At 45.1% G+C, this 105,463-nt stretch overlaps 4 protein-coding genes across 8 annotated transcripts; 2 read left to right on the plus strand and 2 right to left on the minus strand.

The window, feature by feature from the left end:
* Window positions 1-18,914: 18,914 nt before the first annotated feature.
* On the plus strand, window positions 18,915-25,885 carry XPA (XPA, DNA damage recognition and repair factor). The gene is made up of 6 exons (XM_058044051.1): window positions 18,915-19,164; window positions 19,538-19,666; window positions 21,729-21,834; window positions 23,390-23,555; window positions 24,190-24,307; window positions 25,666-25,885. Exons 1-6 carry the CDS (start codon window positions 18,993-18,995, stop codon window positions 25,812-25,814), a joined length of 840 nt encoding a protein of 279 aa, XP_057900034.1. The 5' UTR covers window positions 18,915-18,992; the 3' UTR covers window positions 25,815-25,885.
* Window positions 25,886-30,411: 4,526 nt separating this feature from the next.
* Window positions 30,412-59,999, minus strand: NCBP1 (nuclear cap binding protein subunit 1). Its single transcript, XM_058044229.1, has 23 exons — window positions 59,800-59,999; window positions 59,577-59,662; window positions 58,802-58,902; window positions 57,626-57,782; window positions 56,487-56,594; window positions 55,857-55,978; window positions 55,292-55,361; window positions 54,424-54,639; window positions 53,722-53,819; window positions 52,406-52,469; window positions 50,097-50,207; window positions 49,573-49,637; window positions 48,776-48,838; window positions 47,396-47,470; window positions 46,229-46,332; window positions 45,282-45,404; window positions 44,026-44,128; window positions 42,590-42,683; window positions 40,249-40,352; window positions 39,476-39,590; window positions 34,216-34,359; window positions 33,679-33,792; window positions 30,412-32,786 (listed from the first exon to the last, which is right to left on the minus strand). The coding sequence occupies exons 1-23, from the start codon at window positions 59,831-59,833 to the stop codon at window positions 32,673-32,675; spliced, it is 2,385 nt and encodes a 794-aa protein (XP_057900212.1). The 5' UTR covers window positions 59,834-59,999; the 3' UTR covers window positions 30,412-32,672.
* Window positions 60,000-60,147: 148 nt separating this feature from the next.
* TSTD2 (thiosulfate sulfurtransferase like domain containing 2) lies at window positions 60,148-71,341 on the plus strand. Its single transcript, XM_058043280.1, has 9 exons — window positions 60,148-60,249; window positions 60,333-60,637; window positions 61,483-61,591; window positions 63,256-63,381; window positions 65,234-65,339; window positions 66,619-66,737; window positions 67,354-67,512; window positions 68,436-68,574; window positions 69,936-71,341. Exons 1-9 carry the CDS (start codon window positions 60,148-60,150, stop codon window positions 70,193-70,195), a joined length of 1,425 nt encoding a protein of 474 aa, XP_057899263.1. The 3' UTR covers window positions 70,196-71,341.
* Window positions 71,342-74,724: 3,383 nt separating this feature from the next.
* On the minus strand, window positions 74,725-100,661 carry TMOD1 (tropomodulin 1). 5 transcript variants are annotated; one of them, XM_058043286.1, is made up of 11 exons: window positions 100,191-100,271; window positions 89,504-89,667; window positions 87,499-87,655; window positions 84,150-84,269; window positions 81,124-81,213; window positions 80,575-80,705; window positions 78,929-79,036; window positions 77,322-77,465; window positions 76,740-76,884; window positions 75,609-75,672; window positions 74,725-74,868 (listed from the first exon to the last, which is right to left on the minus strand). In XM_058043286.1, exons 2-10 carry the CDS (start codon window positions 89,621-89,623, stop codon window positions 75,638-75,640), a joined length of 1,050 nt encoding a protein of 349 aa, XP_057899269.1. In that variant the 5' UTR covers window positions 89,624-89,667; window positions 100,191-100,271; the 3' UTR covers window positions 74,725-74,868; window positions 75,609-75,637. The 5 variants fall into 5 exon arrangements, with proteins under 5 accessions (XP_057899269.1, XP_057899267.1, XP_057899266.1 ...); XM_058043284.1 differs by lacking the exons at window positions 75,609-75,672; window positions 100,191-100,271 and adding an exon at window positions 100,598-100,661; XM_058043283.1 differs by lacking the exons at window positions 75,609-75,672; window positions 100,191-100,271 and adding an exon at window positions 100,383-100,446.
* Window positions 100,662-105,463: the final 4,802 nt, after the last annotated feature.

Below are 105,463 nucleotides of genomic sequence, written 5' to 3' on the forward strand. Positions count from 1 at the left end.
GAGAGGGTGAGACAATAGGCATGAGCTGCAACAGGGGAACTTCTAACTGGATATAAGCAAAAAATTCTTTGTATCATTGATGCAGACAAGGCCCAGATAAGAGGTGATGGGACCTCTATCTGGGGAGATATTCTAGAGTTGACAAGGCAACCTGACCTCACTTTAGTCAGTCATGCTTTGATCAGGGGGTGGGACTGGGGACCTCATTATGATCCTCTTCTAATCTAAATTTTTCCACTCTTTTTATGACCCTCAGGTGTGGATTTTACAGTTGTTTGATTTGGGGACAAAGCATTTCTGAGCTTCATAGCCTTTGGAGTAACTGAAAGAGGGCCTATTTTGCATGTCTGTGAACTCGGCAGGGGTCTGAGCATCCTCTCACTCAGCCACTACCACTGTCTGCTGTGAGGCTTTTAGAGCCAGAACTTAATGAAATTTTGGACATGAGATACAAGTTTAAAAGACCCCAGCCCACTTTTTCCACTGAAAAAAAAAAAAAAAACCTAAGTTGTTTGCCCTTTGCTTTTCTTTTGCTAGCTGCAGTCCCTACTTTCTGTGGTCTGCCATCACACCCAGAAGAGCCTGTCCTGATCCTCTCTGGCAGCAGGCTCAGCCAAGACAGGGATGCAGATCCCGAGGCTGCCTCCCACCCCAGCGTCCCCCGTCCCAGATGGGGCAGTGCCATTCTCCCCTGGCCCCTCTACAGTCTCCTCACTGCAAGGGGGCTGCTATGAACCTTTGGAGCCACTGGGCTGCCCAGGGAGTAACAGTGTTGGGAGAGGAAAGCTGCAGAGACCTTATCTCTGCTTTATCTCTTGGTCCAGCCTCTGCCCAGGCCTTACCCTTTCCCTTCCCTCAACCCCACTAACACATTTCAGTGCCCTGTTGCAGCTGAGGCACTTGCCTGTGCTCTTTTCAAAAAGAAGTTGCTCATCTTTTGGTTTGTTACATGTGCACTGCAGAAAGGGGACCAAAAATGAATGGGAAATATCTCTTCCACTCATTTGTAACTAAACTTTTCTAACTAAAACATCAGGCACATGCTAATCTCACTCTTCCTTGTTTAACATGAAGCAAAGTGTTGGAATAAGCTGGTAGGACACAGTGCAGAAAGCTTGTGGGCAGAGCCACTGGCCAGAAAGATTTGGTTTCATAGGTGTGTTTCTTTGACATGAAACATTATTATTATACTGTAAATGGTTTGACAAGGCAAACATGCACAATTGCTTCGTCGACAGTTGGTATGGATGCTGAAAGCAGAATCCCTTTGCCCATCCCTTCCACAGACAGCTCCTGCCTTCCCACAATACTCCCAGTACTGAGCCTGTCTAACATGTTATTTCGTATGAAGAGTCCAGCCAAATGAACCATGAAACAATGAGAGAGGCAAAAATGAAGCAAGTACAAACTGTGCCCACAGCAGCAATCAAACAGGTTGGGAATTGTCTGCTCCTCCTTCACGGATGCTGTGATGAAGACCTGGCTGCATCAGTGCGGCAGAAGGACTCTCATGAACGTTTTTCTCAGAAAGAGCAAAGAGCAGAATATCAAAGAAATAAACACACTCCTTTGCCCCTTTTTCTTCCTTGCTGACCCAAATTCCCTTTCTATTTAGTTTCCAGCTCCATTCTCTTTGCTGGACACAGCTAAAGAGGATCTGTGCCTTCCCAAGCAGCCCACCATAGACCAGTCCTGCATAGTGCCATTCCTTAAATCTAAAGGGGTTTTGGGGCTACCAGCAGACTGGCTTGTTTTCACAATCAATAACTTACTCTTAGATTTCCTGCATATTCCCAAGAGCTGGGCTCCCCAGCAGAAGAGCTGAAGCTGTCTGGGAGCTGGATGGTCTGCATGGCAGGTCTTACATCTACAGAAGGCACCACAGCTGTCCTTACCTGGGCAAGGGCATGAAGCCTCCAGACTTCTTTCCCTTTGGTGGCTAAAGCCCCTGTGATGGAAAGCAGACTGGGGGGTAGCAGGGGTAGAGACTCTCAGCCAGCTCCAGGCTAGCCCTGGAAGATGCACCCCAGCACGCCATGGTGTTCCAGTGTCACCAACACACTGGTGTAGGTCTGTTCCCCACAGCCTGGCAGGAACATGTCCTAGCTGCTGTGTGATGCTGGCTTTGGGGTACCCCTCCTGGCTTTGGGGTACCCCTCCTAACAACCTCTCACCTGAATATGTATAGACACTCACACCACATTTTTTGACAGCTGTTGCTACTTAGGGGAAGGGTTCAGTCACTGGAAGGAAGGGCAGTGCCCAAGGGCTAGGAATTCAGGTAGTCTGGTGGAACACCTGTGTGATTGGGACCTTCTGTGTGATTGAAATGGGTCTGATTTTGAAGGGATATAGGTGAGGATTGTTCCAGGAGTTTCCCAAAGGTGCTCCCAGGGCTGGGTATTGTTTGGGAGTGTCTGAGCAAAAGCAGTGGCAAGCACAGAGAGGGACATCACACTGAAGTAATGGTGGTATAGTCAGGCCAGAACCCAGGTCCTGCCGCACTGTAAAACGCCCATACCCTGCCAAGTGGGGCTGATTCCACCCCAGCAATCTCCCCAGACTGAAAAGAGGTGGCACAGCTACTGCCACAATGCTCAGATAGATAGTCGGACAGTTGCAGAGGTTGCACCAACAATGTCTCCCTGCACCAGCCAGCTTTCCTCCAGCCCTGAGAGTCTGGGTGCCACCTACCCCAGTGTTTCATCTCATGGCATGTGTTTCAATTGCTGCCAGGAGAAGGAGCTTTGTCCTGCCAGGACTTTGAGAGAAGGTTAATCTCCAATGACTCCTTGATCAAGAAAACAACTTGATCCCCCCAGTAGTCATGCATTTGCTGCAAGGAATAACAAGGGGGCACAAAACCTTTGTCTGTCCTTTGTGTTTGTTAATACATTTCCTTTGATATGCAGCCATTGAAAGAAGCTCTTATAAGTAGAGGATCCCCTGCAGGACTGGGGGAGAGTTAAAGGAAAGAACAGAGCTTGTATTTAGGTGAAGTTTTTGGTCATGAAGCAAAAGTGGGGGATGGGAAAGGACAGGTATTGGGGATTTAAGGCCAAAGCTGCATACCTGCAAGTCTTCTCTTATCAAAGGTGATGCATATCTCATTTCACTGCAGAGCTGCCCTATTGTTGTATGTGTACCCAAAGTGTCACCATAATGGCTGTACTTTGAATTGTGGGGGTAGCTCCCGGGCAAAGACACCAGAGAAAATGGTTTGAGAAAATGGTTTACATAACAATTTGCTGTTTGCTGATTTCTGGGCTGTTCTTAAAGCAGAGTTTTTCCTTGCCAGCAGTATTTTATGACTTTGAAGGAGAAATTATTCTTACAGCAAGAGAGTATAATTCTGTAAAAAGCACAGGACATCTTACTAGCATAACATTCCTAGTAGAAAATAACAGACTACTGCTTCATCTGTTCTCCCCCTGCCCCCCTGAGTGCCCATGGCTTACTTTGGGACAGACATGTCGGCACAAAGAGCAGCTCTTGCCTTGGGTGCCACAAGCCTCACATAATAAGCTTCTGAATTCTGGGCAGTGCCAGCAAAAATGGGGGCTGACTCCTAGGCCAAGTCCAAAACTGTGTATTTACAAATATTTAAGAAATGCTGAAAGCAGATAGAAAATCCTGCCAGCCTTCACCCATCTAAAAGCTGAGTGCTTTTCAGCCTGAGCTGAATTTTAACACTCTTTTCACCAAACACTGTGTCCCTGCTCAGCGATTTCCTTTGCAGAAGGCAAATCAGAAAATACAGTAGCTCCATTTCTTTCAGGGATGTCTGAGAAGCCATTTTCTTACAGTAAAACTGACAGATTCAGCTGCTTTAATAACTGTGGTATTACCTTGACCTGAATTGCTTTCAGGGCTTGAGGATTCTGCTGTGACCCTCACATGAAGCTGCTTGCAGGGGGAATGACTCCAGTGTTTGTTACCTGCTGTGGGGCCTCCAGGGTCCATTGCAAGCTGCTGCAAGAACTCTCTTCTCCTGCCAGATGTTTCTGCAGCAGCCTTCACTTCATGGGTCACATCACCTCTAAAGGGCCTCTTCTACTTTCCAGTCTTCCTAGTCCCACTCTAGAGTAGCTCTCATAGGTGCCCCTGCCTTTAGAGGCCACCACTGAAATGCCTTGAATAATCTCCCTTCCCTGTAGCAAATTACTGAGTTTTCAGATGCCACCTGCAGCAGCACCTCTTGACCATTTTAAGCAGGAAAGAAAAGAGGGAAATTAAATAAAAGATGCCGTTTTTCTTCAAAAGTGCTCTCATAATACAATTCTCCTCCTTGGGGCAGGGGGCAGGGGGAGGGACTGTCTCTGTTTCCAAGTGCAGGCAGAAAATCAGGCAACATGTAAATGGTCACAACATCACTGGGACCTTCACTGAAGATGCCTAAAGGACCGAGGCCTGGACAAAAGACAAGCTGACAGTGGTGCTGGTTAAGTCTTTGCCAGGTCAGCATTTTTGTCTACATCATTGAGAAGCCCTCAGACAACCAGAAAAAACATTACATAAACACTCAGCAAAGATCCAGTTCTCTCCTCCTTGCTAAACGTATCCAAACACACTTTTAAATCTCCTCTTTCACATGCCTCTCACAATGCCAACTGAGTAATATTTAACCTTTATCTCCCTGGCTCAGAAAGGAGATAGAAGAACTGGAAAAGGACAGAAATATATTGGGAGGATAATGAGAAGTAAGTAATAGCCAACTATATCAAGACATGCTGGTCTAGAAAAGAGATGACTAGCATGAAAGCAGATCCCCTCAGCACTGAGAGGCAAGGAGAAGGTCAACAGGCAATAAGTACTCGTGTGTCTCTCAGTACAAGAGTAAAGAGGCAACAAATGAAACCAGCAGATGGCAGCTTCACATTCAGCCAGAGGATTAATTTCTTCTTACCACACACAATCCAGCTGTGTGACCCATTATTGCTAGTTATAGTAGACCCAGTGGTCTTGCCTGGATTTAAAACCCACAAGATAAATTCACAGAAAGAGATGGACAAATTAACAGGAAAAGACAAAATCCACCAAAGCAAATATTGCAGTGATAAGGAGGATCCAGAAAACACTAAGGAAGAACATGAGACCCTCTCCTGGGGCAGCCAGCCACGGTGAACAATTCACTGAGAATTGGACTCAGCTGAACTGTGTATCTAGCTAGTCTGCTAGTTTCATTTGTTTCCTCTTTATTCTTGTTGCCCCACTTTATCCCTGTGCATTATTAATTGCTCCATCACTGAAAACTGGCAATGGCAACTTCCAATCAGCACATTGCCTTGTGCCTTCTAAGGAATATGTGCCCTGTCCTTCACATTACCTGCTGACAGCTCCTGACTGGAGGCTACCTTACTCTTGATTGTGTTGAAGAGATGTTCTCAACTCAGTCCATTCTGCAAAACTTACTCTGCTTAGCATGGAAAGGAGACATCTGAGGAGGGGTGTAATTCCAGCCTCCCACTGCCTGTAGGGCATTACAGGGAGGGTAAATGCAGACTCTTTGCCGGGGTGACCATCACAGCGTAGAAGGCCCTGCAGAAGGGGCACAAGTTGCAAAAGGATTTGGATGTGAGGAGAAAACTTTCCTTGAGAGCAGTACAGCCCTGGGACAAGCTGCAGAAAGGTGGTGGGAATCTCTGTGCTTGAAAGTAGCAAGCACTCAAGCAGATGAGGGCCTGAGCCCCCTGTCCTAGTGTAAGCCCTGTAGTGGGCCCTGCTAGGCACTCAGGCTTGTATTGAATACTTCCAGAAGATGTCTCCTGACACAAATCTCTGTCAGATTTTGGGAAACATATTCCATCCAGCATGACCAGCCTTGCAAGACAGAATTGATTATCCATGCTTAATCAAAAACATAAGTGCTATTGACAAGGGAACAACATCCTCCATGTATGATCATGACAGCACCTCACAGACTTCATGGGTGGTTCAGTGCTCGGCCATCCCCTGCGTGACTCACAGAGCACCTCTGTGCTGCTGCCTGCCCTGCAGGATCTGCACAAGGGAGCAGCTGTACCTGGCACATATGCTGAAGCACCTTTAGCCACTTTTCTGACTGTCTCATTGAAGAACTGTGTGTAGCAGTGATTCCCACAAAGGTCACAGTTGTTGCCTTGTCCATGGTAAGGGCAGGAAGCCATCAAAAATCATCCTTGGAATACTGCATGTAGCAGCCTTCATGTGGTGGCCTCTGGGGAATACTTTAAAGTTTTGAACAAAACAGAAGCCATCCCTCCTGTGTCTAATTAAACAAAAGCATCTCTACCAGTTCTCCCCAAGCTCAGTGACACATTATGCGGGGAACAGGTACACCAGATTGTACAGCACCATTTCCACTGCCCTGTGGAACCTGGCCCAGAAAACAGGCAATTTGCCTGTTGTCCTACATGGAATCAGGTGGACAGTGGAAAGTGGCTCAGTTTACCCTTAAGGGAGAAAAACAGACAACTCCTGTGATTCAGCCCTTCCTAAGACACAAATCCAAATAATTTGTAGCAGTCTCCCATGGACTCTATGTAACAATCTCATGGACATTTAAAATACCAGCTTTGATGAGAAGTCTGGATTTTTGCATGGCTTCAAGAAGTGAGAAAATGAATCACTTTAGAGAGACACTTCTCGGAGCTAACAAAAGAGGCATGGTATGCACACGGGATTCAGATCTGCAGCTTAGCTGAATCCCTTCAAAAAATCTGCTCTACCTTCTCAGTAATAACAGCGATATTACTTTTCCATCTCTCTTTCTCCCCCTTCTGTCTGTAATTTGCTCTTCTTGGTGGAAGGGAAAGGAAGTGTAAATTATTGCAACACTGACAAGTCCTGAACAGCATCTTCTGTCACTACCAGTAAACCTTAGGAAGCCGAGCAGACCTCTGACAGGGCTTTGAGGAATGTGGAGATGCCATCCATGTGCTTCTTTACCAACTGAAAAGTGTAAGCATGAAAGCAATTCAAAGCATGCCCCTCTTTTTCTGCTTTTTTATTTCCCCAGTTTCTGGCACATCTCAGTTATTTATTGAACAAATTCACAATTCTTTAGCAATTAATTTACTGAGAGGGGCCAGATCTAACTACTCAAGCAGGCACACTAAGGTATATTTGCTGTATCCTTTTGCAATAAAGAAACTCAAATCACATGCTCTTCCTGTGCAGCTGGAGGGCCCAGAAGTAATTCAAACTGATCTAGCAATGTGTAGACTGCAGCCTCACAATGGTGGTCAAATGTTATCTTGTGAAAGATTCTTAACATGGTTGTGGCTGGAGACAAAATGCCTCAAGCATAAATCTGACACAGGATTTTTTCATCCTCAGTCAGACTCTGAGTTAGGAGTAATAACATAATAATCACTAACACTTTTTTATATGGCTGCCGTATTTCTACCAGATAACATCTCAACAGATTTGTGTTGTGCAGCAGTTCCGCAGTGACCACCACATACACACCCTGGGTTTACTGAGCACATACAGGAGGATTTTACACATGTGCCAAGAACACACAGGACTGTCTGAGCAAAAGCAGCTGACCCACAGGAATCATGAACCAAGGTTTTGCAGCTTCTAGGTCACTTTGGATTCACTGGTTGTACAAGGAAAAATAGGTTTGCACACATCGTGGCTGCCTTTCAGGATGCATGCATATTGACTGTGCCTTCAGAGGTTATTGCTGCCTTACACAGCATTACTCTTCCAACAGTCTACCGGACACTCACAAATACTGGTTTTTGAAAAAACAGCCCAAATTCTGGTTTTTGGCCTGCACAAAATTTCTGCATGGGAAAGGGAGTCTTGATCAGTGATCCTGGTTCTATAGACACTCTCCATATAATGAGGTCTCCAAAATTTAAGAAAGGCTACACTTTAAACTTACATTAAACTCATCATGGGTGGTTGTCTACGTCTTTTCATAAGCTGGACTATATGCTGCTAATCAGCGGAGCTGCTGTATGAAGAGAGAAAACATAGAGAAAATATGTGCATGACACTCCACCATGAAGCCATTTTCTATAGAAGATAATAGAAGGTTGTGGTGTCTCCCTCACCAGAGATGCTCAAGAACTATGTGAATACAATCCTTTGCCATGTGTTCTAGGATGACCCTGCCTGAGCAGGGATGCTTGACCAGTCAAGGTTGCTCTCTTGCAACCTGACCCATTCTGTGATTCTGTGATTTTAATGTAAGGATTTCAAGTGCTTTAGAGTCCTGTAAACCAGCAAGAAGACACCCAGTTGAGGCTCTGCTTAACTGATTGGTTCTTCGCTTCTGTAAGGTATCCAGAGATTTTTACTAGAACTGTGCCCCTAATCTTTTGTATGGTCTTGTATCATCTTGCCATCTTGTACCATCTTGTACCATCTTGAAGCAGCTGTCTTCACTGGTGGTGTCAGACACTCCCAACGCAGAGGTCACTGAAGAGATAGATATCACTGGCAGCTGGAGAACACCAAAGTATGAGCCCATGACTTCTGGAGGTCTTCTGTGCTGCTAAAGTTACAGAAGGATACACCTTACTAAGTTTTTTACAGAAAAATTACACTGTTTGCCCTGTGGCACGCACAGAAAGGATGCATTTTGCTTATCTGTTTGCTAACCTTTTTAAATGTCAGTAGGAAGGTCTGAGAAACATGCTTCAACAAACAAGAGCCAAAATAGACATAAAGTACTGATCTGGATGAATGAATGGACATTTTGGAGCAGCATCAGGCCAGCAGAGCCATCTCTAATGTGGCAGAGTGACTCTGTGCTGGCTATCCCTAGCCCAGCTACAGCCATAAGCACAGCACAGGTCGCAGCCCAGGTACCCGATGCTGCTGGAGGCCCTGGTAAGGATGGGACAGAGCCTGCACTGCATTGCCATGCTGGGTGGCAGCTCTAAAGCACGCAGAAGCCATGGACGTCTCACTCCAGAGCGACATAGCTTTCTCCTCAGTTGCTGTTCTCTCAGGGCTGCCTCCTTTCAGTTTTATAGAAATAGAGGAAAGAACCAGCCAGAAGCTGGCTGTCTCATTCAAAACTGCATAGTGTGACTTACAGCGGGAGTAAGCCTCATCAGTTTCAACTTCTACAGAGGCAAAAATCTCTTATTTTAGTCTTGATCTTTTGTCAGCAGCATGAACACACAGAAAACACAACGTTGCTGCGATTATTTCAGTCTATTGTTCTTTGAACGGCAGATTCAGAGGAACAGGTTTTAAAAAGAAAAAAAAAAAAAGAAAGAAGGAAAAAAAAAAAGAAAGGAAACAACTCAAAGGTCTGTCAATTGTGCAAAATGCATTCCTGCACTGCAAGGTGGGTGGTCTGCTTGGAAGTTGTTACGGTTTCAGCACAAACTGCCACAAAAGATTAGTGATGTGTGCGTAAATACAGCAGTCTGATGGCCGCATGCGAAGCGCAGTGCTTACCTGTGTATTGGATGATGTTTAACACGAGTACTCCACTAACTGGCCGTCAAGTGGGAAGCGCCACTTCATCGGAAGTGGCACTCTAACATCGCATCCACTCTCTGTCAGGAATTTAAGTGGCATTTTAAAACGGAGATGAATACGCTCTCATTTCTCACACAGAGAAACAGATGCATAAAGCTCACAAAAAATTATATATTCTGTGAGTGGAAAACGAGATGTCTTTCAAGACGGAGCAGCACGTTAATTGTCCACCTTTAATGATTAAATTACTAACAAGATGTAAATCCAAATCAAGCCCTTTTTCAATAGGTCGTTCAGTGCACAAACCCGGCTGAAGTACTTGCAGTACCAAACACAAAAATTACTTCTCTTTTTTGGAAAACAACTGGACATCACGAAAATGTGTTTTCATTTGGAAACTGACTTTTGTATCAAACACAAAACGTTTTGCAATGTACTTTGTAGGTGTGAGAGTTGTAACGAAAGTAAACAAAAATTCTTGCTATTCTTACAGCTGTGTTAATGCAAAAAACACACATGAAAGGGAGGCTTAAGATCCTGTCTGATTTAGCTTCAGTTTAGAGGAAAGTGTATTTGGGTGGGGATTATATGACCAAGCATTATGGCTGGTTTCAAATAACTTAGGTAGATTCCACTTATGACTAATTCACTTGATTTTTTGTAAGTGTTAAAATTAGTCGTCCCATTGGCTCTGAGAATTGAAGTCCAACAGCATTCACGGAACAGTAATTAAGAGCACCCTCTTGTGGTCATTATTATGGATGTTAATTAAACCTTTTATGGTAAGCTGTTAATGCATCTGCTCTCTCATGCCAATACAGTACCCAGAAAGTTTATTAAAATATGCACATGAATGTGCTGTACATAATTTGTTCTATATCCACCCAAGAGACACAACTGCAAGGTTTTATCTTGCTTATTCACCAAAAGTTGTATGTTTTTTAATAAAAATATTTCAACATTTCATGCAGCTTAGAGCACAGTCATTCCTTTATTTGCAATTTTCAAAATTGGCAAGGAAACTCTCAGAAAAGATACAAAAAACGATAGAGCAGTAAGTTTGGTCTCCATTCCAGAGAATTTAGCAAAAAGTATAACAGAGGATGGAATTAATGTACAGCAGCATGAAGACAATTTCTTGAGAAGGAAGCAATGTAGCTACTGTAAAAGTGAGTCATGATTAATTGATCTTTACAGAACTGTTGCAGTTCTCTGAAGCAATCATGGAACATGTAGACTTTCCATTTAATCATAACTTGTCTCAAGATGCCTAAGTATGGAATTTACTCTAATACAGAAATTAATGTCAATGGTCATTAAACATTAAACACAGTCAGAATGAAAGAACTAGGTGGGAATATTTGAGCACATTATGGCAGCTCCGGTCAAGTTAGCTTTGGTTAGACTATATGAGAGCTATGGCATAACAAACTGTCAAAGGTAAGGGACAGATGGAAATAGTCTCTACAGAAGCAGATTAGGAAGAGTACCTTGAATCCTAAGTAGCCAGCAAGCATGCTTCATCTGTACTTAATTTCCAAGCACACTCCCTAGACATGGAATACATCTCAAGAATTTGCTGTATAATATTAGTATTGTACTGGTCTTCGTTTAATCATTATGTTGCACAATGAAGTTAGTAACTAAAGTTCTTGCTACCTGCTACCATGACAGCATACTATTTACTGAGTGAGTCCTCTGGGATTTGCCACATAAACGTATGAGTCAAGAGAACTGATGTACCATATGAGGAAATCTGCAACCAGGATTCTGCCTCAGTTAAGACAATTTTATGTTGTAATAGGGGATTACTGCAGTGTGCAGTTTTGAGCAATCACTTTGGAGAAAGTAAGAAAGAGCAAGGAAGCAAGTTTCACAGTATGAAGTCAATTAATGGAATGATGAAACAAACAAAGAAAGTATTCAAATTATTAGTGTATTAGAGAAGAAACAGAGGTTGTGCTACATAGCACTAAAATGTTCCATTTTCTTCCAAGAAGACCAATTCTGTGGACAGCAGGAGGCATGCACTCAGAAAATAAAGGCATTGGGATTGCCCGTCCCAATACTTTTGAAAGTACCATGAGAAGTTACATTGCTCAGAGAAGAGACGAGCACAGACAAACAGTCCGAGACCATGGACGTTTGGGGTGATTTGTCCAGGCACTTTCAGATCTTGGTAGACACCAAGGTAAAAGTTAATGAATCTATGAAATGCTGCTGAGACTTCATCAACTCTGCTTTTCTTGCTTTCTTAGAAAAGTGAAGGAACACAAAAAAAAAAGTTGAAACTAATAAAAATATTTCAAACATAAACTAGGAAAATATGCAACATTCAGAAGAAAAAATGCACCCCCAAAACCAGTAAAACAAGAAGTTAAAAAATGGGACTTGAGGAAGATCCAAACCTCAACAGATGAAAATCCACGCTGGTTGAGTTTAACCAGGCTGGCACACCACAGAGAGACCTAGAGCACCTGCAGACTCATGAAAAAGTAACATATCCCTCCTGGCATGGGACTGTTCTGGTGGTACATCGGTTGCAGTGGCTGGCAGCTGAGAGTGTCAGGTCTTCAGTCAGGGAATAGTCGGGAGCTAGACATGATGCTTTCCCAGACAGGTGAGGATGCTTCCACTCAGCAGTGAAGAATTTCATTGCCTCCAAATTCAAAGAGGATGCTGAAAACTGAAAACTGTGAACTGTGACCACTGATGTAAAGAAAACTCTCACTGAGCAAAAATCAAAAAAGCGCAGTCTCTGGCAACAGAAGGATCATCTCACTAGATCATTAACTACATTCCAAAATCACTTAACTGGATTCCAGATATAGTCAGGAAGAGAAGAACCTCTTTTTTTTCCCCCTCTCTTATTTTTTGTCACAAATTACTTCCCATGCTCTAAGCATATCATGGTCTTTAAAGAAAATAAAAAAGAGGGTTATGGTAAATGGCAAAGCTCAGTGTCCCTATGCTACAAACAGAACAAATTTTTAAAAAGTTTGATTTGCACAACTTAGTCAGAAACATGGATGTGGATGAAGTGGAAGTAACACAGGAATGTAGTATATTGCAAACCTGTAAGAAAGGAGGGAGTGGCATCATGAATTCTTTATATATTCTTTCACTCATAAACAGTTTCAATTGAATCAGAGGTACTAAAACCTTTGGAATCCATTCTTCCCTGTACCAAGAGAGAAATCAGTTAACATCACATGTTAAATTGCTATGGTCATTGTTCTTTCTGGCAAGGCAAAGCCAAGTTTTCACACTGAGGGGAGGAAAAAGCAATCAAAACTAAGACAACAAAATCAGCCTACTGAAGTAACCTAGGTAGCCTGATCAGAAACTATTTTCTGATAATGTTGAGAAGATACATTCAGATTACGTTAAAGATTCAAATTCTGTGGATGGCACAGTCCCTCAGAAGCACCTCCCACTGGGCCTGCACTCCTAGAGGGCTTAAGCCATGTGTTGGCTCCACATTTCTCTCACAGATAGGTTGGTGTGAACCTAGAATGCACAGTCACATTATCCTTCTCCTCTCATGCTTCAATGAAATGCTCACAGCTCCTGTAGTGTCTGTCCTGAAAAGCAGGACTGGGCCTGAAGGCACATATGGACAGCACTGTGAGATGGACTTATCATGCGTTTGCAGCTAACATTGGGAAAACCAACTGGAGAGAGAGAACTGATCAAACCTGTGGACAACGACACCACAGGTTTTGCAGAGATGTGCAAGGACCAGAAGAGACACATCTGCTTAAACACTGGTAACTGGGACATGACTTTTTTTGCTACAGCAGAATTAGTCAGCTGTTTTATGGTCTCCCATTTCTCTGCACACAGGAACAAGTCAGGCTGACTTGGAACAATAGTAAAAAAATCTCTTTGTATTATGGCTCAGAAAAAAAAAAAGTATAACATACTGCACAATATAAAGTGGAAACTTGAAGAATTTTAAATACTTACATTCCCCATGTCCTTAAATACTTAAATACAGCAAGGCCTGATTTTTGAACTTCTCTCCAGAACACTCAGCCTTTCACCATCAATACTACTAAAGCTCATGTCTTTGAGACTATTATAGTAGATGATGTACCTATTTTCTGTCTCAGAAATGTGTGAGATGCTCTTAATTGAACAAAAAAGTGCTAAAGCACTTACCAAAGTTTCTTGATGTTTCTAAGTTGCTACAGGAAAGATTCTTGCATGTATTAAATAACTGTCCATATGGAAAGACTAGGAGGGAGAATAAATCTGTCAATACAGAGATCCCTTTTACATCATTTGTGGCTATTCCTTGCACACTTGGGAAAAAGGCCCCAAAACCTGAATAGCTCAACTTTAGAACAGCTCAGAGAAGTCCTCAAACTCATTTCTATAAAATTTCCTCTTCCAGCCACTGGTGGGGTAAGAAAAATATCCTAGTGTCTTAGTTTCAGAACAAAATACATGTTTATCTTCATTATTTTTTGACCTTTGTATTGAAGTTAGCAAATCACCAAAGGTTGCCATACCACAGTTACATAACTTGTCTGCTGTTTTTGCTGCAGTTTCCCACTCTTTATGTGCATCAAAGAGAATGATGGCTTTTTCTGGTAAAATACTGGAAGAGGATTTCTCTTTCTGGATTGCCAATCAATAGCAAAAGTGTCCAGTCAGCTTTGTAGCAATCTCTGAAACAGTAAGCAGCATTTTTTCATCATGTGGCCATCAACATAACATATTAAAGTCCTATTCAGGAATAAAACAGAAAAGTCTTGTACAATGCTAGCAAATAAAAGATATTTACATTGCAATTTCAAATTCTGTCATCTCCTGTAATGAGAAAATTATAACAAACTTGCATTAAGATCTCCTGTCAGACAACAATGCCAATTTTTGTCTCCAAACATTGCACTTTGATTCTTGCCTACTTGTTTGTTTCAGATGTGTTGCTTAGGCATTCAACACGTTATATGTTTACTCCATTACCTATCTGTTCAACCAAGATTGCATACATCAATTGGAGTACGATAAATGGAGCGTGAAGACAGGCCACATCACTATGAAAATCCTCTCCTACAGGTAGTGAGCAAAGGAGAAAATCTCAGAGAGATGACAAACCTAATTTACTCTGCATGTCCCATTCTGTCCGACAGGATGATTCCCTGTGTATCCCTGATCTATGAGCTATGGCATAGGTGAATTCAGAAAGAAAACATACAAATCCAAGCAGGTACACTATCTGGTTTTAACAAGTTCACTTTGCTTTTCACAGGTCACATGCTGCTTTTTCACCAAGCTGCCAACAATATTTCTCTATTTATTTATTAAAGGTAACATAAGAAATAGGTGCACCAAGCTAAAACAGGATGGAAACAAAATCACAAAGGGCATGGTATTTTTTGCCCTACGTTCCTAAGGATGCAATTGAACTGCTCTCTCCCATTCAAAAATCATTTGAAATCGCTGGACAAAATCCAATGCCTTAGTCATGCTCAGAGGCAGCAGCCCAACACCCTGTGTATATTGGCCAGTCAGCTGCTGGCTACTGAATTCGAATGTGGCTAAAATTGATGCCACCACATGAGCCATCAAACAGGGGGAGAGGGATAGGTGGGAGGGGTGGGAGAGGAGTAAAGAGATTTTTGTCCACAGCTGCCCCTTCAAAAGACAAACTCATTGAAAAAGTAAGACTTAGGTCTGTTTCTCACGGAACGATTATTTGCTACTGAATAAGGAAAAAAGGATGTTTTGGTTGTAGGTATGCAACTGCAATGCAGCTGTATGCATATTGCTACTAAGATTTTGAGAACACAGAGAAAGAAGTTTATCATGAGGCAAAATAGAAATACATGGTCAGCAGCTGCTCTGTAAGTAACTCCTGGTCCCAGCTGAATAGTGAATTTGGTTGGAAAGACCCCATTGCACAGGCTCATTGCTATCATGTGGCTCAGTGTGATCCTCCATGAATACAGAGGAAGAGGTGTACTGCCTCGGATGAAGAACCCATTCAGTCCAACATCCTGTTTCCACCAAAGGCCTCAGCAAACGTCAAAGGAAGAGGAAAAGCAAGGCAAATATATGATATCTTCTCTGCAACACTCCCACAGCTACCAACTGCTTTCAGCTCAGGGAATTTCCTGAGTGTGAGGGGGTGTTCATTCATTAACTCTCAACACAGTCCTCTTCCAAATACTTGGCCTATCTTCCCTCCACCCTAGAGAAACAGCCTGTACTCAGCACGCCATTCAGAAAGGCACTGAATGAAGAACCATCTCCTCCTGCCTGTTTAGACTCGAGCTCCTGCTACTGCAAATCTGATGGTGTTGTACTCAGAAAGTCAGCTGGCATCCACAAGTTACACAGGATGTGACAGGCCTCATGCATCACCCTCTTTGGTGAGAACTCCAAATCTCAATTGTCCCTTTCAAGGGACACAAAGTCAGACAGCCTAGCATCCTTGTTATTCTTTTCTAGTTCCAGCATTTACTTTCTAAGGAAATGCAATAGGGAACAGCACGCATGGTGCAAATTCACCACAGATTTCTGGAGTGCTGTAAATGTGTTCCTGGTTTTGTTCTGTCCCTTTCCTTGAAATGTGCCTTGCTTTTCCAAACATGAAGATGGCATTCATGCAGGGCCTACACACTTTAGTGTCACTACTGAGTGGCAGCACTAATTCAGGTATTCCTACCTTTTATGTAAAGTTACGAGTAGTTATGACATCACCTTGCATTTATCTACTCCATATTTAATCTACCTTTTTACTGCCTAATCACCCACAATTCTTTACGGATGACCCTCACCCCCTGCTAACTCAAAAAGGTTTTGCACAGTCAGCAAACATTCTTGTCTTGCCACTCACTGTTTCCTCCATGGGAGTGATGAATTGTGAAGCACTGCTCAGCTGCCTCCTTGCACTCAGCTCCTCACTGATGATGGTCTCTGGCTATGAAACAATGCACATCTGTGACAGCCTACCTACTAATACAAGGAATGCTTGATACTACTTGGCATACAGAACCTGAAAAACTGCTTAAAACACAGATACCATTATAATTATCATCTCATGTGCACGCATTAAGCCACATGTATTTAATATTAAGCACAAATATTATTGCATGGCCAGAGCAATGCATATGAGATAGTTTGTAACTCCTTGCTAATACAAAACTGTTAGTTTTATTACCTTCTCTTGGCCATGAAAATTAGGAATATTGTGTTTGATTCATTCTGGTCAGAAGCAGAGCTGGGGAGAATACTCTGCTTTGATTGCGCAGTCAGACTGCCCCTGAGAAAAAGAAAAAGCCAAACATCTCTAGTATATATTTCTAAAACAGTTTTACTCAATAATTAACACTTGCATAGATAGTTGCGGCCCACAGCCAATTTTATTTGAACGCCTTGACTCTGAATTTGCTTTTGTTTGTGTATTCTGATTTCCTTTTAATCCTAATTCCAGTTTGGTTGCATAATAATAATGTCCTTTTGCCCTTAAAACCCTTACACAGGGTCTCAAACTTGGCTTTGGTTTGAGGCAGTTTTGGTTTACGAATGATACGGAACTATTTGCTACCCCACAAGTACAACTCAGTTCACTCCTCCCTAAATGTCTGCTCCTACAAAACAAGGAAGAAGAGACACCAGAACAGCATAAGGAATCCAAACATACGTGTGTTTGCTTTTCAAGCAAACATTTCCATTTCCAAGACATCTAGTAAACACTTTTCTTCTATCATTTTTTTTTTTTATTTCACTTGTTTCTACTATGTTTATTGCTCTCTTTGGAACTCCACTGTCAGTAAGTCAGTCCAAAAAAGGGAGTAATGAGGTTGGAGAAACGTATGCTCATACTGTATAATTGCATAAGCTGCTTCCTGTACGCTGGGGTTACGATTTGCATTTTCATCTATTAAATACCTTGCGTTCTAGATCCTTCTCTCTGACTGTGAAACGTATTTGGACATCACCACTGTGGCACTTTTCCAACTTTATACAAACACTGGAAAGCAATCTCGCTGAAAGCAGACGGTTTAGTATGACTTGGTTATTAATTTTTAAGGAAGAGGTTCTGTGATCGGCGACAAGAGAAGTATTTTAATTGACGGGAGGAGCTACCTACCACTCATGCAAGTATTAGAACCACTTAAAATGTCTTCATCTGCATTTCTGTACGTATGTATATATATATGTGTATATATATATATATGGAGATATATATATAAAAATTTCCCAGAAGCAGGATGTTCTTTTCTCAGCGTTCATAGCACACTCTGCTGGCTGTTGTCGAAAGTTAATGCCAAGCGAGGACGACAAGCTAAAAAGAAATAAAATGTTTTAGGACACAGGAGAAACACAATCCATGCAGGTAATTACCGCGAGCATTTGAACGGAGAGGCACAAGGGACGTATTCTGGGAGCAGCAAGGGAGGGTTGGCAGGAAACTAGTTTAGTTTCACGGAAGAGAGCGAGCTTTTTTCTTTTCTTTTCTTTTTTTGGGGGGGGACGGGGACGTTGTACGGGGGGGAGGGAAGGAAGGCTTCTCCCTGTGCTGAGGTCATCCCGTTTCAGCATGGAGGCAGGGAGCACGCATCTGTGCCAGTGCCTCCATTTCCGCTCCTTCAAGGACAGGGCAGGCGCTGCCTGACGGGCGGGCGAGGATCACTGGCTGCTCGGCATTAAGTGGCTTTATATGAAAGTGGCTTAGAGCCACATTTGCATGACAAAGCCATTTGCGCGTCCCTCGTCAGTAAGGGAGGCTGCAGCCTCCATTCGTCCTCCCTTGCACAGAACACGCGAAACCATTAAGGGCAGGACGGGGATTTTGTTAAGAAAGCGCTTATTGCCCGTGCCGAACGAGGCTGGGACACGGCGGGCCGCGAACAGGAGCAGCAGGGAGTGGGGAGCGTGCTCCTGCAGAGTTTTCAGGGCAAAAAACGTGGCCGGGGCCGTTTCCGGCCGAGAACCAGCCTCGCGCAGGGCTGTGGCGGGGCCGGGCCGGGCGGACAAAAGGGGCATTGCTGGGTGACGCTGCTGAGGAATTCCTGCCGGGCGGGGCGGGATTTATGGCTTTTTTTTCCACGGGGCCGCTCGGGCCCGAGGCGGGGGACGGTGCAGAAAGCGCAGGGTCATCATCGGCTCCCCTCCCCCAGCCCGTCCCCTCCCCGGTCCCGCGGTGCCGGTGCCGGTCCCGATCCCGGCACAGCCGCCCCCCCCGGGCCGACACCGGCCCCCACCCCGGCCCGCGCGCGCCCCCCGCCCCCCACCCTCGCGCGCCACGCGGGCCGCGGGCCCCGCCCCGCCGCCTGGCCGCGCGCGCCCCCCCTTCCCCTCCCCCCTCGCGCGCCCTCCCGGCGCGCCCCGCGCGGCGGCGGCGGGGCGGAGCCCCCGCCCTGGCGGCTCGCGAGGAGGGGCGGGGCGGTAGCTGCGCGCCTGCGCGGGCGGCCTCGCCCCTTCTGTGGCCACCCCCGCCCCCCGCCCTGCGCAGGCGCAGTGCGGCGGCGGCTCGGCGAGGGGAAGGGCGAGAGCGGCAGCCGGAGCGGGGGGGACCACGGGGCTCCGTCGCTCCTGCCGCCGCCATGGCGGGCGCGGCCCCGGCCCACGAGCAAGACCACGAGCAGAAGATTTCGACCGCGGCGGGCGAGCGGCCGCACCTCTCAGCGGCGGCGTTGGCGAAGATCGAGCGGAACCGGCAGCGGGCGCTGGCACTGCGGCAGGCGCGGCTGGCGGCCCGGCCCTACCCTGCCGCAGGTCGGATGGCGGCGGCGGCGGAACGGGCGAGTCCCCGCGCCCTTTTTTCTCTTTTCTAGGGGGGAGGTTTCGAGAGGGGAAAGATGTGGGGAAAGGGTGGCTCCGCCGGCCGTGGGGCGGTGGGGGCGGCGGGGGGGGGGGGGGGTGCGGTAGGGTGGCTGGAGCGGGGTGGGGGTTGGGGGGGAGAATCCGCCGCGGCGCGCGAGGGGCCCCCCCTCCCCCCACATGTGTGGGGGAGGGGGGGGCTCTTGCACGCGCGCGCTCTCCGCGCGGCCCCCCGCCTCGCGCGCGCAGCGCGGTGGGGGCGGCCGCGCGCGCCCCCTGCCGGCGGCGGCGCTTTAACGCAGCGCCCGCCTCGTTTGTGCTCCTGCAGGCGGCGGCGCGCGGGCGCGGGCCCTCCCCAAGGTCGTGGACACGGGAGGGGGATTCTTCCTGGAGGAGGAGGAGGAGAGCGAGCAGAAGGAAGAGCGCGGCGCCGTCGAGAAGATCGTGCACCCACCCGGTAATTAGGAAAAAAACGTGTAGGGAGCGGCGGGGGTTTGGCGGGGAGGCGGCGGGAGGAGGCGGCGCCGCGTGCGCGGGGCTGGCGGGGGAGGGCAGGAAGGCGCGGGGGCGACAGTGAGCCGGCTCCGGCCGCGCCAGCGGGGCGGGATGGATGGGCGCCTTTTTTTTTTCCCGGGCTTTTTTTACTCTCCTTTCTTACCCTCTTTTTCTTTCTTTTTTCCCCCTTTTTTTTTTTTTTTCTTTTATTTTAATTGCTGATATCCCTTTTCCTCCTTCACACGTTTTTCTGGATGTGCTCGATTAGTGGCGCGTCCGATTCTTTTCAGCATTAAATCGGCTATAGCAAATGCGGGGTAATTAAAAATGAAGAATTTTAAGCCGCGGAAGTGGGACACAACCAGTGCCCTTGGGTATAGCACATTTTAATTTTTTTTTCTCCCCCGTAAATGTTATATCCATTATTTCTTTCGGGGAATTTGAGTTTTAAGACCGACATAAGCGTAAATTTTCGCGGCTTCGTTGGTTGTGGGAATTTTGGGATTTATGTGGTTTGTGCCAAGACCGGAGCGCTGCTGCAGTGCCAGCTTTTATCGTTATAAAACGTGCTGGCGCCAAGTTACTGATCGTTCGGTGGAGGATTTCAGCACATTGCCTTGCGATATTCTCCCCCCCAAAAAAAGCAAATGGGAGAAGTAAGGGTCCCAAAATAGATCGACTTTCTTCTCTGGGATTGTCTTTGTCTTGCTTTGTTCTGCTTGTATCAGCTGCGGAGCTGTTGGTGCAGTGTATCTCTTTGTTAGAAATCAGCACCAGATTTCATTAACGGTGTAAACAATTAGCAGCCCTGCTTCTTTAGATGGGCTAATGTTTAACAATAAATTTAAGTGGATCTGGGATGCCTTTACACTGGGCGTATTTTTTGCTGTGTAATTCATAACGTCATTGTCTTAATAAAATGTCTTCGTGTTCGGGAGCACTGCCTTAAATGATGGAATGTGATGTAAGAGTATGAAATGACTGTGAAGTACTGAGCATCCGGCTGTCGCTAGTAGGACTGAATTTACATAAAATGTCGTCTTTGCTGGATCGGATCTGCTATAAATGCAAACGCAATTAAAATATATGGTGCTGCATGTTAACCATTAATCTTCTGCTCCAGGTGTTCCTAAAATTTTACTGCACTACCTCGCTTTCAGATTTCAAAACTGTATAGAAATGTTAATTTTCTGATAGAATTGCGATGTTACTGTTCAAGGAATGTTCCTTATAGCTGTTGTTGCCCGAATCGGTGTTTCTTGGTGTCCTGTGGAACATAAAAGCAGATGGTGATGACGCTGGAGGTGATCCGCCCGTTGAGGATGCGGCCAGAAGCAGTGGCTGGCGCTGAGATGTGTCTGGGCTTGGAGCAGTGCTGAGAGGGCTTGGGGAGAGGATTGTAGTGGAGCTCCATCCCCATTCCACTCCTAGCAGCTCTCTGGCCATCCACCTCCGTTTCTGCCAGCTGGAACGGACAAGAACCTTGCCAACTGCCCCGGGCTTCCACTGAGCTCGTTTAGGGAGAGGCAGGTGTGGCTGAGCTAGGAAAAAAACTGGAGCAGAGCTGAGAGAACTGTGATGCCAGCGCGGCTCCTGTAGTTTCCTGCTCTAGCCACCCTCTTCAAACTGAATCCCTTCTCTGCTTCCTCCCGTTTCTGCCCGCATGTCCTCTGTAAATCAGGGCATATTTTAGGAGGGTCAGAACAGAGGAAGTGGCAGGAGAGGATTTTATGCGCTTCGTGAGAGAAGTGTAGAGAATTTTTTTTAACAATGGCTAAGTTAAATATACATTTAAATGTTGAAGTTAAGTACTTAATGCTTAACTTGGGAGAAAACATTCCAACAGACATTAAATTGTGTGGTAATGGGTTTGAATGTGTATTGTACTGTTCTAAAAAACTTTGACAGAGTGAAACTAGTTTGTAATATGCTTATGTGAATTCTAGTAAAATTGCCTGTAATACCAAGTCTAGATGCTTGTTTTTATCATTGTAGTCCCTTTAAAAAATATTTCTTTCCATTAGCACCCGTGCTAGAATTTGACTATCTCATCTGTGGAGACTGTGGCAAAGAATTCATGGACTCCTACCTTATGCAGCACTTTGATTGGGCAACATGTGATAATTGCAGGTATTACAAATAATCAGGAGAGAAAAACACTATTTTACATAAAGATTGCTGGCTATAATTCAGTGAGTTACAGTCGTTTGAAGAGACTGTCAGCAAGAGAGACATATTTCAGTAACTTTAAAAAAAATGTAAATTTAATTTGATACCCTGTTTAAGTTCCATTATGGAATTAATTCACAAATTGTCTCATAAGCCTGCCTTAGGATAGGGGACATCAGTGGATTTTCATGCAACATTATGGTAATGGGATGTCATGAGAGCAGTTGGTGTGTTTGTCAGTGTGAAAATTTATGTCTGGCTGCAGACTGGAGCCATTTGAAAACCTGATGCAACACAAATACCCACTCTGAAGTGGAGCAGGGATTAGGAGAGTGTTTGTGGTCCCGGTGTTTTAACTCAAGTGCAGTTGGTACTTTGGTCAGCATGGGCGTGCTGGAAGCACAGCAGCCAAAGGGCAGAGCTCCCATGGGAGGTTACTGGTTGGCCTGCGAGGTAAGCAGGAGTTTGACCTTGAGAGGGGAGCAAGCTCTTATCTTTTAACACAGAAAACGCTCCAAAAGCCATCAAGATAACCAGGACAATAAAACCAACTGCAGCAGCCAGCTGCCCATGTGTGTGAGAATGAATTGGGTGAATGAAAAAAAAAAAAAGCTTGTTCTGGGCGCCTTCCCATTTACTGCAGGGAGTGGTTAGGGTTGTGCACGTGGTGTAGGCAATTCGCAGTCGTATTGGAGGCAAAGTTCTGTTTCAGCAGTTAGAGTAGGCAGGGAAAGGAGCTTGGAGCTTGGGGAGTCTTTGGTCTGAGCTCTTGTAGCTGATGGCTGGAGTGTCCTTGGTGCATTAGCTGTAACTGTGAACTTTGAATTCTAGTACAGCTGCATTTACAGCAGTACTTCCTTGATGACCGTTGTTAGCACTTAGTGTTTGGCAGATCTTTTGGCTCCAACGATTCAAGTTGTACTTCAGTCAGGATTGCGTAAATGTAATTTTTTCCATTAACTCATAAAAGCTGCTGTGGTTACAGAGTTTTTCATTATCTGGTAAAGGCTACTGTCTTTAAAGCCTTTTTTAATGGTTTTTCTGCCTACTGTCCTGTATTATAGAAAATGCTCTGTGTTGCTAATCAGTTTCTGGGATCTAGAACCATATGGAGTGTGTATATTCTCAGGTTATCTGACCTGTCTCACATTACACATTCTGTCTTTCTTGACCATGTGAGGCTCATGCATCTGTCCTGGATTGCATCTGAGTTAGATGAATACCTGAAATTATTCATTTTAAGTTTCATTGTAAGAAAATAGAAGAAAAGCCTTTCTAGAAGAGCAGGCTTCTCAGTGTATGTTTGCTGAAATGGGAATTTTTAAATGCTTAATTTCAGTAAATCTAGTATGGAGTTTAGCTAAGCAGTTGGAATCCAAAGTTATTTGCATGCATATAAAACTGAGGGTATTAGGGCTACCTGTATTTCAGGAATGTTAGAAGGGATGGGGACTTAGATGTTAATAACCTGTGGTTTTAGGGTGTAGCTTTCTCATCATTATTTTACATCTTGCAGAGATGTTGAAGATAAACATAAGCTTATAACAAGGACAGAAGCAAAAGAAGAGTATCTGCTTAAAGACTGTGACTTAGACAAGAGGGAACCAGTACTCAGATTCATTGTGAAGAAAAACCCTCATAATTCACGATGGGGTGAAATGAAACTTTATTTAAAACTGCAGGTATAGAAACTGAGTGTGTTTCAGACATTTTTTAACCTTCATACAGCTTTGGTTGTCACTTGGTACCTGAATGGTTTTGTCAAAGCTAAGTGTGTTATGTATAGCTTGTTAAAGTTAAATGGTTGCAGTCCAAGTTGTGGAAATGTCTGGTTTTGAGAGCATTTTAAAGATGTTCATTGAGCAGAACTTTAGTGGGTTGCACAATTACAAGTCACAAAGCACACGGCCCTTCAGTTTTACTCTGAAGTGCAGGGGCAGCTGCAGCTGTCTGTGGCCCTTTGTAGCTGCGTTCACAGCTTTGCCTGCAGAGGCGGCTGGAAAGGCGAGTGGATTTCCCAGGGCTCTTGGCATTTCTTGTTTGGTACTTCATAGCCATCATACTGCTTTAGTAAAACATGGACAAAACTAGAGCTGGGTTTAAGCTTTCCTAAGTTACATTCAGCTGATACTGAAGACCAGTGTCGCCTCTTTGGTGGAAGGAGTGCAGTCTTTTGTGAGACAAGCAGAGACAAGTGGGAGGTAGAGCAAGATTGGTTGGTTTATGTGTGTGTAGGGAAAAATTAAATTTGTAAGTTAGAATAGTTTACTTTTATCGTTTCAGGAAACAAAAAAGGCTTTTATGTCCATCCTGTAGGTAATCAAGCGTTCACTTGAGGTCTGGGGTAGTGAAGAAGCCTTGCAAGAAGCAAAGGAGCTCCGCCGTGATAGCAGAGAGAAGATGAAACAAAAGAAGTTTGACAAGAAAGTTAAAGGTAAAGCATTAAAATTACATACTTCAGTACCTGAAGGGAAGTACAGTTCTGTTTAAACCTGTGTCTGCATCTGAATAAATTATTGAGAAAATACTCAATATGGTAGAATGGAGGTTTTCAGGACTGGGGGTGAGCCTGAGCAGTCTGGTGTGACCTCATAGATTACTATTTTGGGCAGTGTTGGACTGCAGGGCTTGAGGTCCCTTCCAACTTTTATTCCCCTGTTGCCCTGTGGACGTTATGTGACAGAAATCAATTACAATGGTTCATTATAATGTTTTCCAAATGTTTGAGTATGACCCAGAATGTGCCATGGATTGCTTCTGATACTTTTGACTAGTGGAAGACATTAATTTTTGTAGCAGTGCGTTATAGATCTGTGATAGGCTTCAGGTGAAATGACTCTAATGAAAATGGGTTTTTCTCTTGTTCACAGTATTCCTAGCAGCTGTCTTTACCGCAAATTGCTCTACGGCTTTTTTCTCCTCTAAAGTATTATTTAGAGGAGTATTTGATGGGTGGAACCTTTTGTACCACCTATAGCATCCATGCTTTGCTTTGGGGTGGTGGTTACAAGGGCAGAAACTCCAGGCTGGCTGTACCAGGGCTGTCTGAAGGAGGCAGAACTTGGGATTGCACAAATAACCCCTGTCTGGGCCATTGATGCTGTGCACGCCGAAGGACTGGCAGCAGACTGTAGCCAAGATGCCAGAGTTCAGTGCAAGCACAGGCCTTAATGTGACAAAGTTTGCAGCCTGAATGGCTTGGCTCAAAATGTGACCACATTTTGCTGTTCAGTATTCTTGCCACCCGCTTGCAACATCCGGATAGTATTTTGGGCCCTGCTGCCAGCCTGTGCGCTCTAGAGAACCCGCAGATTTCACTGCGGATGCTGCAGAGGCAACTCATATTATTGGGCATAAAGCTTAGAGAATGCCAAGTCATTTGGGAGGCTTACTGTGACCTGAATGAAAATTACTCTTTCTTGGTCATGTTAAATAAATGAGGTGTTCTATAAAAACTTTTCCTTTATGTTCCACCGACCCCTTTTGGATAACTTTGAATGGCTTTGTGTGAAAAAGCAGCAAGCAACTCATCTTTAGTCCAGATGGAAAATCTTTGCCTATGAGATCCCATGACAGTGTAGTTCTTGGCCTTTAAATTATGCAAACAAGGTGAGGATTGCAAGGCAAGTCAGAACTTGTTATTGCAAGAGCAGATTCGTTCCCAGACCTTGTGGAAGACAGGCAGCAAGCATATTGTCATCTGTCGGCCTCAGCAAGCTGGTTAGCTTGAGTTTTATTGAATGCTATTTAAGATTTATTAAAATTTTAAAATTTTCTTGCATTTTTTACCAGAACTCCGCCGTGCTGTGAGGAGTAGTTTGTGGAAGAAACAAGCCAGTATCCATGAACATGAATATGGACCAGAAGAAAACATTGATGAAGATACATATAAAAAGACGTGCACTGTCTGTGGCCATGAATTAACTTACGAGAAGATGTAATATTAACCTATTTTTTAATTTTTGTTTTTAACAGTATTTTGTATTAAAATCAAATAAATGCTAATTATGAACAGTCTGTTGCCAGATTGTGTGAAGCATTATATTTTTCAGGTGCAAGAAGCTCTGTGAAAGCTTTGGCCTTTATGCTAGATCTGAGGGTAGAATATAGCAACAGTTCAACAATTGGTATCTTCTTGGTCAAAAGATAAGTTTGTATCATTGTAGTTGATGCACTGATGAAATCGAGGTGAACTTCCCACGGCTTTTCTGCATCCATGAGAAGGAAGGCTCCTTATTTTCTAACTGTTGTCTGGTTTGCAGTTCCTGGTCATGGGCAGGCAGAGGGCTGATAGAACAGCACTTCTTGTGGTGGGAGGACATCTAATAACATAGGTTCTCCTTTGGCTTGGATACACTATCAGCCCTCTGCCTGCCCATGACCAGGAACTGCAAACCAGACAACAGTTAGAAAATAAGGAGCCTTCCTTCTCATGGATGCAGAAAAGCCGTGGGAAGTTCACCTCGATTTCATCAGTGCATCAACTACAATGATACAAACTTATCTTTTGACCAAGAAGATACCAATTGTTGAACTGTTGCTGCCTGCTTTCTTGGGAGGTTCTGACATATATTTACTGTATTTTGCAGGATAGATTCTTAGGTGCATTTGCTACATCTTTTTTTTTTTCTTTTTTTTTTTCTTCCCAACTTTTGAAGCAGAGACCAAGGCAAGACCTGTCCTTGGGGCAAGAGGGAAGTAGCATTCCATGGCAGAACTTCTAAATGCACTTGAATGATGTTTTCTTTCAGTAGAGTGAATTTACTTAGTGAAGGAACATGTTATGAAGTGAAGGATCATGTGTGGCTCTACATTTATTTACAATTGTAAAAATGGCAGATTCCAGGGAAGTCTCTGGAGACTTCCTTTGTGAGCCTGGGCCACTGTGGCTGTGCAGAACTGAAATTTTCAGTAGGAAAACCATGACATATTTGCCAGTACAGAAACATGGTGGGATGACTCCCATGCCTGGAGTGCTGCAATGATGGTCATGAGCTCTTCCGAAGGGACAGTGGGCAAGCAGAGGCAGTGAAGTGGCTCTGTACATGAGGGAGAGTTTTGACTTACAGAGCTCAAGGGCAGTGATGATAAGTTTGGGTGCTGGTGGGTAATGATCAAGGCCAAGGAAGCAGACATCCCAGGGGGTGTCTTTACAGACCACCCAGACAGGATAAAGGAGCAAATGAAATGCTCTGTAAGGAGCTGGCTGGTGTTTCACAATCACTAGCCCTTGTTCTTGTGGGAGACTAATTTGTGGGATGTCTGCTGAAAACATGAGCAGGGGAGAGGCGGCAGTCTAGGAGGTTCCTGAGTGTGTGGAAGACAAAGGACAGCTGGCAAGTAAGCTGTCCTGGTACTGGCCAGGACAGTAATTTTTTGCCATAGCCAGGAGGGGCATAACTCAGACCTGGAGGTTATCCTGTACCACCTCACACCTACACGGGTGGGTGGGCACATGGGGGTCTTTTCCATCCTGGATAACATCAGGTTTCATGGGGTGGGCATTTGCCGGTGAATTGATCATCTTTCCTGCACAAAACATTATTATCAATATTGGTACTGTCCATTTCTTACCTCATTGCTGTTCCCAGTAAATTGTTCTTATCTCAATCCTTGATGTTTACCTTTTGTGCTTCTAATTCTCATCTACCTCCTGCTGGGAGGAGTTGAGCAAGCTGTGCATGGTTTTGAGTGTTTCAGTAGAAGCGCTAAATGGGGGAACACCATTCCTGAATTACAACATGACCATATCAGGGGCGGTGGCCTCATAGATCTACTGTTTATGAAAAGAGAAGGGCTGGTGGGAGATGGTGGTTGGAGGCTGTCTTGGGCACAGTGAAATGATAGTTTCCAGCCCTTGGTAGGTAAGGAACAGGGTCAACAAAACCTCTGCCTTGGGTTTCTGGAGGGTGGGCCTTAGCATATTCAGAACACTGGTTCAGAGATTCCCTTGGAATACTGTCCTTAATAACAAAAGGGTCCCATGACGACTGGCCATGCTTTAAAGAGGAAATCTTGAAAGGCGGAGGAGCAGACTGTCCCTATGTGCTGGAGGAAGACCAGCCTGGTCATCCTGTTTCTCCTGGCTGAATAGGATGCTTCTGCTGTAACTCAAGGGAAAGACGTTATGACCCTTGAAAGGAGGGGCAGGCAACTCGAGAAGAGTACAAGGATTATGGTAGGTCAAGGATCTCCTTTGGTAGGAGAGAAAATTAGGTAAAAGCTCAGCTGGAACTCAATCTGGCCACCACTACGAAGTAGAAATTGTTTTTATAAATACTTTAACATCAAAAGGAGAGTCTAGGAGAATCTTCATTAGTTATTGGATGCATGGGGGGACATTGTCATTAAGGGCAAAGAAAAGGTTGAGGTACTTGGGTTCTTTGCCTCAGTCTTTAACAGAAAGATCAATTTTCCTTAGAGCAACCAGACCCTGAGCCAGTACACAGGGACAGGGAGCAGCACTGACCTCCTGTAATCCAGGAGGGAGTAGTAGGGAGCAACTCGTTTGTGAGCCATTAGACCCAAGTCCATGGGACCAGATGGGATTCACCCACAGGCACTGAGGGAGCTGGCAGGAGAGCTCACTGAGCTGCTCTGCATTTGTCATCAGTCCTGGACAGCCAGGGAGGTCTGGGTTGACCAGCATGAAGCCAATCTACAAGAAGGGATGGAAGGACGATCCAGGGAGCTACAGGCCTGTCAGCTTCTGTAGTGGAATGGAATAGATCATGAGTGTGATCACACAGCACCTGCAGGAAAATCAGGGGATTGGGCCCAGCCAACATTGTTTTGGGAAAGGCAGGTCCTGCCTGACTTATATGATCTCTTTCATGACCAGGTGACCCACCTGGTGGATGAGGGAAAGCCTATGGATGTGTCTACCTGACCTTCAACAAAGCCTTTGACACCATCTCCCACATTTTCCTGGAAAAGCTGGCAGCCCACAGCTTGGACAGGAGCACTCTTTGCTGGGTTAGAAACTGGCTGCACAGCCAGGCCCAGAGAGTGGAGGTGAACGGTGTCACATCCAGCTGGGGGCTGGTCACCAGTGTTGTTCCTCAGGGGTCAGGAGGCTCCGGGGGCCAGTCCTGCTTAATACCTTTATTTATGGTTTCGGTGAGGGGGTTGAGTGCATCTCACTGGGTTCACAGGTGACACTACACTGGGTAGAAGTGCTGACCTGCCGGAGGGCAGGAAGGCTCTGCAGAGGGATCTGGACAGGCTGGATTGATGGGCCAAGGGCAAAGGTGTGAGGTTCAATAAGGCCAAGTGTCAGGTCCTGCCCTTGGGTCACAACAACGCTGTGCAGGCTGGGGCAGGGTGGCTGGAAAGAGGCCCAGTGGAAAAGAGCCTACGGGTGCTGGCCAGCACCAGTCTGGGAGTGTGCCCAGGTGTCCAAGAAGGCCAATGGCATCCTGGCCTGTATCAGCAATAGTGTGACCAGCAAGGCACTGGTGATGCCACACCTTGCATCCTGTTCAAGGTCCCAATTCAGGAAGAACACTGAGGCGCTGGAGTATGCCCAGAGATGATTGATGGAGCTGGTGAAGAGCCCAGGAGCAGCTGAGGGAGTAGGGTTTGTTCAGCCTGGATAAAAGGAGGCTCAGAGGTGAGGCTCTCTGCAACCCTCTGAAAGGAGGCTGCAGCCAGGTGGGGGTCAGTCTCCCCCAGGCAACCAGTGACAGGACAAGAGGACATGGTGCCTCAAGAAGCACCAGGGAAGGTTTAGGTCAGACATCAGGAAGATTTCTTTACAGAAGGGGTGACTGGACGTTGGAATGGGCTTCCCAGGGAGGTGGTGGAGTCACCATGCCTTTAAATGTTCAAGGAAAGACTGGACACGGCTGTGCCACGGTCTAGTTGATATTCAGTCATAGGCTGGATTTGATGACCTCAGAGGTGTTTGCCAACCTAATTGACTCTGTGGTTTTGTTAGAGGAGACAAGATGCCTGGGAAGGGCACATGATGCTTCCAATAATAGGTTTTCACTTTTTCAATGTTCTCTGCAGCTATGCAGTAACCTGCCTGCCCACCAAGCAGAGAAGGCTTTAAGGCCTTGCAAGACCTAAGGAAGTGGCACAGGGATTTGGCTAGAGGAGGGGGCAGGTCCCAGCAGGGCTTTTGGAAGTATCCTCCTTGTCATGGTTTCACAGTGCTGTCTTGGGCTCTTAAACTCCTCTCTGGGGCAGAAGGGGGTGGTCACTGACTACTGCAGCATCTGCCCCAGACCACACCCTCCTGCAGCAGCACTTCCCTTTCCCAGAGGACAAGAGGTGGCAAGGGACAGAGAGCATTTCTACACCAGCACCTCCTTGTCCCTAGCAGCACATATGCTTGCCTCACACGGCTGCAGGGGAAGGGGGTGTCAGACCAGCTGTAGTGCAAGGAGGTGAAGGCTTGTGTGTTAAGTCAGGGTACCAGAACTGGGAAACAAAACTGCTCCACACCCCTCTGCATTTAACACCAGCATAACCCAGCACAACACTGCTTCAGCGTCCCCCAAAGAGATTGGACAAACACTCTCAGCAGCAACCTGCTTCACCTTCATTTATTTTTGTTTTTATCTGTGCATTTTTTTCCAACCACACCACATTTCTACAGCATCTTTACACTATCCACCACTTCATATTTCAGCAGTTCCAAGTTTCTCCAGTTAGCGACTGGTATCACTACATAAGCATTTCATTCTTTCCTACAGATCCAGCCAATTTCCCAGTCAAGTCAGGTGTACACCATTAAAAGAAGGTGAAGGTGTCCAACAGACTCAAGAAATGCAGCCAAAGCCCATGCTCAAAGCTTGGCATGATTGGAAGTTAAATCAGTTTTGAAAGACATTGCTATTTGGTTTTAAAACACAGGATTACACTCAAGCATTTGCAACTGTATCCCCAGCATCAGTATTTGTCAAGGCTCAAAGAAACTTACAGGTTTGCAAGTTCTAACTGCATTACCAGTTTTACAGAAGTCAGAATAGTCAGAACCCTCACCATTAGTTAATATCAGAACTGATACTGACCCAAGCCAGTAAAAAACTATTAAACTCCAATTAAAACCTTTAAAGTATTAAATGTTTCCTAAAAATTAAAAAAAAAAAAAAACAAACCACAAAACCCTATTTGATTACTCAAGAACATTAACAGAGAAATATCTGAAGCATAAGTCCGTGCATGACTGACAAAATCCTTGCATAAAGCAAATTTACAACAAATAACAAATACACCCTGAAAGAATGGCAGGGGGGGGAAAATCAGTCAAGTCAGAGAGGGCAAGCAGAAAAAGTAGAAGTAACAGATCTAAGTCTATGAGGATATACAGGGTTGCTACAGGCCACACACAAAAATCAGATGAAAGGTCTATAAATACCTAAAAAAAATAATTTGTACAGGAACAAAATTACTCAAAGCACGTAATTTCCTAAGCTAAAACTAAACAGCACTGAGTGTAAAATTCTCTAAAACATTCACCTGCAAAATGAAGAGACCATAAACAGGTTGGAAGCCCCCTGCATGCTGACAGACCTGAGCACCTAAGGCAGTGTCTCTGCTGCTCACTGTGGTACAGAACACTCTGGTTTGGCTCTTATGTACCTCATGTTACTGGCCTAACTTAAAACTAAGACTGCTCTACTTTCAGTTATGTTCTCAGTCTAGGCCTCTCCTGTAATGTGTATCGCTTAATTCAGCATTAAAACACTTCTCAAGACATGGGAGCAACGTGCTGCTGTCACGTTTAAAGCGAGGGAAGCCTAGCAGATGCAACAGTTGCTGCCGAGCCAGATGAGGTGCGAGCACTCGGTTCATCCACTGTCACTGACAGAAAGATTTCTGACATCCTGCAGGCCTGCAGGTCCAGCCCAGCACAAATGGGACAGTCCAATGAGTTACAGGCTGAAAGAAAAAAGCAAGCTCAGCCCTGTCTGGGCATCTGGGGCTGGAGCTCCCAATACCTAGCTAAGGCTTGCAGCATGGAAGTCAGAAGTTTGTTCCACACCAACGCTTGGTTACTGTCTCTATTTAAGAGAAGAACTGCCACCAAGAGCAGTTCATGATTTCTTGACCACAATGCAAAAAGAATTGCATTTTTCAGAAGTGGTCCATGAAGTTTCTCTACAACTGTTTATAGATACTGTAATAAGACACTAGACAATACATTTATAAAACATATTTCAATTGTACTATATGTTTTTTCAAACTGTGAAAATCTATCTGGCCTGGTAATAAAACAAATTTTTATGCTCTATGCTACTTTGAAAATGTGTTTCACATGCCCAAAATTAAGACAGTTTTCCTATGTCATATACTAGAGAACTTATCCCACTGCTCACTGAGAAGGTGCATCCCCTTTCATACTCACAAAACACTATGAATTGTTCCTCATTTCTGCAATTAATCTGATTTAAAGGACAAGCAGAGGTAACAAATTCAATTGCTTGGGGTTGGCTTCTTTTGTTGCAAGGTTAGAAATATTTTTTGGGGGAGGAGTGTGCCTGATTTTTATATAGGCAAGAGGGGAGAAATAAAATTACCATCATGAAGAGAAAAGTCAAACTAAATTAAAAGACAATAAAAAGAATTAATACTTTAGCTCACAAATATCCCCTATTAGTCATATCTTTTAAGGCTTACAATGCTTACATAGTTTGGTTTTTTTAGAACACTCTTTTGTTGTATACAGGAGCACGTGAAAGCCAGTTTTAGTAAAAAAAATTCTTCCATCCCCATGTTAAGTTTTGCCATTAAAAAAAATTAAATTTCACTAAAGTCCTGCAGACAAGACTCTGTCCACGGATGATCCCTCAGGCCTGCAGAGCACAGAACTGCTGAAACACAGCCAGAATGTGGTGGTCCAGTTCAGCTGTAAACAGGAGGTTCTCTAGTGTCACCATGTACTGCTGGATTATCTGGTGGTGCTGGCAGATAAAAAAACCAAAAACAAACAACATATGTTTACTGTTTTTACATTTATATCAGAATAGGCAGAGAAGTCAAGATATGTAAGAACCACAAGTATTCTAATCTGAATTGTTTAGCACATCTAATTTCCACAACACAGAAGCCATGGATAAGAAAAGCATGATGTAGAGGCACTGCTGACTGCAAGCATGAAGCCTGTACTGAAATCCTGCCTTGTGCTCCCTGTAACTCCTCCTCATGGATCCTGAGCTGTGTGTAGGATCCAATGCCACTACAGGTATCTTGGGAGAATCATGGTATTTGCTTTCCTCTGAAGACATCTACTACCAGGGAAGGATTCATCCCAAGGGACAATTACACCAATGCTTCCATTCTTCAACACATCTTGTGCTCACACAGATATAACCTCCCTTAACTAATCACTTTAATCCAGCCACCTATGCTTATTAACTGATTTAATACAGAGCCAAATATTCAAAAAACATGTTTCATAGATATTTACACATCTCACTAAAAGGAATCCTGCAATATTTTAATTCACTTATTTAAAACACGCCTATTTTAGCATTCTTGCTTGTTCACAACTTTGCCCTTACTAAAAACACACAGTTAAGTGTAAATAGGTGAAATTCATAACCACATCTTGAAATATTTTTGCAGTACGCTTACAGTGAGGAAATTCTGCACTCGGGATCAGTCACTCCACCTGACTGCGGCAGGGATTTGGCCAGAGCCAGAGAGCTGTGGCCTGGCCCCACACCAGCCCCCGGGGAAAAGGTGCTGCTGCCACCTACTGCTATCCCGGGGAGCCTCAGCCCTCCAGCAGCAGAGCTTTCCCAGCCAAGCATGGCCCCGCCAACACCCTTCCAGCTGAGAAATGAAACTTACCTGCAGGAAGATCTGCTGCAACCTCTCTATACAGCTCTTGTACCAAGGTGTAAATACATCAATTCCACCAGTCTCGCAGCGCACTAAGTGCTCCGTTAACAGCATAATGAAACGCTGCAGTAGGGGAGAAAAAACCCAAACTTATTCAGTCTCATCAAACTGAAGAAGAGTTCTAACCTAAGGTAAGAGGATCTGGGTGTCCAAAGCTTTGAACACCACTTTGAGAGTAATTATTTTGCTTGGCAAATACTGAAAATAAATATGTAGTATGAAAATAAACCAGTTACCTTCTGGTTGTTCAAGAAATTGTGTGCTAGCAGAACTGCTCTCTTCCTAAGCACTTGAAACTCACCAGATCCTGTTCCAAACCAGTCTTTACAGAGGGATGATCTGGATTGACTCTAACCCATGGTGAAGTCATCAACCCCTTCCCATATGATTATTGCAAGAAAATGCCCAAGATAGTAGTGATGCTGAAAACTTATAAATCAAGTAACTTTGAAATCTGAACTGAGAAGAGACTTTGACCATCATTACCTGGAATATAACAAGAAAGAGATTCTTCTGCTCACTCTGGGCTGACTCTACTTTTTCCTGCAAGCGCTCTATCTGCTCCTCCAGTGGTCCATCTTCCCGATCGGTGCTTCGGTCATCATCGTCATCGTCATCATCACTGTCTCGCTATAAATGACAACAACACAGGACTTAAACAGCAATTTGGCAGGTGTGGATACCATTCATGCCCTCTAGTTCCACCTGTGAAAACGTCTGCAGAACTACTGAAGAGCAGCAGACAATTCTAGATAAAAATCTGGAAGGAAAAATTCTAATATGGGGACGCCCTGGAAAAAAAATTACCAAGATTTCAGAGAAACTAAAGCAAGCATAGAGACTTATCAGAATCACGGCCTTTTCCTCCAGGAAGGTGCTGTGGCTGACAGCCCAGCTGAGGTGTCCCTACACCAGGGCATGCAGCATGAGCAGCAAACAGGAGGAGTTGGAAGCCACTGTACTGCTGGACAGTTTTGACCTTGTTGTCGCTCCTGAAACTCGGTGGGATGGATCCCATGATTGGAGTGTGACTAACAATGGCCACAGGCTGTTCAGAGGGAAGAAAGAGACACAGAGGGATTGCCCATCAAGAGCTGAGTGTGAGAGTCTCTGAAGAGCAGGCATGAGCCAGTGTGAAGCTGGTGGGTGCTGATCCCAGCCCGGGCAGCACAGGGAGCCTTTGGCGGTGCCTGTGCCCGGCTCCGGCCAAGCAGAGCCTGGGGACGGAGCCTTTCTGCTCCAGCTGCAGGAGCAGCCTGCTCCCAGGCTCTGCTGCTACTGGGGGACCTCAACACCCTGCCCAGGCTGGAAAAGGAGCTGTAGGCAATCCTTGAGATTCCTAGAAAGCATGGAGGATAAATTCCTGACCCAGGGAGTAGCGAGCCCTACAACGGGGGAGATGTCACCTGGATCTGTTGGTCACCAGCGCATGGGGGCTGATGGGGAATGGCAAGCCAGGAGACAGCCTGGGATCAGTGATCATGCCTTGGTGGAATTCACAGTCCTGAGGGATATGGGTCAGGAAAGGAGTCAAGAGAGGGCCCTGAATTTCAGGAAAGCAGACTTTCAGCATTTCAGGGATACAGTCAATGAGATTGCCTGGGAGACTGCCCTCGGGGACAATGGAGAGGAACAGAGCTGGCAAATTTCAAAGAGAGCAAGAGCTTGCAATTCCCAGGAGCAAGGAATCAGACAAGGAAGGCAGGAGGAGACTGACACGGCTCAGTAGGGAGGGCACTGCTGGTCAAACTAAAAGGAAATAAGCAAATGGAGAAGCAGTGACAACAAGGGCAGGTATCCTGGGAAGAGCATAGTAGGGCTGGGGTGGGGAAGGCCAAGGCAAAGCTGGAACTGAACCTGGCAAGGGACACAAGGAAAAACAGGAAAATATGCCAGCCAAAAAATGGAGACCAAAGAAGGTGTGTCCCCTGACAGACAGTGCTGGTATGCTGGTAACAGCAAATGAGGAGAAGGCTGAGGAACTCAAGCTTCTTCAAAATAACTTCTTTTCATGCCGTCTTCAATGGTAACCCCTCTTCCCACATCCCTTGAGTGGACAAACAGCAAGACGGGGACTGTGGGAGCACAGTCTTTCCCACTCTAAATAAAAATCAGGTTTGTGGCCACCTGAAGTACCTAAAAGTCTACAGGAGCCAAGGAGATGCATCCTAGAGTCCTGAGGCAACGAGCTGATGTAGGATGTAGTTGCCAAACCCCTCTCCATGACATTTGAAAAGTTGTGGCTGTCAGGTGAAACCCCAGGTGACTGGAAAAGGGAAAACATTGTACCCATCTTTTAAAAGGGTAGAAAGGAGGACCCCTGGAACAGCTGACCTGTGAGCATCACCTCTGTGCCTGGGAAGATCATGGAACAGATCCTGCTGGAAGCTGTGCTAAGGCACATGGAAGACAGGGAGGTGATTTGGGACAGCCAGCATGGCTTTACCAAGGGCAAGTCCTGCCTGGCCAGCCTGCAGGCCCTCTGTGATGGAGTGACTCCACTTGTGGACAAGGGAAAGGCAGCAGATGTCATTTATCAGGACTTTGACATGGCTCCCCACAACATCCTTCCCTCTAAAATGGAGAGAGATGGATTTGATGGGTGAACTGTTACATGGATAGGAAATTGCTGGCATCCAGAGGGTAGTGATCAACAAATGTGGAGTCCTAGTCAGTAGGACATCAGAGACCAGTAGTGCTGCCTAGGGATTTGTACTGGGACCACTGTTATCCTGATGACACAGACAAAGGGGTCGAGTGCGCCCTCATCAAGTCTGCAGATGACACCAAGCTGTGTGGTGCAGCTGACATTCCTAAAGGACAGGATGCTGTCCAGAGGGATCTGCACAAGCTCAAGAAGGAGCCCACAGGAATCCCATCAGGATCAACAAGGCCAAGTTCACAGTGCTGCACCTGGGCCAGGACAACCCCCAGTATCAGGGGACAGGCTGGGCATGAGCAGATGGAGAGCAGCCCTGTGAGAAGGACTTGGGGGTGCTGGTGGGTGAGAGGCTGCACACGAGCCAGCCATGGGCACTCCCAGCCCAGAGAGCCAAACCTGTCCTGGGCTGCATCCAGAGCAGCGTGGGCAGCAGGGGAGGGAGGGGATTCTGCCCCTCTGCTCTGCTCTGGGGAGAGCCCACCTGGAACCTGCATCCAGCTCTGGGCTCCCAGCACAGGGAGGACATGATGATCAGAGGGATGGAGTTGTCCATCCCTCTGATCATCCCTCTGAAAGGCTGAGAGAATTGGGATTGTGCAGCCTGGAGCAGAGCAGGCTCTGAGGTGATCTAACTGCAGCCTTCAAGTATTTGAAGGGAGCCTCCAAGAAAGAGGTACTAATTACAAGAGCATGCAGTGGTAGAACAAGGATGAATGGCCTTAAACTGAAAGGCAGTAGGTTTATATAAGAAATAGAGAAGAAATTCTTCACTGTGAGAAGGGTGAGGCACTGGAACAGGTTGCCCAGAAAAGCTCAGGATGCCCCATCCCTGAGATTGTTCAAGGCCAGACTGGATGGAGCTTTGAGCAATCTGATCTAGTGGGGAGTTGGAAGTGTCCCTGCTCACGGCAAGGGCTTAAAACTAGGTGATCTTCGAGGTCCCTTCCTACTCAGGCCAATCTGTGATTTCACAGTTTATTTAAGGGAAACAGTGAAAGGCAATATGCTTGCTAATTTTATCATTACATAGTAACAAACAACTTTGTTTTTAAAAACAATCTGGCATAGATTTTTTCAAATTGTATTTACTGCAGCAAGACAGGTAATTAACTAAAGAGTTCTGAAATCTCAGGGTTTTAAAAAATAATGCACCTGGTGCGAATTCTCTCCTGCACTTGGTGCAAGAACTCGGATGAATCCAGCTAGTTAGCACAACAGGAAGGCTGAAGACTGCAGCCACTGTTATGAAGTGGATACTCCCTGTATTCATGATCAGAAAGGTTACTCTCAAGACTAGAAAAGGTCAGCACAGAAACAGATCTACTAACTAGGACCATGACATGCTTCACTGCATCAAAAACAACACAACACCACCCACAAAATACACCTAAGAACCAGCTCAGGTGACTAAGTCTTAAACAAGACTACAAGGCATAGAGGAGGAAAGATAGGATCTGATGGATTATGGTAAATTCAAACACAAGACACTGCTTTAGTATCATATAGTTGTTTCTGTGCAAAGACATCCATAAATCATCAGCTCAAAACTTTAAATATCTGTAAAAGAAGCATGTGTAACTTGGGATAAACGCGTTAACTCACCTACAGCATAGGGAATGAAGTTCATAACCAAAAGGCAGGTACAGCTCTGAATCAGTATAAAAACTAAAAACTTACCAGAACAAATGAGAATTTAATTTTATCTCTATAGGAACTTGCCTTTTTCCCATCTATAGAGGTTTCCTGAACTCAAAACACTGAAGGACCAGATAAATCATGTAAGCGTTGGACTCATTCCATGGTAAGGGAACACTCTTCATGCTGGGGAAATGAAAACTTCCTCTAAAAGGAATGGTCATGCAGCAGAGCAACAGCCTGCAGAACTACTCACTGTTGCATACAAATGTTTCTTCCTGGCACAATACTCATTTAAAGTACTAAGTAATAAAGAGCTGCAGCAAGAGACAAGGACAGAAATTAAAACACTGATATATTCAGAGATGCCAGAGAAGCTCTTTGCCTCACAGTAAGATCAATGACTGCACCTAAATCTTCCATAATCACAGGCATTTATTAACTGCTCATCAATGTAGACTAAGGAGGCAACCAGGATGGCTGTTGCTGTGAGTGAAGAAAACAAGATGAAGGCACTAGGAAGAACCAACATTGGCAAGCTGGGAGTTAATAGTGATCTCTCAACAGAAGTTTCTGGACAAATGACTGACTTGAGAGCTTTCTTCAAAAAACATCAGCAAGCTCTGTGTCACATTTTGACATTAACCTCATTCATAATTTTGGAGCTAGCTAAGGGTTTTCTGCAGGTAAACACACTTACAGACCTCAAAGAAACACAGAAATTCTCTCTTGCTTTCTGCAATTCAGCATATTTATATCCTGACTTAATTCTGTCATAACTAAGTCCTGCATTCAGGCAAGCTTCCTCAGGCCCTATCTTTTCCAGCTGCCACAGATGAAGACACTCACTCCCTTTTACTGGCCCACTTGAGACAACAGAACACAACAGCAGCTGGTTCCTCAACAGTTTGCTGTATTTAATAATGCAAGAACATGCAACCATATTCAGGAAAATAAGTTGGAAGAAGGAAGTGCCGTGCCAGTGTCAGGATCCAGCAGCATCCATCAGAAGAACAGTAACAGCCAACTTCTCAATTGCAAATAGCTGTTTCTGTGCACTTCTGCATGGAAGCCACAAGAGCATTCTTTTATAGAATTTACTATGAATAATTTGTAACTGTTCTTACTGTTCTCTAATAAGGTAATTGGAATCCAGATTAAAAGGCAAGTGGAAGTTTATATTGGAAGAGAAACTTGTGAGAGAGAACTTGAACAGACCAAATACGTATACACGCCTTTAAAAGATTTTACTGAATTCTTAAATTACATCCAGGACCAAGAACATGCATCTGATTTTTGATGTCTCAGTGCTACAGCTGACCACACCTCTGCAGACATACTTCCTGAACAACCATACATATTCAGTCCTTCCCAAAACTAACTGAGTGTCTGTAGATCAGCATGCAGGCTTAAATAACTTGGTTTAAGATTTACAAACAGATTACTCACTCTTTTGTGCTGCCTGGCCAATCTTGCTTTGGTCTCCTCCAGTTCTTTATGAATCTTCAGGACATGCTTATTCATCTTACGAATTGTGGAATGTAAGATCTCCCAGATATAAAACCTAGGAAAGACACACAGCTCAAAACACCACATTACACACTGCTTGAAAATAGGAAATTAAATGTCATTTTTTACCAGAAAAATATAAGTGGGAGAATTAGAAAATCTACATATCATTTAAGGAGACATCTATCTACCAGAGTGAATGAACACTCAGCATACAGGAAAGCATACTTGTAATGCAAGAAATCTTAGCCATCAGTTCTTGCCTATTTGTTGCAGTACACTTCAGAGTCAGAATTTTATTTCATGTACACACTGCAAGAGTATTAACACCAAACTTGACTCCTCAGATCTAACAGTTCTGATCTCAGTTTGCAGTGCACCTGTGGCGGCACAAGTTACATCCCGCCCCAAGGGCCAGGACGTGCCCAGCCAGCAGCAATACGACACACAGCAACAGACTGTCTAGCAACAGCTCCACTTCAGCAGGCTTAGACACTGCTAGCAAAATTACACGCTAGCAGCAATCTTGCACTTCATGTCAACATTCATACCCCAATTCAGAAAGAAAAGTGTTTAAGTATGTATTTTGTAGAAAGGGCAAAAGCCCAATTGTACCTTATTCCACTACTGAGTTTTCAAAGATTGTACTATGTACTGGAGAGTTAAAATAGCAAATCAAAGACAAATAACAACCCAAACCAAGTTCTTGTTACCTGGTAAAATCATGTGCCAGCTCTGAAGAAAAGATCCAGTTTGCTACTGCAGCACAGTCAACAATTTGTGTCCGAATCATCTTGTCCACAAGCACAGCAATCATCTGTATTTTGTGAAAGACAATACATACAAAATATATGTAAAACATTCCATCCTCAGATAAAACCAGAGATGATTCGATGCAACAATACATCGAGTGGTATTACTGAGTAATTTCAAATACTTTAACAAACTGGGTAGTCTAGCTTAAAATATTTCAAATGAGAGGATCTGTATCAATTACATACGGCATTTTAACTCTCTTAACAACCTTACCTACTTCTGAAAGTATCACTCCTTATTAGCATACATACTCCCATACAAAAGCAAAAAATACAAAAATCAGAGCTGGAACTGAGGCCTTGAGAGACATGAGCACTAGTATTTGACATCAAAGTACTCCAACCAGAGTACATACACCTGTCAGATCACCATAATGAAGGAGCTGCTGTTAGGCTACTCTCCTTGAACTGCAACAGCCCTCAGACATGACAGTAAGCTGTTCTCGACAGGGCACATTAACTTCAGGACAGAACGAACAAGCATCGTGGAGCCACTGGAAAGGTTTACTTGCTACAGGCACTGCCATGATTCTGAGGGAGTTGCAAGCCACCTAGCAGGCAACTGCAAAGAAGAGTTACTGACTAAAGAAGATGCAAGCTGTTCAGAAAAAGGGGCTTATCTTAGTTACTCATGTGATTGAATGCCACAGTATCTAAGAACCGCAGCCTGCACTGTATTTATCCTTACAACCACCCGTTGTCAAATGAGGAAGTGTAACAAAGCTCCTTATAAGGAAGGAAAATTAAAATAACTGAATGAATCATACAGAGGACTCAGCACTCAACTTTCAAGTCCCAGGATAGTATCCTATGCTCTATTTGTCTTTCTGCATTGCCAGGAAGGATTTCTGATTACTTAGCCCAGTCTTCCAAAAAACACACATCTAGGACTTGAAGAAAATATTTAACCTCAATGTTAGAGTTTCTCTTTGTGAAGTCACCACCACTAGCTTGCTTTTAAATCCAGAGACTATTGGCTCCTGCTATTAAGTCACTACCTGCAGCACAGACCACTCATTAGTGCTTTAAGCCATATAAGCATTGTTGGTCTGAACCAAATCAAAGGATGTTCCCACAGACATGGGAGTAGGGTGTACATCCTGAAAACAGACTCTGGACAAGTGTCCTGCTCTGAAGGCACCATTCCTTCCATGCTGAGGACTTGGGAGTAAGAAAAAAGTTCCTGATCAGAAGCAAATACCACTGAACTACAGTAGAAGCAAGAGAAGAAAAGTTCCATGATTAAGTAAAAGAGCAAATAGCAGACCTTTCTAAGTTTTGTACATGAGATTTTTTAAAGGGATCTTGATTTATTAATAAAAATGTAACATGACTATCTAGTTTGGATTTGAAACCTCCATCTAAGTTTGGTAATGCTGTGATACAAAGGAATGAAGAGGAAGCTGATTCAGGTATTACATTGCAGTTATGAAATTTCTTCTGATCCAGTAAAATGGCAGCAAAAAGTAGGTCAGACTGTAAATGTCACATTTGCAAGGTCAGTAAACTGGGTAAGAAGTTAAATATATATTTTTTTAAACCCTCATTTTATGATGTTTTTAAGAGATGTAACAGCTTGCACTGGTATCTTCTAGGTGCTCATTTTTTCCACTAGAGAATGGACCACAGGTCTAGTAGCAGATGCAAGAATTACTCCTGGTTCTCAGTGGCATCACTTCTTATAGTCTTGCCTGGGCAACTGCGAGGCACAGTTCACTTTCCAGCAACACAAACAAACTGGCAAGGAATACATGAAGTAACTAATGCAGGCAAAGTCAGCCCAAGTTCCTCATTGATTTCTATTCATAGAATGACAGCTGATGTTAAACACAATTGCAGAGAAGAAACAGAACAGCTTAAACAACCGAGACATCTTTTGTAGGTCTTTTAGGGTGTTAACTCCTCTGGCTCGAGAGTGAACATTTTCCCAGCACTATCAGACTGATCCTGTTCTGAACAGCCACTACTGCAGCTCTACTCACCCTGCCCACACACAACAGTGACTCCAGCATGAGCTCTGTGTAATAACTGGACAGCTTCCACTAGCAGTTGTTGTGGGGGGTTTAAAAAAAAGCCCTAAAATCTCTAGGCTTCCACATTTCTAGGATTGTGGCCTGTTTTAGAAATGAGATCTACATCTTGTTTAAATTTATGTATTTATGTTGCTTTCAAACTTTGAACAAAGCCATGGTTTCAGCAAAAGTTACTCACAAAGTTCCTTGACATTTCAGGATCTTACCTGTGGATGATTCTTCCAAACCTCATACACAACTCTCAGAACATGAAGCTTCCCCTCATCACTTTCAGCAAGTGTTTTGAAGACTTCATGAAACCTTTTAAAAGAAGTAATTAGTCAATGGATAGGATGGGACCAGGTCAAAAGAGCAGCAGATATAAGGCAAGTGGTTTACACTGGCTAAAAGAAAATTACGTTACTATCTACAGATTTCTTAGACAACTGTTCCCTGGAAAATATTACCATCCTGAGCTAAAATAGTCTACAAAGAAATGACACCTCCTAACAGCAACTTACATGCTAGTGGTGAACCTGCTTCCTGAAGCTAGGCTACATTCTCAGGCTCTCAGAAGCAGGAGGCGCTTTTCTGCTTCATGTGCTTATCTATACACAGCTGAACCAAAATTTGCTGCCTTTTTAGCCTTAGACCTTCCTCTTAACGTATTTCTCTAACTTCAGACACTTATCCTAAGTGCCTCTTTTCCAAGGAGAGGCTGCTAAAAGCACCTATTTTAGCAGTTACTCTGACTGCTACACTGCATTCATTGCCCAGCTTATTGTAATATAACTATAAAGCATAAGAGGCTCTTCTTGATCTCTTGGCTGCCACTGCTGTTGTGCAGCAGAAAAAATACCGTGGTCTAAGCATTTGAATCACCCTGCCTTTTTTACTCCTGACTGCAGGTTACTACCTGCAGCTTCTTATCAACATTGCCTCTGTAGAGCTTCCAGGTGCGCGTTTTTGTAGTAGTTTTATCTGTCTTTAGGGCCAGATAGAAAAATAACTCATTAAGTCATGCAAGTGACTACCTTTCATGTAACAAATCCCTTAATATCAACTCCACACCACAAAGGATTAAAAACATTACTCTAATTTTGCTAAAAATGGTGCAGTAAATTCTTTGCAGTTCCAGCATATCTTTAAGGGATGAATTCTAAACTCTTTTAGTATGGATTTTACTCTGCTTTCGTAGACAGAAGAAATGAACAGCAGACTATTTTGAAGTTTCATGTTTTCTTTTGCTTTCCTTTTTTTTTTACACAAATATAATTGTCCTAGATTAATATTCATAGTACAAGATATTGTGATGGCAGCTACCCAGTCATTGAAATGTAAGGAAATCCCTTTTTCTTTGCCATAATCAGCAAATAAGCAATACAAAAATGAAGTAATTTTCCAAACCTGTCTCATTCATATCACATGACTGGAACGTATACATTTCTGTTAATTCCATTCCTAATGCATAATACATCTATATGTATAATGTAGGATTTACACTATCATTCCTTCAGTAAACATGTCATTAGCTCTCCTAGTCATATTGCTTTGTGGAGTACGAACAATGCTGAAACTGGCATTCCCCTTCTTTTATCATGCATTTCACTGTCAGAATTAAACTGTTCTGTGAGCCCCAAAATAATGCAGATGATATACTTACTTTGCCAGGGCGCTGAAGGAGTGGCTGAAAGACTTTGCAGCTAGATGGAGCAGAGTCTGAACAAAGACTTCTATTTTCAGAGGGTTGAAAGTAAATCCTTCACCTGCAAGTTATTTGAAGTTGAAACTATTAAATACTTCAAGTAAAGCATGTAAGCTACTCATACAGCTGTAGAGATAACTTATGGTTTTAGCTCATTTCACATGAGTTCCATACACAGAGTTTTGCAGGACTGAGCAAGGACCTAGTAAAGACTCCCACAAAATGTGCAGTTTCACGCTCCAATTTTGCCATGGAGAAGATGTGCAGAAACCTTTGTCACCAACACGAACTTCTGTCAGACACACAGCCACCCCACTAACATGTGACAGCACTGATGGCAGCACAGAAAGTCAGCAAAGGAAACACTGCAGCTGTGCACCAAGATGAGGTCCTTGGAAAGCCATAAAGATGGGGGCATGGGTGACGAGGGAGAAGGTAAGGATCACTAACATACAGAGGCCTACCATTTAGGATATAGGAGAGGGGTGCACCAGGCACATACAGCAAATATGGCCATTATAGTGACTGGTGTCAGGTGCCCTCCTGAAGCTGAACAAGGGCAGAAGGAAGAGCATTAACTAGTGGGTAATGCCAAAGCAGATCAGGAAACATGATAGTGGATCCCAGGGAAAAAAATCCACCAGACCATGGTTGCTCTCTGCCTTGCAGCTGAACCCTTGCAAATACTGCAAAAATAATGAAGTATTCGCCATTGTTTAGATCACTTCTAACTGCCCCTCACACCCCTCACTCCATAAATCACTCAGGCTTTAGGAATGAGTGCTGCCTGCAGCTGCAAGGCTTAGAGGAATGTGAGTAGTCCCACTGTAAGTTTTCATCTGTGGAACATGCCAGCCAGCAGGCTTGCTGTCTAATGTGTTGGGGGACTGCCCTGAAGGGAGGGAAGCTCTTAGGGCAGAAACCCTGAATTTCAGAACTGCCCTCTGCCACTGAAAGCAAAGAGGATGTTAAATTCTTTTATTCCATCAATAATTGCAAGAAAACACACCTCAAGCACCAGGTTATCTCTATTAGGAAAAACAAGCAGGCCTCTGCAGGTAAGATGTTCACAGAAAAAAACTAGCAGTGGTGTATTTACTGCTTAACTGAAACCAACTAGAAGAAAAAGCATACAGGTCTGTGAACCAACACATTCAGCTCCAAAGCATGGCAGATCAGTCTACACACAGAATAAATGACAGTTTGTATCTTACCATCATCATCATCCTGGTTTGGATTAGGTACATCTTTTAAAATGCTGAAGATTTCATCATTGCTGGCCTTATTTTTAATTGCGATTGTTAAACAGAGTGCCACGGTATATCCAGGAAGAGACCCTGAACAAAAAACAAAAAAAGGTCAAAAACGTGGAAAGGCAAGTAAGCACTTTTAACATCAGTTCTGCCCCTCAGAGAAACAAGTACCCTTCCCAGCTACACCTAAAGCTTGGTGTTTCTAATATCACTGTCAACCTCAATATGCCATAAAATTTACCAACCCATTTTCTGGTCTTCATGTTAAATTCAAAATTTGGAGTAGAACTTTTAGATGTGAGCTCCGGCAATCACGTTCCTCACTAGAGCTCTACTTCAGTTTCCACCAGGTTTCTAAAAATACAATATTTCCTTGTTTTTCCTCACTATATCTTTGATGATGACACTTTTATGCTTAGGACTGTATTTACACTGAGCAATAAAAGGAATAATAAGGTCCCTCTCTACTTCAGTCTCTATGGTATCAGTTCCTTCTGTATGCTCATTAAATCATGTTTACAGGTAAAATATTCTAGTGCTCCATGAAGTTCAAAAAATAATTTCTCATTATCACTTCAGATGCTGATTTCCATAGTATTGTGCTCTAACAGGTGAAATAGATGAATTGTCTAATTTTAGACTCTGGCAAATAATACTGCACAACACCACAGCCATATCAGCAATAGTGTCTTGATGTATCTGGATTTTCTTTGCTTCATAAGTTATTAGTGAGATCCCGGCTTAATACATATTAATTGCTCACATGAAGCATATTTACCCATACAAAAATCATGTATATTTGATCTGTATTCTTTTTTATCAAGACAACTCATATTACAGTCAGTTTAGTGTGTTCCCTTGCTCTGAAACACTTCTTCAACTTGACCACTAGTAATTTTAATACTTACTATTGCTCTCATCTCCGTATTTGTAAATGCACACTGGATTAGCAGGGCTGAGGACAGAAAAACTTGCAGGAACAATGTCTATTATTCGCTGATGGTAGGAGAGTCTGGAAATAACAAGTTCCACAGCAGTTGAATTAAAAAAGGAATAATACCACAGCTAATGAGTTCTTTATAATGTTTTTCTGTATATAATGTCCATAGAACAAGATTCAGGGTTCCTATACAACAGAATGGTAATTCTGCTGGGTAGTAAGAGCTGAATAAACCAAACTTATTAGAATATGCTTTCTATTTTAACTCTGTGATGTTAGAGTTTCATCTTCATACAATTAATTTGCCTTGTGAAAAGGCTGCCTGGTAAGAAATTTTATGCAAAAACCTGTGGTGCAGAAAGCTAGTAAGATGTCAGTACTCAAAGCAGGAAAAATATTGAACCAGACATCTTCATTTTACTTTCCAGGTTCATTTCACTCTCACAAAGACTTAATTTGCTATCAGAGTTTACAGTGAAATGGAAGACTGCCACAGAAAAAAATGCATTTGTTGTGCAGCACAATGCTTTCACACTTTGGATACAGAATTCACCCAAACCTTGATTGTTTTCATAGAAGATGCTGAATAACATAGCCTTTTTCAACTACTTTGCTCTTCTACACCACTCTAATGTCAACAATTTTAAGCCCAGACTACTTATCAGAACTACTGATTATGTAATCTTGTTGAGTTTGGAGATTTTGTTTGTTTAGACAATTGTTCCTTCATTTAAAGTAAATGAACATCAGAGGCACCTAGAAAAATCAAGACTAAGTTCTCAGTTTTTAGTACAATAAATGGTCAGTTCCCTCTATTTCTGTGAATGTTGAACAGTTTCCACGAATATAGCCTAAGTTATCTTTCTTCCCATGTGTATGGTGAAGCATGTCTTCAAGTAACTACGGTGTGCATGGATAGCTCACTACTGTCTGCATCACCTGTTCCTCCCTCTCTTTAAAGGCAGTGTCCTACAGCAGGTAAACCAGATTAAAAATCATACAAACAGACTCATCTTTTAACTGAAAATTAGTTTTAAGAATAGATGTGCCCAAGACAAGAGTCAAGTTAAGAGGAATCTGGCAGTATTCAGATGAAACTCTTCCTTGAATGCAACTATGGAAAGATCATACTTACCGCATGCACTTTTCCAAAACCTCTCTCACAAATTTGGGTTTGGGTTTTTCAAGGTCCTGAGTAAGACAATCTGACCTATCAAATGACAAAATACAATGGTTTTAGCAAAAGCATTTTGTTTTGTTAGTCATTTTGGCTTGGTCTGATAGAACAAAGCACTTACAGTCTGAAGACAATGGGGGTGCCGGACCATTGGAGTGTAGGCACTTTAAGCCATGGAGGTAAGTTAATCACTCCTTCCTTACTGGCAATTAGCATAGCTGGAGTTTCAGCTCATCTCTGTGTGATAAATTTTCAAGTAATCTCCCTTCCCCCACCACACTAAAAATAATTTGTGGATATGGTTAGCTGGCTTTCCCTTTCCTTAGGAAAAGAACCTTGAGTGATTTCACAGTCTGTTTCTCCCTCAGCTCTTCTGGCTGATTTCAGATGCATTGCAGGTAAAGAAAGGTGTGAAATACAGTCACTTGCAAGCTTTGTGAAAAAAGTCTGTTGTGAGAGAGATTTACAGAAGCACTGCCATCAAGGAACATCCAGGCTAACTAAAACTAACTCTTTGAAGACTACTGCCTGGTCAGCTACCATGGATGCATGCCAGGATAGCCACTAAGCATGCAACTCTACAAGAGGACAGTGCATGAAACTCAAAGCCACAGAACTGTATTGGAAGGCTGAACCCCTCTCCACAAGGACTCTCAGGCAGATCACCTACAGAAAGCAGGTACAGTCACAGGCTCTGGAAACTACTCCATGGAGGACTTGGCCTCAAGAGAATCTCCTTTGCTACATGGGTGCCCAGAAGAGAAATCTCACGGAACCTGTGAGCAGACATTAATGGAGCTCCAGGGAGCTCCTGCTAGAGATGCAGGTTCAAAATCTGGCACAGTAGGAACAGATGGCAGGGCAAACTCTGAAGGAACTTCAGGCACTAGGATTTGGCAGGTGGGAAAAAGACCACAAGGTCTGAAGGACAGAAGTTATAATGAATGGTTTAGGGTAGGGCAGAGAGCAAAACAACAGAATGAATTCAGGATACAGAGTCAGCACAAATCATTGAAGTAAAGAAAAGGTATGTGGAGGCATTTTGGAAAGTTTGCTAGCAACGGACAGAAAGTACAGGATAAATTAAAGGGATCACATTTCTGCTTCCCTTCTTTAAGGAATGCATACACTGCCTTGAATTCACCAGGGAAAATACAGTGATTAAAGAGATTACCAAGATAATCTACTACTGAGTGCTGGTGGACAGATAACAAAAAGTCTCTGATAAGCTAGAGGAAAGCCATTAACAGGGCCACCATACTGTGACACCTTCTGGATGTGTTTGAAATGTTAAAGTTTTAGCAATATCAGGTTTGAATCCAAAGGATAGAAACTTACCAGTCTTCCCAGCTCCAACGGAACTGAAAGTTGCTCAAGTGGTGCGAAAACCAGTTAATAAATCTTAATTAAAAGAAAAAAAAAAGCTCTGTTCAAAAGTCAGAAATGTAGAAAAACTTTCCGTTGAGCTTCTCTTAAAAATGCATTTTACTCTTCCAAGATAAGCCTAAACTCTTTAAGCTATTACAGCATTAAACAGGTTGTAAAACCTGAGATACAAAGGACTCAGTTTGGAGAGTCACAAAGGTTTTATGGACAAATAGCCTGTCAAGTATTTCACATTAAAAGACCAAGTATTTAACAACCAATTAAAATGTAAAATTACTGTGAATACACAACTTTCACATTTTCAATGAGTCATTAAGCACCTCCTACTCAATGCAGACTTAACTGAAAGGCTGAAATCACCACTATTCTCCTCCTCTGGGTGGCACATATGCCATCAACTTCTCTTCCAAGTAACGCCCCCAACCGCTAGGGAGCAGGCACAGTGTGCAGCAGAGTGCTACAGTGCAACCATGAACAATTCTTAACTCAGAAAAGTTGTCACTGATCTTAACTGTCCTGCACAGACAGCTGGACTTGTCACCTGCGAGGGGGCATTCCTGGGAGGAGAGGCAAGCAGTAAACCCTCCACCTTCTCTGGAGATCACTCAGAGCCAGAGCTCACAGAACATTTTGAATAACATCAGGTAGCTCTAACAAGCTACTTTCTGATTACTCTTTCAACAGCCTCTTTGTTTTCTTCTACACTGGATATCAAGGAATATTTTCCACCATCTCCAAAACACACATACCTGTCCACACATGTGGTATTCATTGTATCCAAACGCATGTAGAGCATCTCTGTGGCTTGTGCAAGCTTAAATTTCTTATTAAGGCTTACAAAAAAGAAATAGGTAAGTCAGATGTTTTTCCTTTCCAGTTTTAGTAGAATGTCATCAACTTTTTGTATTGGAAGCTCCCTGAGCCTACTCCAAAATCGGGTAAATCCACAGTAGAAAAAGCAAAGAATATTGTGAGTTCCACCCTGTAATCCCAACCTCTTCTTTCATTATGGCATTAGCCATTAGCCAACAAGACTGCAGGCTTCTTCCACAGAAGGACAGAATTCACATAATGCAACAAGCAATGCAAGTGTTACAGGAAAAGTTTCCTGCAGATACTGTGAAATATTAATATCATTTATTAATAGTAGTTATTAAAATACTAATAATTAAATAATATTAAAGTATTAATAGAATTTATTACAATCCCATCAGCTACATAACAAACAAATACTTCATTTCATAAATGCTCCTCAGGAGCACAGAAAGGATACAACTTGTGGTAAGGAGCCAGGCTGAAGTTTGCACAGCTCAATCAGCAGCGTTGTGTACATGACTTCAATATGTGGTGGAGATGGCAGCTGAAATAACTCTGCAAATATTACCTGTGGGAGAGGAAATCACAGAATAAGAGCACGGTCCAATGTGTCCTGCACAACTCTCAGCTTCCCAATAGTGGCCATCAATCTTAAATAATTACCTATCCCAAAAGACTATATTTTTCTATCAAATGCACATTCCAGGAAAAAGAGAAAGAACCAGTAAGAGGCAGCTGTAACACAACACTCTACTAATACAGTCCACTCTAACTGCTCTTATCAGTTCATGCTAACACAACACCAGCACTACACTCTATTATGTCTAACAAACATAGCATGTAAGTGTAGAAATGGGCATAGTTATAACATGACCCACTGCAGTGATCTGAGAAATGCAGAAATAATCTGATCTTGTTGAGTAGTGAATAATGAAGCCTAAGCATTCTTCTTAAATATATGAAAAGAATATATGCATTAAAACTACATTTTTATCTTTTCAATTATGTCCTCTTTTCTCCTATACAAAACCATATATAAATAAAGTCACAACTTTAAACTGAGACTTACAACAAGCATTTCATACAATAAATACATATGCTCACCACCCCTTGGAAAAACCCTTCTAGGAAACATGAAAATAATCCTGCAGTCAACATTTGTGGTTTTAAAGTTTGCCTATAATAACAGCATGTCAACCTCTGAGTGCTAGAAAAAAAATCATCACTGTACAACATCCACCTTTGAGTTTCTGTTTATTTTGTATTCCACTCTCAACTAAAATTAATTTCATCAAAGGAGCTGGGAAACTTTGATTCATTATGGTTGATCAGTTTCCTCTTTAAATTTCTGAATAATGCTTAAAGGAGCCTTTCTTCTTTTAGAAAAGTCTTACTTGTATAGGAAATCAACATCCATTTCTAAATTTCAAAAACATCACATGAAAACACATTGGCTAGAACTTGTTTTTCTAAGGAAGGACTCAAAAGCATGAAGAGACTAAGATGCTGGGGAACCTTCCTGTGTCAGCACAATTTGGACATTTTGTTCAGACAGATATGGCGAAAAGGTAGGGAGAACTCAGTTGGGCAGAAAATAGCTCCATTTTTTAAGATAGGAAATAACAACTGGGCAATCAGTTGGATTCTGGAACTCAGTGAAATTTCATAAGGAAAAAAGGAATTTTTACAGTGTTAGTCACAGAATTTGTACACTTTTAGTTTTTTCATCGCTTTTTACAGCACTTCAAGATACTGGATGTAAAATCACTGCATGTACTTAAATGTTAAGGGATAAAATTATTCCTAATTTCAACACTGCTTAATGTAATAAATTTAATATGTTCTGAAGTGTAATCTTTACTCTGAAGAGTAAAAAAATAAACAGAGGTGACCAAAACTCATGCAATTTCACAGCAATCAGAGTATTTGGCATTTAGGTGGCAAAAGTAATTCTCAATCCTACTTTAAGATCAATATTCTACATGGGATTATTTCTTGTCATAATTAAAAATTATGACATCATACTGAAAAAGCATACTTCTAATTACTTCTTCATAAAGCCTTTATACAACAAGTTGCTTTTACTTTACTTTGTTAATTCCTCTGAATTTTTGATGAAAATTAGCGAATATGGCTCTGCAACTTGAAAACACTTTTCAATGAAGGCAGTAAAAGAAGATCTGTGCTGCTTTGCTGGTAATGTAACAGCTATCCAGAATTCTCCAGAGTAAGGAGAATGGCCCAGAGGAAACATGTTGCTACTGCACAACAAGTTCTTTTCAGGGTTAGCAGGACAAAATAGTTTAGACAATCAAAGCATAAAATCATGCAGAATGGCTGAGTCTATCTGGATATCGTCAAGTCTAAAGCCCCCTGCATACTGCAAGGGTCACTTAGACCAGGTTGCTTAGGGCTGTGTCCTGCTAGGTTTTGAACTTCTGCAACTCTTCCAGTGCTTAATCACCTCAGCATTAAAAATAGCTTTTTCCTATGTTTAAACTGAGTTCCTTGAATTTCAGTTTGTGTACGTTTCCTTTTGTACTTTAGTTTAAAACTGAATGCACCAAGTTAAAATTACAACAAAAGCAGAAGACTATCACTGAAGTGTACATAACCTGCTCATTTAAAAGCTGCTGTTTGAATTTAACAAAATTCTGGCTCATTCCCAAATCAAACTGTAATTTAAAGAACCTATAATGGAGCTAACAGGGACGTGTTACTTATGAAATAACGGAGCACCAAAGAAGTGATCTCTACAATCCATACCTCTACTATATGGTAGTTCAAAGGGATCTTGTTATTTCCCGGATAGCTCAACAGCTGTGCAGCACTGTAAAACCAAAGACACGTTAAATTCAGACATAACACAGCAAATGTGATATAAAACTCAAGCAAGATAATTAAAGAAAATTAAAACAGCATTAAACAAATCAATAATCCTTGAAAAATCTCTTATTTGATCCTCAGAGCACTGAAGAAAAGAAATAGCACAAGGACTCACTAGCACTGCCTAAACTATGATATGTAACAATGTACTCTCTGTGCAGCAGTAACACTGCTTGGACCCTATCCTGCTAAACCACAAAGGTTTAGCACAGAAAATCACAGTGATCTGTAATTGCAGCATGTGTACATGAAAAGGGGAAAAAATTATCCCAAACAATTTTACGTTTGGAATGACTTGAAAATACAATTAAGCTAATGTTTATAGATGAAACTCTTATGTTTAAAATACCTTATCTTTAATCAGCTCATTATCACCTATCACTTGTGCAAAGCAAACAACTACCTCTGGCAAATCTTGTACGTCTCTTTTACTATCCTCTGAGAATTAATGAAGACTATCCCAGCAACAGCAACAACACCAAATCTCTAGTTTCTGCTGGATCAAGCAGCTGCAACCACAAAATTTTATTACATGCCATCACCAAAAACATTACTTCTAGGTTTGCTAGTTTTCATAGAGAAGTGTGACAGCTGTGGCAAACCATCTTGGTTATCAATTATCTACATCAGACAGTGTTTGGGCAGAAATAAAGAAAAGTGCCCTGACTGCCTCCTGGCACAGCTGAATTGAAACTGATGAAATCTGGCCCAGCAGTGACTTCCCAGAGTGAAGTCAATTATCTCTGGCATGTAATTCCCACAGGAAGCACAGCAAGGAGGTGTCTATAAACACCAATGCTGAGTCAGCTGCAGAAGAACCAGCTCCATGCTCACTGCCCCAGCTAATCAGCATTCCAGGAAGCACAACACAACCACATTTTCCACAGAGGTCCCATGAGGAATAAGGCATGTCTGCATATTTTTTGCAGCATATGCCATACTACCAAGGGATTCCCTTCCCAAGAAACTACTGCTCTCTAGATTAGACATTCTGTTATCTGGATGTTATGGGTACTCAGTATTCCAGGCAACAGTTTCAGCACAGATAAATGCAGTAAATAAACTTTCACTACCAGCTTCAAGAAACGTTTATCTGCAGCTCCTGCCTAACCAGCGCAGGTCATATCCCCGCTGGCACCAAAGCCACAGTAGCATTTAAGAAGTGTCACAGCCTCCCAGTACTAAGCTTCTCCTACCAAGTCTTTCTCTCTTTCCAGTGAGATTTGATGATGCAGTGGAGGTTCTCCTCTATCACAAATCTCTCAACGGAGTGGCTGCCAGGCATGACAGGACCCTGGTAAGAAAAAGGGAACATTGATGAAGGTCACTGCTAATGCAGTGGTACCACAGGCAGCAAGCTTTCTTAGATACATTTACAGGTAAAAAAAAGTTGCCCAACATCCACTTGAACATCATGAGGTCTCAGCTGCCCTGTATCCTTGAGGACTAAAAAAGCTGGTATGACACATTTCCACACAAACCTCAGAGTCACCCATGTTTAAAACAAAATGAATAGTGGGACTCATTACAAGAAGAGATAAGAACAAAGTTAGAGAACATGATTCTGTTCTGCATGATTGTAAGAGCATTTGCTTCTTCCCTTGCTTTGTGAAGTCACTGGAAAAAAAAAAAAAAAACAAAACAAACAGCTAAGCTAGACTAAAGAAGCCTAGCCTAAAGCCACAGAGTGGAAAGAATAAACACTCATGGTCTTCTCCACTGCAAAAACCAGAAGCCAGTAAGCGAAGGTAAAAGGCAGCAGACTCAATTTTGCTGCTGACCTTCCAACCACTCACTGTCCTGGGAAAGAGGACATCACATACATCACATTTTCACCAATATTGCCCCAGGAACCTATCTGTGAAATCTACTCACCATTCCCCATGGCAATCACTCACCTCAGGGTCATCCGTGTAGTCAAACATCCTAAAAATAACCCTTGGCATCGGGTACACAGAATCTTCAGTGTGGGGTGGGGGTGTGAAGGGAGGCAGATTGTGTTGCAGTGCCTCACAGAGCACGCTGTCAAAAGCCAAGTAGGGCCTCAGGATGTGCCGCTCTTGCCAACGGTCTTTTTTCAATTTCTGAATCTGAGACCAAAGGCAGTCTAAATACTGAAGGGAAAGGTGAGAAACATTAGATCTGCTGAATCTCTGAACAAAAATGGCAGTTTCCTGAATGATCTGAAATGTATACATTCCTTACTATATCCAGAAAAAAACCCAAGTTTCTTAAACTGCTGATTCAATAAACCAACAAATAATTTAAGAACCCTAAATGTCAGAACTATTCCTGAATCCATACAGCTTTGTGTCAGTAAAATTTAACTTCTGGCAATTTTTTAAACACCAACAGGCACCTCAGGAGCCCCAGAGAAACTACAGCAGAGAATAGTCACTACTCTTTGGTGGTATTAAAAGCATCATAATATCCCAGCATGCTCACAGTTTCACACAAAAAGTCCTTTTAACATGAAGCCCTGTAACCTACAGATCAAAATTAAACACTACAATTCACTTCATAAGTTTTCTTCAGGGGCTTGCAGCAAACAACAGAATCCCCTCCTTCTTACTCAACTCAACCTCTTATTTCAGCCCAATACTTGGAAAAGAATTCCCCACACAGAACTTTTTGGAATCAATGGCAAATAGCAGGCAAATCAAAGCATTCACTCTTAAGAGATGCCTAATTTCATGATAAAAGAACACCTCAGTATGAAATTATTTTTCCAGCTTTCTGAAGGAATGAAGTGTAAAGTCTAATTACCTCTTCTTGTGGATGTGGTTTGTCAGCAGTCCACACTTGCAGCATGGGTACATGAATCTTCTGGCGGCGTCTGTTTAAACAGGAGAGAAAACATGACCTTTATCAGACTAATTTAGGGCAGCAGTTTTGTTTTTATTGTACGTGTGTTCTACTATTCATTCTCTTCAGCTGATAATGTCTACAGTAGATAAAAATCAGGTTTGCAATACTTAAAATATCTCCGTCATGGCAACTTGACAACATTAACTTGAAGCACCTAGACAGAAAGCAATCACAATGTACAGCACTAATGCAACAATTTATCTGTATTAACTGCATACTTACAACTCCAGGTGCTTCATCATGAGCAGAACAAGATCTTAAACATACCCTAGAACTCAACGAGACTGCAAAACTTTTCAAATTCAAAAATCTCTCCACCTAGTGCATTTTTAGGGCTTTGTTCCCCCCACAAAATGGTTCACACCTAAAGTTTTAGAATACATTAAAGTGAGCGTTAATCAAGACTATTACTTCACACTTGAACAGATACCAAAGAGAGTGTTTGTAACCAGTTACAACTTACTTCAGATAGCTTTCTGCCTGAGACAAGAGACGATCCATTTCAGCATCCTTCTTCTCATATAACTCCTTTCCAACCCAAGGCAAAGATGACAGAAATGCAAACATATACCAGTCACATCGCACCTAGAGGAAGGTAATACACCAACACGTGAGTAAGCTCCAGCAGATTCTGTACACATGCAGTTCCATTTAAAACATCAGCAAGTTGTTTTGGAGGAATGTAAAGACGAGCAGTTGCAACTGGACAGGGAAGGCATCAGAAAAAAATATTCATGCTTGAAAAGTATAATTTTTCCCTTGAACTGCGTTAAGCAGACTTAAAAAAAATGAGATAAATGGCATCACTTTCAAAGTTCTCCAAATGGTCAGTACAGCAGAAAAGCTAGGCACACTCTGCAATTTCCAGAGTAAGGTAAAATAAATTTTAATTTGGCCACTTTGCCATATTTTCTTACTGTGCACGTATTTCCCAATTGCCACAGGCTCCTTTCACTAATGCTCAGGAAACTGCATGTGTCAATCCATTTAGGCTCCCCTCCCTAAAACCTCCCTGTTCTAAGCATAAGGACCGAACAAACAGTACAAACAAGCTGTGAAACAGGCCCAGGGAGCCCCCAGATCTTTTGCTTACTTGGGGTACGTCCTCCTCCTGTGTCACACTCACAAAGTTCTCAAACATAGCTACCATTGAAGGTGCAGCTATTACGTGGCAATTCACGAGATCGGACAGAAAACGTACCTAAAGAGAAAAAGAACATTCTAAATTAGTACTTTTTAAGCTGGCAGCACAAGTACAAATAAACATTACTTAAATTATTAATGCAAACCACTAATAAAAGTATAATACTCATTCAGTACCACAAAGGCTGAAATACTACACACTGCACAGACTCACCTTTAAATGACAAGCATCATACGTGCTGCCTAATATACTGTTCACTCTAATGTCCTTAATCCCTCCCACTGCAATAACACAAGGCTAATATTCCTAATTAAGCAATGGTGCGAAACATGCAAACTGATATTACAGAAGAAAACAGTGGTACTTCTCTCTATTCTATACAGTATCAGACAATAAAAATAACAGAAGTTCTAGCAATTAGATCTTATTAGTAAAAGTGTCCTACAATTCACTTAACATCAGTCTCTTGACTGGAATCTTAATTTTCACCAGTGGGATTCATAAATAGGTGGGGAACTTGGTAGTGGGCTTCTAAATCAGACACTGCTGAGGTGTCTAATACCTTACAGCAGACAAAATCTATAATCAGCAAGGATGGAGCAAATGGTTTCAAAGACAGCCAGCACTTAAAACTGACTGCTTGATCTTTACCCCTTATCAGAAGAATGCAACCAGACATCAAAAATAGCTTTTAAGAACTACAGTGTTCATTTTCTTTTCAATTTTTTTTCCAGAGAAGGCACAAGATTGTCATGTACCTCTGAATACCAGGAAAGTGTACTGACTTTTTTTTTTAATCTTTTACATTTGACTGAAGGACAAACAGCGAAAAGTACCTCGGTTTAACACAAATTTAATTTTTCACTGTGAAAAAGATACTGTTGGAAATAAATTTGCAAATGTAATGTGACTCCTCGTCCGTGAGAAAGAAAATACTTCTCACATAACACACATTTTCTCTTGGAATACTTACAGTGTACTGCACATTGATGGCAAAAGACACAGAAACACACATTGTAAGTAACAAAAAGGCGAAAGGAGGAAAGAAAAAGGACATGAAACAAACAGACAAATAAAACTCCACTCACTAAATGCACAGCTTCATTATACATGTTGACTTTCAGACATTCTTTAAGCTGACGAATCATGGCTTCTACGAATTCCCCGCCAAAATTGTAGTTCCTGGCATTCAGCAAGCCCACCAATGTCGTGTAAACAGTAAGCTTCTCTGGTAGCAGACGTGCACTGACACAGAAAAAGAAATACTGTGTTAGTTGTTTGTTCATCCCATGCCAATTGGCCACAACATAGCATCTTAGAATCTGCCTGCTGTAAGACAAACTTGCCTCATGAGGAAATCAGAAAATCAGAAAAGACAGCTGCTATCAATTTCTTGTGCTAAAACATTTGCTTTTCATTTGTATCTAAGTGCTGACTATACCGGAGGGTTGAACAAATAATATTAGTGACAGAATTTATTGTGAGAATGCAAAAAGTTGTTTCAAGTTCGCAATTAATAAATTTTATTACACAGCATTACCTCAACCATTTTTGTATACCCGTAAGTATACTATAAGCGGTATCTGTCTGCTGCCCCGGGTGGAAGCACACTACTTACCCTTAATAAAAATATTGCTACAAAATAGACTTTAAGTATCTGCAAAATGTTAGCACAGGCTCAATAGTCTGCCACCACACCCTTCCTTCGGAATTGTCTCACCTCCTGCAACACATCCTGCACAATCCCTCCCTCAACATCACCGAGTGACCCTGACATGGCACCTCTGCTTCTGCACTTTGCGAGGGAGAGGAAGGAGAGCTGGCAGCCACCAGAGATCCTGGTTTCTGCTCCTCTCGTTCCCAGTTCCTCTCCTCTAGCAAACGGGCTTACAAAGGCGTGAGCACTTGCCAGCCAGGGAAGACGAAGGTGCGAGAAATCATTGCAGATAACAACAAAGGCAGCTGTTAGCAGCCACTTCGGTGGTATTAAGCACTTAATGTGAAACACGATTTTGCCCGGCATTGCCGTGTTCCCACAGCCACTGCAGACCAGTTCTAATGTTTCATCTACCTGCTTCGAGCTTGAATTACACCCAGTAAGTTATGAGCTTGTTCCTCTATTTATTTCATTTGTAGTAAGACAAACTCTAGGCTATGACAGCAATCAGGAACTAAAGCTATTCACGGCTTTTGAACTACCTTAAACACTAAACTTATGCACAACAACAGCACATCCCACATTCCCAGACCTTCTCAATACGTACACAGTACACAGTATTCGTAGTATCTTGCTTTTGTAATTTGGTAGATCAGCTTCCAAAACACCGGCTAGGCCCTCCAGGTTGCTCTCCAAAGACGAATTACTCTAAAATGAAAATTAAAAAAACAAGCGTTTTATCAACCAGGCAAAACGAGCTAGTCCAACTCTCACATGCAGGCCAATGAAGGTGGACAAGAGCATCCTTTCATGTCGCCTCATTTTTCAGGGCAGCAATCCACCAGCAGCGAGGATCTGTTCTCGCTTGCCGAGGAAGAGCTGCACCCGACCGCCGAGCTCCCCGGCTAGGAACTTTCCCCAGGGACGCAAGATCTAACATCATCCCGGGAACACCCGGTAGCGTGGCTGAGCGTTGATTAACAACACCTTGTTTTTCAGAGCATCATCATCTTTTGTTCTGCCACCCCCTCCTCCTCCATCAGCCCTATTGTCGGGACTGGAAACTTATGCTGCAGGAAGACCGTTTAATTCTTCCACACCCTTCCCAGGCTAGAACCATCAGCACCATCCTTGGATATAATAGTAACTATCCTCCGGCCGTTTATCGCCGTTTGGGAAGCGCTATGCTACGATTTAAGCCCCTACCCGCCACAGCACGTGGCTTAGCAAAAAAACCGGCAACTTTCCCCCCCATCTAATAAAATTAGTATTTTTTTGGGGGGATCGCTACTACCGACGAAGTGCCCCCACACCACGCACGGGAAGGGGAGAGGGCGAAGGGAAACAAGGCTTTAACTCTCCCGAGGCGCCGGCCCGCCTACCTTCTCTCCCACCCTGCAGATGAGCGACTCGAGCCTCTCCTCGATCTCCGACGGCTCGGACGTCCTCCGCCTCTTGTGCGGCTGCCCTGCTCCGACAACACACCGAGCACAGCGTTACCCACGCCGCAGAAACCCTGCTGCTCGCTCCTCCATCCCGCCGCTGCTCCATCCCGCCCAACCCACCCTCCCTGCCCGGCCACCTCGGGGGGGACGCGGGGCTCACCATCGCTGTCGTCGCTGTGCCGCCGCCGTGACATGGCAAGGAGCGGCGGAGAGGAGCAGCCGGGAAGAGCGGTGAGGAGCGGTGAGGAGCGGGGAAGAGCGGTGAGGAGCGGTGAGGAGCTGTGCGGAGCGCTGCGGAGCTCCGGCAAGCACTGGGCCGAGACACCTCGCGCGGGCCGACCAAGCGCACTGCTTCCCCGCCCGCGGCCGCGCTGTTTCCGGGGCGGGCACGGCCTCTCCCGCCCGCTTCCCTGAGGAACCCGAGCCCTTCCGGGGCAGCCCCGAAATAGGGGGAGGAGGAGGAGGAGGTGGTGGAGGGCAGCGGGCGCTTCCCGGCGGAGAGGCGGAGATGGTGCCGGGCGAGGCGGCGCCGGCCGGGCCGGGCTCGCCGCGGGGCAGCGCCGAGGGGGCCGCGGCGGGCAGGAAGCAGCGCGCGGCCGCCCGCAGGAAGGTGGGTCGGGGTCGGGGCCGGCGCGGGGCCGGGGCCGGCGGCGCTGTAACCTCGGTAACGCGGACGCTCGCGGTGCGTTCCAGGCCTTTTCCCTGTTCGTCAAAGCCAAGGAGGTGCCGGCCGCGTCGCGGTGTCCCGGCGGCGGAGAGGGCGTGCGGTGGCGGTGCTGCCGGCAGGCATTCGAGGAGCTGCCCGGCATCCACAGGCACGTGGCCCTGCACCACTCCGGGGACGTGGGGCGGCAGGCGGGGCTCGGCGCGGGGCCGGCGGAGGCCGCGGGCAGCCCCCCGGGCAGCGCGGCCCGGCCGAGCGGGCACTCCTGCAGCAACCCCGAGATCTCCTGGACGCTCCCGGACACCAGCCACGTCAGCCAGGAGGACCTGACGAGGTAAGGGAGCCCCTCAACGCTCTGGAGCTCCCGGAGCACGCGGCTGTATGTCACCGTCTGCCAATAGTACTTCTTATGAGATGCAGTCAAGCGACACTTCTAAGATACAGGAAAAGTCTTCCCCAATATTCTTCTGGATCTTCAGATCCTCTGAGTATTGTTTATAATAAAGTGTTAGACTCCTTGCTGTTTTTAATGGTGGATAGAACTATCCGAACTATATCATCCTGTATTGCTAAAGCAGGCCTGTTTGGGTGTTATTTCACAGCTTGGATCTGCAAGGAAGGACTGCAACAGAGAAGGGCAGAACAGCAGGATATGCTCTGCACGGCTTCCTTTCTGCTGTTCGTTCAGGTTCCTGAAGGGCTCATTCAGTTATGAAGGAGGTTCACAATAAACATTTCTGACTGTGACAGAGTTCGGCTTATGCTGCACAAAATGTGGGAACATGCAATCTCACAAAAAGCTTTGGCTTTTTAAATTTAAACAGCTCAAGTGCTTGAGCAAGTGCCATTTTGGCAAAGCAAGCATTTAATGTCTTGCTTGTGTGCACAAAAGTCAGCAATTCTTGTGTTCTGTGTGTGGGGAGAGCATATGGTAGGCCACTGGCAGTGAGAGTACAAAGTTCACTTTGTAACTAGACTCGAGAATTAGAAGTGTGGGAGCTTTTTTTGGTTAAGATTCCTTCTGTTTGAAATACAGTAGTGCTAATCCCTCCAAAGTTTGTTTGAGGGATCTGCCAAAATAAAATTGTCTGCTTTCTGAATGGTTACTGCTAATAGTGTAATTTTTTTCTTTCTTAACATTCTTTTTCTATTTGCTTACCTTTGCCATGCTGTGGGCAGCCAGGTGGGAGACGTACTTCTCTATTACTGTTACTGTGAGGTGAGGGATCCAGAGAAACTCTGTGCTTGGCAAAAGGCCTTGTGTCAGCATCTACATCTCACTGGCAAGGTAAGGTTTGAAGCAATGGTTCTGTTCTTAAGAAAAACCCACACATCTTTATTTAGTGTAGGGTGATGTGTTATGTGGAGAACCAGCTGTATTTTGCACCACAAAGTGCTAGTCTGTTGTGATCCCATTAAGAGAGGCACTCAGACTTGGTAAAGTATCTTTTAGAATTCTATATAAGAGCTATCACAACAGAGAAAAAGAAATACAGATAATCTTAAATTCTTTTTGATGCAGGGAACCTTGGGCTGTGTGGCATTGAGTGAACCTGACAAGCAGCACACAGTGCAGACCCTGTCCTTGCAAGGGTTACCCCATTTCCATCAGTTTTACCCATGGAAATGGGAAAATGAGTCTTTTTATCACTCCTGCCATCAACCAGAAAGGATATTCACATGAGAAATGCGCCTTTTTCTATAAAGATGTGTTTTTTGATAAAGGCAAGGCAATGAAAGTGGCTTTATCACCAGTGTCAGCAGGGAGCTCATGCAGGTGTCTCAGCTGGCATTAGCAGGCTGGGTGGTGCATCCTGGGGCTGAAGGGCGCCTGCAGCACAGCACAACGCAGCTGGAGGGAGAGCATGTGTCTGGGCCTGCCCCACTCGCTGGCCACCTGCGCTGGTCACCTGTTATCCTTCCTCCTCAGCGCACACTGGGCTCCCAGACAGAGTGGCTACGCCAGCCTGCAAACCATACTGTCAGGAATTAGGTGTGAGCAGCCAGCACCTTAGACCACTCCATGATGTAGCAGTTCTCTTTCCTGCACAGTCTGTTCTCTTCACTCCTGGCAGGCTGGACCAACAACATGAGTTGCTTGTGTAGCTGGCCTGTGGATGCTCTGGGAGAAGGTGAATTTTACCTCACAAAGCTGATGTTCCTAGGATATCTGTGGGGAGAAGGAGGGCAGTGTGGAGCAGGAGGCTCCTTTTATCTGTGATTTGTCTTCCTAAGTAGCTTCTTGCTCTCTGCCAGTGGTGCATCAGCACAGGTCTGGGGGTGAAGTGTCATCATGGATTCACTTCTTTTTCTGCTCAGCTGTGTTGTCTGGTAGTTGGTGTTTTGCTCCAGTTACTCTTCTTTTTTTTTTCCATTTCATCCAAGACAGATACAGCATTCACCTTCCCAATCAGTTGGTTTTTTCCTTGCTTCTTATATTCAGTCTTTCCCCCTTCCCCCCATCCCCATTTCAGAGGTTTTGTTCATTTGTCAGTGCTGGAGATAAAATGACTCATCCCGAAATTTAATATTAGATACAATGTTATGCATATTCACATTTTCTTTTTTAGCTGTGAGTCATGCAGCACAAGCCTATTGTTCTTTCTGAGGCAACTTCCAGTGGGAATTCTAATGCTGACTGCAGGATTTGCAGACAGCAATTTCTCTGTTTATACAGCATTTTTCCTTTTAGTGAGTGGACTTCTCTGACTCTCCTGATGTGATTCTTTTAAAATGGCTGAGAAATGATTACTGGATTGTTGAGGGTTTTTCTCTGTTTATTGTCTTCATGTTCAACTTCATTCTAACCATATTGTCCTTCCCGATTCAGTAGTCTCTTTTCTGAACATGCTCCTGTGCCTGCCCTTTGTCACCCAGTCATATTTTGCTGATTTCGCTGTGATCTCTTGCTGTAAGTAAGGTTCAGCCCCAGCTTCTCCTCTTGCCTCCTAGGTACGAGTTGCTTCAGAAGGAATTAATGGGACAGTTGGTGGAAGCAAAGTAGCTACCAGTCTCTACATTAAAGTTATGCTTTCCCAGCCTTTGTTCAAAAACATTTTGTGTCAAGAGGATTTCAAGGTATGAAAAAACAATTTTTATATAGACATTGTTAATGCAGGTAATTTAATTTTCAAGAAATAAGTAGAGCCTTTCTTCCCTTTCTTAGTATTACTTCTGCCAGTTCTGCTCCCCCACCACTTACCTGAGTAGGTGGATCTTAACCATAATCTGTGCTGGTTTTTACCAGAATTGGGAGTTTCCATGGGCAGTGTTAGCAGCTGCTACAAGCTTTGGCACCTCTGGGTGCAGCTGCAAAGCCCCCCACTACAGGTGAGTGAGGGAGTGTGCCTAAGCCCCATTCTGCAGCAAGCATTTACTCCAGACTGGGCAGGCATCGTGACATATGCTTAGCCCAGCAAAGTGTTTGCACACTGTCCTCTTCACCCTGCTTTGACTGGAAGCAGTACTACTGGCTTAGGTTCATGAAAGTTTTGGTGTCCAAATAGGCGCGCTGTTAGTTCCATGGATTGGGTATCCTCCAGAGAAAACACACAGGGACTTTCAAGAGATTTCTTCCTACTCCACTTAGTGCCTGGCTGAAGCATATGTACTGATTGCTGTCCTCAGATGATGAGGGCAGCAGTGGCTGGTGCACTGTATGGCATTTTGGTAGGCTTTGGCTGCCAACCATTGTAGGTTCTGGTTTCTCTGCAAGGAAGGAAAGCTGCTGCTTAAGCAGCAGCTCTTCTCCACAATTTTATTTGCAGGGAATGCTATTATTTTTTCATAAACAACTAGATCAAAGGAGTTAGTGAAATTTGCAAAACTCAAATTCCATGCTGAGCTGCAGTGATGATTCAGTCTTAGGTTTAAAAGTGTCTGTTATGCTTGGCTGAATTTCAGGAGGAGTTGTGTTAGTCACATGTAGATACAAAAAAAAAACAGGGATGGAATTTTACCAGACCTTGGCAAAACCTTCAACCTTGCATGATCTCTCTGGGCATCAGTGTTCATGCATTAGTGGAATACTCTGTTTGCTGTCTCACAGTTCCTTCTGAATGTTGTATGCCCGAGTGAGTGAGGCTTTCAGGTTGTTGTGCCATGAAGACATGGGATACAGGAGTGACAACCGTGCTTGGGGCTGTAAACATACCCAGTGGCCACTACAGTTCCTGTGTTTGATTTCTGTAATAGTTGGAGCACTGCTGCACAGCTGCACTTCTTGAGTGTTTATTTACTTGACGATGCCTGAGCCATGTTTGAGGCTCAGGCCTGCAGAAATTCTCTCTCCCTGTAGCCTGCAGTGGGGGTGCCTACCAATAAAGGGCATACCAGGACTTCTGAAGGGGAAATCCCGCACTTGAGTTTGAGGGGAGAGGGAGGTGCCAGCTTCCGCTGTTAAGAAATCTTGTGCCTGGCTGACCTCCCTTACACGTCCGTCACACGCGTGAGCACTGCAGCTCCCCTCTCACACAGCACGACTGCAGGCACAGCTGTGCTTGTGTCCTCTGCCAGAGGGATGAAGAGAACTGCAGGGCCTGCAGGTGGCAACCGGATCCATTACTGGAGGACACTATTTAATATTCCTGCCAGGATCAGCATGTTTTTGTAGGGGCCTCAACTTTCTCACAATAAGTGCTAGTAACATGTTGCTGACTGAGGTTTGGTCTACATCCCTGCACTTCCAACCAATGCTGTCTGTCTCACCTGCAGTCATTGGGCCTAAGACTTCCAGGTGATGTAGGGGTCCACTGCCTTAACTTCAGGATTTAGAGTGTGGATTTCAACTACTAGGAAAGACACTTCTTTCCCTCAGCCACAAAGATATTTTCATATTCTAATGATCTGTAGAATTAAGGTGAGTGGGTAATTTTAATTTTGACACCTGGAAAATTTTGGTGAATTTTTTTTTTTGTGTTTGATTTCCTAGAGCAGTGCAGGAGGAGCTCATTGTTTCCCAGACCTTCGAGTTGGAGTATTCAAAGAAATTGTACCTATGGGCATTGATCCAAAGATAGTGTCTTATAAGGAAACTGGTAAGTTTATGTAATTAAAAAAAAAAATAAAGCCTCTCACCCAGGTGAGAGATGAGTGAGGAGTAAAATCCTTCATCAAAAATACTTCCATTTGCACAATCACCAGGACACAGGAGAAATAGATACAGAAATTGATATCTTAGTGGTAGTCAAAAGCTACTGGTGCAGAGAATTTGCTGGCCTAGATTTTGGCTAGCCAGATGTATAGTTGCCTCAGAAAACCTCGGAATTAGCTGCAGGTTTTGTGGGAGAGTTCCAATGACATGGAGCAGTAGGGGCTGCTGACTTGGCTTCACTGGTTTTGGTGCCAACAGCCATGCTCCTGCCTTTTGGACTGAGCAGATCCAAGTTCTGCATGAACTCCATCTGGCTGCATTTGCTTTGTGCTAACTGTAGCTGCTTAGTGTGGATTACGCCTGATAAGGTGTTCTGGCTGTGGATTTGCTTTAAGGATGCTTACATAGGTGGTAAGAGGAGCACAGCAAATAGCAATTAACAGAGCAGCTTTGGGCTTTTTTTTTCCACCAAGAGGGTTTGTTGGTGCCAAACTTGTACAGCATCTTTTTGTGGATTTGGAAGAGGATTATTTTTTGTTTCCATTTTTTAGTAGTTTGTGGGCTGTGTGTTTGGCTATTTCTTTCCTTTTTTACCCTTTTTCCTGCTCTTTTTCTAGCTTTTCATGGAGATGGTTCCTATTACTCTGGCAGGCTGCTTGTAAGGGTGTTTTTTAATAAAGTAAAGGATTTAGCTGGTTGAGCTTTTTAGTTTTTCAGTGGATTAAGAGTTCTAAGCCCTGAAAATTGAGAAACTTTATGTAAAGTGTGCTGAAAGTAATACATGTTTATGGACATTTTCTATTGTTATCAGGAAGAGTTTATTAAAAATTGCATTTCTGCACCTCGAAGTGTAATGACATATGAGCAAAGAGAAGTGGCACATGTCACTGCCTCTTCTGCAGCTGTAAGAGTAGCCAGAGGGGTGACAAAAGATCATAGAGATAAGTAGCTGTCTGCTGCTTCTTCCATTGTAGGGAACAACAGAAGAACTTTCATTTGCCAGTAGAAAGCCAAACATGGATAAACTTGGCTGATTGAGTTGGGATGAAAAGTCTGTGATTAATTACAAAAAAGTTTTGTTTGGAAATCTGAGGAGAATCTGGATCAGTGATCTCATTTGTGACATTGTTTCATAGTTCTGCTTCTCACTTCTCTTCCCCCTCCCCTTTTTTTTTTCTCCTTTTTTTTTTTTTTGTTTGTTTGTTTGTTTTGTTTTGTTAAAGGAATCCATTTATCCCCTCAGGAATTTCATAGAGAAGTAGAACAGTATTTGTCTCAGGCCACTCAAGGACAAAGTGATACCATCTTGCTGGACTGTCGGAACTTCTATGAAAGTAAAATAGTAAGTGCTGCTTGCCTGCTTCTTTACAGGTGCTGGGGTGTAGTATTTTATGATTGTGAGGCTGTAACCTTTCTGTAGAAGAGATTACATTCTCCAGCTTGACTGTAATATGTACAGAGTGCAGTTTAGTAATGAATATTAGATACAAGCAGTAGAGGACCTGCCCAGCAACTCAGGATGGAGCCTGCCTGGCCAAGTGCTTAATACAGTGTGGGGCAGAAAGAAAGCAAAGAGGTCCATACAACATGAGAATGAATGTTTGAAGTAGCTTAATTTGTAGGCATGTATTTTAGCAATTTTTGTCTTGTCCCATCTGTCAAAAAGAAAGGGGCATCCTGCTGTCACAACCACCACCCCTCATGCACTGTTGTGGTTTGTCTTCTCTCTGAAAGTTTGACTTAGCTCTCTCTTCTTTTGATGAGGAGACTTGCTGTGTCCAGAATCCTCCTACAGATTTTAACATATGTTTTGATGCATAAATGCAGCTGAGGAGCTGCCTGAAGCAGCTGCAGTGAGCTGAATATTCCAACCCAAACGTTTGTTACTTCTTCTGGTTTGAGGCACAGACCTTACCAGTGCTTGTAACCAGTTGCATGGCCATCTGTTGTAATTGCAGGGACATTTCCAGGGCTGTCTGGCTCCAGATATCAGGAAGTTCAGCTATTTTCCAAGCTATGTAGATGAAAACCTGGAGCTTTTTAAAGACAAGCGTGTCCTAATGTACTGCACAGGAGGGATTCGCTGTGAAAGAGGCTCTGCTTACCTCAGGAGCAAGGTAAGATGTCATTCTGAGGGCACAGGTATTGGGGAGTTGGGGCTGCTTTAAGGTCACCTGTTTTTTGTCTTGCTGGTGAATTTTTACTGTTCACAAACTGCAGAATGCTCAGGTGGGGAGATAAATGCCTCTGACATGTGCTTGTCTCACGCTGTCAGTCAAGGACCTGGATAGTTGAGAGTGGCTCAGTATGACCTGTGTGGACTAGTGTCACAGCAGTGAAAATAATTATATAGCCCATTTCCTGAGAAGAGATATTTGTAGGACTGTTTTAGGAGGGCTTGAAAATACTTTGCAGTGTTTCCACAGACTGTCTAGGTTATGCTCTGTGGTCATTACTGCACAGCTTGAGCATCTCACAGTGGTGAAAATTAGCCAGTCAGTGCTTTTCCCAGAACTAAATTCAGCACAGTGCATTGTTCTAATTGTGTTCTAAAATTTCCATCCTACTCTTCTCCTGGATCCTTCTCCCAGGGATCAAGGAAACAGAACACAAAGGTTCTCCAGAGATTCAAACCTTGGGGTTCTTTTTTCAGCTGCATCAATGTGAACCTGCGAAATTCTGCTTCTACTAACTGTTAACTAAATAAATACTGAATAAAAAGCAGCAGTTCATGGAGATCGAAAAGCATTTGATCTGTGATATAGCAGACCTTCCTCAAGTGAGGAGGCTACCAGCTTCTTTTGAGTGTAACATTAAATGAAGAGTTGGGTTCATTCCAGCAAGCCAGCATTGTGGAGCTGCCCTGTACTCCCTGGTGGCACTGCCTAAAGCTGTGGCTGCACGTGGTGCCATCTGATGGTCACTGAGGGGCTGCTGCTTCTCACTGACCCCTGGCATTTACAGCATTTGCTTTGGGAACTCTGGCACACCACCACTGCTGTGGTCTCCTTCAGTTTTTCTGCTAATATGCTTTAAACAGGCAGTGTGCAGAGAGGTTTACCAGCTAAAAGGTGGAATTCACAAGTACCTAGAAGAGTTTCCAGATGGATTCTACAGGGGGAAGCTGTTTGTATTTGATGATCGTTACGCCATTTGTTCCAATGAAGATGTCATCTCAGGTAGGACTAGATAATGTAAGTGCAGAAGGCTGGGAAGCTATTGCAATCATTTCCAGAGGTGTGCAGGATAGGGACAGGCAAACTGGCCTGTGTAGTTCTTCCTCATACTTGGTTTGATCTCGTAGTGCTGTCACTTCTCCTGATGACTGCCAGCACTAGATGTAAACATGTACGTGTGCTTTACATGTGCTTTAACATGTAAAACAGAAACGAGAGGAAAAGGGGTCACTTACAAGAGTTCACTAAAACTGGAGCAGTAGAAGAAGTATCCCCTGCAGAGCAGCTCTGTTACGAGCCATCTGCACCTTTGGAGGCAGATGTCCAGCACTACAGCCATTGTTAGCACCAGCCCACAGTGCTGACTAGACTGTGGTTGGCCAAGTGACCAAAGTCTTAAATAGTTCTCCTGCTACCAGCAGTCCTCTGCTTCAGCAGTCTCACAGAATATCAACAAAGACTTCCAGGTATTGGGAGAGTAGTGGCACCTATGCTTTATAGCAATTTGTTATTTTCATGTTTAAGAAATTCTATATCCCATGGAATTTCAGTGGCCTCTAGTTGAAGCTGTTGAAACCATTGCCTGATCTTCTGGCTGGGATTGCTCTTCAATTACTGCAAATTAAGTAATGTCTTATTTTGCTAGCAGTTGCCAGATACAAGTAGCTGGAATTTGGCTCCAGCCCTTTTTCTAAGGAAGCAGTGCTATTTTTTTTTTCTGAGTTGGTAACTTTTCGAGGATTACTCCCATTCCTCCTCTGCATTTACTCTATACATCTTGAAGGGGCCTGACTTGGTATGGAAACAGAACATACTCTGGATACAAAACAGCCATCCCTATGGAAGTTTCAAGGGGAAGTGCTGTGATATGCACCTTCTTGGTACAGCTAAAACTGGGCTGTATCTTTCAGTTAAAGAGTTAAAACCCATAATGTTCTGGAAGGACTCTGCCAGGACTGCATATGGCATCCTGCCTGCACAAGCCATTATTTATAGATGGAAGGAAGTTCTATGGCATCCCCTTCCTCTGCAGGTGACATTCCTGCATACTGGCTTAGTTGCCACCTGCATGTCTTTCTTCTTCTCTTATCAGTAAGAATCTCTATATCTGTCTATTCAGAACTAGAGAAAGCACTAGTGAGCTACTCCCTTCTTTTCCAGAGGGAAAACTGTCTTAAGTGTGTCAAAAATGTTCTAAACTGAACTAGATTCTAGAAGATCAAGCTAAACAGGAATTAAAAACCTGCAAGACAGTGGCCTCTTAAATGAGAGCTGGCAGCCCCAGGGTGCCTTGGCAAGCCCTCTGCAAGGGAGCAGCCAGAGCAGTGTGGGTGTTAACCTTTTTTTTTTCCTCCTCCCTCCAGCATGCAGATACTGTGGGGTGCTGTGGGACCAGTATAAACTTTGTTCCAGTCAGCACTGCCGGCAGCTTGTCCTGACATGTCCAAGTTGTTGCAACAAAGGTCTTACAGCTTGCTGTCCTGTTTGTCAAGAGAAGGAGCTCAAGGTGACTTCAAGGGCTTCAGGACAGGTACTTAAGGAGGAATGTGAATGTACAAGGAGACGGCCAAGGGTGCCCATTGAACCTGTCTCACCAAGGGTGCTGGACACAGGAAAAGATTAAGCTGTTTCACTGGTTAATCTGGCACGTGCTCGTGTAGAGGGCTTCTGTAACCAGATCTCTATCCATTAACAAGTTAGGTTTGGAAATTATGAAAATATGTCAGCTTGGAAAGTCTTGTTCATATGCTGCCTTTAAACATAGAATATGCCCTGAAAACCATCCATTACTTGCCCGTAAATTACCAGAGTGCCCAATTCATCACCAGCACTACAGGATTCCTCTCTCTGGGTACAGTCTTGTAGTGTGGCCTTTACCATGGGGATTTTGAAGCAGAGTATCTGCAATGTGACAGAGCTGCTCACAGTTCAAAAGAAACTGAAGGAATTCAAGAACAATTCCATTTTTTTCTTCCTGTGTGGAGATCAACCTATCTGACCTCTCCAAGGACCATGAATCTGCTTCAGTAGCTTGTAGTAAGGTGTACAAACAGCAGATTTATCAGTTTGGTATGGGTATGAGACCAGATTAGATCCTGAAGATATAGTCCACATGCACGCCATTGACCTGCATCTCTTGCTTTATAGCAGTGAGAGGCAAGGTAATGTTACCTGAAATTACTGGCTTAACTCCTGTAAAACTGGCTGAAGGCAGCATAAGGAGCTGGAGCAAAGGCCCAGAGACACTGTTTGCCTAGCCATACTTGTGTGACCTGTAGGATGAACAGCAAACCTCATCTTCTTTCCAGTGCTCAGTCGCCCTGGGAGCTGTTTTTTCCCCTCAGCTTGTCAGTGTATGAAATAGGCAGGGCTCAGCTCTGCTTGCACTAAAAACACCTAACAGCTTGAAGCATGTTGAAACAACTACACAAAGAGGGGAGCACAGAGACTGTCAAAATGCCAGCATCATGGCACTGGAAGTGATGCATGTCTGCATAAATGTCAGCAACAGCTATGAAAAGACTGCAAGATCCTTTATCCAGGTTAAATAATTCAAGTTCTGGGAAGCATTTGTGCTTTTTAAACATGAGTTGGGTTTTTTAAAAGCTGCAGGATGTTTATGCAATTTCCAGCACTTGTTGGTGGAGAAATTGTCTTTGAAGGGTCCTACAGCAGATGAGCTTAAAATACTGCTCCATGTGCTGTATTGTGTGCTTGATGCTGTAGAATGTACAGAAGGGATTTATTAATAGCATGGAAGATGTATCTTGACTGAAAATTGTCTTTTAAATTTACTGTCATTCTGGGAACTAAACAGTAAGTCATAGGGATATCAGAGTCCCTAGGTTTGGGGTTTTTAACTGGCAAATGTTTTTAAAAGCAAGAAAATAGTTTCTTAGGTTTCTGCAGTTGCTTAATGTCAGGGCTGTGTTATTTTCATAGAGATTGTACCTTTCTCCCATGGTGCTATTAATTCAGCAAGGCCTCATTGTTGGCTTGACTAGCAAATTAAATACATGGGCATTGGTTCCATTAAAGCCATGACAAATATTTCTTCTTGCTTCCAGTATTGCTACCGTGAAATCAATGGTGTACCAGCTGTCCTCATAACAATTCCATTAACAAGGCAAAACCCTGGAGCTTAGGAGCTTTGGCAATCTTTCTAGGATACTATTTAATAGTAAACCTGTGCACAACCCATCCTTGACAAGAAATTAGGTAATTCCCATCAGTAGGCACCTTCAGCAGGAGTCTGAGCAGTGCCCATGTCTCCCTGGCTTCCCAGTCCCTGCTGGCTGGATAACCTCTGTGGTTTTGAGGACTGGAGAATTTGTGAAGGAACATGCAAGCTCTACTTGCAGGTCTGGTCTAAAGTACTGATGGGGGAGTGCCCCATGATCTTCCTGTGTTAGGCTAAAAAGAACACAATTCTGCAATTCAGTCTATCAGCAGGTCTGGAACACTGTAATCAATTTGTAATCCTGTTTCTGTATCACTTACCAGTACGAGATGGCAACAACTTTATTTTGTATGTAAATTTCTGAAGCGTCTATGGTAAATAACTTCTAGTGCTTCCAATGTAATTTTTTAAGTACTGCACAAATACACTTCACGTACTATGTTGGAGGTGCTTAATTCTGCAGAGATAAACACTGAAACTAGCTAGTCTGCCACATGGTAGACCTGGCTACAAGGTACAATTCTGAGAGCTCCTCGCAGCTGGAGATTCTACCTCAAAGGCACAGGGGAGCCGTGAGGCCTCTCCTTGTCCTTGCTGCACTAAGGTAAGGGAGGAGAAGGATTTGAGATGTACAGATGGAGTCCCAAAAAGCCATGTTCTCTCTGCTGCAGGGAGCAGAGAAGGGGATAAGAGACTGTTTTAGCCTGCTTCTTGCAAGTTAGCCCATAAGGGGCTCTCTATCCTGTTTTCTGGTTTTTTTTTTTTTTTGTCAGATTAATACAAATAAGGACTTGGCATGTGAAAAGCTATGTGTTGGCATCCAGTGGTAACGCCAGAGAGAAGGCACATGTGCTCCAGGAGAAGGCACGTGTGCTCCAGGAGAAGGCACATGTGCTCCAGGAGAGGGAAGACTTTTCAGCAGGATGGGCTGTGACTCCCAGATGCTGCAGTCACCAGATGGCTTTTCCTCCCTTTTCCCAGGGAGCTGCTGGGCCAGATTTGCAAACAGGGATACATTTGCTCCTAAGTATCACCATTTTGTAGCTCCATTGCTGCACAGCTTACAGCTTACACACGGCCTGATGCCTCAGCACTGCCTGTCTCTGCTGCACCACCCTCAGCTGTCAGATGCATCCTGCAGCAAAACAGCTCTGTGATGATCAGCCAAGGAGCCTGGGATGATCCTGACAGCTTAATAGACCTTTGGGCTGCAAGGTTAATGTGGATGCTGCTACAGTGAAACACAGGACTAAGTTATTATCTTTTTTTTGTTAAGGGCGGTAGCAGTATCCGTGTGGTAGTGCTCCCTGGTGTCTCCCTTAATCTAAGAGATTAATCTCCTTGCATGTCTGTGCTTCTTAGTACCACCAGGGCTTTCCAGGATAAGATTCATTTACCTTCAGAAACCAAGAGAAGAGCTGAGCCTGTGTCATGCAAATCCAAGTACATGGCTTGGCTGAAAGTGTGTGGCTCTAATTTGATGATTCAGTTGGTCATTTCAAAGTCTTCACAGTGCACATAGAAGGAGGTAGTTTTTTAAGTCTGCCAGTTTTTTCATTTTAATATGTCTTCAAGCATTTTTATTCCACATTCATTTTCTGATACAGAACTTGCACGGTGGAGGAAACAAGCTAGGGTGAAGTGTTTTATATGACACCACGGGCACATTTATTAAGATCTGGAGAGCAACAAATATGTTTCCCACATTGCTGAACAGTGTTCCTCTGCTTCGCTGGTCAGAGCTAAATCATCAGCAGTGTTTGTGCACAAGCTCTGGAGAAATCTCTGGGACTTTTGCCAGAACGTATGTAAAAGGCTGAAAAACTTCACTCTCTAACAGACATGTAAAGGTAGATTTTTAGCAAGAGAGAACATTTTCTAGGATGTGTCATCTGCCCAAGATTAAGGTTTCAGTACAGAGGTGCTTCTTCTGTTGAGACTTCTTACTGAGCAGGATCCCACCCACATTAACAGTGGGAGGTTTGGATGTGCTGGGTCCAGTCTGCTGCAGGTCTGAGAGATCCACAAGCCTGTGGGGAATTCCTCCCAGGCTGAATGATGAGTGTACACTGACAGCTGTGAGATCATACGTAGTGTAAGTTCAGATTTGGGGTATTTCACTTCACAGCTTTTTTAGGGCACAGCATTTATGCTTGCATTTATGTGGACATAAGGGACAGCAGTAAGAGAAATAATTCCTAGCAGAACAAAATTTAGTTAATGGACATGGTCATCTATACAAAACAGCAAAGGGAGAGATTGTGACCTGTGTGCAGTGAGTATCTGGACAAACACTTTTAACACTAGGAAACTGAAGGGAGTGAGGAATAGAAGAGAAGGTTGTCATTTGCTGATTAGTTTGGCCGTCTCTAAGATTGAGTGTTGTCTTCACATGTGCATGGGATTGAAGGATATTCACCCATCTAAACCATTTGATTTTTGAGACTCTGTTTTATATTTGGTGGCCTTAAATTCCATTTAGTCGGGGGTGGAGATCAGTTTTTTTGTAAGAAACACTGGGATGCATTTGACACAGCATCTCAAATGATTCAGCAAATGTTGGCAAAAATTGTAACTCACAATTCTTGAAATTAGCCATGTCTCCAGATGTTAGAAGTGCTTGTTAAACTAGTTATTCCTCTGTAGTTACTTGAGATCAACTTTGAAAAATAAAATAAAATAAAGTATTTTTTTAATACTTCTATGATTTGTGTGAAACAATTTTATCTTTCATTCATGCATACTACATCCTAACTATGAAACACCGTGCAGGAATTTTATAGAAAAATTAATCCCCTTTAACACTGGATTGTACTCTGAACTGAGGTTGCATAAAACTGACAAGTTGGCTTGAATAGTTTCCAACTCTACAGAAAACATCAACAGTCCTACTGGATAAAATCTTCATAAAAACTACAGCCACTATTTCGTTTCAACTGTTAGTGCATAAAACAGAACAGAGGCACCACAAATACTCTGTCAAGGCACTTATTGCCTTTAGATTTCCACAGTGTAGCACAGATCACTGGGAATGACCTCCATGGCCAGGAACTACACTCCAGTTCTGCACTTGGGAAAAATAGGCCCATTCACCTCTGCAAGTCTTCTCTTCCTCACTGAAAAAGAAGAGAAAGAGGAGTCAGTCATGGCAGCAGGATAATGTGGATGGCAGGCTTGCCCTAACAGCCATAGAAAGGAGCTGAAAGATGTACTTTCTGGCGGGAAAGAAACAGGATAGCATCAGCTTCTGAATTCCTGCCTTAAGCAGCAGGCACAGCCTTACACAGTAAAATCAAGGAAGATGAGGTTTTTCTCCCTATGCACTTTTAAGGCCAGCAGCTACTTTCAGCCTTACCTCCCTTATTTTGTAGTCAATGATATTTCACAGTTTGTCTTTGTAATTGGACTTCAGCCAGTTCATCATCTGACTGATGGAAAGACAGCAGGAAACAGATGTCACAGTTTTTCCTTTGCTGGTTTTTCAAATTAAATCTGCCTTTTCAATTAAAAAAAAAAATTTAAAAAAATTTCCTCTTGTCCTAAGCCATTGGGCTCCAGCCCTCTGATCATGGTTGACATAGCCAAAAATTGATTTATACCTCTTGACACCTACACTCATGACTCTCCAAGAAAGTTGTGGAAAAAAAACCCAGAATATAAGGAGGATGCAGAAGTTAGCTGATGAAGATGAACATAAAAGCCTTCACAGTCGGTTCACACACAGCATCTTAGGGAACAGAAGGTATTCGAGACCAAAACCATGTTCTGGTAGCATCACTTGATAGGCAAGAGCACTGGAGTGGAGCACAAGCAGAGAGCTATTGCTGACAGGGAGGAAAATAAAGGGTTTTTTTACTTATACATTGTCCAGGTACAGCTGAGATGCTACTGCCGGAGACCATCGGACTGATGAATACGAGCTGCAAACAAGAACCAAATCAGACAAAAAATGCAGATCTTAAGTGGTCAAGGAGGTAAAATACACAACTCTTACATGGAAGACAAGTTTTGAATTTGTCCTCTTAACAGCAGGAACAATCAAAATACTAGACTGTAAATCTTGGAGGTGATTATTTTGCATGCCAGGTGCTGCAGAGTCATTAAAAATCATGCTCTGTTCCAAAGGACAAAATAGCAAGCGTTTCCCAGTGCAGTGCTAGAGTGACCAGGTACTGAGTACTTTGTATGATCCTAGAAGAACTGGCACATAACTTGGCTGTGCTTCTTAGGAGCAGAGTACCAGCTGAAGCATGATTGATTTTTTCCATTTGTTTTTAAAACACAACAAATTTATCACCTGCCTGATATGACAGCTGCTGTGTACAGCGTGGGGGGTGTGTTAGCTGCATTCAGCACTGCTGGCCTGGTTTCCAGTGCTCTACAGCAGCTTGTAGCCAAGCGATGGAAAGGCTCTGCCACGTGCTTTGGCTGAAATGGCAGTTTGAAGACTTGCCCACATTTTGCTTCACAAGCACGTCTAATCATTTCATTGACGGTACAGATAACTCAAAGCAATGTGGTTTCCCACATATCCCTAGAAGCAGTTGCAGTTTGTTTTGCTGAGGGGGATGGGCCAAACTTTAACTGCTGTGCAAGTTCGACTCTACTATTTTTCATCTCCTTGTTAAAGTGGGAATGAAGCTGGAGGAAGACAAGCAGTTGGCAGGAATCACAAATGCTAGAAGCTCGTAGCCCATGTGCCACACGCTATATCACAAGCCCTACTGAACCACATCAGCTGTCCTTGTTCTTTCCCAACAATACCCACTGTAACTGCAAGAAACACTGCCTGCCTGACATCAGCCGCAGTAAGAAACCAGCTGGTGAAGGCTGCCCTTCTCCTTGAGGGGCAAAACACCGTCAGGCCCTTCAAGAGGCACAGTCTAATTCATATGCATCTTTAATATGAGCAGTTCTGCCCTAATCCCACCAGGAATTGCCCGCAGGACCCTCCCATGCTTCCCAGCTTTTGGCCAGCTTGACTCACCCAGGTCGTTGTTACTCATCATGGCATTGGAGGCGCGAAGCCGGGGACCTTGCTGAGTGAAATGGTACCCAAATTTCAGTAGGGAGGTGTTCTTTTCCAATATATTTGCGATTTCCATTTCTACTTTGTTGCCCAAGGGCTGACTCTTTTGAAAACAGAAAACAGAAAAGCAAACGGTTCAGGCTAGAGGGTGATTCGGAGCAAGCACTTAGAGGGAAGGGGTGGAGATTGCAGATCTTTCTCTGGACCTGTGTCCATTTCTGACTTGGAGCTGGTAAAACAAGCTGCTGGCCTGTTCCTGTACACATGCTACAACTGAGAGGCTCCAGCTCCTCCAGCAGACATTCCCACAAGTCCTTTTGCCCAAAGACTTTATTTCTAGGACAGATTAGCAGCTGCTGGACATGTGTAGAAACCAGGATTCTGGTCTCTCAGTCAGTCAGCTGTCTCTGAGTTGCCCATAGCGCAGCTGCCTCAAGCTGTGGGTTTCTCAGGGAGCTGTGCTTGCCCCGGGCTCTGTGTCACAGCACACTCTGCTCCCCCACGCTCCCGGAGCAGAGCTGCCACCCACGCTTGCTTCACCTGGTTGTCAATGCGCAGCTCCACGAGCGACGTGTTGCCCTCGAGCGCTTCAACGATAGCCAGGATCCCAGACCCAGAAATGAAGTTTGACTCCACATTCAGGCTCTTCAGTGTGCTATTGACCTTCAGCATTTCTGCCAGGGCCTGTGGACAGAGGTGGGCAGGAGGAGCTGGCAGTCAGACAGGAGGGGCAGAGCACCACAGGGCAGCAGAGCTTCAGCCCCCCTCACCTCCAGAGTACTCCCGGAGCATCCTACATGCTGTGCAGTTTCACTGCCACCAGGTGGAAGTGCTCTATGTGGAGTGAAGGGGGCTCCCTCCTGCTGCAGGGGGATGCTTGAACATGGGCCTGCTGGAGGCCACAGCAAAACTTGGCATGGACAGCACTTGGGGCTACCCCAAAAGGTGATACCTTGCAGCTGCCCTGTGACAGCTTCATCTGTCCCTCCTCTCAAGCCAGCATGGTATGACAAGGATGCTGACCAGCATTGACCCTCCCTGCACTGCACAGGGTTGAGATGCTTCCCATTAAAACATGCAGAGAGAGGAGCATCTGTCTTGAACAAGGGATCTCCACATCCAAAGTGTCCTCCCAAGCAGCCATATTAATAATTTTTGCCTCCTTAGTGGGTAAGACCAGAAGTGGCTGGAATGCTCGTAACACCCCAGACCTGATCAGATCATGTCACTTCAAATAAACTGCAAGGGAGGATTCACCTACGTGAAGCTGAAGGACTAGAAGGTGATGCCCACGCGGCAGGGCTAATCTGCACCCACAGCACTTAGCCCCACAGCTCCCCCAGCCCAGCACAGCACCCTCAAGCTCTGACACAGCACCTGTCCTGCCTGCACAGGCAATCTCCCCAACCCAGAGTGCCTGAACTCATTTAGGAGCAGTATTGCCCTCCAGAGAGTTTCTTTCTCTAGCAGGAAACTCTGTGTGTGTGTGTGTGTGTGTTGAGGTAGGCAGGGGTAACCTGGGTGACCAAGAGCAAAAGCTGACTGCAATGGTGCTGGAGAAGGATGCAAAGATGCAGCCCGCAAGGCAGCAGGAAGGCCAGGCAGAATGACTGGCTCCTCCCTGTGTCCCCACTGATATTTAAGATCACTCCAGCAGCCAGAAAGACCCCTTATCACCTACAGAGGCCACACATTAGGAGATGCAGAGTCCTGCTTCTGCACACGTCTGCACAAAGAACACATAAGAGACAGCTGGAACAGACCTGTGTCAGGGGAGCAGCCTGTGTGCACACCTTTGTACCAACAGAAACAAATCTCCAGAGACAAACTGCTTTTAGAAGATGCCACAAGGACATCAGTTGTTGTCTCATGCTCCTTTTCCAGGAGATCCTAGAGGAGAAATAAAGGACTGCATGGTTAAAGGACTGAAACCTCCATAGATGAAAAATTAAGTGAAGGAACCAAAGCCTGTCTGTTGCTAGATTCCACTAATGCTCCTGAAACTGAATTATTAGCAAACAGCCAGAGGTGTGGAATGTGCCAAACACAACACAAGGTGCAGAAGCAGTCAGTCAATAAGGCTGAAAATACCTTGCCTGGGAACAGTTCCTGTCACAACACCGGGACAATGAGCTCACAGTACTTACAAAAGCAACAGGGTCGTTGCTCCGGGTCCCAACTATGCTGAACTTCTTCACATATGCGTTGTTTTTCAGTGCTTCTGCAAAAGCTTTTAGAGTTGGTATAGGAATATTCTGTGACAAGAATTGCAGAAATCGTGTTAGGCCATCATCTGTATGCAATGAATATGCAATACATGTAAAAGATTCTCATCAAGGTCAAATCACCAAATGCACTGAAGTAATTCGGGAAGGGGTTGAAAAATGTTTTCACAAGTTTTCACTCTTGCTTATAACCAGCATGTTCTAAGGAGCATGGCAATGTCTTCATCCTATTTTGTGCTCTGCTAAAAGCTCACTGACTTGATTTGAGCCACATCTCTGCACTTTAGTTGCCCAGAAACTCAGCTACCTAGGAACATGGGCATTGTGGGGATGCTTGTAACCAGGATCCGTGAGGCTACAGAGCACTGCTCCTGTGCTCTCTGGTAGGAATGGCAGAACTGAGAAACATTCATGTCACGTTCAGAAAATTTCCACCTACAGGAACTGATCCAGAAAGGCCTGAAATTATCTCCTCATAACACAAATCACAGACACCTCTGACTGCTTTATACAACACTTACAGGCTATGTCTCAGCCCAGAAAAAAATCCACACTGCTTTTTCTGAGTTCCTTCAAAATCAGTATTTTTCACTTACGAAGAACTTTAGATACCCCTTTCAGATGTTCAAATTTTCACTAAAATTGTAAGTGGCATCCTCACCTTGGATTTCTTGCCACACCATTTGATCCCACCATGTGGAATCTATACTCAAAGTCATCTGCAGAGCCATAATACAGTGCCCAGAAGCACAGCATCTCCACTGTCACTCCCCAGTTCTCCAAACCCCATCCCAAAATCATGAGTTCAACATACAAAAATAGTGCCTGCCTGCCCAATCCTCAGCCCTGTGTCCTCAAGGGATGAGGTCACTAGCCCAAATCAAATAGTAAAAACAAAATAAAAATATTTCTGTTTTAGAAAGGTGTGGATAGCACAGCAAAAATGTCTTTGATGTGCACGTGCAGTTAACCGTGTTCTTGCTGTTTAGCTATGTCATCATTTAACAGACCCCTTAAAATAGAAGCTGTATTTTTTAGCGTATGTATATGTCCCAGAGGCAACATAAGAAGTGGTGCTATGTCCTGACTTTTTTTCTACAAGAAGCAAAAGAGTCCACAGAAGGGATGGTTGGGTGATAGACAGAGTCACCTGCGTGAAGGGTGACTTCTTCATATTTTTATGGCAAGTATCTGGATTGTGAAAGCTTTTTCCTCCCGCCATCTTATAATACACATCAACATTCCCTCCCCCAAATATGCCTGTCTAAGTCATTAAAGCAACCTAAAATGGCTCTAACCAGACAGCCAGTTTTGGGTGTCCCCAGACCACCCTTGACACAGCTCCATTTTTCCAGGCACTTAGAGGGATCCTCCTGCTACCAACCCCAGGCCTTTGCCCACAGCAGGTAACAATCCATTCTGCTGCCCACAATGGAGAAAGGAAGCACTGGTGTTTCTTGTCTAGCTACATTCAGTGTGATGATACTGCTCTGCGCAGCAAAACAGTGCCTGCCTTCTGGCCATCAGAGTCTTGTTACTAGGAGAGGAGGGTAGAAAGGAACAAATACCATAATATTGTTAAGGTTGACTTCTTCCAGGTCAGGATCATTGCTTTGTATTCGTTTCAGGGTTTCCTCCACATCCGTTGAGTTTGGCTCCTCATCAGGAACTGGTTTGTACTGTGTGGGCTTAATCACACCTGCGAGTGAAAAGCAAGATGTGAAAATGGAAGCAGCCTGAGTAGCACTATCTTTTCTTTGAGTGATTTCCTCCCCTTCCAGAAGAGAGATGGAAGCACGACCTGACAAGCAGCCATGAGATGAGAAGCCACTCCACTGGGGCCCTGCAGCCCAGGACAGCCAGCGCCTGCTGTGTGTGCTGTTGGTGTCCAGATGTGAGGGACACAAGGCACACTGCCTGCACAAGGCTGTCCCTCGGGTGGCACCGGGGAGGTGGCTGAGACCCCACTGCTGGCACAGGGCAAGGATGCACCAGAGATGGCCCCAGCAATCACAGGCTGCTCTGACACACACAGCTCTACCCTTCAGCCTAAAAATAATCATCACTGCCTCCGCTGGCAGCTTCAAAGCCCAATACTGCTAACATGAATCACTTACTGTTGAGGCCTTCTTTGTTCACAATGGTGCTGCTCCCCAGTGCCTCATAGTACTGCTGGTTACTCATCAAGGTGTGCATGCCAAGGATGGCTACAGAAACAGGAGAACAGGACTTATTGTAGGCTCCAGAGCCAGGAAAAGACTCTACAGCACACTACCTTTCCCTGTGCAAGCATAAAAAACATGCAAAGGGAGGACAAAGCACCTTAGCTGACATTAATATACAACAGTTCTCCAATGTGCTTGCTTTTTTATTCCAGTATAGCCTGAGCCACAGGAGAAGAGGAACATCCTCTTGTGGACAACAAACATTCAAAGCTTCCCAGTGACCTACCTGACTCAGCATCACACAAAAATAATGGGGAGAAGACAGTAAAAAACACTCAGAAAAATGCCTTAGGTAGGCTTTAGTAAAAGTGGCCCGGTCCAGCAGGAGCCTGCACATCCTCATCACCCTTGCTCACTGGGCACATGCCACATAATTCCACAGCCCCGTTTTGGAGAAGAGCTGTGCCCCACATGGAGCCAAACGGACCCCAAGGCAGCAAGGGAGTGACTGTCACCTGCAGCACAGCAGTGCACATTGTGTTTTCACTCAACAGCAGGCTGGAGTGCTGCACTTGGTACGTTTGTACCTTTGGAAGGTGACATTGCGAGAAGCTAAAGCTCTGCTGTCTTGGCCAAAATGTAGAAAGTGATGCTACGAACACCTTCAAATGCTGTAGGAGCCCAAAAGCCAAACTCAGCCAATTTGTGTCTCTCAGACTCAAGACTGCAAAGACAATATGCAAATGCAAATTAAACCATGTCTGGGGGCTCTGGTGAACTTCCTGCAAATGACATACAAGAAATCAATGGCATAGGAACTTTTGGGTTAAGAGTTTGTTTTGAAAAGTAACCCTGCTATGCAGATCAAGTTGAAAATAAACTGATTTTTGAATCAATAACTTTTTTTTTAAAAAAAGCTATATGACTCTTTAAAGAAAAATGCAGACACATGAATATTTGTTGAAACAGACACATCTGAACAAGTCTTGATCTCTGGATAGACACAGTTGTGAAAACAATAAATTTCTCCCTAAAATCCAAGCATGCCACCACAAAGGCACTTTTTAGACGTTGTTGTCACCAGTGTGTCACCATGTTCTGTTGCTTTGGCCAAGAAGGGCTGGAATTTGCAGGAGAAAGGTATTCTTGAAGCCTAGCACAAGAATAGGATCTGTTATGGTGACATGTTGCAGCGTGATGCCACCTTCCATCCGGTAATATTGGGATTTAATTCCAATAGTGACAGCTCATCGTGACTCTGGGTTGCACAGGCTGGACAGCCAGAAGCAAAGTGTCCCAGTGAACTTCTCCATGGCCACCAGCACATCCCCAACTGGATCTCACAGAGCCAAGCAGTCTCCATCTGAAAGTCTGAGTGAGGCTGGGCACTTCAAGTGTGATTGTTTGTATTTTAGCTCACCCTTTTCTCGTCATTTTCTTGCAGATGGAATTTTCATGGGTGCAACACAGGTTGGAAAAGGAATTTTCAGGCTCAGCATTTTGGTAACTCAGACAGTCCCCCAGTCACAGCTTATTTGGACAATGAAATCTCTCCAGCAGCCAGGAGTGTGAGTATCTGGACTGCAGAGAGAGGTAAGCATCTGCCGTCATGACCATGCATTTTGGGGGCTCAAGTTTGTGTTGTTAGACAAGAGGGACCCACTCTTTCTAAGTGTGATGCTTATGGTGTGTTCTCCGCAGGAACTCAGGCCGAACGAAGGCACCCCATTTCTGTCTCCCTCACCTGACCAAAGGTGTGGGAGCCCTTCCAGGGCTACTGGGAGCCACCCTCCTGGCCTTGCCAAGGAAGGGATCCAGCACACCACAGCTCACAATGGTCCCTGCTAAACAGGCAGGAGGAAAATGAGCTCCTGCTAAATTAATCCTGCTAAGCAGGCAGGAGCAAGGTTGTCACTGTCAATATTGAGATTCCAGAACAGTTTGTATCACATCGGTATTTCTGCTCCCACTTAAGTGTATGCTCCCAGCAACTGTAGAACAAGCTGCCCCGAAGAGCTTTTCCATGGGACAATAATTGCTACACAGATCTGTAGCTTACAAAGGCTGATTTTATAGGACAGAGCTTTACAGGACTCAGGAATCAACAGCAAAAATAGTTAAATCCAGGGATGCAATGCTTGGCCAGGGTACATATGTTTGGGAGCCTTAATGCAGAAACACATTTCTAAGCCAGAAGATGGTATTGTTATGTAGAAGAGGTCTAGTTGGTGCAGCTGTTCTACAGACTTTGTAAGTCTTACAGGCTTCCAGCGAGGACAGTGCTAGGGAGTATGGAAACCTGAAGAGACAAAACTGGAAGAAGAAGCCAGTATCACTGAAATATTCACTGACTGCTGGACCAGCAGAGCACATGTGAGCTTCATAAGGCATCATGGGATGTCCATGTGCTCCTTTGGCCAAGGCAGGCCCTATCCCAAGCACAGAGCTAAGTCCACACTATGGCCTTCGGCAACATACCAGTATTGTCATCTGGCTGTCTGACCACACAAATCACAACAAACCCACCACTTAAAATGTGTTGAAAAAGCTCCTTAACAAAGACCAGGCCTGAGTGACCACTGAAAGGCTTCTACAACCCGGCAGATCCTTTACCAGGCTGCGCAAGAAATCCACTGGGTCCGCTTGACTGTTTCCTAAGATTTGGTTTGAAGAAAGTTTTGCTCTTGAATGTACAGGCTGGAATTAGCAACAGTCAGTGATAGCGACAAAGGAAGAGATCAAACCACACACTGTTCCATACATAAACCCTTCTTCTTCCTCCTCATCTTTGGTCCCCACTCTTGATTAAATCACACAGGCTTACAGTAATTTTTTTTTAACAAATAAATGAATTCTGTCAGAACTGACAGCATTTAGAGAAACAGCAAAAAGTGCAATAGCTCATTTCTCACAAAAGAACAAAATAACCCCTAGAAGTTGAACAACATTCACCCCTGATTACTGAGAAATTATTTTACCAGCAATGTCACAGAGTTCTGCATCAGAGGCATTAGCAAGGGCTTCCTCCAGTTCTGGCTCCAGAGTCACACTTTCCAAAACAGGATCCATCGGCTTCTGCTTGGGAATCCAAGCTTTTCCTATGAATGCAAAATGAGGTCACTCTCAGTATAAGCTACAGCACCCAGTCCACAGCTACCCTTGCAGATGCATTTCCATGCTGTGAGATTTGAAAAGTAGAAAGGACAGAGGGAGTACAAGAGAAAAATCAGAGGAGAAACTGAATCGCTCTCCATCAGCTTGGTCTGAGTCCTGCTGCCATGCAAAGGGGTAGGCCATGGGCAGCTGCAGAGCTCAGCCCTTCCAGCAGCACGGTGCCCACGGAAACCCAGCAGCACACTGGAGCAGGATCACGGCTGTTCATAGCCCAGCACTCGGAAAGGCGTGCACAGCCTGACCCGCACCTCTCTGAAGGCTGTACAAAAGGGGTGAAGGTTTGCCGGCACCCAAGAGAAGCCTGTCCCAGCGCTGGGCAGGATCAGTCCTGCCACCAAGACACCTCTTGCTGTTGTGCATGTTGGCAAGGCAGATGGCACATTAGTTACAAGAGGGTGGAAAGGAGGTGGTGGAAAGCTCTGGGAGCAAGTAGAGACAGCACTTAGTGAACATATGGGATGCAAGGAGGAGCAGGCTTAGGGCAGCTGATGTAACTCAACCTTATTGCAAAGAGCATGCCAGATGGAGACCCTATGCTTTATCTCTCTGGGCAGCAGGAGGCCACAAAACAGACCTATTCCCTGCAAGTCAAAGGTGCAAATCTACAGGTCCAGCTGGTAATGCAAGCTTGTCATCTTAGCTGCTTGCCCATGGCCTTTTCCTGAGGGGTTGCCCCCATGGACAGGAGGCTGGAGCTTTGGACGCAGTGGGCTTCCTGCCAGCCCCCATCCCACTGCTTGTGGCACCCTCTGGACAAGCCACAGCACCTTCTCTGCTGGGGCTGGCTGCATCCCAGGAGGAATGGGGCAGCAGACAGGGCTGGAGATGGCCCTGCACAGCTGCTCCCAGCTCCCTGCTGCTCATGCTGCAATGGGCAGCAGATCCTTCTCGGAGAGGGAATGGGTCAGGTCTGGGATTTCTCAACATGGCATACACCTGTGACAGCCCAAAAGAAAAGAGAGAGGCTTGTGATGCTTTAAGACTCCACAGCAGGGAGCAGTCTGCTGGGTAAATCCAGCATTGCTGGGACAGGTGCAGGAGGGCTCTGGGAATATTTTGGAGCAGTCCCCTCCCCTAAAATAGTCCTGGATCACTGCAGAGATAGTGACTGCAAAAGGCCTGGCCCAGCATGCCAGTCAGGACTATTTTTGTCACCTCTCTGAAACCAGAGTCAGTGACACCAAAAGGGAGAAACAATCCTGCTGCTCAGGGATATGCAGAAAGGGGCTAAATTTAGACTCAAGGAAGAAGCAACTGCACCTCAGGGTCCCCTGGGACAAAATGGAGGCTGCCATAAAGAGCCTTTTGCTCCTATCCTCTGCCTGCACAATGCTGCTCTGACAGAGAGAGCAGGAATCTGCCTCCTGAGACACAGCTGCTCTTGCAAAAATAGGCAGAGTGTCACGTGCCTGCACTGCACAGCACCTTCTGGGTACTAAGCAGCAAAATGTCTGCCCTGGCTTGCTGTGGAGATCTGAAACCCCTGTCCCACCAGATGCATGGCTGGGCAAACTGTATGTACCCTCTGGTGGGTGCAACACCAGCAGGGAACAAGAGAAACAGGGCAAACTTAATTCTGCTGTCATGCAGTAACTCCTTCTGACACCTCAGTGACACCAGAATTTCTGGGGTTTAATTCTATTTTAATTTTAATTACCTAATTTCAGTCAATTTCTAAGTTTTAGAAAGTTTTGTATCTCAGCGGTGCTTCGTTACAAGATTGAACTTTAAATTAAACAGTGCATGCATGATGACAATGCATGACATTTTATGTCGTTGTGTGCCAGGGACTGCACCTCCCATGGCCAACTAGTAAATCACCTTCCAAACTTCAAACGTGGTGACTTATTTACAGCTTCATCACAGCTGTGAATACGTAATTTGCCATCTCTGGCTCACAGTTAACATAAGTCGTGTCTTCTCTCAACAGCGTGTTACAAATGAAAATATGTTTCATGCTTTTAAATTCTCAACAGACTGAAGTATGATGCTGGAGACTCAAAATGCTTGAAATACCTCTGTCTCCTGCAGAACACTGCTTCTACCTTTTAGGCTTTCCAGGTGGGTAAGCAACACTGGACTGGGGCACATCTGAAAGGTATCAAACCAATCTTCCTGATAGTACTCAATTTACTCATTTACCTCTCTCAAGGACTACTTTTAAAAAAATTTTTTAAATCTAAAAATACTGCCTCAGGTTTTGTTAAATGAACAGATTTTACACAAGCTCTTTTTAAGGGAGCCGTGTTGGAGGCACCTTTCAGAAAGACCCTCAGGAAACATGTTGATATGCCCATATTTTCATGCTTTTTTTTTTCCACACTGGACAACCAGATCTTCTGCTGCAGGGGAATCACGGCTCAGAGGGAGACACAACAGCTGAGAGAAGTTACTGAGAAGCCTCTGGAATGCAGAGGCAAGGACTGACCAGACCATGTCCCTTGTTAGATGATATTTGGATTTCTAATGGGAGCAGGAAGGTCACTCGGATAATGAATCATATACAAGGAGAGCAGCAAAAGATGCCAGAAGGAGAAGAAAAGAGGCAGAGAAGAAAAGAGGCCTCAGGCCATGCAGAGCAGGAGTGCAGCAGCCACTGCAGGGTACGGTGCAGGAAGACACAAACCTGCAGGAGACTGGCAAATAAGGCTGGAGTTGTCAAGAGATTATGAAAACTAGATGGGAACTGCTGGGCCTCATCACAGCTGCGGAGAGCTGTGGAGTTTCTCTACAGTGAGAAGCTCACAGAGTCAAAATGGACAGTGAAAGGCAACAGTGAAAGATGGAGCTTAACATGAGGAGCTCACAGGAGAACAGGGCAAGGAGGAACAGGAGAGAACAGAAGATGATTTCTTTCCCAGAACCTGATTCAGATGCATGGGGAAGGGAGAAGGCTGCACAGTGATACAACTTCTGTCCAGCACTTAACAACATATCAGGTGGTGCCCAAATCAGCCAGCACAGGGACCTCTTGGGTCCACCCCAGTTTATCAGCCAGCCTGGGCTGGGGCTAGGCAGCAGAGAGATCAGATTCACCACACCAGTAGTGTCAAAAAGAAGTTTTATCCACATAGATCAGACATAACCCTTCTGCTGTGCACCCACTATGCCTTCATTGTGGTACACCCAGCACAGTGCAAAGGATGACCATACCTCTCTTTTCACCTGTGAAAGGAACCAAGTCTTCTCGGTCTTTAATGTCCTTTGCCTGCTTTTCTAGGTGGGCCATGAGTTCTTCCCTTTTGAAGGGGCCAGTTGGTGGCTTTTGTGTCTGGTCCCGCTGCCTGAGCCCTGCTGGCAACAGTGCATTCTAGACATGGAGGTGAGAAACACAGGTTATCTCTGCAGGCCACAATCCCCATCCATCAAACACTCTCCCCTCTGCACTCCCCTCACTGCACCACTCTTCTTCCACAGTGCTGGGCAGTTTGCTTCTCCTTGTGTCAAAGGTTATCTTCATCCAGCCCCACTCATTCCCACATCATCCAAGATACGTGATACTCCTTTCCCCCTTCAGTTTCAAATGCTGCCCAGTAGAGGTTTCTCTGCAACATCAGCTCCAGCCCTTTCTTTCTGGAATCTCTCAGCCACCTTCTCCCCACTATATGAGTCTGTGCAACTGCCCACAATGCTCCATGTGTCCCAAAAAGAATCAGTTCAGTTAAATCTCATGATCTTTCACAGAGCAGATCAGAGAGTTGTGATGCTCTCTTCTGCCTTTTAGGATCCACCACAAAACTACAGAGAGGGTTTCACAGAGAAGATCGCTTGGTTGTAGAGCAAACCCCCTGTGAACCCCAGGTTTTTTTCAAGCTGCCTCCTTGTTACTCAGTCACGTAAGCCTCCACGGGAAGTTGGTTTGTGCTTGACACATATGGCACGTAAACACCTGCTTATATTTAAATATAGAACAGCCTTAATGCAGTAAGTAAGACTATTCCCAGATTTGACACTAAGCATGTTCTTTAAAGCTTTACTGGATAGAAGTCAACATTTACTTGTTAAGACATCCAAGGTGATGCTGCACAACACACTTTGATTTTTCCATGCCTGCCTGATAAAAGTACTTCATTATAATTTATGTCTCTGTCAGTGAAAAGCCTGGGAAGGAAAATTACTAACAGGAAGCAGTTGGAATCGGGCAGCCCTGGAGGGCAAGAGAAGTGTGTGAATTGCACAAGCAGGGAGGCATAGGAGACAGCTTGCTTCCACAGACTTCATGTCGTGCAAAGCAAAAATGCAATCTTCAAGCAGACTACACCTGCATTGACAGATGTCCATAATTATTTTACCTTTCTTCATCTTTCACAGCATGCTGCCTCACCCCATGTCTTCTGAGGTAGCTGTTACCAGCCCATCAGCCCATACACTTAATCCCAGGAGCCAGTTTGCCAGCTCTCAAATATTTTCCTGCATTACAATTAAAAATACTGATGATGCAATCTACAGCACCCATCGTTTACTCCAGAAACACTAACTGCATGTTGCAGGAACAATTTCTCACTTGGCAGTGCCCGAGCTCCTCGAGTAACATTGCCGTACACCAGAGGCCAGCCAGTTGGCTCTGCACATCCCCTGCAATGGGGCGGTGCTGGCTCCAAAAACCTTTCACCAGCTTGGCTCCAGCAGCCCCCATGTTTGCATATGTGCAGCTCCTGCTGATGCTAGGAGGCTGCTAAAAATAAACTGTCCCACTTTGCAAAACTCCAGGATTTGGATTTCTGCCTTAATGGATGAAAATACAGGCCATTTGAAGTTTGTTACAAAAACCTCAAACCCAAAACACCAAAAAAAAACCCAGAAAACCCTCAAACCAAGCAACCTGCAAAGCATTCCCTCCAAGGTGGCCTGCTCTGAAACAGAGATCCATTTTCCACAGAATTACTGCACTGCACCAGCCCTGGCTCATATTGCTGCGGCAAGTCACAGATGCTCATCACATTGGGAAAAGGACAGAAAAACAGAAACAAAGATACACGTGTAGACTGTGCTTCCAACGTCAAAAAATTCTTCTGTGTATCTGCATCCAGTGTCTTCTACTCTTGCTCCAAGTACAGGCTCTGCAAAGGATCCCACTGAAATACAGATTACTAATGCAGCCCACTCCCCCACAATTACTAAGATTCACGACCTAACGTCTCAATTAAAAATTACTTACATCAGGATCCAGCTCTTCCAGTTCATTCTCTAACTTCCTGAGCTCCTCCTCTGTCAGAGCTCCAAGGATCTGATCTTCATCCAGGTCTCGGTATTTTTCTAGCTCCTTTCTGTAAGACATCTTAGAGGAGTCTTGTGGATCTCACTTCTATGCTGTAACAGAACCTGATATGAAAACAAGACATGTTAGCACTGAACACATGAAGCATGATGCTGCAGCCTGCCTGGCTGGGGAACACTGAACACTCCAGAGCTGGAGATTTGTGCTTAAAGCACAGCTGATTTCAAAAGATTGCTCAGAGCTCCCCTTTCATATTCCACACACAGATAATCACCCAGGTAGGAGAGAGCGGCGCAGCTCCAGTAGCACATTGCCCACCACGGATCTAGGGGACAGGACTGAGGAAGTTCTTGGTACAGGACCCTGGCTAGGGATGTCTTTCTGCAAGCAGTGCTAGATGTTAATGAAGCATCCTGGGCACTTATTTCTTTGAAGGACAATAAACTATAAGTCGTGAAGCAATCAGCTCTCACTCATGTCCTTACAAGCCCCCAATAACACCGCCCTGCACATGACACTCCAGATAACATCGCTACTGGAGGGGAAAACAGATTTGTAGCACCAATGAGTACCTCTGAGCCCTGAAACCTCCACAGGGCTACAGTGCATGGCACTTCTTCCTGTATTTTAAAGCCGCAAGGAGATCAGGAAGTATTATCCACTCGGGTTCAGGAGGCTGCCAGTTAAATGTGCTATTTAGTGACCCACCTTTCCTTGGACAGCACATGTTTTCCCTGCTGCCAGCTAAGCAGCTGACCTGTGTGCTACTGCAAGAAGAGAAGTGAATGGTCTATCAGGACAATCCCTGCTGACCCCAAGGTTTGGCCCATGTCTCCTAATACAATGTGCCATACACAATCATATGCATGTAACTGGACCTCTGCAAGCAAAAAGAGAGCAGAGAAAAAGGTTCAATGTGTTGAAAACATGCAGGTGGGTTAAAAGTACACTCAGCATAACACACAAAAGCATATCCAACTCTGCTCTTTTGCTGACAGTCTCCTTCTGCTCCACAGCACTGCCTGTACATTTACTTTTTTTTTGGCTCTGTTTTTGCAGAGAATACCAAGTCCTAGATAATTTAAAGTAACTTTTCTTAAAGTGTTGCTATTCTTTTATGTGACATTTACGTTAAAAATAGCAGCAAGGCCTGTGTATTTTTTAGGGAGCCAAACATCTTTTGAGTTTCTATAAATGGTCTCTTTTCAGCTCCTGTGGAACATCAGAGCCCTACCCTGAATCACATCTTTCCAGCTTTGCTTGTCCCCTCCAGACAGATTATGCTCTTATGATCACTCTTCATTAGTGGAGAAGTTTTTTTATGCAAGTTACAACACAGCTGCTGTTCCAGATAGGAAAATTATCTTTAGCTTGGTCACAAAAGGGCACAGTAATGCACACATGCTTGCTCAACAGCAAGCCCTTAAATTTAGAAGCTGTCATCTTGTCAGACGTTTGGTTCCCCACTAGTGTGATGGCAATTCCTGCATCACTCACATTCCTGCCACTCGGCACTTAGGAAGCGCGAGGAGATGGTGCCTTCTGGATGGGAGAAACAGCCCCTGAAAGTCCCTCAGTTTCTCTGGGAACTGAGAGGGTGAAAATCAGCTTTTCACTGGCTGGTTTGCTCCAAGGTGCAGCCATCAGCCTGTGGGCACCGAAGCCAAGGGCAGCCAGGAGGGTGGATGGAAGTAGGAGCGGTGTGGCGCAGTGGGTCTGTGAGTGGGGGGAAGGAACCCCAGAGCCCTGTGCTTCACCAGCCCCCTGCAGCCCTCAGAGCAGGGCTCCCTGTGCTGTGAGGCTGGCAGGCAGCAGCCACACACCAGCCAGCCTACGAGCCGTGTCTCCAGCTCAGCCCCTGCAAGCCTGCCCTTCCTGCAGGCACAGAGAAGGGCACAGCCTTTACTGCAGTTGCCCATGAACACTGAGGCAGGAGATCCTAGAATAGCAGCCTGCACTTGGATCTGGATATGTGCTGTGCTACTGCAGCCTTAGATAGCAGTGCGCGAGCCACCACCAGCCTGGATTTCATATGCCATACGTAGTTTTGACCATTCTGCCATGGAAGGAGCTGGAACTAGGAGCAAGGAGAAAGGCAGAGAATAACCCACCCCAGGCTGCTAAATTCCCTAAAAGGGCTTAAAATGCCCACACCTGCCACACACAGAGCAATATCTGTCTTGGCTACATGAGGACAACTATTCCCAGAGGCAGCCACTGACCCTTCCCAGGAATGCAGGCAAGACTCAAGCAGGGGCCTGTCTGGGAGCAGAGTGCAGCCCCGCAGGGTGACCTTGTTGCCTCCCTCCAGAAGGACAGAGGTGTCAGCACCGAGAGGCAGGACAGACACTGGATGTCAGTGCACACAGGCAATGCTTCTGGAAAACGCCTCAGGTTTCAAAGCATCTTGCAGAGATATGAAGCCAAGACTGCATATAGAAAAGGCCCTGAGGGCTGAAGACAGGTGCAGAGCCTGCTGAAGCACAGCTGAAATCCCCGTGGAGAGAATTTAATTTCCTGCGTATCCCAGAGAGAAGTGTCGAGGGGCACAGTGCCTTCCCAGACTGCTGGTGCAGCCGGACGGTGCCGGCACCTCGCACATTTCCCGTGGAGAGCACACTGACTGAGAGGGCCGCTCATGGAGAGGAGCAGCCTTGCCCGTGGCAGCAGGACTTTCTGTACTGCTCCCCTGCCTGCAGAACCAGCTGCTCAGCTCCGTCTCCTCCTGCACAGCCGCCAGGACCAGTGTGTTCGCTGGCGCTCCCTTATCTCCACATCCCAGGCCTCTTCTAACCTATCTTGCTAATGAGTGCGGGGAGAAAAACCAAACCAGCCCATCTGCTGTAAATGGAAGAGGGCTTTGAACTGCCAGTAAAAAGAAAGCAGATAAATTCTGCCTAAGTGAAATTGTTTTCGTTTGTACAGAGTACAACCCACCACCACAAAACAGTTCTCCCTGACTTGTGCCAGAGTAAAAGCATGGTTTAACACAGGTTCCACCTTCACCTGGGCTCAAAAAAAACAACAAGATCCTTCAGCACAACTCGAGTTCTCACTCTTTTTCATTAACCCTATCACTCTTCATTCAGTCAGCTAAGGAAGGCATCACAAAATAATATAAGTGCAATATACACATACTGAACAGAACCGACACTGTTGCAACTTTAAGTCCTCAAAAAATTGAAATTCATATAGATTACAAAGATAGCAAGATATTAGGCCTCTTTGTTCAAAGTACTTGTCAGTCACACTGGAAGACAGCCCAAGCACTTGCACTTAATAAGTCTGAGCAGCACATAGGCTGGAATGCACAACAATCATTAAAATTATTAAAGGAGAAAAATTGAATTCGCTGGGAGATAATAAAAGGTCATCTACAGGAAAGACTGTTCTCACCATGAATATGGGAACACAAAACCAAACCAAACACAACAACATTGCTGATCATGAGGGGGATAGAACAGTTCCCTTCCGAAGGGTTCAAAAGTGCCAGGCAAACCAATGGATGCTGAAAATAAATGAAAATGAAAAGCATCCTGTACAACACTGGACATAATCCTTTCACAGTGCTTTGCACTGGTACAGCCCCCTGCAGCACCATGACCTTTTTGGGGTGCTGAAACCTGAGAGCAGCACTGACATCTGCACAGGGAAGTGGTGGAAATCCATCCGGGAGAGCGGCCCACGTGGCCCACAGCTTCACCACCATCCGAGGGCAGGCATCAGTGCTTGGCTGTGCTCCTCAGGTGGACGAGAGGGAGGGCAGGAGCAGGGCAGCACTGGGCTCAGGCTACAGCAGGGTCTGCTGGATTATCCCCCTGTGATCTGACAGCCCCAGGAAAAAGTGAGGAGAGGGAGAACTGGGTAAAGTGACAGGAACAGCAGCAAGACAAGTTTCAAGAAAACACAAAAATGTCACAGTGGAAGCCACACGTGCTGTGTTAGGCCTGCCGTGTGTGACACACCTGGCGCACCCCATGTGTGACACACCTGGCCCACCCCGTGTGACACACCTGGCACACGCCATGCGTGACACACCTGGCATACCCTGTGTGTGACACACCTGGCACATGGAGTGCGACACACCTGGCACATGGAGTGTTGCACACCTGGTCCACCCCATGTGTGACACACCTGGGGCATGGAGTGTGACACACCTGGGGCACCCCGTGTGTGACACACCTGGCACACCCCATGTGTGACACACCTGGGGCACGCTGTGCCAGGCAGCCCAGCGCCTCCCTGCGCAACCTCCCGCATGTGCCAGCATGCCAGCAGCAGGACAGCACAGGACAGAAAGCACTGCCCTTCATCAAAACACAGGGAGAAAGCGCAGCTAAGCTCAGCCGAGGTGCGGGGCTTTCCAGGAATAAATTCCATTGTCAGCCCAGCCAGCCCTGGCTCGGGGGTCTGCGCAGGCAGCACCGTGCCCAAGGCTTGGCCCGTGCGAGGGTTTGGGGCATTCCTGGCCACCAGCACACCCAACAACCACCAGAGGCAGAGGACAGGAGTTCTGCGTACTCTGTCACACAACGAGAGCCATGTCCGAAAAAAATTAACATCCTCGCCCCAGACAGCCCATGAATCTACCACAAAACATTTTCTGTGCTCTGAAATGTGAAAGCAGAGCATGGGGCTTGGGTTCTGGGATAAGGAGGTAGCCAAGCATGACCAGCATAGCAATTGATTCCTGCAAAAACTGCCAAGTTTAAAGACAGAAATCTTTTCAGGATGAAAGCTGTATTCAAGGAGCAGTGAAGGCAGGAATTCATATCATGAGGGGTGGCTTGAAAACTGTTCCTGTTTGACTCACACAGGGTTTTGATTTATGACTTTTTTTTTTTTTTACAGCTTAAGTATAAATCTGAGTCAAAGTTCAGAATTATTGTTTTGCAGTATAAAAATAACAAACCAATATCAACCATCCCCCCTATAGTTGCTACAATAATTTTCTTTTCCTTTGCTTGCAGCATAACTTAAAAGATAAATGCTAGTGTCTGGTGTGCTTTTTGACAGAGTGTGAGTTTTTTGACCTCAAGTGACCATTTCCTATAAATTCAAGAGAAACCAGGTGCTTTCTGTGCATACACTTAAATCTCATTGAGTCACTCAGGTGCAGATTCAAGATGCATGCTGTGCGGATGAGAGGAACAAATAATCTCCAGCTTTTTTCTAAACCAAAACTGTGTTCCTATGTGGTCAGTCCTTATGTGGTGACAAACCTTAAAGCCAGTAGTGAACCTTAATGAAATCTCATGCAGGACTCAGACCCTTATTCCTTGGGAAGCTGCACACGTGTGCAAAGGGTCTGTCAGCCCAGAGATCTTCTCTGCAATGAGGGAGAGCTGGGGCACTTGCACAGTGGTCTAAGGCCAGGTGGGGTTACCAGAAGCACTCGGAGAAGGGGTAGCTGTTACACATGTAGTGCTGGAGCAGGCACAGTGGGGATGTAGAGAAGAAGGAGATCAATCCACCAAAAAGCTAGTCTCTGCTGATTCTCTCCTCCTGGGACAATTTTCAAATTCTGAGCTTGCATCCCAACATAATTGGGTGCTGATGACTCCATGGGCAACTCTGCTTTTTGAGTCACTGGGCAACCAGACATAACCAGCTCCCTGCAGTTTCAAAAACTGACCAACAAATTATGGCCAGATGCAGCAGTAATGAAGAGAAAGATGTACATCAGCTCCTACCGAGACCACATATAAAAACGTGATCTATGTGAATTGTGCAAAACCCAGTAGGAAATCAGAGCAGAGCAGAGGAGGAGTTGGATCCATCCCCAGTGTCACCACACAGCCACACACAGCAGAACTCTTCACTGGTGGGTGCTGGTGACCACGATTCACCCTGCCCACGAGGGGAATTGTGTGGTACAAGTACTGTGCTGGTACAGGTGTGTCTCCTCCCAGCACACAGGTACCAACATCACACCTCAGCCCCACAGTCCCTTCTCTCACAGACACTACCAGAGCCCAGTGGTGGCTTTGCAAGTGACTACATGCCCTGCACTTGAGGTACAGAGCCTCAAAAGTTTCCTCCACTTCAAATGTACATTGTTCTTCTTAAAATGAAAGGAAGATAAATGCCTAAGACCAGTCCCTTAAGGTAATGGCCTTAGAGTTTCTGTAGACTCCTTTTCAAGCAGATCTCATTTTCTAGTAAGACAGGAAAGCATTATTTTAACAAGCCATAAACACACACCCAGGCTGCAGCATCAAGTACTGTTGGCCTGTCTGGGCCGTGCATCACCACCTTGAATGTACAAGATGATGAAAACTTTAGTTAAAGCTACAAAAGACTTTCGATAGACTCTGCCCTGGGCTTGGAGTCCAAGCTGCATTAGAAAGTGTCTAGCCAGGAGATCCACGTGGGAGACCCAAAGGGGATCCTCTGCTTAGCACCACTGAGATGCAGATGGATGCTTCATGCTATTTGAGGTCCTCTAGTAGAACACAAGTCTTTGCAAGCTGAACAAGCAAAAGGAATTGGACTTATTCAGCCTGGAGAGAGGAAGGCTGCGGAGGTACCCAACTGCAGTCAGCAACATGCTGCCTAAATGGAAATTATTCTTAAAGAAGAAAAAACACAAATTCGTGTCCTGGATGAGCAGATTGGACAGAGAAAAGAGAGGGGATGTTCCAGACGGTGAGAAGCTCTGCCATATCAGATGCAGAAAGCAGAGCACACACTCTCATTGCTCCAGGCAAGTCAGCCATCAACAAGAAAGACTGAGGCACTCTCAGCCTCTCTGCAAGAGGCTCATTCTTAAGGAAATCCAACAACTAATCTGCTGTCTCTTCAGGGAACTGAAACTTCTCCAAGGAAGACCTAGGCTTCCTCCCAACAAGCAGCTGTTAATCTAAGACATCCTGAAATTCATATTTGAAGGAAACATCTGGAAGAAAGGATTTTGGATCTATCAAAGCACATGACTTGTGATTCTTGCAGTGACATACCAGCCATGCAGAAGATGTAACACTATCTGCAGCTACCGTCACCACCCAACCCCCGCAGCAGTGAAGTTCAATAGGCCATGGGCAAGACCTACTGACGGTGCAGCTTCACTCCCATGGATATCCTCACGTCAGAGATGACATTCCCATCCTTGACAGCTCCACAGCAAACACTTTGTTGTCATGCACACACTAGGGAAGGCTCCTTGCGCTCAAGCTAAGTAACCTGTCCCTTTGTCCACTAGTGCTGAGGAAAGTCTCACACTGCTTGCACTCTCCTCAGTCTTCTCAGCTCACCCAGCTCCTAACCCAATATCCAGCAACTCCTGTATCTCCTGGCTCTCCTCTTGTCAATAGCCCTGCAGCCTGCAAGCCACACAACTCAATACTGGTGCTCACCAAGTGGTCTTTCTCATCAGCAAATAGCCTGGATGTTTGGTGACCAGGCCAAGATCTAACAAAGCCCAAACACAAAGCATCCCAGCTGTATCTCCCCCACTTCACATATTTTAAAGACACACTTGTAAACACAGTTATGTGTTCTCCTCTTTGGGGTGAGGTTGTCTCATGCACCTGGCATGCACTGAGTTGCTTAATTACTAATCCCTGTGAAAAGCATGTGGGCACACTTGAGTCATTAGTGACACTCTGCACTCAGTTCCTGCTCTGTAACTTGAACCCTTCCACTTGGAAGCTTCACAGCCATCAGTCTCCTCTGGAAACTGATCCTGGGTTTCTTTCCTGAGTTTCTCTTAGCCCTCGGATGGACACCTCTGTTTCTGTGGAACACTCTGGTTTTGCATGATGAACACTGGAGCAGAAAGGCTCCTGTCCTGCACTGAGCAGTGCCTCATCCTCAGGTGGGCAATGGCCATGTCCTGTGAAACAGCACTGCCAGAGAGCCAGAGCCAAAGCACAGAGTGCTGCTAGTAACACACGAATGCCTGCACATCCCAAGCCCACCCTGCTGCTAGTGTGGCTGAAGCACAGGGAACGGCAGGGAGCTGCCCCACCAAGGTGCAGCTAATCAGCCCCAGACAGGCCAATGCTTAATTAACACCAAAGCCAAATGGGCTCTGTTCCAGCAGCAGTGAGTGTGCAGTGAACAATGTGCACCAAACCTGAGCGAGGTATTAACAGAGGAGAGACCCTCACACTATCGTGCCAGGCCTGCAGAAGCAAAGAAACCAGCTCCAGCTGGGAGAGCTACCAAGCTGCACAGAGCCTGCATGGGAGAGAGCTCTGGGTGAGCCCACTGCAACCTTGCCTGCAAGCTTTCCCCAGGCTGCTCCCAGTCAGTGTCCTGGGATGTACAGACTTTGGTCTGACCCAGGATAACCTCTGTTATGTGTTTATCTCATTCACCATGAACAAGTGGGAAGAATTCCCTCTGAGGAGGGTGATGCAGCTCTAAGGCAAGGTTTCAGGAAGGGGGGGAATCTCCATCTTTGGGGATTTGCAGACACAGGCCATATGAAGCCAGAACCTCCCTGTCTGAGGAGGGGTCTGCTGGGAGCTGGGGATGGGCTGGAGAGCCACAGAACCTCCCGTGGTGCTGCCTCCACGTGCCAAGAACATGGGGCCATTTAGCACCATGGAGTCACGGAACACAACTTTCTGTCCTGTCTCTCCCAAGAGCCTGGTCAAGGCTTCACTTTTATTAAGTGAAGACATTTTGTCTATGGGTCTCCGCCTGATCAAAGGAGTGAGTCTTGCTAGCTCATGATGTGCAAATGACTGTCAGCTCTTGAGGAAAAAAATCAGAAGGCAGATCACAGTTTCCTTCCCCCTAGCTGTGCTTTCATAAAAACTCCACACACCTGAAAAACAGCGAAGCAGCACACAGAAAAGCACAACAATTCACCTGCAAACACTACATTTAGTAGCACATTGCTCTGGGGAATAGGAGCTACACATCTGGCAACAGAGGACTGGTGCTTCTTACAAAGGGTTAATTCAGGAACTTTTGTAAAGATGAATCAAATGATCCTTTGGGTGAATGAAAGTGAAACTTAGGCAAAGAAAGTCAGTAGTGAGATAGACCAGACTGTTCCCATATCTGTTTGGCTTTCCCAAATACAGTAAGGGGGTGGGGGGGAAGCAACATATTTCCAGTATTATGCAAAACCACAGTATCTGGAGAAAAGGCAGCAGACCATCAGAGCTGAGAAGTGTGTGAAGAACAAGATGAGTCAGGCTGGGAAACAATGCAGTGCTGAAGGAGGGGTGGGGGAAGAGCCCTGACAGGGGGAAAACAGAGACTTTGAAATGAGAAGCAGTGAGGCTGTGAGGCAGTGTGCTGGTTGGAATACCCAGCCGTGTGTACATTAGGGCAACAGGTACAGACGCTGTCAGGAGGCAGCACTGCAAAAGGAATTTGGCTTTTGCAATGTGAGCAAGATGGTGCTTGGCTTCCATGTTGTAGCCCAGCTCTTCCTTTCAAGAGGGCAAAAGAGCTCACTGCTATGACCTGAAGCATGGGTTCCATGCCCAAAAAGCTTGTCCAGTATTTGCTCTCAGAAAAGGTGCCACCTCTCAGCACAAATCTGGATGAGAAACGAGGAAATCACTCTTTACTGCTGCATGATCTGGCAGTTCACATAAGAAAGGGATTAAAAAACAAATCAAACCACTTAAAACCAACTGCAGTCACATGGCTGAGCACCCTTGTTGGGCTCAAGGCCCAACATCCAAGGAAAGATGTAAAGCAAGTAGGAAGGACCTCCACATAAGGGGAGAGCAGCTGGCTCTGAAGGGAGGCAGAGGGCTATGGATTCTGCCCAACAAACCATCCATGACTATTTAAAAAGCAGAGGGCAACAGATGAGCACAGAGTGAGGGCAGAAGCTGTGTCCATCTGAGTAAAGAAAGGTTATCTTTAGGACAGGCAATGCTTTTCAAGGCAGTGACTATTTCAAGCTAGAGAAAGCAGGGCCAAGGCAAATACAACAAACGGCCCCAAGGAACCTTCCCCCCTGCTAATTTCCACTTTTCCCTTACAAAAGCAGCACAGCTTTCTAGCGATTCATTGTCTGGAAAACCATCTCCTGGAAGACCTCCCCGTATTACAAGCGCAAGCAAAACCAGTAAAGAAGAACTCTCGGTGCCCTCTGCAAGCCGCTCAGCGCCGTGCAGAGCCCTCTCCTCCCACCGTGCCAGCACTCCCGATCCCCGCCGGGATTTGCCGCGGACACGCGTGAGCGCCGCCGGCTGCCCGCCATCCATCCATCCATCCGTCCGTCCGTTCATGCCAGCGCCTCCGCCGCGGGCCTCCGCCCGCCCGCCCGCCGGGGGCCCGGCCGCTCCGAGCCCGGGGATCCCGCCTGCCCGAGCCCCGGGAATCCCGCCTGCCCGAGCCCCGGACACCGCCTGCCCGAGCCCGGGAATCCCGCCTGCCCGAGCCCGGGGATCCCGCCTGCCCGAGCCCCGGGAATCCCGCCTGCCCGAGCCCCGGGATCCCCGCCTGCCCGAGCCCCGGACACCGCCTGCCCGAGCCCCGGACACCGCCTGCCCGAGCCCCGGACACCGCCTGCCCGAGCCCGGGGATCCCGCCTGCCCGAGACCCGGACACCGCCTGCCCGAGCCCGGGGATCCCGCCTGCCCGAGCCCCGGGATCCCCGGCAGCCGCACGCTCGCCGCCGGCTCCGCGCATCCCGGCTCCGCGCTCCCACCTGCGGGCACGGCTCCCGGCAGGCAGGCGAGTGTGCCGGCAGGCAGGCAGGCACAGCGCCCCAGCCGTTCCCTTTCCTGCGCTGCCCGCACCGCAGCGGCGCCCGCTATTTCTGTCGAGCTGGGGACGCCCGGTGCCCGCCAAATGTTGTGCCCTGATACGGGCCGGGCCCGCCGCCCCTTCTCTCGCTTACCGCACCCGTGCGCCGAGCCGAGCCGAGCCGTGCCGTGCCGAGCCGAGCCCGGGCGGCTCGTCCTGGCCGCGCCGGCTCCGCCGCTGCCGGGGGCGGGGGTCCGGGCCGGCCGCGGCCCCGGGCCGGCCGTCACTCAGCGGGGCCGCCCCTCCCGGCCCAGAACAGCTGCGCCCGGCCCGGCCCCCGCCCCGGGCCCCGGCTGGGTCGGCCCTTACCCTCCGCCGCGCTCGGGATGGCAAGCGCGCTCCTTCCATCCCCGGGGCAGCTGCGGGGCGCTGCGGAGGGTGGCGGCAAGAGCAGCATTTGTTTCCAGAGGGTCTTTCCTGCTTTTTAACGAGTCAGACACGCTGGAGTTTGTCTTTCGTCCCGTCGCAACGTCCTTCATTCGGAGGGCCGAGCCAGATGCTTCGGCTTTTTGGGAAGCCCCACAAGATATACACGCGTCTTTTTGGAGGTCCAGGACACTGTAAAGCACCCTGAGACTGCGGCTGGAAAAACTACTCCTTCTCGAGAGGAGTGGCGCAGCACTGGGACAGGGAGAGCAGGGAGGCCTCAAGGCTCAGCCAGACCGAGTCGTGGCCACTTAGGCTGGATGGCCCCACCACCAGCACTGCCGGGGACCTGTAGCTGCAGTCACGGGCACTTTATAAAAGCTACTTCCCCACAAATGCCACCTGTATCAATGCACCCACTAATCCCGTGCCTTACTTTAGTCCCTGTCAGCTTGCCCCACACGCCCAGTGACAGCCACTAGAGCTGCTCCAAGTCTGCAGTCAGCCCAGGAGAGCTGCCTTCCAGTCTTGTGGTATCAAGTTTTAACGTTGCTGCCAAATCTCCTTTCCCCTATGTCACCTTTGTCACCCTATGTCACCTTTTGTCACCTATCCACTCCAAAGCCCCATGGATTTGTCCTTTAATGATTTTTTTACCAAATCTCCCACAAAGTGTCAGCCCCAAGCTCCTCCTTAGCTCTGCGGTCTGGTCTCCACCAGCAGCCACAAGACAAGAGTGGAGAGGTTTACCAGTGGTGGTCAGTCCATGTGAATGGTTCTCCAGCCCCACACTTCCCAGACCTAGTGATGACCTTCATCTGAAAATGTCCCCAGTTGCCTCAAGTTAGTACTTGGCTTTTTTTTTTTGCATGACCTGCCTGAGTTAGTACTTGGCTTTTATTTTTTTTGCATGACCTGCCTGGCACTGACATTCCATGTCCTGTGGCATTTGAAGGAAGATCTGCAGTTAGCTCTGAAAGTGCTGCTCCCAGCTAGGACAAAGGAAGGATACAAAGGCCTGTGCCAAGCACTGGACCCAGGGCATGTCTCACTGAGGTGAGCAGGCCCATGTCACTGGCATCATCCCAGCTGCTGGCAGGAGAGAAGAGGCTGCTTAGAACCACTCAGTTCACTCAAATGCCTGTTTGTCCAGGCTAAAGAAGCCTGACAGGCAAGATCAGACAAACCTGGATGCCAGTTTCCCTGCCACCTGTTGACCAAGTGCCTTCCTGCAGGGTGTGAAAGCTGGGAGAAGCTCAGGAAGTGATCCACTGGCTCCACTGAGCTCCCATACATGCCCGCATTGGTTTTGCACTCAGAGATACATTTGATCTGGCTGCTGTCAGATGTAGCCTTGTGGGCACCAGAAACTCATCTGAGGCGTCTTGGTCCTCTTAGAATGCCCTCAACTGTCTCCATCAGGCAAGACACGGACCCAGCTTCTCAGCACATTTGTTTTCAGTGCATCCCTGGTAGCTCTTTCTTAGTGGTTTGCTGTGACACACTGAGGTAAGGGATGCTGCAGGTAACATACACTGCTGCACTTTTCACAAGACACCAAGTTTCACTAACCCAACCACAGCAGGGCTCTCAAGGAAGTGGCTTGGCATGCTTGAAGCACGTCCACTCAGGCCCAAGCTCTTCTTGCCCTGGCCTAACTTCACAGAGCAGCACAATTCTCCTGTTCAAGAATTCCAGTCCAACCTGAAAACATCAGCAAAGAGCAAAAGAACAAAAAATGGAGCTTTCAGGCTTTATGAAGGTTTAAAGTGATGTTTTTTCATGGCATGATTTTCCTTCACTTTTCTCGTTTAACACAGACAGCACCTGAGAATCCAGGCTCTCAATTAAATTAAACATAACGAATTATTAGGTTTGCCTGATGCAAAACTGTGAGGACAAAGGATGAGTGTGGTGAAAACACAGAGACAAAAGATCTTTGCAACAAAAGTCTTCCCAAATGGGGAATGTAGTCCAGGATTGGAAACCCTAGGGATAGGAATTCATTTTGAGATGGCAAAGAAGGTTCTCATGTTTCTCTGACAAAAAAAAAGTTCCTTAGAATGACTGGAGTGAACACACTGGGAGATGAAAACAGGTAAACTTAAACTTTGTCAAGTGAACAAAATTCAGCTGAGATTGAATACACAGAAAAGAGGAGGTTTGCAAGTGCTTACTGTTCACAGCCTTGGGTAAGTAAGACACCTGCTTTGTTTGTTTTAGTTATCACAGCATCATCTGTTTTCTCTAGCTAATCAAGGATCATTTTTCATTTTTTTAAATTCACAATGATCCACAAGACATGTTTAACAAAGCTGCATTCCCTTTCTCTGGTTGTAAAGTTGTGGGGTGGGGTCCCAAGAACTAGACATTGCAAATCCACATTCCAAGGGATGATCAGCTGGGCTTCTGCACGTACATCCTATATGGTTTTGGCATTAATAGTGAAACTGGAGTTCCAGTGAATTCCATGGCTGTGCCCCTTTCTTCCTGCAACTAAAGCTTTTACATGCCTTGTTTCATCTACACATAAAAATACTTATCAGTGAAAACTTTCTGAAGTGTTCTCCTCCTTAGCCTTCTTCCATCCAGACAAACTGCAAATCCTACTATTTAAACCAGACTTTCTAGATGTTGTTGCTTTCATCTGGATTCTCTGTGATTAATCCACATCTTTCCTGGAGGACAGTGCCCAGAACTGCATGGAGGGTTCCAGTGGAAGCCTTTCTAATAGCTGTCAGAATGGAAAGTAACTCCACCACCTCTTGATTTAGACACTGGCTGTGGATGCAGCCCTAGTCAAGTGCCATGCATTCATGAAAGCAGAAAAACCATTCACAACCACCCGCAACACTGACTGCTGAAAAACTGAAGAACCGCGCAGCATTCTGTGTGCATCGGCACCTTCCACAGAGCAGGTGTGTCTAGTACCTCCTGGGGACAGCAGGCTAACTAATTATTATGCTATTTCATGGCTTGGAAACTCAGCAATCTCGAACTGTTCAATACTGTGTGTGCCCAACATGCTCTGTATATTCTTGAAAGCAGAGCATGCAATGTGTCAAAGAGCACTAGCAGGTCAATTAGCAAATGTCTGACAGGATCTTACATGGGGTAAGAGAGCAATACTACAAGCAGGTGTAAAATCATAGTTCTGCACAAGGAGAGAGCAGTAGTACCTGTATTGTAATGGATTAGTAGTGGGGCTGCTGAAGGCAGTGGTGGTACTGTATCCTGGGAATGAAGATGGAGAGACACGTCAGTGCAGCCCCTCAGGATACAGCATATGAACGGAATTCAGAGTGTCATAACTTTGGGTTGGGTGTACGCTCTGTGCATGCACAAAACAATTCACCAGGTGAACAGCGGTGCCCGAGGGTTTGCTGATCAGTTAAGACTGCAGTTTGTTTTACTAACACACAAAGCAGCCTCTGGGAACTCCAGCACTGAGCTGCACAAATGCATGGGACTGTAGGACTGTGTCCTTGCTTTGACCTGGGCTTTTTAGCCACCAACAACCAAGGAAAGGGTAAGGCATATTTCAGAAGGGGCAGACAAGTTTGGAATCATCTTCGGTCTCTTGAAAATCTGCCAGGATGTGTCCTCTAATACTGCAAGTGAGGAGTCACAAAGTGCCTCATCAGTACAGAGGTGGAAATAAACTTCTGACAAAGAGCAGATCCTCAAAAGCCTTAACGGATACAAATACAGCCCAGGTATTTCCCCTGAAACTAAAATAGTTCCAGCAAAATGCTCTATTGCCATAAAAATGGCTTGTAGCCATTAGACTTCACAACTGGGAAGGTGAGATATGGTCTTACATAGGAAATCTCTCTTCAGGAGCTCAGGGGAGTGCTTCTCATTCTGTTGTCCTACATAATTGAAATTTTCCAACTCAGAACTCATCCTAAACAGAGGGAGATTTGCATTCAAGTTTATCTTACAGTAGCTCATCACCACATGGTTTCCTCTACTTGCATTCTTCACCTTCTCTGCCATGGCAGCTGAAGAAGTTGATTAATATGGAAAACTAATTACTATCTTCATTGTTAATACTACCTCTCTGAAGTGCACTTAGAAGTGTCAGCCTCAGCACACTTAAACATGGAGAGGACCATGTTAAGTAGCAATTTGCATTAGAGTAGCAGTTTGCTGGTTTGTCACTGCCCTGTAAGGGCTCAGCTACACCCAGCATACATCCAGACAGAGAAACATGCACCAGACTTCCCAGAGGACTCCTTGCTGCTTAGCCCAGACCTTCTCCAGACCACCACCAGAATTGGACTAAGGAGCGCAAATATAAGTCCTACATGCTGAAACAGCTTGGTTGCTCAGACTATTTGCATGCATTTTCTCTCTCCCACCCTACTATTACACATGCATGGAACCTTTCAGTCTTGTTTCCCTTTCTGTCCAATCTCCTGTACTTCTGCAAACAGCCTTATAGCAGAATTTCTTAGCTTGGCTTGTGTCCTACTAGAAATACTACACAGCTGTGCACAGCAGAAAAAAATCCCATTTCTGGCATTCCTCGTGTAAAGCTTTAATATTGTGTTTAACAATCTCGAGGGACAAGCAAATTTAAATTGAGACAGCAGACTATGAAATATAATCATGTCTACACCTCCTCTAAATATTTCTAAGACCAAAAATAAAGCAGGTTCTAAAGTAGGCTGAAAATACTGTGTTCCAAGGACTCCAAGCATCCATCTGTGTGCTTACAGGACACTGGTTTCTCCTGTCCCCAGGAAGCAGAAGTCCTCTGAAGAGTCTCAGAAGCATACATGAAATCAAGCCATCAAAAAATGA

The sequence above is a fragment of the Melospiza georgiana genome, chromosome Z (assembly GCF_028018845.1).
Source record: "Melospiza georgiana isolate bMelGeo1 chromosome Z, bMelGeo1.pri, whole genome shotgun sequence".
NCBI lineage: Eukaryota > Metazoa > Chordata > Aves > Passeriformes > Passerellidae > Melospiza > Melospiza georgiana.

What these genes read in the sequence shown, in the direction of transcription:
- TSTD2 (XM_058043280.1), top strand. Translation starts at nt 60,148, where the DNA reads ATGGTGCCGGGCGAGGCGGCGCCGGCCGGGCCGGGCTCGCCGCGGGGC. An exon ending in AGTGTCTTATAAGGAAACTG is followed by an intron (nt 65,340 to 66,618) that starts GTAAGTTTATGT and finishes GTTTTGTTAAAG; the next exon opens with GAATCCATTTATCCCCTCAG. An exon ending in CAATGAAGATGTCATCTCAG is followed by an intron (nt 68,575 to 69,935) that starts GTAGGACTAGAT and finishes TCCTCCCTCCAG; the next exon opens with CATGCAGATACTGTGGGGTG.
- TMOD1 (XM_058043284.1), bottom strand. Translation starts at nt 89,623, where the DNA reads ATGTCTTACAGAAAGGAGCTAGAAAAATACCGAGACCTGGATGAAGAT. An exon ending in AGAACTCTGTGACATTGCTG is followed by an intron (nt 81,214 to 84,149) that starts GTAAAATAATTT and finishes CTGTTTCTGTAG; the next exon opens with CCATCCTTGGCATGCACACC. An exon ending in TCAACCTTAACAATATTATG is followed by an intron (nt 79,037 to 80,574) that starts GTATTTGTTCCT and finishes TTCTTGTCACAG; the next exon opens with AATATTCCTATACCAACTCT.
- NCBP1 (XM_058044229.1), bottom strand. Translation starts at nt 59,833, where the DNA reads ATGTCACGGCGGCGGCACAGCGACGACAGCGATG. An exon ending in GTTTTGGAAAAGTGCATGCG is followed by an intron (nt 46,333 to 47,395) that starts GTAAGTATGATC and finishes TGTTATTTCCAG; the next exon opens with ACTCTCCTACCATCAGCGAA. An exon ending in TGCAGCAGATCTTCCTGCAG is followed by an intron (nt 32,787 to 33,678) that starts GTAAGTTTCATT and finishes TTTATCTGCCAG; the next exon opens with CACCACCAGATAATCCAGCA.
- XPA (XM_058044051.1), top strand. Translation starts at nt 18,993, where the DNA reads ATGGCGGGCGCGGCCCCGGCCCACGAGCAAGACCACGAGCAGAAGATT. An exon ending in CCGGCCCTACCCTGCCGCAG is followed by an intron (nt 19,165 to 19,537) that starts GTCGGATGGCGG and finishes GTGCTCCTGCAG; the next exon opens with GCGGCGGCGCGCGGGCGCGG. An exon ending in GTTTGACAAGAAAGTTAAAG is followed by an intron (nt 24,308 to 25,665) that starts GTAAAGCATTAA and finishes ATTTTTTACCAG; the next exon opens with AACTCCGCCGTGCTGTGAGG.